This window comes from Paralichthys olivaceus, chromosome 8, assembly GCF_024713975.1.
Source record: "Paralichthys olivaceus isolate ysfri-2021 chromosome 8, ASM2471397v2, whole genome shotgun sequence".
NCBI lineage: Eukaryota > Metazoa > Chordata > Actinopteri > Pleuronectiformes > Paralichthyidae > Paralichthys > Paralichthys olivaceus.
In genome coordinates, this window is record NC_091100.1 from 26,895,957 (window position 1) to 27,040,135 (window position 144,179).

At 41.2% G+C, this 144,179-nt stretch overlaps 4 protein-coding genes across 10 annotated transcripts; 3 read left to right on the forward strand and 1 right to left on the reverse strand.

Moving 5' to 3' along the window:
• The first annotated feature begins 589 nt into the window (after window positions 1-589).
• On the forward strand, window positions 590-24,374 carry LOC109627732 (phosphatidylinositol-3-phosphate phosphatase MTMR7-like). Of its 2 annotated transcripts, none has more exons than XM_020084502.2 (14): window positions 590-888; window positions 1,802-1,927; window positions 6,063-6,225; window positions 6,875-7,032; window positions 8,053-8,181; window positions 8,303-8,437; window positions 8,579-8,711; window positions 8,914-9,023; window positions 10,933-11,058; window positions 12,002-12,051; window positions 13,633-13,833; window positions 17,231-17,365; window positions 19,196-19,371; window positions 20,461-24,374. In XM_020084502.2, exons 1-14 carry the CDS (start codon window positions 865-867, stop codon window positions 20,505-20,507), a joined length of 1,713 nt encoding a protein of 570 aa, XP_019940061.1. In that variant the 5' UTR covers window positions 590-864; the 3' UTR covers window positions 20,508-24,374. The 2 variants fall into 2 exon arrangements, with proteins under 2 accessions (XP_019940061.1, XP_019940060.1); XM_020084501.2 differs by having other exon boundaries at window positions 19,196-19,322.
• An 867-nt stretch (window positions 24,375-25,241) lies between these two features.
• Window positions 25,242-32,214, reverse strand: pmm2 (phosphomannomutase 2). Of its 2 annotated transcripts, none has more exons than XM_020083671.2 (8): window positions 31,964-32,214; window positions 29,294-29,405; window positions 29,122-29,198; window positions 28,310-28,401; window positions 28,070-28,169; window positions 27,846-27,921; window positions 26,495-26,610; window positions 25,242-26,009 (listed from the first exon to the last, which is right to left on the reverse strand). In XM_020083671.2, the coding sequence occupies exons 1-8, from the start codon at window positions 32,051-32,053 to the stop codon at window positions 25,905-25,907; spliced, it is 768 nt and encodes a 255-aa protein (XP_019939230.1). In that variant the 5' UTR covers window positions 32,054-32,214; the 3' UTR covers window positions 25,242-25,904. The 2 variants fall into 2 exon arrangements, with proteins under 2 accessions (XP_019939230.1, XP_019939231.1); XM_020083672.2 differs by lacking the exon at window positions 31,964-32,214 and adding an exon at window positions 29,507-29,672.
• Window positions 32,215-38,508: 6,294 nt separating this feature from the next.
• LOC109627646 (high mobility group protein B2-like) lies at window positions 38,509-41,078 on the forward strand. Its single transcript, XM_020084346.2, has 5 exons — window positions 38,509-38,650; window positions 39,422-39,581; window positions 39,877-40,025; window positions 40,131-40,305; window positions 40,415-41,078. The coding sequence occupies exons 2-5, from the start codon at window positions 39,435-39,437 to the stop codon at window positions 40,589-40,591; spliced, it is 648 nt and encodes a 215-aa protein (XP_019939905.1). The 5' UTR covers window positions 38,509-38,650; window positions 39,422-39,434; the 3' UTR covers window positions 40,592-41,078.
• Window positions 41,079-44,106: 3,028 nt separating this feature from the next.
• On the forward strand, window positions 44,107-86,492 carry wdr17 (WD repeat domain 17). Of its 5 annotated transcripts, none has more exons than XM_069530613.1 (32): window positions 44,107-44,236; window positions 52,728-52,856; window positions 55,900-56,083; window positions 56,192-56,422; window positions 56,591-56,701; window positions 56,842-56,982; window positions 57,112-57,234; window positions 57,580-57,767; window positions 57,883-58,051; window positions 58,349-58,440; window positions 58,652-58,734; window positions 58,857-58,943; window positions 65,500-65,664; window positions 66,176-66,291; window positions 68,792-68,878; window positions 69,932-70,081; window positions 70,165-70,295; window positions 71,457-71,582; window positions 72,468-72,623; window positions 77,616-77,680; window positions 79,104-79,236; window positions 80,180-80,268; window positions 81,570-81,669; window positions 81,798-81,937; window positions 82,186-82,297; window positions 82,422-82,563; window positions 83,006-83,108; window positions 83,241-83,342; window positions 84,148-84,246; window positions 85,598-85,665; window positions 86,026-86,123; window positions 86,211-86,492. In XM_069530613.1, exons 2-32 carry the CDS (start codon window positions 52,734-52,736, stop codon window positions 86,328-86,330), a joined length of 3,834 nt encoding a protein of 1,277 aa, XP_069386714.1. In that variant the 5' UTR covers window positions 44,107-44,236; window positions 52,728-52,733; the 3' UTR covers window positions 86,331-86,492. The 5 variants fall into 5 exon arrangements, 4 of the variants coding, with proteins under 4 accessions (XP_069386714.1, XP_069386716.1, XP_069386715.1 ...); XM_069530614.1 differs by lacking the exon at window positions 44,107-44,236 and adding an exon at window positions 44,349-44,547; XM_069530615.1 differs by lacking the exon at window positions 55,900-56,083 and having other exon boundaries at window positions 56,352-56,422.
• The last annotated feature ends 57,687 nt before the right edge of the window (window positions 86,493-144,179 follow it).

Sequence of the window (144,179 nt, forward strand, 5' to 3'; positions counted from 1 at the left end):
ACTATCTATGAGAAGATAGATATATCTGGTATAAACATGAAGACACTGGCCTGAGATGACTGATTTTAACTAGCCAATATTAGCGAGCTAATCTTGAGTACTGTACAATTTAACACGATAACTCTGTAGGATTAGTGTTGGGTTGGTTTTCAAAAAGACTTAATGTGTCAACACTGGCTGGGTATGGGAAGATGCTAACATAGCTAATGTTAAGACATAGTACATCAAAACTTTATTGAAAGAAGGATCTGATGATTGTTGTGCTATTTAAAGTCTCATTTGATTATAGAGCATGTTGCTGGTTTATTGTATATTTTTGAATACTTCAAATAGGGAGGTGGACTCACAGACAAGATTTTGCATAGGGCCCCCCAAAAAAGATATAAACAGCCCAGCAGTGATGGACTTCTGAACACTGTTCTGGTGGGTGTCATTGAATTGGACATTGAAACAACATGCAGTATTTAATGATGGGAATGGCACGCCTGCTAATGATATGGTTACTAGCGGTTTACGAATATGCTTCTGCTAATAAAACTTGAATTTTATTTTGAAAGGTATAACCGGAAGTTGGGTGTTTTATTATGGTTGACGTGACAGTCGTGCAGCACACAGCTGTACCGAGGCAGAGGCAGCGGGATCCGGTCACCATCAGATGTGCGAGGTGGCAATTTATATTCTAGTCTGGTAACCGAACAGACCAATAGGGACATCGTTGACATTATTCCATGGCAAAGCGAAGGAAACACAGCTCGTTTGGTGACGTGAAACGAGGAATGTAAGCACTGACGGTTAAAACAGCAAAACGCGACTGACTCCGATCGCACTACTGCTTTTCCATCTCCACCATTTTGGTTGTCAGTGATGGAGCACATCCGGACGCCCAAGGTACCAACACTTATCTCAGGACCAATGACATTCTGTCGCTTGTCTTTTATCTTCGCTACTTCTGCTGGGCTTCTCCTCCATCTGCCTCTGTTACATACGATGTATCAGTGTCTATGAGGGGTCACCCCCCGAAATTGACGTCTGTCTGTGAATGGGACAACCTGCAGGAAGACGGTGTTTGATCCCTCTGAAATGAGACATTATAATAAAAACACATTGTGTATTGATACATTCTTCAGACACATATAACAGATTAACTAATAGTTACTCACCGTGTCCACGGAAATACAAATCTCTTCCACTTTATCCCTCACGTAGCCATGAACGCACCTGGTGCATGTGGCTTTAAGTTCATATATTCCCCCATTTATTCCCTCTGCCATAGACGCAGGATTTTTACGTTTTTAATTGTTCTTTAATTCATATATTTAATATTTAATTAATATAAATATTCTCGATATATTCTATCATGACACATCTGTCCAATCATGATGTTGCATTGTCCTGCTAACCACCATCTTCCTCCGATGTGCCAGCCAGGCAAAGGCCTCACACTCCTCCTCACCACACCATCATAGTCTGGCTTTGAACAGGATAATCATTAGCTAATATAGTTTGATAATGACATTACAGTAACATCATCCAATAGGTCATACATGACCGCAGTTGACAGGGGCACGATGGTTTGTTGTTACATACCAGAAGATACAAGCAGACACTCCAAACTAGAGAACTTATGTGTACTTTAACCAAACTGTCATTTAGTAACCTGTTACCAGTAGAGTTATGCCAGGAGAGACTTTGAGCTGTTATCACAATATGATCATCTTTTTCAGACATGCCACACATTTTAAATCTGTGTCTCATTCCATCCCTGGCACTAAGCCCATGTGTATGTGTGTTGCTCCGTTAGGTGGAGAATGTGCATCTCATGGACCGACCGTCAGGCCAGAGAAAGGCCAGCGTCGGGACTCTTTACCTTTCTGCCACACACACCATCTTTGTAGAGAACAACCCTGAGACACGCAAAGAGACCTGGGTAAGCTGGAAACAAGGCACTGCACCTCTGGACCACAATAACTACCTTTAACTTTTGTTTACCACTGTAATAATATGATAGATGAGTATGTTTTTTTCATGTCATCATGTCACTGCCTGGTTGAAATATCAAATGAGTGAGATTCCATACTTCCCTGTGCTACAATAGATGTCTTACACTACATAGATTGTCATACTGTATTCAGTAACCTGCATTTGATTATGCCTGTATGTATGCAATCACCAAGAACAAAATGACTTGCATATTTGGAGATAAAGTGGTGAATCATGTTATAAAGAACAGAAAAAAATACTTGTGCAGTCGCTCCCACAGCAACTGTAGTATATGTAAAAACAGATTTAGTGTAGATATAACTATATACCCTTGTTAGGCCCTCTGCAGAGATTTCTGCAGTTTTATATGTTTATTGCAAACTAAGCTGTGCAACATGGTTGCAGTGAACATTAGTACAACACCAGGGTTAAAGTATTACTCTGAATGACAAAAACACCTATTGAATCATAGGCCGTGACGCAAGTCGAGATTCAGGAATAAAGTGTCATCTATCTGTGCCTCTGTAGTAGTAACCAATGAAGAATCACATCTTTGTTATAATGGTAATATGTGTAAATCATTAGTCATTAGATGTTGGTTGTTAATCAATCATTATTCCCATTATTCACAAATTACTATTACAATTGGGATTAAAAAGGTGTGACACCCCCTGTTCTAAACCCTCAACAAGAGTAAGGAAAAACTACCCCCAAAAAAAAACAAATCACAGGGAGAAAAAAACACAGAAACCGCAGAGAGAGCCATATGTGAGGGATCCCTCTCCCAGGACGTACAGAAGTGCAATACATGCCACGTGTAACTGAACAGATCAACACAATTAGAATATTTACAACATTGATAAGAAGAAACTGTTACTAGCATAATGGAAAGGTGTGTCAATGTTTCAAATATTTATTCATAAGATAATGTCTGTTAGAGATGAAGGGAGCAGCAATGACAATTTAAATCGGGGAGATATTGCCAGTAATCTTAATTGTATATCAAGCTGTCTTGTTGTAAATCAAGCAGTCTTGTTGTAAAGTAGTAGTAGTAACTGTTGAGAAAAAGTCAACGGTTTTTTATTATCATAATTTTGTAATTGTCATTGTCATTTTCCATGGATTAGCAGTAGTGGATAATTGTTGTGTGCGTTGGTGCACAAAAAACACACATACAAACACCTATATGCACACTTAACCATGGAAACCAAACTTTGTGTTCATATATAATCTGCATCTGGACAGTGAAATGAAGAATGAAGAAGTTTTCTTGGGATCAATCTGTCTGTGCCCTCCTCTCTGATCTGTGTCCCGTTCGTTAAAGGAATATAATAATTATATTAATTATTATAATAATAGCAATAACTCCTCAATTTTTTTAGTTTTCATAATGTTACAAACTGTTTCTTCCAATAAATGTTGTAAATACTATTATTTTGCTGAGGTTCTCAGTTACACGTGGCATCTATTGCACTTCTGGCCATCCAGGGAGAAGTGTCCCTCATATGTGGCTCTCTTGGAGGTTTCTACTTTTTTTACTATGTTCAAAGGATTTTTTGGTAGTTTTTCGTTTCTTGGCAGAGGATGTTGCACCTTGTTAAGCCCAATGAGAGAAATTGTGATTTGTGAATACAATATACAAATAAACTTTGATATTCAAGCAAGCATCCCAGACATGATCTATATCTTAGTCACATGATGAGATGGTCATCCTTAGTTTCTGACCCTGCTAGACTTTCATCCCAGGCTGTCCATATTTGAAAGTTGAACGAGCTGCAGCCAAATATATTTGTTTTATGTTGGCGACAGCATAAAATTGCACAGTTTTACCAACCATTTGGTCGCAAACATCCCTCAGACATGCTGACAGATTTGTGTGAATTAGAATCAGAATCACTCTTATTGCCAGGTATGTGAACACACACAAGGAATTTGACTTCGGTTTTTCTTTGCTCTCTTAATACAAACAGTTGAAAAAAACAAACAAACAGAGATAAACAAGAACAAAGACAAAAACAAAAGCTATGTACATGTACAAAAAAGCTAAATAGTTGTTGCAAAGGTGCATAGTGCATGGATGAAATAATAAATATACATATACATTGTGCACAGTATATTGTATGTAAAGATATTTTACAGGTGATTTCTGATATTTGAGTCCGGTTTAGCTGTTCGACACAGATCACTGAAGACAGTGGCAGGAGTATTGTGACTCTTCCTGCTTTACATGTCTTCTAGGAGGAGGATGAGGAGTCTGCCACTTCCCACTGGACATGACTAGATAAAAAAGGCATCCAAGGGTGTCCAATTTCAGCCAACAGGCATCCACTGTCTACATTGGATTTGCAGAAACAGAGAAGACAAATTTCAATCAGCTTAGAAAAAGAAATGGTTGCTAAAGTAACCGTCAACTTCTTCACCAAATGGCTTTTACTGCCCCTTAGAAAAGTTCCCCACAAACCAATGTCGACAGTTCTTCCTGAATATTTTAGATCACAAGACAGATTACACAATAATGTGGTATTTTTGTTTGTGTGCATCTCTTGACGTTAGGTTAAGTTTGTCATCTGAGAATATTAGTGTGTGTGAGAGTAGTTGTTTTGCAGATTACATTTTACTCTTACTCAGTTGCATTTATGATGAAAGAAGATTACTTCTACTCTGTTACACTGGGTCACACACTTCTCGCTACTTTTCTGTCTATGACTTATTCATTTTTACACTCTTTTTACACATTTCCTTACAGTTTCGCAACAATTTCCCTACAGTAACGCCCAGGCCACACTGGCTTCTCTGCGGATCTGCTGCGTGTCGCGTTTGTCTGTTGTTCTCACAGGCTGTGGATCTGCTGCGGGTCCACAGCACAGGGTTTTAGGTGTGATCACTGTATTCCTTTGAATAAAAGTACAGCTATATACACAACTACTTTCCAGGAAACTACACTATGAAACTGCATCTTCCAATCCTGTGATAACAATAAAAATCTTGTTACAACAAAACCAGAAAAACAGCAGAAATGCTGGAGTGCTTTTACTTTGAAAGTGGTAGAGCAAGTGTTGCAAATATTGATGTTTGTGACATATTCAACAGATTTAAAAAAAAAAAAACTGTGGTGGAAGATAATTTTCACCATCTATTCAGCTGTGAACCATGCAGTGTGTGGAGAAAATAGGCGAAACCTTGATTCAAAGGATGGATGTTTGAATAACTGGTTTTAATAAATGAAAAAAATGAGCCAAGTGTCTATTACTGATAGACTAGTACATATTTCATGACTAAATTTATGTGACATATTTTAAATTTAGATTTACTTTATTCGGTGGGATATGTTGATTGATAGTTTATATATATATATATATATATATATATATATATATATATAGTCTTTTATCTTGTTCTGGCAATGAGGGGGTAGAGCGGTCGTCCTCCTACCAGAAGGTCGGAAGTTCGATCCCCAGTCTTCCCATCTGCATGCCAAAGTGTCCTTGGGCAAGATACTGAACCCCAAACTGCCCAATAGAACAACAAAAAGTGCTAGCTATAGAAGCACTCTATGTATGAATGTGTGTGTGAATGGGTGAATGGAAAACTGTAGTGTAAAGCACTTTGAGTGGTCTTCAAGACTAGAAAAGCGCTATATAAATACAACCATTTACCATTTACCATTTGAAACAACACCACTTGCATATATCTGTATACCTGTTTATCTTACCACCTAGTTTGGAAGATGTATATTATATGACACAGATTTTTTTTGTTTCATTTATTGAATTGTATTTTTATTTTTGAATGTCCGCATCTTCCCATCTTGCGTTAATAAGGTTAACATTGACATTTTATGATGTTTGAAAGCAAACAGTGCTTAACAGCATGTATTGTGGCATTTGCCTAGTTAAATTTATTTATTAAAATTAATGTGCACTTTATATTACCTATTAATATCCTCTTAAGGCAAAACACTCTAATGGAGTTACTTACTTGAGTAGTTTTTTATGAGATTCATTTTTACTCATACTCAATTACTTTTACTTCTACTTTAGTCACTATAATTATAAAGTACACAACCCCCTGGTGTGTTTCAGGTGTTGCACAGCATGGTGAGCAGTGTGGAGAGGCTGCCCACCATCCCTGCAGGAAGTCAGCTGATCCTACGTTGCAAGGACTTCCAGGTCTTCAGGATCCTCATCCCACAAGAGAGAGATGGTTTGGATGTCCATGCCTCATTGGTCAGGTTGTCACGACCAGGTGTGTGTATGTGTGTAAGTGGGTTCCTGTGTATTGTGTAAATGAGTGAGTTGAACGACAAGGTTTAAAATATTTTTAAATGTATAGAGCTTCTTTCCTATGTTTATTCAAGAGTGTGGTCTTTCAGTTTGAGAGCATGACTTGTTGAATTTATGTTCAGATTGTGTATTACTTTTCATCAAATCCCTGCCCTTGCAATCAAAAAGCCGCTGGGGAAGTCCATATAATAAAGCTGTGGAGGGCGGGAGTGGACGAACCCAGGTAAAGAGTAACCGCCTGCATGGGACACTATGAAGTCAAGTGAACACGCCTGCATCGAGGCAAAAAATCCAAGAGAAGAAGAGAAATTTGAGAGCAGATAATTCAGGAGCGCACAGACAGCAGCCCCAGTGCAGAGAAGGACTGAAGCTGGAGCATAGGAAAATCTGTGCAAGCAACAATATATCTGAGTGCAAGCATGCAGTTTGAGCAGAAGCAGGGAATATTTAAGTGCAAACAGGGGCTATTTGAGTGCAATTGAAGGGTTTTGATGAAAAGTAATACACAATCTGAACATAAATTCAACATGTCATGCTCTCAAACTGAAAGACCACACTCTTGAATAAAGACAGGAAAGCTCCATAAAAATGACTCTCCTGTCCTCTCTCAGAGAAGTACAATGAGCTGTACTGCCTGTCCTTCAATCCCAATGTGAACAAAGAGGAGAGAGAAGAGTCCTGGAGTTTCGTAGATCTTGTGGCCGACTACAAGCGGATGGGAGTTCCTAATAATCTGTGGGTCACCACAGCAGCCAACAGTGAATACAGGGTCAGTCTAATTGTGATTTGTTAATAGAGGTCATTCAAGTAGTATTAATATTTTTGAAGAGATTAAGGTTTAGGTTAATGCATGGACACTATATTAAATATACTCCGTATAGAAAACAGAGTGTAGTATTTATTCTGCTAAGTGCAGTGAATATGCTTTATACCTGGGACATTTTTAAGGTCATAGATAAGAATGATTGTCTGAAAACATAAAAAAAGGAGAAACAACAGCTTTATTATTAGCACTATTATGTTGACTATGATAATGGCAGTGATTAAGGGTTGTAAGCTGAGATGTGTTTTTAATTCCAAATATGTAAAACAACAACAGGTTTACAAGTCAAAATATTAATGTAGCAAACAATTCCTATACAGTATTAATTTAATTAATGTTAAGTGGTGTGTCTGACAGTCAGAAAACTGACGTGCACTGCACAGCTAATGCTACAGTTACATTACTCAGTAACATGTAAACACAGAGCTGCCCTTTGTGTTGTATTTTTTGTGTTGATATCAAGCAGACCATGTAGGAATATAATAAAAACACAAACCTGTGTACCTTCAGTCTGGTCCCTTTGGTCCCAGTGGTTCAGTCTCTCCTCCTCCTCCTCACTGCTGCAGCTCCAGGAACTCCCCCTCGTCTCTCCCTCACAGATCCTCTGCCTTCTGCCTGCCTCTCCCACCTCTTCTGCTCTTCACCTCACTGAAGCTGCCTGACCCTCTCTACCGCTTGAGCCACAGCTGCCTTTATATTTGTGATATTTAAAAAAATATTCTTCAGTAGAAACCTTTCATCTTGTTGAGTTCCACAAACAAACTTGGTAAAGCATAAAATATTGTAAATGGACTAACCCAATGGTGGTTTTTTGATGATAAATAAACATATCTTTAACCTGTAGTCTTCATCTTCACAATTCTCCCCTCATACAAGGTGGACAGGACCTTAGTTTACAATGAAAGGTCTCATCAACTGTAAACTATTGTTTCCTTGATGGTTAAATATGTGCTCCTTTCCTCCCAGGTCTGTGATACATATCCCTCAGAGCTGTTTGTTCCAAAGTCGGCAACACCCGCCATCATTGTGGGTAGCTCAAGGTTCAGAAGTCGAGGACGATTTCCTTCTCTGTCCTACTTCCACCAGGACACACTGGTCAGTGTGACACACACACGCGTTTGTACAGGAACACACGCACACACACATAAAAAGATTAATATGATTGTAATCATAAAACTGACGATAACAATGATGTGGATCATATGTCACCCTAAAGGCAGCAGTGTGCCGGTGCAGTCAACCACTGTCAGGCTTCAGTGGACGTTGTCAGGAAGATGAGATGATGCTTCAGGCTGTGATGAAGTCCAACCCTGGTAGTGACTACATCTATGTGGTGGATACAAGGCCCAAGGTAACACCTTCCCTCATTATTCAGGCACTCACATACACCCATATAGCACTTTTCAAGTCCACTTGATGACCACTCGAAGCACTTTACAGTACAGTTTTTGCCATTCACACACACTTTCACATGTGGCATCTGTGTGTCCAGCTTAATGCCATGGCAAATAGAGCAGCAGGTAAAGGCTATGAGAACGAGGACCACTACACCAACATCAAGCTGCAGTTCGTCGGCATTGAAAACATTCACGTGATGAGGAGTAGCCAGCAGAAAATCATTGACGGTAAGAAGAAGTTTTTTTGTGTTGAGGAAATAATATAAAGCTGCAGTGTAAGATAGAGACAGGGAAACAGCAGAGTCAAGGAGAGTTAATGCACAGACTTCCTTTGATAATATATTGTGGTGTTCATGTTGTTCATGTTCCCGTGTGTGTTTGTTTGGTTGATTGTTTGTTAACCTCCTCTCTCTCTATTTCTTCCATGCAGTGGGTGAAATGCGATCTCCATCAATGACTGACTTCCTGTGGGGTTTGGAGAACTCGGGTTGGCTCAAACACATTAAAGCCATACTGGATGCAGGAGTCTTCATTGCCAGGGTGTGTACACAATCAGACATAATCATACACAAGCACATACACACACACTTTAAATACTGGAACTGTCTGATTGGGTTATAGAACTATATATATAAATTCCCTCTCACTTTCCTGAAAACTGCTCAACTTATCAACTTCAGACTTGACTTGTGAAGACCTAAGGAATTGACCACCGTAGACATGGAAATGCAGCCTGAACAGCGTGTCTAGTTGTCAGATCAATGCCACTACTACACAACCCAAACAAGTGCCAACTCAATCATCACAAAAGGCTTCCGTTATAACACACATCCATACCACATTTCCTCCAGACTGCAGTTGATTCGGCTGAGTCAAAAAATTGCTGAACTCGAAGGTCGGATTTCCAATCTATACCAGATTCAGAACAATGACCGAATCTTGTACTAAATGGCCGCCGAGGCCTCCTGTATTCCTGGCCACAACACCATGCTTCCCAGGCTTGGTCCCCCTGTCTCTACAGAGCCAGAGCCGCCGACTGTCAGCTCGGCTCTTGTTGAGGACCCCTGGCCCAGGCTTGGAGCCAAATCCAAGGCAAGGATTTGTTCCACAACCGCTCCATCGGAATCCTGTAGTGTAATCTGTGGGACTGCTGCAACGATTATTTTGATAATCGATTAACCTGTTGATAATTTTTTCGATTAATTGGATAAAAAGACAAAAGCTACATCTGAATGGCCTCTATCTATTCAACTCTCTAAAACCAGCATGATTGTTTCCCCATGGCTCTTTTACCTTGGTATTGAGGAGCCATGACCTAACACTAGGCACAGAAGTTGACTTCAGTGTGTCTCTGCTGAAAAGTTACCACAAAGCAGACCTGAATATGATGATTTTTTGGCTAACCTCTCACTAAAGGTGTTGCTTATTCCGGCTCTTCTCATAAAAAAGGGCTGGCACTTGCAGGCATAGGAGTCCACCTGACTTGATCACTACCAAGACAAAGCCTTTCATTTGTTCTAGTAATAATTGTTTTAATGGTTGCCTATGGACTCTAAGGTCTATCGCCAATAAGTCCTTTGAATGATTTGATTTCTACCCATAATCTAGATTTTATTTGTCTTGTTGAAACTTGGTCAGATACTGATGTCCCTCTCCTTGAAGCATTTCCTGGCACATGTACATTTTGGAACTGCCCTATGTAATCTGGAAAAGGAGCTATTGACAGAGCTTGCTGTCATTTATAAAGTCACACTAAAATGTAAACCTTTTCATGTTGGCAGTTTTATGTAATTTTAATCACTCTCATTCACTATTTCCCACCTCTCTGTCTTTTTTGCCTTACCATATTGCCCTCCCAAATCTGAAGGTATCTTTGTGACTGAATTTGCTTACCTACTTTCCATCACTACCACCAATTATGATAAAGTTGTACTTTTAGGGGACTTAAATATTCATATCGACAACCAGAATGACAAATTTGCCTCTGACTTTCTTGATCTTATTCATACTATTGACTGTACTCAGCATGTGTCTGGCCCAACTCATCAACATGTTCATACCCTCAATCTAATTATTACTTATGGCTTTCACTCAGTAAATTTCTACACTATAGGCATGCACGTGTCTGACCATGCAACCATCCTTGTCTCTCACAAATCCTCACAACCTCAAGTTATTATTTAGGACCATTAACTCCCTTATTCAATTGTGTTTCCTGTCATCATAAGCAGTGTATCTTATTGTGAAGGGTCACTGACTGAAGTTGTTCTGTTTTGGGAACGAGGTGTTGACTACTTGTGAAAAAGTGAACAGGTAAACTGTCCTGGTTTAAGCCACATTCTTCATGTCCTTACTATATTCTATTACCTCCTCCAGTATAGGTGAATTAAACTCTTAAAATTAATAATTTAATCTCAGTTTCTATCTCTATCTCTCTCTCCCTCTGTAGGCGGTAGCTGATGAAGGAGTCAGTGTATTGGTCCACTGTTCAGATGGCTGGGACAGGACAGCCCAGGCCTGCTCTGTAGCAAGTATACTGCTGGATCCCTACTACAGAACCATCAAAGGGCTCATGGTAACACACACATGCACATAATACACCCACACATGTATGCTTGACTCATCTGCCCATCATCCACCCAAAGGAATTAGTTTCTCCAATTAAGAGACCTGCCCCTGCAAGACAATTCCACTCTACCTCTACTGGTGATAATATGATAAAATGTTACACTTGAATTATATTCACATTTCTTTAGTTTTTTGGAAAACTGAAATTGTAACAGGTACATGCATAATCACAGAGCCCCTCTGGTGACATTTCTGGATAAAATTGTGCATTGCCACGACTTATTAAATCGTTGGAACGGGATAAATTACTCGGGCCACAACATATGAATCTGTTCTTTATGAACAAGACCTAGCAAACTGAACTGAAGAAGCCTCTTGAAAAAGAGATGAAACATTTCACTTAATCACATTGTGTACTCTCTATAATGGGCTTTAGTTTGACACACACTGTATGAACTGACTCTGAGGCCATAGTGTCACTAGTGTGTAAATACTGTATATATAGAGTGAGTGGAAGGTTGCTGGTTCAAGACTCTATAAGTTAACGCGTCAAAGTCAGCTCTTTTATAGTCTCCATTGTCGGCTGTGCAGTGAAACAACAATTTGTGCTCATTCCATGTTCATACGTTTTATACAGAAGGAGTTGAAAGAAATTTGTTCCTGCCTTAAGCTGGGCTGTGTCAAAGGTTTTTTTCCTTCCTCCCATTTTATACTTATTAATTCATACTTCATTCACACAACCCTCCCAACCAACACACACACATGAGCTGATCGTTACCAAGCACTGATTGCACGTTTATACATTTTTTATAAATATTGAACTGTTTGTCCAAATCATACCAAAATCTGTACTGCACTTCCCATGACCACAAAGAATACACATGCCAAGTGAGAAGTGGATTAGAGATTTGTGGAATTAGTTGGTAGATTTCTGTTTGCCTCCCTTCTAGGTGCTGATAGAGAGAGACTGGGTTTCCTTTGGACATAAGTTCTCCCACAGGTCAGTTACTGTCTGCAGAGCAATGTAATTATAATAACTGTGTTTAATTTCATGCATGCTATGATTCAAGATTCAAGGGTTTATTGTCATATGCATAAATTACATTTAGCACTTGCTGGCAAAGAAATGCTTGAGTCCCAGGCTCCCCTTTAGCCATTCTCAGACGAATAGAATAGAATAGAAAATATAAAAAATGAAATAGAACTTATAAAATTAAAAAATTAAAAAGTGGTGCAAATGCTTGCGCTTGAGACACAGCAGCCATCCTCGACGCAGCTCGTCTCAGATTACAGATCCGATTACATTTTGATTTTCCAAATGGGAAACGCCAGTTTAAATCACATGTTTCCTGTTAGACAACAATAAAATATGTATAGGCCTTTAATGAACAGAAAATTGAGCTTTATTTTGGTTACTGTCTGTGACTGATGCCACAGTTTGGAAAAGAATGATAGCAGAGAAAGGAATCCAGAAGTAGTTCTGTGAGTTTATATTTGGAAACTAAAAGACAGACTGTAACAGAGTGCGATAGGTAGAGAAAGTCAGAAACACAGAGAAAATGGTTTAAGTTGATATTGATTTCTAAGACTACAAATCTATAGGTAAGTCAAAAATCACAATGATGCGGCCAAATACCGTTTTTGATCTTATCCAGTCGTTTAACGCGGTTTAATCGTACAGAGCTGCCACTTCTGAAGTGAATTGTTTGTGTTTTCAGACTTAACTCACTCTTGAATTGGAGGAAGGTTGCAGTGGCTTCACTTTTAGCAGATTTAAATTTATTGTGTTGTAGATTTAATTTTAAATGGATAAAAGACCCCATGGTACTTATCAGTTTAAACTCAATAAGCCACAATGACATAGTGAAATAAATATTTATTTTAATACTTTTTTAATTGATAAAAAATCACAAACTAAGATCTTTCATTTAAAAAAGACTCTTTGCTGTGGTTACTCCTCAGTGTTGTAACAACTGCTTAAAGGTTCAGTGTGTAGCATTTAGTGACATCTAGTGGTGAAGTTGCATGTTGCCGCTGAATGCCCCTCACCTCACTCTCCCCTTCCAAACATGAAAGAGAACGTGTGGTGAACTTCAGATGTCATAAAAATGCAAAAGTGTTTAGTTTGTCCAGTTTTTGCTCTGTCCAAGATTTTCACTTTATCATAAGGGGTCATTGAGTGTAGCTTGATGGGTAATAGTTTCAGTTGCAATTAAATCTACAACACAATACAGTGTGCATAAACTGAAGGGTGCTAGTTACTTTGTGAAGCCAACATATGTATGTTTTTTTTACTAATCTATGTCTGTTATTACATCTCAACAAAAATAAACAATAATTAAAACAATGATTAAACTTAAAACTTAAAATTAACAATAATTAAATACAAATATGAATTATATCACAAATTATACATGGCTGCCCTTGTAGGCAAGTTAAAGTGTCCGTTAAGATAGAAAATCACTGTTATTATTATACACATATACGTATTATACTGTACATCAAAGATAACAAGTCAGCGTACAGGATGTTTTGAAGAGCGTGTTGGGGTGTGCAGTAATGTGAATACTCTGTCCTGCAGGTACGCCCACCTGGATGGAGATCCCAAAGAGGTATCCCCTGTCATTGACCAGTTCCTGGAGTGTGTGTGGCAGCTGTCAGAACAGTTCCCATGTGCCTTTGAGTTCAACGAACACTTCCTCATTGCCATACACTCACATGTGTACTCCTGTCAGTACGGGACCTTCCTGGGTAACTGCCAGAGGGAGCGCAGGGATATGAGGTAGGACTGATGTAGACACTAAAGACTAAAGAAGTTAGTCTTTATTTTAAAATAGAGCTCAGCAGTGTGGTCAAGGATTAAAATCTTATTTACTAATTAAAGAGTTTCAGCTATAACTTTCCAAGGTAGACTTACCACAATCGATGAGAGAGCCACAAGTCTGTATGATACCTACATTAAATACCTAAGTTTTGGGAAAAACATGTTTTGTTCATCATGTCAAGGAGAAGTACTACAGTACCCACAATCCTAAAGTGTAATGTCGACATTTCTTATCTGTGTATCTAACCCTAACCCTGTGTTAACGCAGTGAATATCATGTTGGCTACGAGTTGATATTTAATTGTTACATTATGTTTGCCACAAAGAAACAATGGTTTACTTACCATAATCCTTGGTTCTTTGATATCACAGCGAGATGCTTTACTATGGGAAATCGCCTCGGCGTGACAAAACTGTGCCTTGACAGACAGGTCGACCTGTGTGAGGGGGCCACCCCCTCCGATTATCACAGTTGGACAGCCCCTTTTGAATCACTCTAGACCAGTTTCTTTCCATGTCAATGCAAGGAGGGACATGATGTGAAACACCTCACTCTGTTACCAAAGAACCAGGGATTATGTTATGTTATTACCCATCGTTCAGTGTTTAACTATGAGAGATATAGATCACTCCCGGATTGCTTAAATCTCGTAAAAAACATTACCTGGACCCCGATGTGTTTGCCTCTAGCACTGTTTGTACTAGAATGGCCTGAATATCTGTAAAACCTTGAAAAAGTGTGAGTCCTGTATGGAGACTCCCCTAAATAGAGCCCACAAGGTCACTACACCCTCAAATGTTGAAGGGGGCTACATACCTTTACTACCTTTACCTACTGTAGCCGAGAGATATAGCCTTCACAATCCAGTGAGACAGCCTCTGGTGGGACAATGGCTTTCCCTTATGGAGATTTGCACAGGACACAAACTGCTGATCACCTGAACCGGGCTGTTCTACTCATGTACATGACATGCACAGCCCACACTGGGCACAGTGTATTAGGCCACTTCTCTTCCCCTGTGGAGAGTGGAGGCGGGTGAAATGCCACCAGCTCCACTCTCTGTATGTTACAATGGTAAAAGAACTGTATTTATGTACCACTCTTCTAGTCTTGATGACCACTCAAAATCTTGCCCAAGGATACTTCGGCATGCAGATGGGGAGGACTGGGATTAAACTGCCAACCTTCTGGTTAGAATTTGGAGGACAACTGCTCTATCCACTCAGCCACAGCCTTAGAGGGTGTTTCCTCTGGTCCTCCGGCACATGTGTCGCTCTGAGAGAGAGTCTGGTGCTGCTCCCCATGATTATCTTCAGAGCTATCTTGTGCAATTGCAGCGATCGTGTACCGCCATGGCGGTTGATGTATACCACTACGGTGGAGTTGCCTGTTGTCACTAAAACATATACCCTTAAGAAGGTGCATGGAATGTTTTAGTACCAGAAATACTGCCCATTGTCATGGTTACCCAGGGCACCGCACCTAGCTGGGACGCCTGATGTGAGGTTTTTCTGTCAATTAGTCAATGTTATATTATTGTTATACATTAATCATGGTCCACCTCCTTCCGACCCAATTCTACTATGGAAACTTGTAGTGATCATGTTTGTCCTGGGTCAAATTCATCAGTATGAGTGTAAATGTATATATGTCTATGTATATATAAGAATTGCATAGCTTATTTATGATAATCCCAGAATGTGAGGGGAAAGTAATGGCGCAGATACACACACTGACTCCGCTGCCCACTTTCTCTCTTTCTCTCTATCTCTCTCATACACACACACTTGGATACATTTGTAAACTCAGACTGGGTAAAAACAACAGAATTTGTAAACTTTGACAATTTATGGAGAGCCGGAAGAGATGGCTGCATGTTCGGATTGGCTTGATGCAGTTGCTTCAGTGCACAGCGTGAATAATAGAGACTCAGAGAGGAGCAATAAATGAGTGAAAGACCTGCTAAAATAAATTTGACTTAGTGGAGCTGTGCATGGCTCATTGGTTGTTTCCCCTGGACTTGGTGATGTGTGGCCGGGCTGTATAGGGTCTTTGCAGATGCTGAAAATATTTAAATTTTTCCTTTCTGACTTCTTGAATAGTATATTTTTGTATGTGTGTAAACTTGATGTAGAAATTCCAAAAACTGTTTTTGTTTATAAAGTAAGAAAGAAAGAAAGAAATAATGATTTGGGTAATCAAAAACAAGATTTTAAAAGGATACTTAAGGATACATTACATTAGGCACATTATCTCAAAATATCCAATTCCATTGCAGTTAAATAAGGTTGCAAAAAAAAAACAGTACAGTGTGACCTTATTGGTGACCCAGGACAATGATGCAATTTATTTTACTGCCATCACATTTGCCCTGTCCTCAGTAAATCTGTGGCACGTTGGTGTGGATGTCTGTCGGCTGCTCTAAAGGTTAGGTCCTTTTCATTTTTCAAAATGTGTCTGCTGTCTTTATTTATTTTGCCCATCTGGTTGAGTTTAAACATGCTGAGTGGATTGCTGAGGACCCAAGTGGGTGCAGTTTGGACTGAAGTCTTTTGCTTTTCTACATGTTTTTGAAGAAAAGGGCAGTGGAGCTTCCAGATAATTCACAATTATTATATTTTATGAATTTAGGGGGCTTTTTTATTATTTTAATTGGAAAGAACAGAGAGCAAACTGTAAAGGGGGGCAGACAGATAGTGGGGGAAGACATGCAGCACAGGGGTTGGAATCAAACCCGGGCCACTACTGGTGAGGCTGAGCCTCGATGGGGTGGCAGTTCTACCAGGTGAGCTATACGCTGCCCCGGTGACAATTCACAAGTTAAGAGAGGCAGATGGCAACTGCTATATTGAGGCAAGTGTATGTCTCTGAACCCAGGGAAATGCAATGCTGAGTGAAGTTACTCGGATGACGCTCTCAAGAACATAGATAAATAGTGGATCAAAATCTAGATTTTGTCTGTCAGCTCCTTAACAACAATCACCTAAAAATATAGGGGAGTAAACTTTGGTAAATGGTTTGTATTTATGTAGCACTTTGTACTCCTGATGACCACTCAGATCTCTTTACAGTATACATATTCATACAGTACATGTATGTGCAGCACTTATATATCACAAATCACTTACACACGGCACAGGGTAAACTTAGTGTTTAGTGTCTTGCCCAAGAACACATCGGCATGGAGAAGCCAAGGTAACATTGAAACATTGACCTTCTGGTTAGTGGACACTGCTCTGCCTCCTGAGCCAGGGGCGCTATGCAATTCTTATAGCTAGAGAACACAAAAGTTACAGAGCAGTATCAAAGATTGAATAATTGTATTAATGGATTGTGTGTTTGGTTTGAATGCAGGCTTCGTGAGCGGAGTCACTCTATGTGGCCTCACCTGTGGAAGGACAGAGGCGAGTACACCAACCCCCTGTACAAGGCAGATCTGAGTCAAAGTCAGGGTGTACTGAGACCCAACACCACACCCTACTGCTTCAAGTGAGTCACTGAAGTAAAAAGGTTCTCTCTTGTCTCCCTCCTCTCTCTCCCCCTCCACCCCCCTCTCTCTTCTCTTCCCTCTTTTCTACCCACCTTATTTTTTTTCATAGAAGGGACTGTTAGGGGTTTCTATTTAGAATGTCTCAACCTTACTATGTAAAGTGCCTTGAGCTAATGTATGTTATGATTTGGTGCTATACAAATAAAATTTAAATGAATATTTTGCAGGGATCTCTCACTCAGGATCCAGATAACAATTATTATTATTATTCGGGCTGGAGCAGCTACTGCTGCGAGGACACTATTGATATATTACCCTTTTCAAAATAAATGCACTCCAGTGTTTCTGTTGACTTGATCTATTTATTTGTTTTTTAGAGTTTTATTTTTGGAATATTTGCAGGAGTAGAAGATGCACGGCTTCATACTGTATAGTACTGGTATTTATTTGAGTACAAGCAGTTCTTACCTTTATATTTGGAAATACTGTACTTTCATACCTGAAACCTTAAAGGGATAGTTCACCCAGAAATGAAAATTCACTCATTATCTAGTCACCACTATGTCATGACTCAAGTGTTTGGTGGATTCAAAACTACCAAACACTTTAGGGGTCTCAGCGATAAACTTTATTGTGGCAGAATCTGATACAATTGAAATAACGTCCTCTAGCTTCACTTTGCTACACTCGAGATGTAAACGACATTTCGAGTCAAATATGAATGCTGGGGCTTGCGGACACTTGGATGACACCACACGAGTAGTATGGAGGCTTGTTATGTTTTTTCTGTTGTTGTATTACATCTGAAGAAAAGGTCACCAGTTACTTCAATTGTATTGGATTCTGCTCTAACAAAGTTTACCCCTCAATCAACATATTAGTGAGTAGATGGCAAGGTACTAAGGCAACTTAAGGCTGTAGTTATACTAAAAATTAACAAGAACTTCAGGTGATGAGCAGTAGTCAGTCTCTCTCTCTCTCTCTCTCTCTGTCTCTCTCTCTCTCTCTCTCTCACTCTCTCTCTCTCTCACTCTCTCACACTCTCACACTCTCTGACACTCACACACTCTCTGACACTCACTCTTTCAGTCATTTTTCAATATAAATCCGGTGTAAAAAATGAGTAGCAGAGCTGAGGCTGATCAGCAGTGAGCTGGTCAGTTTTTCACAGCCACTGTGAACAACTGACCACCAGAGGCAACACAAATGGTTACAAAATTCTTCTTGGTCTCTCTCTCTTCTCTCCCCTCTTTTCCATTGACCTATACTCCACCACTGTTCTTCTCTTACCCCTTACTCAAGGCAGATGGCCGCCCACCAAGCTTTTTTTTCTCTCTCCATTTGCCAAAGTGCTTGCTCCTTGTGGGAACTTTTGAGTTGCTCTATAATTTTTATGGTTTTTACTTTACTATGTAATGTGCCTAGAGACAAATTATGTAATGATTGAGTGCTACATATTGAATTGAACCGGGTATTTCTGACACATACACAGTTATAATGCTATTCTTAGTTCAGGGGAGGATGATAAATATGTGTTTGACAGCTGTAAAGACCAAAAAAATATAGCTGACCTATTTATTTATTCTCATTTCAAAATATAGTAATAGTATAGCAATATATTGTGCATATTTTATTTATTTAAGACACTTACTTTACAAAAACATTTAATATTAATCTTTACCCTTCTTATGAAAAGAGAAAGCTCTCCTGTGTGTCTATGCAGTCAGACATAGTCTACAAATAAGATATATATATATTATATAAGATATATTATATTTTGTATTATATTATTAAATATTATAATCTCTCTATTTTTCTATTGTCTTTAGAATGTGGAAAGGTCTCTATAACTACGGGGAGAAATCAATGCCTCCTCGCCAGTCACCTGCTGACTTTCTGTCTGCCATGAGGGAGGAGTCCCAGCAGCTAGAGGAGGAACTGACAAATCACCAGGAGGTACCGCCAGGAGGAACCGTCCACCACCACCATCCGGGCGTCAGACAAGGCATACAACTCACAAAGACACCCCCTGTTATGTCATCTCCATAACCCCAATCTGACATCAGTCCTGTCTTCTGAGAATCTGAGAAACTCTCTCTGACATCTACTTCAGTGTTCAGCACAAATTGTATTAGTCCTTCTTTGCACAATGAACCTCTAATCTGACCCCATTTGTGCAACTACATTCAGTCATCATGGTCTGTATTTATACCACTCAAAGTGCTTTACAGTTCAGTTTTGCCATTCTCACACATTCATGCAATGCATCTAAGTGCACTTCCTCTGTCATGCATCAATCATACACTGTCTGCATAACCAAAAGGGGCAACTTGGGGTTCAGTATCTTGCTCAAGTACACTTCAACATGCAGAATAGGGGAGACGGTGATTGTTCTGCCAACTTCTGGTTAGTGGACAACACCCCCATGAGCCACAGCTCAACTTAAATAAATGAATCTTCTGCAGAACAGTTATTATGAAGTCTCCAGTCCGACTGAGACTGAGACTCACAACGGATGCCCATAGTTATCTTTTCTCCCAGCAGGGGGCGCACTTTAGCAGCATTTCAGAAGTCTGACCATGATGAATATTTATACAACCAATGTTTAAAAGATAATATATTAAGTAACACATCTCTCTGTCAAACTATCATTTCAAAATTGAAACTTCACTTTTCAACTTTTGAATCAAACAATCATGCATACTCATAAAATCTTGATAATTCAGTGATGGAGCAGAATTAGATATAAATTGTAATATTCTTAATGATAACTGAACTTTCTTGTGGAAAAATTATATCAGACAATTTATTATTTCAAACAGGTTTTCTTTATATCGCTTTTAATGTCCTAAACCATTTCTGGAGGGGAACAGTTGCATCAGCTGCTTTATACTACGATTGGACTAGTCATTTTAATTTCAAACCTACACAGATAGTCCTCTGTTCAAAGGGGAATTTAGTCAGAACACAACAAATAACACTCTATTCATGATTATTTAATCATGAAAAGAGTGGCTGTAGCGAAGTGTAGTATCAAGTAAATGGCAGATGTCTGAGTTAAGTAAAGGAATGTCTTGTTCTCTCCTCCCTGTAGAGGATAGCAGCCCTGAAAGGGAAACCAATCGTGTGGGAGAAGATTGAGGTTCCAAGGAGGGTTACAAGCCGCCTTTGGCAGAGACACTGTGGCTCGGACCCACCCACTACTTAAACAGACCCAATCACCAGCCCTACACAAGACAAAGGCCACACAGTCACCTCTTAGTCAGCCGATCAGAAGCCTCAGAACCAGCACACTGCAATGGCCCTGTTGATAAAGCCACTCTCACAGCTCAAGTGTCACGACCCTGATGACCTCTTCACCAGCAGCTGCTTGGAGTCAGGGGGGCTGACCTCAGCAACCGCTTATCCGGTAGTGGGGACTACGGCAATGACTAAGTCCTGGAATGAGGATGTCCGCACTGCTGCCTGACTAGAAAAAAGTGAGCCCAGTCACCTGGCTGGAAGGTGAAAAAGGAAGTCTTACAAATATATTAATTCACACACTGGAAGGGAGGTGGAGGGAAGGAAGACTGTGATGAGTTAAAGCTGTTTAACAGGTTTCTTTTTAAGCAGGTGGACCCTGTCCTTGTTTTTTATAACTGTAGCATGTCCCATTCCTTCTTGGTCTAAAGGGAGTCTCAGTGAATTAAGGTGAAACCTCACTATCTGTTTATCAGTCTGTCTTTTTGTTGAAGGCGTGGGGAGACACTAGTTGGTGTTTTTATGTTTTAGCTGGCCTCATTTGTGTTTACTTTTGAGAGATTAGCAAATGTTACATGAAACTAGTTTGGGATGATGTAGGACACATACTCGCTGTGAGGGGAGACTCTAATGAAACACAAGAGTAGGACAAACACACCCACACACTCAAAGCTGAACCTGTTCATAGTGTCAACATTTGCACTGCATCAAAAACTTAATTTTCATCATGATTGAAGATTTGCATTATTAATCTGAATGACTCTTCAATGTGACACAACATTCATCATAATCCAAGTTTGTCCCTTTATAGTGTGTGTTTGTGTCAGGCCAATGGACATATTTTGACTTTACACACAGACATACATACACAGTACCTGTCAGTAGTATCATATCTTGACACAATGGAACAATTCCAGTCTGGACCATGTCAGACGTAAGGGGCTGCAAGTTCAGAACATACAGTATATGTATGTTTAACAAAATGTAGTCACACAGTTCACAATGAAAGCAGGCAAGCAAATCTTTATTTATATATCACATTTCACTCCAGGTAGATGCACAATGTGCAGCACAGATTGACAGCTACCACAGAAGTAGCAGTCCCTATACCATGTGGATAAAGAGCAAGACATAAAATGATAGGTGGATTGGGATAAAAATGTAGTAAAATAAAAACAATTTCAATAAGTTTAATAATACAAATATAGCCTCAAGCGGCAATCAGCGGGTTCAAGCCTTAATTCACTCAATAGGAGGAAGTGTTTCAAAAGGAAGGAAGTGGCTCAATAAGAGGATACAGCTTAATAGGAGGAAGCACCTTGATAAGAGGAAGTAGCTCAAAAGGAAGAAGCGGCTCAATAGGAGAAAGCAGCTCAATAGGAAGAAATAGCTTGATAAGAGGAAGCAGCTCAATAAGAGGAAGCAGCTCAATAGGAAGAAGCAGTAGCTCAATAAGAGGAAGCAGCAGCTCAATAAGAGGAATAAGCAGCTCAATAAGAGGAAGCAGCTCAATAGGAACAGGTGGCTCAATAACAGGAAGCAGCTCAATAGGAAAGTTTTTGGTGCTCCCTATGGGTGAAATTCAAAATGCTTAAGCACCCCTCTTTTCCAATACGATATAAACATATTGAATTAGTTTCACGATGATTGGCCCAATATTCTAAAAGTTATGGTAATTTTCCCTTTAAGCCCCGCCCGTGGCAAAATTTTATGGTTAACAGCCATGATTTTTTAGCAAGGAATGTATATCTCAGTCTCAATATGCTATTTATTGAATTTTGTGCTGATGGGTTGAAAAACAAAGCATTTGTGACAACTGTTTTTACATTTATGCAAATTGGCAAAAATCAATCATGACAGACACTTCTGATCCAAGAGACTTTATAGTAGAACACATTAAGCTGGACTTGTGTGGGAAATTTCAAGTCAATCGAACAAACTGTGTGAGGGGCTTGGCCTGTCAAATCTAATAGTGCCACCATTCAATAAATCTTTTTATGTATAGCACCAAATCATAATATACATTATCTCAGGGCACTCTACATAGAAGGTCAAGACTTTTTTTTAGAGAAACCCAACAGTTCTCACAATAGCCCCTTCATATGTACCACCAATTCAAGATCATGAGCACTGATTGGTTTAGGGGGTTTATCCTCTGAATTTAAGATAATCCTTTATTAGTTCCACATGGAGGAACATTTTTACTTGCATACATGTTATTCCTACAGTCAAATATTTTTTGACTGTAATGTTAGACTTTTCAAATGTGTATGTTGATCAGTCCTACGTCAGGCCTGCCACAACCCCTCCTCCTTTGTGCTGAACAGAAAGCAAGTTAGAGAGTGACTGCTTAGGAAAACTTAAAACTTGGTAACTTAAAACTGTATCACTCCATGAAACAATCCTCTGCCACTCAGCGTCAATATGCGGATTATGAAAAATAAAATAAAATATGTGAGCTCAGTCCAAAGTAGAGCGATAATCAGCATTAAACTATAACATGTGGACTCTCCAGAGAGACTTTTATAAAATACTTAGTTGTTCTTCCTGCTGTGATGAAGATAAATAAAAGATCAAATAAATTAAAAATTATTTGTTGGACCAGTGTGAACGATCAGTCAGTTCTAGGGACATGACTTCACCAGAACAAAATGTGAACAAACACATCCAGGACAAAGGCTGGATTGCAGTATTTGTGCAATATATATTATGTTAAAGCCATTTTTGTTTGTTTCCATGTACTTTATAACATTTTACAATAACCTACCCTCACTTGAATTCCTCAAACAAGAATTTGTCAATCATAAACTCCTGTTTAGTCAGATAAGTGAAGTTTCAGATTTTATGTGAGAACTCTGATCAGACCTGGTATTAACAAGCACATTGGTTACTCTGTGTTCAGCAAGTGTGTTCACAGCTCCAGGCAAAAAACATATTGCTCAAGATGTTTGGCACTCCATTTCTTCACCTTTATTTGTTTGAGAAGGAACACACACACGTCTTACATAGAGGATGTCAGGTGAATTGGTGGTCCGTTAGTGTGGCCCAGGTCACATTCACAGTTAAAAGAATGTGGCCTCATGCATCCCAGACCACCTCTGAATGTAGTCTGAGCCATCAACCCAACATATTCATGTTTATGCCAGGTGTGATAAGAGCACTAGAGCTTACCTTTTTGAGCACATTGTCATGTCACTGTATTTAATGCCTGACAATGAAACCCTACTGTGGCTCCATGTAATGCTTTAATGACGGTGGCTGGGTGGTAAAGAATGCACTGGTTCTATTTTGAACAGGCTCTTACTAAGGAGTGCATCTTAAGGCTTTTGTGACAGTTGAGCATTGAGGGTCACCTGTGGTACTGAAGAAAGACGGTGATTCATTATTTTAGCACAGGTATTGGTATGTAGTCCAATTTGTGAGTATGACCTTTAAGAATAAAGTCATGGAGATCACCTACACACTGGGCAGAGGACAAACATCTTTAGTGGATTCAGAGCTGTGGAGCAGTGGTGATTACAGCTGAATTGAATTGGAAAATACTAAATCTTCCTGGGCTCCTGTAGGAGCTGACGCAGTGGTGTAACCATGACGTGATGAGAAACATCACAGTGCTACTGTGTGTGACCACAATGACTGAATCTAATGAGCTGCAGGTCTGTGGAACATTTGACTGTAGCCTGTGGTGTGTATGTATGCGTGAGTGTGTAGTCTGTATTCACTGATGTAAAAGAGCTATTAATAAAATCACAGTTAAAGGGAAATAAACTGCAACATTCCGGGTCTGACATGTTTGAAGTGTCAAACGTGTCGGGAGTACATAGAAAACTTTACAGCAGGCTCCCACAGCAAACCCTTACAGGGCACACTGACACGCTCAACACTGCTGTTTTGTTCCTGGTCCATGACTGCCAAATAGAGTGGCACTGAAAAGAGTGGCTCCACGGTCTCCTTATATTCAATCAAACGGACCCAAATTACATACACTGAAAGATATGTTGGGACCTACTATTGGTAGCCCTATGTAACATAGAGCTAGTACCTGGTTACTGCCAAGTATCACAGCCTAAATTAGAAAAGAGTGCCCCCAACTGTCACTGCCCTGCAAACAAGTTAGCGTACCTGAAAAAAACAGATTCACCCACCAAATTTTTGGTAAGGCTGGTGTACAAACTACACTACAAGGTGTCCAACGGTGCAACACCATAGCCAACCACATTTCTTTGTTGTATTATACAACTTGTTAATTGAACAGTTTATTTCTTCCATAGTGCAGAGCCTGACCTCTGGCTATCCTGAATTCATCAGCAGGTGGAACTGAATCGCTACTTAACAACAGGTGTGATGCACACACCATCCAAAAGTCCATTGAGACGTAAGCTTTTGAATTTCCACAGGAAAACAACCCTTGCCTGTCAGAGCAAAGTAGGCCTTGAATATTAATATTAAATATTTTCAAATTAATTGTGTGCCAAAAGGCAGATAACGGTCCTGTAATTGTTCTTTTTCTCTTCAAGATCTTTTCACCATTTCTCAAGAATTTAGTAGTGTAAAAATAAATCCTAAATCTTAAAGATGAACAGTTAGTGGAATTGATCAGAATGTATGTCAGCATGTAGACTCAGTTCAGATCCATACATTATAAGTGTCTGCCTTTATTTCATTTTCATAAAAGTTCATATCTTTAACAACATCATCATTATTCAAGTTTGTTACCAAGTGGAAAAATCACAACATATGATGCAGACATTATTACTTTTCAGATATATTTGCAGAATAGTACCATAATATATTATCTATAACATTATACAGAAGATCTTATTTTTATGTCTTGTAAAATGATCCTGTTGTGGGATTCATCAACTGCTGTCTACTCTGATACAACATCACTGAGAGGCTTTTATTCATTTTTTACCACTATAACACAATCCAAAAAAGCGTATCTGCGCTGCTTCAATAACAGAGAAATCAGCGAGTACACAGGAGACATGTCTATAAGAGTGAAATCAATTAAAACTAGTAAAAAAAAAAGCATCTGTGCTTCAGCAACAACATTTGATGGAGTAAATAGAGACATGTGACAAGCTGGTCTTTACAACATTCCCTGATCACGGCACAGGATACAACAAGGCACAGTGGGTCACGTGGGAGTTGGGTTTTGGATCAAATCAGATTCAGAATCAGGTAATAATAACAAGCAGTACACAGGATGACAAATCCAAGCTACATCAGACTATTAATCTAAACATATTTCTACCCAACATAAAAAATATCCTAAAATCTGTCTTCTCACTTCTCTCATGAAAAGAAAAGCTTCTGACAAAGCTGTCGAGTTTCCTCTGGACACGAGACTTCATGGCCAATGGTCCGAGGGTCAGCGTAGATCTCGTAGTCATTTCCTCCCTGTCGCAATGCAACAGACACAAAAACCGATATAAACTCAGCTATACTGAGAATGAAATCCTTTCATCTGTGTAATCTGGCTTACAACATCACATTCTCCATCCAAACAAGCATTTTAGTTCCATATCAGAAATGATCGCCATACATGCTTCCATACCTAAATGTCCTCCAGACATTCTCTGGAGAGGCTGTATGTGTGAACACAAATGTCAAGTGCGGACCTCCGGACTTCCCTAGTATTAAGTACACAGAAAGTCCAGAAGAGCTGCTGTGAAAGCACAGCAGGAGATCCTCTGCATGGTTCATGAGCAAGTGGGTGCCCTGATATCTCAGCATGACAAAGCTTTGCCATACACGTAGAAGTGTAAAAAAAAATACCTTACATCCTGCCTTGCACCACCATATTCTAACTTTTAAAGAATTTACTGGTCAGTTCTGAAAGCCGGAGCCATAATGTGCTATTCAGCAGTAATTAACATACTCACAGGTTTGGTCTTGTCTCCAAAGAAGTGAATGGTTGAGTAGTTGTCTTTCTCAACGATCCCCAGACAATACCTCTTATCCCAACCATCAGGAAACACATCAAAGCTGATCTGCCCACCTGCAGAAACATGATGTGGAGAATTTATAGAGAGAAGTGAGAGAGAGGTCTGTGAATGGTTTAACCATTCACACTGGCTGCAGCTGCACCATCGCAGGGTTTATGGCCATTAATGATCAAGTGTAAGTGAGATGTATTCACAAAACCTCTATTGACATCTTTAGCTACTTTAAGAGACATGCACTGAACTCTGGAGATCCTCCTGAATGCAAGATGTTCAAGCGAGAGCCTTTGTCATTTGCAGCAGAACTTTGTCCACCTGGCCCCTAGTTTAAAGACCGTAGAAAGTCAGGAGAATCTGAGCGAACACAGCGGGGGATCCCCCACTGGATTCACCACAAGCGAGTGGGGGGTTGATGAAACAAAGAGAAAACAAATATCTCCTGGTGAAAAAGCAGTGACATTCATGTTGAAGATACAGACAAAGATTTTAAAATCTTCAATTCTCCAAGCAGCTTTTATCTGTCTGTATGGCTACACTTTTCTGTCCTGAGATATTTTTATTTTCTTTAATTTAAGCTCTATCGTGTGTCATTTGCAACCCTTCCGGAGAATTTCTGGACATCTTGCCGATGTTAAGTGATCCCTGTTAAGACTAGGGTTGTTCGGTATACCGGTACTACATTGGTACCGGGGTACTGATGCATTTAAATTGGTACTATACAGCGCTTGGATAAGACCGGTACTTTTTTTTTTTTACGTCAGTGTTACAAAACATGTGTGACCAAGGGTGGAAACACCTCTAACTTGACAAAACACTTGAAGGAAAAGCACCCAGACCTGCACAAGGACTTCAGAGAACGACAGGTAATAACTTATATACCCATGAAAAAAAGCCACAGTCAGTGCTAAAAGCAAGCAACACCAGCCCCCTTCACTCTCCACAAAAGTATCTCTGGAAAAAATGTAAGCCTGTCTTTGAGGTATTTTATTTTATTTACTGATGCATAATGTTATAGTAAGATTTTCTATTAAAATAAAGTCAATAATGAAATTTTTTGTGTTCTCTTTTTATTTGGAAAAGTACCGAAAAGTATCGAAATACATGTTGGTACCAGTACTGATACCAAAATGTTGGTACTGTGACAACACTAATTAAGAACTGTACTTAGTTGTCATTGTGATTGGCTCACTCAGAGCCGATGTTAGAATCATTAATAATAGGTCTGAACAGGGTCATAATATAGATGGCAATTACAAACGCTGATAAACTGTTATGGAGGCTGCTTACTTACCGATTGAAAACGAGAGCCCTTTTCCTTTGAACTCCTCTTTTAATATGGACACAAACTTCTCTCTGATTTTCTCTGTCTGTTAAGAGAAAAGAACAAACACAGTCTGGCAGGTGCTGAAAGATGCCATCATTACTGCAAGTCACCCCGTTTCACAATTCAATTATTTGATCGTTTGTCTAAAACTAAATATTGATGACTTCACTTAGAGTTTATGTGAGTTGTACCTGATCAAGCTCATAGAATTCTTTCCTCTCTTCCTGCGTACAGCTGCGTCCAATCGGCGAGACATTCAACATGCCGTTACGAAATTCAATAAATGTCCCCCTGTAAAACACATTATAATTTAGTTCCGATCAGGCTATACCAGCTCATTATTAACCAGTATTATTATAGGCTACCATTTTACAGATTTCCATTACACATCCATAACAAAAAAATTAATAATGTGATGAAGATGTGCGTACCTCTTCTTAGGCAGTTTGATCTTGGCCATGTAATTGAGACAGAAGTTGATAAAATCTTGCAGTAGCTCTTCTCCCATGTGGGCCTGGATGGACTGACAACAGCAAACAAAATGACCAGGTGCCTATCCTACAAAGCGAGGTTACTGGCTTACCAGGGTAACTTCATGGTTAATCTGTGCTATGAAAGGTTGTTCAACCAGAGGTATGCCTACATGGCAACTTACACTGCAATGCAAACCTGCCCCGAACTGTTTTTGTTTGTGCTTACCTCGGTGTTGACCTGTAAAAGCACCACCCCATGCATACAATCTAGTAAAAAAAAAAAAGTCTACAAATTGTTTTGTAGATTTGCACCTTCGTAGGTTCCAATTGACAATAAGGATTGTGAGAGGCTGGCAGATTTACATACAGAGAATATTTTTCTATAAAAAAGTTAATCTGAGTAGGGTTATGTGATCACCATCAATCATTTCACGGCATTAATCTTCTCTTTATTCGAATATTTACAGCAGTATATGAGACATGAGCTGTTTAATATTGTTATTAATTATTTCAAACTACAAAATACAGCTAGCAATTAGACTTACTGTCATATAGGCCTATGGTAATGTTATAGTTTGTCCCCAAAAAAGGTGAACAAACAAATCACAGCATGAACTTTATTTCTCTTTAGTCCTGAGATGATTTTATTAGAGATGGAACCCTGGTGCACCTGCATTAATGATTAATGAGTCAAATTAAGACTTTAAAAGCATAACCTTGCAAATACTGAAAAAACAAGGTGAGGTTTGGACACATTAAATCAACCTTACCTGGATAGACAGTAACTGTCCATTTCTATAGGCCACAAGACCATTCTCAGCAAACACGTAGTCCACTCTCTGGATCACTATACAACCAGAACAGATAGAATAAAACTAACAGCATGCTTTAGAAAAAACAAGTCATTGGAACACGACCGAGGCACACATGTTTGCAACTCACCATCATCTCCAAGCTGCTCCTTGATCTTGCTGAGGTCTGACCCTCCTACCACTCCAACTCGAACCCGAGTCTTTAGGTTGTCAAGGAACTTCTTCATGTCAGGGGTCACAAGCTGAAACACAGACACCACAGATACAATAAGACCAACAATAATAACACCACTCAATCAAAGTAATGCTTCAAAGAAAAAAATTATGCTGAGGTAGACCACACCAAATTGAAGAAAAAGTCCATGAGCCAGTTTGCATATTGAACTTCAGTGCTGGACTTTTTATTTTAAATGTACGCTGCTCAAAGAAAATAAGGGAACACTAAATCGTCACAGTATAACAGCAGGTCAGTTCAACTTCAGGGATATCAATCTGTCCATTTGGGAAGCACAAGTGATTGTGAATCAATTTCACCTGCTTTGGTGCAAATGAAAGTGACAACAGCTGCAATAGAGAAGCAAAATCAAGACAACCCCCACAAAGGAAATGGTTTTACATGTGGTGGCCACAGACAGCTGCATATTGGATTAGCCTGTGATTTTTTACTTTGATTTTTGGTGTGGTTTTGAGTCCAGCCCTCAATGGGTTGATGTTTTTGGTTTCCATTGACCATTGTTGCATCTTTTTGTTCTCAACAAATTATACAACGTACATCAGTAAAGTTTTTTTTTGGTTCATCAAGATCTGATGTGTTTAGAATATAGGACAAGATGTTTAGGTTACCAACTACAGAGGTGGCCACCAGCAGATGTTAGGGACATAACTTCCCCTTGCACCTTAGCCTCATCAACTGTTTTGGCTTTGTAATCGATGAACTTGAGATTTCACATAGTTTTCCATGATGTCAACTTACTCACTAAAACCTGGTACCACACAGTGTCCCTGTCCCATAGTCAATCTTATCTTATGAGTATATAATAATTGACAAACATGGTTTAAATGTACTCTTGCTTAATGGACGATATCATCATACAAGCTTTTAACTACCACTTCTATAACAAAAATAACTAGACCTGCAAGCAGGTATTAATAGGCCCTTACACATGCCCACTAAGAGGCACTCGCTCTGTACTCCACGGAAAGGATGTCTGACAGTGTCCCTGCGTCCATCGGGAAGTGCTGAGGACTGCTTGCTAAAATTGATCGGTCACCCCTAACTATTTCTAGTGCCATGAGATTTTGCATCTGTACTTGATTTTAAATGATCAATTAGTGGCAAAAAAAATCTGATACGAAAGCTTATAATTAACATATATAGTTCTGCCAAACCCTGAACCCCTCAAGAGGTGCACTACAATGACATCCACGCCCACACACACACTGTGATAGAGCGCACATTTCACAATGGGAGTGAGCTATCCAGGAGCTTTTTGGATCCATAGATTACAACTAAAAAATACCCAAGCTTAAACGAAGATGTAGATTTTAATGTTTTTCTATAACCATTTTTTGGCTTGAATCAGTGTTTTATTTCCTGTAGTATTATATTGTTCTTCTTAACACCTTGTGCTAAACATCACCATCTGCTGGAGTTTTTAATTTGCCCACACCCTTCAGGCAGTTTGTGGCAGTTTCCTATTGGTGGAATAGCACTACAGAAGTTACCATTGGTCCTGAGGTCACGGACAAACAGACTGAGAGACAGTTTTGTTAAATGCAAATGTAAATGATCATGTGTCATTTCAGCTGCAGGCCATGTGCAATAACACTATGGGACTTTCAACCCTTGCAATAGTGTGCAATAACACTATGGGACTTTCAACCCTTGCAATAGTGTGCAATAAACACTATCAGGGCATCATCGGTGCAATAAAACACTTATGTATATTATCCAGCTATATTGGTATATAGTATTTATTCTGTGCAGTTTGCCACTTCCCCAGTATAAAACACTTATTGTAATATCTGTTCATAACGGTGCAATATAACACTTATGCATAGTACCTGTATGTATCGGTACATTATAGGTACATTATTTATTTTTATAGTATATATCCACATCTTTAAATGCCTTTGGTCCTGGAATCCCCTTATTGTAATTTCAATTCGTGTAGTGGATTGTGTCTTGTTAATTGTATGTTTGGCATCGAGGAGGAGGACTGTGCAACAATTTCGTTGTGCTAGTGTACTAAGTGCGACCATGCAATGGGAATAAAGTCTTTTGAAATTGCAAGGTGATCTAACCCTAGTTTATTATGGTCAACGTGACCATGCCGTGACAGTGAATGCATTTTGACAGTTACAAAGAGAGTGCCTTGGATTGTTTTTTATTAAGTATCCTGTTCCAAAGAGCACCTCAAATTAACTCTCTTTGAGTCCAGGAAGCTCTCCTTCTCAAACTTTATGGAGGGTCCTCGCACTGTTAGAGCTCGGGCCTTAAAAACTTGCGAAACTGGTGGAACAGGGTTGACAAGCCATCGGAAACACGTCTTGCATCCGGATCTTTCGAGCCACCAGAACGTTTATTGTGTTCCTGGTTTTGAGACTGCGTGTCCACATGTGACTCAGCTTTACATACTGAATGTTTCTGACCGCACACTCCTGTCAGAAATCACCGGGGTCCTAGAGGATTTTGATTCCGTATGTTTCACATGAAGCTCAGTCATCCTTCACCAAAGTACCCGGAGCACATTAAGGCACTGAACTACAATGACTACAAATGTTGCGCATCTGTCTTTACCTGTCTCGCGGCGGTAAGCGTTCCGTCAACATCAAAGAGGCAGAGCGTGCGTGCGTCCATGGTGTCCTCACTCATCTTGTCTCTCTGCATTCACGACTGCTAGTCAGTGCAGAGGGGGTAGACTCTTATCTCTCTGACCACAGTGCCCGTTGTTGCTGTCGGTTCTTCTTCTTCTTCGTTTATTGGCTGTTGGCTAACCATCTTAAAGGCGCACTACCGCCACCAACTGCACTGGACTGTAGAACAGAAAAAAACCACATCCTCAGTCAAATCCGTGTCTCTTGTGAATGTAATAATGTCACAGTAAATCTTGCCTTCTGTTTTTCTCAACAGACCTGACAATTGAGTTTTGCCTTCATTAGTGACAGACAAATGTGATTTCTCTGGATATCATATTTCCTGCAAATGAAGCAGTACATGTTTAACTGTTTCTTTCCGGCATTTTCCAGTTGGGTGCTTGCAAATTCTATGCAATGTTTGGTTGAGACCTGTATGAGGAGTGATGATGCTTTCCTCTCTTCGTTTCCAGCCCATCTTTCTCCTTGAACCAACATGTCTTTGTATATTATATAGATGTCTTCCTGTCTCATTAGTCTCAGTACTCCTGTCATGTTGATTATGCATATGTCCTATAATGAATGTCTTTGCTCCAGTTTTGCTTAATGGAATTTGTAGTTCTACTTGCTTAATTCTAAGTGTTTGTATGACCAGATTTTCCATCTGCTCATTTCCCTCCACACCAACATCAGCGGGAACCTAAATAACACTTGTGAGGGTACCCTTGATATCCATTTGATACATTGTAAAGAATATTTCGTTAATTACATCAGTTCTAAATTAAGATTTGCCAGATCATATGCAGGTAAAAGTTGAAAAACTGTCATTTCTTTCTTTCTCATCTATCCACTGCAAGATCAGTAATATTGCCAATAGTTCTGTGGTGGAAACTGATACATGATGTGATAATATTTTCTTAATGTAGATATTGTATCTGGATCTTTGGAGCCATCTGTGAAAATAAATACTTTTCACAGTAGCTCTGGACAATTTGCCATACCAGAAGTTGCTTTGACTTGTCCTTCAACTCCTGATATATGTCTACACTTGGCAATGGGAATAACCAGGGAGGAATGGAAGATACTGGAACTGGGGCTGTACTGTAAATTGCATATTCCTATGTTTTCTACTTTTACGTTATTAATCCACCCAAAACTCATAAAATTGAACTCATTATGTTCCCAGTCTGCCAACATTAACTTGACTTTTCTCATCGCGAATGGTATCTCTCCCATTTTCAACTGCATGGCTGTTACAGGGGATGTTTGAAAAGATCCACTGCAGATTATTAGGGCCTGCGCTTGTAAAAACATCCACCCTAACCCCTACCCTTAAGATTTTATTTTGCTGCTGACATAGAGGTTTAAGCGATGCTCCGATATTCCAAGTCAGATCTCCTTAGCGCTCAGTATATATTAGAATTCCTGCCCTGCCAAAGAATTAAGTATATTTATAACCTATTTACATTTATTCTGAACCCCCTCTAAATTAATATTCTATGTCAGCTTCACATTAAACCAAATCCCAAGAAATCTAACTGCTTTTAACTTGTTCAAGAGGTTGCTCATAAAGCAATGAGTGTGATTTTATGCCATCTTGGGTTTTTTCTACAAAATGTCTGAATCCAAAGTTTCTTGCCCATTTTTCCACTTCAACTATTGCAGCTTGCATTTTCTGTTTTACATTTGATACATTAAAATGCCTTTTATCCACGGTCACTTTGAGTGACCAGGGAGAAAATGTCATTTATCATTATAGTAAATAATAATGGACTACTTACAATACCTTGGAGAATTCTACATCTACTCCTAGTATTTTCCTATAAAGTAATAAGTCCAAAACTCAATTATTTATGATTTCCATTTTTCACTTTGCTATTAGATTAAGATTCCTATTTTTGGGAATCAACAACAACATGCAAACATGGTATTTAACCCATCCGTGTGAACGGAGCACACACGGAACACACGGAACACAATCCACACAGTGAACAGTGGGCAGCCATGATTCAGTGCTCAAGGGCATCTTGGCAGTACCCAGGAGGTGAAGTAGCACCTCTCCAAACTCTGTCCATGCTGGACTTGAACCGGCCACCAAGCCAAGTCGCTATGGACTGCGCTACTGCCTAGATAGAGTGTTGATTCCGTGTCTTGGTATTATATTGGGATTCCTGTCTATTAATCAAACTGTGATCATCTATTAATTCTTCAACAACTTAATTTGTATCTATATGATTGCTCCCCCATTACAAATTATGTGAATTGAAATCCCCACACCATATTACTTAAAACACCCTGTAATATATTTTGATTTAGTTTCCCACAGGAATTATAATAATGTATTATTTCTTTAGTACCTCCAGTCCATATCTTAATTACAATTGCTTCATGGTCTAAACTAATGTGTGTAGCTTTATACCTCACTTAATTCTGTATGAGTGTCGTAACTCCTCCCCCTTTACCAGATTCCCTATCCCTTCTATCTGCAATGTATCCCTTTATAAAAAAATCTAACTGTGCTTTTAACCAAGTTTCCTGTCAAAAAAAGAAAGTACATTCTTTTGTTTCCCAAATTATCAATAAACGCTTGGCTATTTGCAATTAAGCTTCTTGCATTCCACAAATATAGAATTAATTAAGAGGATACAACATATGTCTGAGAGGATTGTGATTCTTCATTAAGAATGTCTCTAACTGTTTACCATTGCAGCCCTTTCATGTCAAGGTTCTCAACTTTTTGACAATTATTTTGATTGTCTAATTAGCTGATTCCCTGGGCATCCTTGCCTCGCTGTACCTCCGCTGCTTTCTTACTAAGCTTGCACTTACATTGAGCTGAGCTTTGTTCCCCTCAACAGTTGCAACATTTCAGCTTTGCCCCCTCTCATCCACATCTACCTCACCCTTGCTCACTGATTCCACGTGTTCTTATATTACTTCTTTGTTGTTCAGTAACTAATCTCAAAAGTTAGGTGCTTAGTGCTGTCTTTACAGATATGTCATATCATCACGGAACCTTGTCCTGTTGACCTACATGCTGAGGAGTGTGCGAGAGAGAGAAAAGAGAGAACATAAACATAATTCAATACAAACCTTAAAAAAAAGGTTTTTGATTGAATGAATGTAAATAACCTTTTACAGCCTCAATATATTCAACCTGTTGTTTGAACAGAAAACAGTTAATTTCCAACCATGCACTTCGTTTGTGTCTCTTTAAAAACCAGCATCTGCTTCATAAAATATTACAGTAAGATACCATTTAGCCAAAATTTTCGTTGTGAATTGGTATGTTGTCTAAAAAGCATATTCCCTTATTGTGGGAGGAAAAGCTTGTTTGATATTGTCTAATAAACAGTGTCAATGATGTTAAATTCTCATCTATGCTTGAATATAATATACACATGTAAGCAAACCTTTATCCACCTCTGGGCAAATTATGTTTTATTTATTTATTTGGGAAAATGTATCTAAATTACAAGTAAGGAACCTCATGAGACATGGAAAAACTGATTCATGCTTTTATCTTCAGTAAAACTGACTACTGCAATAGACTGTCTTTTTTAGAAGTCCTGTTAAGTCAGGCTCTTAAAACTTAATCATATTTCAGCTGCAAGAGTTCTGACCACCCAAATATAGTTAATCTCTACACTGGCTGCCAGTAAGCCACATGATTGATTTTAAAGTTTTAAGCCATTGCTTATTTCTAAATCACTTAATGTAGCTGCCCCTGAATACATTACAGACAGGATGGTATATAAACCTGTGAGACCTGTGGAATCTCTGGGAAGTGGTCTGCTAGGGGTTCCCAGGGCAAAGTCTAAACAAGTGGAAGCAGCCAAGCAGCACAGCGCAATGTGATCATGTGCCTGGTTGTAGAAATGCCCCATCCATTACAGATTTCATGTCCAGATTCAAAAAATATTTTTAAAAATCCAAGGTCATTTCATCACGTATTTTATTTCATTGCTTTACATCTATTTTATTTGTATACAGATTCATTATTTTCAGTAATCTTACTTTTTTGTATCTCTTTACATCTTTTAATTGACTCTTTAATTTCTTATTTATTGTTTTGAATTCTTCTTTTTGACTTATAATTGATACAATTAAACTTTTTCTCTGCTTTTAATGTTACTGTCCAGCACCTTGAATCTACCTCTGTTTATGAAATTGGCTTTATCAATAAAATGGCCTTGCCTGTGAGAAAGAGGGTGAAGATTGCATTTGCAACATTTTCAAGCTCTAACTGTTTAATGGGGGGTTAAATAAGAACTGACTAAGTAGGATGTCCAGCCAGGTGCTTGACTTGATGGGTAGTACATTTACAGCAAGCCATTTGCCCCGACAAAAGAAATGTTTTGTTCTAGTTTTTCTTTGACATGCATTTGGTACCTGCCCTGAGAAAAATAGCCCATCTACTTTATGCATGGGTGACCTTCTAAACAATGGTTTTGAGGGGGGTCTGTGGGGATAGAACGGTCGTCCTCTAACCAGAAAGGCCAGTGATTAGATCCCAGTCTTTTCCATTCTGCATGCCAAAGTGTCTTTGGGCAAGATACTGAACCCCCAAAATTCCCCCTTCTCATAGAGAGTGCTGCGATGCATCGACAAACGACAAAAGCTGTACTGTGAAGTGTTTTGAGTAGTCAACAAGACTAGAAATACATATATATATATATATATATATATATATATATATATATATATATATCATAAATGTACATGAGCTGAGACAGATCACTTTCTATCCACCCCTACTGCTTAGCATATACGCAACACTGGGGGTTTACATTACATTTCATTTTATTTAGCAGACGCTGTTATCCAAAGCGGCTTACAATAAGTGCATCAACCATGAGGGAACAAACCCTGAACAATAAGAATCAAGTAAGTACATTTTGCTTCAAAAAATCCAGACTACAAAGTACTACAATATAAGTGCCACATTTATTTTCTCATTTATTTGTGTTTGCTCGAATATGTGCATCTACTCTCTGTATAGTCCCTTCATATAGACAGGGATGTGGTGCTGGTTCTGTTGAGAACACCCTTTTAAAGTCAATAATCAACCTTTGTATTAAAAACACCTAGGGCATAGAGCCGGGCAGCTCTAGGTGCTCAGGTGGACGTCGCCCTTTATTATTATTCTGATCACAGAGATGGCGTGACAAAAACTCCGGGCGGAACCACTTGTTTCCAGCCGTCTGACATTCTTTGGGACACAGCTGAAAATAGTTTGACCGTGATCCTGGTACGGAGCAGACGATCTCGGAAGCATTAATTACCATGGCTTATGAGCAGGAATGCTGGTGGACTTCTAAATACCGCCCATGTTAAAAGACTGGAGTCGCCACATCGTCCGCGGTTAAGCCGCGCTGCTCTTCTAAATATTCGAGGTCTCGCCGATTATCTTCGCGTTCCACTTGCGATACACAACAGAATATACAGTGTGAATGATGTTTCACCACCGTTTAAGCAGAAATGTTTGCAACACTTCCTGTGGCCTACTCGTTTCAAAATAAAAGTCTCCCTGTGTTTTCTGTCCTCTTTCTGGGGAGTGAACAAGGAGAACCAAAGAGCTGAGCTGTCGGTTGTGCACTGACAGCAATTTCCTGTTTAAAACAAAATGACACTTGAAGATGTTCATTTTATATCATTGCCTACTTAAAGAAATAGCAAACACATTTAAATGAAAAAAACAGGACTGAAATGTTAAAACAATATAATAATGTGAGGAAGGTACATTGAAAAGAAATTAAATAAGTGTAGACACTGTTATTTGTGTACATTCTATGGTGGGGGGGGGTATAATTACATTCATATATGGGTTTAGTTATGACATTTCAAAATGAACATATTAGCTAAATGTGGTTGTTGTTGACTGGACAGATGTGACAGAAGTATTCGGGTCAGACAAATGTGAGGAATTACATCGTTTGTGAATCCTGTCATGAGAATAGCTGTTCTATTTATAATATTTACGTGGGTGTTACCAGGCGCAACTATGAGGCTGTGTCGCTTTAAATGTTGCTGCCGCAAAGAGTTGTGGGGCGGCATTTCCTTTCCTAAGGCTGGTCCGATGTTTCCTATGCTTAAGGTGATAAGTTAGGAAGCATTGACGCTCCTTTCCTTATCCTTCAGAGAATTCGAACCGCTCTTACTGTGGCGGGCACTGAAATACTTCCGGGTCATTTCAGTCAGTTATGAATGTTCTTAAACTAAATGGACTGTCCAAAGGCCGCCTCACTAGCTCTCTTCTCCTCCCCCTGTCTCCCTCTCCCCCTACATACAGTTGAACCGCTCTCAGGACCGGATCACTAATCACTCCGAGTCCGACGAAACAAAGGAAATTTCGCGCCGAAACTTTAAAAGCCCAGTTCAGCCAATCAGGGTACAGACAACACATACGAACATGATGTCTTCCTGGCACATAACACAACCAATCAAAGCAGTGTATTTCAGTTACGTACTACGTTTCAAATTTAAATGCCCACATCTGGCCAATCCGCTGAAGGCAGGGTGGAGTTATGGAAGCAGTTCTACTCAAGTTAGGTCAGCCTCGCAGACAGTGACAAAACAGTTGCGCTTTCTTCGTCAGTCACTCGTCAACAACTTGTGTTACTGCAAACAGGTAAGGTCCACTCGTTTCAAACTCCAATTTGTTGACTGTGTTGTCTAAAGTAATCGGGGTTTTATACGGTGAATGGTGATACGTCTACGTGTATATGATTTTCATATGTAAAGTTTGTTAGCGGACGATTTTTTTGGTAAGCCGTTTGTATGTTTGGAATTACAAAGTGACCTAAACGAGCATTGAGACGAAAATGGTCGAATTCTGTTTGTTTCAAATCGCAGTCGGCAAAGATTCTAGACTCGGCCTAGTTTCCTGATGCTGCGGTGACTGTGCAACGTGCAGTTGAAACGCCATTAGGGTTTGCTAGCTTAGCACAGCGCAAAACGGTAGCGTCTCTCTTTCAAAGCTAGAATTGAATGTACCTGTTTGGGTTTCTGGTAGTCAGTAGCCATATATAGTATATCAGTCACGTCACATTAGAACGTCGTATTACTGTAATGGGCAAGTTTTTCGCGCAGTTAAGGTTTAGGCGGGAAGATACAAAATGGATTCTCGTTCCGTAGAGACACAGAAATCCGATTAGAGCCTGAAATACCTCTGAGCGCCTGCTTACCCCATTTCCGCTGCCGTTACGTATTTGCAGTGCTTGTGTGACGACGCATGTGAACCTTTACCTCAGTTTAAAATTAGAAGTTAATTAAGGGAAAGGCACGCCTTTTATATTTTACGACTAACTACGGCTGTATATGTGGGTCTATAATTTGCCTTCTGCCTTCCCCGACGATTATGTAGTTTTTGACCGTGTCATGTGTTATTCTCTGTTTACAGATTGAACGCAGCCATGACAAAGGACCCAAATAAGCCCAGAGGGAAAACCTCCTCCTATGCTTTCTTTGTTGCGACCTGCCGTGAGGAGCACAAGAGGAAAAACCCAGGTGTCAGTGTTAGCTTTTCAGAGTTCTCAAAGAGATGCTCAGAGAGATGGAAGGTAAGATGGTGACACTTCTGAAAGTTATATTATTTTAATGGTAAAGGTTTCACATAAAGGTTATCAAGTATAAATGCAGATTTTTTTGCAGCTTCCCTGCCCACTTGGAGTGGAAATAGAGGGTTCAGTGCAGGGTGGTTTGTATTTATATAGCACTTTTGTAGTCTTGATGACCATTCAAAGTACAATGTTAAGAACATTGTAACATGGATATTAGGGTTCATAAATATGTGAGTTAAATGTCAAGAGGTTACTCCCCAATTTTTTTTAACATGACTTTTGTAATTTTTTAAAGACCGTGTCACCCAAGGAGAAGGTGAAGTTTGAGGAAATGGCCAAGAATGACAAGGTCCGATATGACCGTGAGATGAAGACATATGTCCCCCCAAAGGGTGCCAAAAAGGGCAAGAAGAAGAAGGATCCCAATGCCCCAAAGAGGCCACCGTAAGTCCCCACACTACCCCCATATATCAGATTTAGGTAAACTCAGCTTTCTTATAAATGAATGTATTCTGGTGACAATAAAATATGTTTGTTTTTCCTGTCCAGTTCTGCTTTCTTCGTGTTCTGTTCTGATCACCGCCCCAGAATCAAAGAGGAGAACCCTGGAATCTCCATTGGTGACATTGCCAAGAAACTTGGAGAGTTGTGGGGTACACAGACTTCCAAAGATAAGGCTCCTTATGAAGCAAAGGCTGCCAGACTGAAGGAAAAATATGAGAAGGTATGTTTTCATAATGCTGGTAAATATGTCGCTCTATTTATAAGTTCTGGAGTTCATGTTTATACTGAAACATCTTCAGTTATTTGAACATGTCTTGAAATTTTTTAAGGATGTGGCTGCCTACAAAGCCAAAAGTGGGTCTGGAAAGAGTGATGCTGGTAAGAAGAGTGGCCCGGGTAGGCCCCCTGCCAAGAAAACACAACCAGCTGATGATGACGACGACGATGAGGAAGATGACGATGATGAAGAAGAAGATGATGACGATGAGGATGACGATGATGACTAAACAATTTGTTAATGTGTGAAGTCTGCAATGTGTTTTTCAGCATAAGTATGTTTTGTGCATATGATTATAGCCTGCTGTCCCTGTTGGTCGGCCTCAGTAGGATACCAGACCTGTATTCTTTTTCTAATTCAGGGATGTAGTTATTATATTGTCACGTAGCCCCACTATGCTCCCTCCACTGAACAACGGTTTGCTATGTTTTAGATCTCTGTTGCTATCTGAACCGGCAACCAGACAACTTCCTGTGATAATACAATTAACTCCTCTACTGGCAATGGGCAGCAGTAAATCTGTCACGTTTTAAAGTTTCTTGAAACACTGCTATATTTTCTGTTTAGTGTTGCTGTACCTTGAGTTATTTTACTTTCCAGATTGATCTGTAGTTAGAATAAGTGTTTGCAGCCATTTTAATGTGGAACATTGAAGACTTTCATGTAGAATGATTTTTTTTTTTTTTTTTTTTGTAATAAAATTTTGTATATTGATAGCTGTGAAGTCATTACTGGTTTGGAAAGTAACATGTCTAAGGTTGTGCTTTTTTTAATGGTCTGCTAGAGGCCATTGGGGATCTCTGGTTTAGGATATTGAAAGGTTCTGTTTAGCCGTTAAACTAACTATAATGAAGACCTGTTATGAATAATCTTGATTGCGGTCTGCATAAGCTTTCATAGTGACTAAAGTGAGCAGGATTTGTCACAGAAGACAGAGTGAAAATTAATGTAATTTTTTTCTGAGCGTTGCCTCTATTTCTTCTGAACCCATGTTATTCTATGTAACAATTCTAAAAGCAAAACCAGTGCAAAAGTCATACTTGTGTTTTCAAGGTAATCCTTTTTGTTTTGGCATTTGGTATGTGGAGTGGCAAGTCACTTGGGGGGTTCTTACAAAGTGATAAGATCCCTTCTGTTTTCTACCATACACAAACAAATATTTTACCTGGCAGAACAACACCTGTTTTGGCACCCGGGCTTCCTCCCACACTCTTGCAGCTCAGGTAAATTACTGCCCCTGAATTTTTTACTCTGATGTTTTGCTTGGGAACCTTTCCATGGTGTGACCCACTTTGCACAATGTTAGCTGTACTCCAGCTTCCCCAAACAACTTATTAGTACAAGTGGCATAGGTAATGGATGGATATTTGCTCTTTCCTTTTAATTGAGGACCTTGTAGAAAATCAGTAAACCTGCAGTACACACTTTGAACTTAAGTCATGCTGAGAATATGTAGATGACTGGCCTAAATTGCCCACCATATAGAAAGTGCTGCACATAGATGCACTGGATGAATAGGTGAATGTGAAACTACTGTTAAATGCCTTGCGTGGTCACCAGGACAAGTTCTATATAGATATCCCAAACATGTCAAATGTAAGAATATTGAGAATCTAAACATAATGCATTAAAACAGATTGAACAAAAATATTTTACAGGCCATAGTTTTATTTGTTAAAATTAGATTTGACACTTTGCCGCGACCGCTCTCTTGGTCAACACAAAAAAACCTGGGCATTTGTGTGATGTTCAGTGATGATAAAGATACATACTCTTCCAACTTCATAGTCCAAAGAAGATATTGTACTGCTCATGGTAACCTCTTTACTCATTCAGCAAATGAATCTTGCACTTAAATATTGTGTGTTTGCATTCAGGCTGACATTTTTGAAAATCAACAATATCAGCAATGTGATGCTCTATAGCATAAGAGACCATGGACTGGAAATACCTATCTGTGCGCTTCCTCACTGCCCACTGAATCCTTTTACATTTGACACAAATAATTACTCTGATTCAAGGATGAACGGATTAGATTTTGGCACCCAAAGGTCAAGATTGTGGTGGTCTCACAAAGTATGTTTATGTTTACTTGATTGGTACATTTATTTATATAGAGTTTTCCTAGTCTTGATGACCACTCAAAGCATTATCAGTACAGTTTGCCATTCACACATACATTCATACAGTGTATCTATAAGCAGCACTTTTTGTTCTATCAGGGGCAATTTGGGGACAGCATCTTGCCCAAGGACACTTAGGCATACAGATGGAGACTGGCGATCGAACTGCTTAACCGTCTGGTTGGAGGATGACTACTCTACCCCTCAGCCACAGCCACCCATGGAAATGGGATATCTTAAAAGGATAGTTCACTGAAGGAGGGCTTGTGTGCGTGCAAATGCGTCTCTGAAGGAGGATATCAGAGGACATGACGTGAATGACACCGTTGCAAGTCGAATTTGAATGTCAGGGCTTTCAGACACTATGATGATGCCACAGGAGCAGTATGGAGGCATGTTGTGTTTTTTCTGTTTTATTACGTCTGTATGTGGACTCAAACACTTCACCCACCCCTCCATCAGCATAGTGGTAAGTAGATAATGAGTTTTTATTTTTTGGTGAACTATCCCTTTAAGATCAGGATTTGTCTTTAAATTTGGGACAAGCATTTAGACTTAAAGATGAACTGATTCCATTTAGGTGGTCGAATGTAAAAGGTCAAGGTCACATGACTCTATCAGAATCAGAATCAGAAATACTTTATTAATCTCCGTAGGGAAATTCAAATGTCACAGAGCTCCTGAGAAAGAGCAAAAAGCAGGTATAAACATAGCAATATAAAATCAAGTAAGACTAAAATGAAATAAAAGATACACATATGTAGAAATAAAAACCAGGTAGATTTACATTTGTACATGAATGTTAGTTAAAGTATACACAGCATACAGTATTAAGCTTTATTTTCTATGTTGTTTTGAACACAATATATCAGGAAAAAGTATGTAGAAATATGTACACGGAAACTGCAATGGTTGTCAAAGGAGGCATACAAGTGTTGTAATTCTAGTTTTCTTCCAAAAGTAATATCTCCATTATGATCTGTTTGTGTGGGTAAAAACTGTGGATGAGCCACCAATAACATTTAAATAACTTTATTGGCAATTTGGTGGTGTTTCAAATACAAGTAAAAAGTAAAGACCACCAACATTTCTACAAATATTGTTTTAAAATTAGTTTGTGTTAGACATTTCTTGATCCATGAGGCAAGGCGAGTTTATTTGTACATCATATTTCAACAACAAGGCAATTCAAAGTGGTTTACACAAAATATAAAATGCAGTGTGACAAAGTTTGAAAGCAATCATAAGATAATATTAAAAACAGATATACATATATTATATATTAAATACAATATAGATAATGAAATAATATATAAAAGATTGAATGTAACAAAGCAGTGTAATAATTGAGTAATTATTTCATCTATCAATAGGGAGACTCAAACAATAAAGTCTTCAGCATTTATTTACAAGAACTAAGAGTTGCAGCAGACCTGCAGTACTGCAGAGCTTTTTTCCACGTGTGGAGCATAAAAACTGAACGCTGCTTCTTTGTGTTTAGTTTTGAATCTGGGGCCAAAAAACAGTGTAATCTCTATAGATAATATATAATAAGACGAAACACGGTGTCGCGGAACCCCGGGACAGCCAATGGCTGATCAGGGTGATTATGCTAACGGCCCAATCACCGCCATAGTTAAGGCCCTCCCCACAGGGACAACGGGAGCAGGGTACCTTTCAGCACCGGGGAGCTGTCTGTTGCGACCTTATATACAGTCTATGGTTGCGACCTAGCCGGACGACACCTGACGGTAAGAAAAAGACGACACGTACACGCGCGCACGCACAGTGCTCGTTACAAGCGTAATAGAAGCCAAACTGCAGCGCTTGCACACTGAGCAGAACCGTGAAGTCCCGCTCGGTGAACCTCCGTGGAGAACATAGGCGACAGCGAGTTAATCACTGACAGGATGAGTGGTTCTGCACAGACCTGTTGACGATCCGATATGTAGTCAACGCGCAGCAGGAAATAGCCTGTGTGCTGGAGGTCGCAGCTCCTTCACGTTGGCAGCTGACAAACACGGTTGGCCTATTCCCCGGTGGCTTACACTGAACCTTAAGGGTATGTTCTTCCTCTTCCTCTTATTATTATTATTGGAAGCGTCGTGTCTGAAACGAGCTTTTTGTGTTAATGTTATTGTCTTATATTCGATGTTTTCAGCAACAGCAGGTGATGGGGGTTTGCATGATATTAATAATAGGGGCGGTTGGGGTTGAGGGGGGAGAGCGGTCGTCCCCCCAACCATTGTCGGCAGCTCGTTCCCAGTCCTTCTCATCCTCCAAGCGTCCTTAGGCAACAATGTATGAACGTGCGTGTGGATGGGCAAGCTAAATTAGACTGGAATCCACAGCATGGGATCTATATATTATATTAATTCCCAGCAGCAGGAGTGAAACACGAACAGATAACAAATATGAGCATTCACATTGATGAAGTATTCAGTGTTTACTTGTTATGGTGCTCTCCTCTTCTTCACCTCTAGAGTAGATTCCTTTCCTCCTCTGCCCCCCTCTTTATCTTAACATAACTTTATCAGTTATGTGTACAAACAAACGATACGAGATCATACAAACGAAAAACATGAATGTAGCTACTATTTAATCGGCTAAACAGTCATCAGTTCACATTATTCCAGACAGTCACACATCACAGCAATACAACAGAGCTGTAGTTACAGGTTAGTATTCAACAGATGTACATGAATCAGCATTTCATGGTTATTACTCACTTCAGTATGTTGCTCTTTTTTTCTCACACTTGGCTTTCCTTGGGATTAGTCTAATTTTACTGATTTATATATGAAGGAAGACTTGTGACTTGTTTCACAAGTGTTATGCCTCCTGACAAAAATGTTAGAGAACCAGTGAGCACTACAGTAGTATGTGTCTAATTTTTAGAGCTACATTATTTTAAAATGGAATGTGCCTTATACTTAACTTGGTGACCTGTATAGAGAATATTCCTGAGAGGTCATCTGAGAATACATTAAGTCTAAATAGACCTTTTCCATTGAACTCAATTTGACATTTGCGGAGATAGCTCGCCAGAGGACCTCCAGGTGAACCAGGGAGAGTTGATTGGCACAACTGAGGTTAGTTGGTCAATGAACTCTTCCTGGATTCAAAAGGCAGCAGCAGACCTGCCAAGAGAATACCCACCAGATCTTAGCTGCCATGATCAGCATAAACTGCTGGACAACTTATGTTTACTCCCGATTATTAATAAATCATGTTTGAGATGATGATGACAGCCAGAGATGAACCTGAGTGGTTCATCTCTGGCTGTTGTTAGGAGACCCAGTGACAACATCGGGGCACAATAACATTGCTGACAATAAACTATCAATTAATTTATCACTGCTGGTCTCTTAATCTCTATCAGACATTTTCCTTTGTACAAATACTTAAATACTAAACAGAGGCACCAATCAATGTTGTAAATACTCTTGTTTTGCGGATATTCTCAGTTCTCAGTGGCATCTATTGCACTTCTGTCTTTCTTGGCAGAGGGATCCCTCACATTAGATTAAATAAAACTTTATGGATCCACACAACGGGGAAATGCACAATGGGAAAATTCAATATTTTCCCATGTAGCTCACTCTCTGTTTTTTGGTAGTTTTATCAGACTGTTTCAGGGTTAAGGGCAAAGGATGTTGCACCTTGTTAAGCCCATGAGACAAAGTGTGATATATGAATATGGGCTATACAAATAAAATTTGATTGATTGATTCAAAGCAGGAAATGCTCAGTTGTAGTTAGCGGCATTAATGAAGGCCACTTAAGTGAGCCAGTTGCAGGGTTAAAGATTGTACAGACCTTCTGACACACTTGATGTAAAAAAATGTTTAACTAGTTCCACACATATATTGTGTGTGTCTGTGTGTGTGTGTTAGAGTTAGAGAGTACCAAAAGACATTTTTAGGTTGTTTGCCCATAGCAATATTGATTTCAATATAAGAAACCGTAGAGATAAAGAGCCTGAAGCTTAAAGTTAAAGTTGGGTATCACCAATGTCGTCATGAATTTCTTTATAACATTTCGTCAGTTTATCAAATGGTGATTGAGATATTGTCCAAGCATGACTGGTGCTTCTAGAGGCAAGGATCAATTGAATCAGCCGGATTCTTCCTCTGGACTAAATTTCATGGTAAACAATCTAAAAACTGTAGAGATATTTGTATAGAAATATATGAGTCTAGACAAATCAACTGACTGGCCATCATTGTCATTCACAGGGTAATGCTGCTAGCATGGCTTGAAATACATATTTTACTATTTCAGTGTAACACATAAACGTAAGACATAAACTTTTGACTACAATATACAGTATCTTCAAATACTGCAATATGCCAAGAATAACTCAAAATGAATCTAATGACAATTGTGGGATTTCCATAAAAGAGTGTATCATGACACTTTCCTCCATCAAAGTCCTGTGTAGTCAGTATGTAATAAAGAAGATAATAAACCGAGAGGAATTAAAATCTGCCAATTTTCACCACAGGGAGAGGTTGCAGGAAAACAGATCTCAGTGCTTTAAAGATTGACAGGGTCCCAGCTTTTTACTTCTCTAGTGGGATTTGGGATAACTGGCCCTTTAAGATTCAAACTTAAAATACCTATTATAAAGGCCTAAAAGATGGTGTGACATGTAGTTCACTGGTCTTAGTCTGTAAACTCAGTGACGTTTGTTCATCTTTGCTCTTTTCTCACAGCATCTTATTAAAGATACTTGTTAGAACTACCCTGCAGACACACAGGATTGGTTTAAATAACTAACAAAAGAAGCTACATTTTCTAAAAGGGCCTGTTTAGGACTCTGGCTCAGAGGATGTGTAGCAGTTTCAATGAGGGGACAGAAGCACCATTCCGATATGCTCAGTTCCTCACTGGTTTTAGCCAATCACAGCACAGATTACTACAATCCTCTCTCACATCTCCTTGTCTTTAATCATCTTATCTTCTCTAACCTGTGGATCTACTGTACGTTAGTTTGCTCTGAGTGTTATGCCGGTTGTAGTAGAACTGTATGCTGCATTAAAATCTAACATTAACAGCACAGTAATAAATAATTGGTTTGAAAGGAGTTGAAATGTAAATACAAAACAACACAACGAGGACTTCCGGTGACACACGCAAGTGTTTAATTTCTCAAAATTCGGCAAGTAAAAAAATTTTTTTTGAATGCAACCAGAATAACTTAAGACACAGGAGTAACTATGAGCTCAGTTTGAGGTGCAAGAACCGCACAACAAAAATCCAAGGAAAGAAAGGACCCCCACTCGGCCAGCTTGCAACAAAGACATGAAGAGCATGGAAAAGATTCTCCGAGGGCTGAGAGAACTAAGGAAAGAAAATAAAGAATCGTTTACAGACACGAAGGCCTTTTTGTCTTGGCTGGAGGAGTCAGTGAATAACCTGAAACAGCGAATGGGGGACCTGGAGCAGACAACAGCGGATGCAGAGCCTAGAGTCGGTGCCTCTGAAGACGTTAGCCAGCGCTATTGACAGGGTGCTTGGAAAAGTAATTGTAGAGCGACTATCAAATTTACAACAGTATAGTCTCCAAGAGGCAGGGGAAAAAGCTTTACCTGCCGGACGCGCTTGCTGTTCGATAAGACTTCATTCCAAAAGACTGCTGGTTTGTGTATATTTATTTAGGGCTAGAAAAACAAGCAGTGAAATGTTCCCACTGTCCAATAAACATCAAGTCAGTGCATTTGGTTGATATCATGCGGTCAGCAAAGTAGGACTTCCCCCATCACCCTCTCGTTCCTTCATTCACCCGGTGAGGAACAGCTGATTTTACTACTACCTGCAGACGTACCACCACCACGTGACTCAGATCCCCTTATGTGACCATAGCAACAAACTTAACATTACAAACAATACTAGCTGGCTCCTACAGTAATATACTCACCAGAGATACAGATAGAAAGGGCACGGGTACGTGCAGTGATTAAGCAGCTGAAAGAGAAAGGGATGTAGGGGAAAAGGGTGTAACTTTTCGCCTGTGATAATAACAAAGTGTTGTACCTATACCGTTGTAAGACTCTTGAAACAGCTGATCACAACGAATAATGGCTATTATTTTGTTCATGAGTGAATAAGAGGTATAGGGAGTATAGTACTCATCCCGTTCTTTTCTTTTTTTACTACGATAAGACCCAAGGCAACAACCTCAAAACTCTCAGCCTACAACACAGCAGGGGTTGGTGGCAATTTTTTGGGTCAGCTGGAAAAATGTTAACGCTCAGTAGCCCTATTACAGGAAACTCACTTATGTGATGCTGAAGACAAGAATTTAAGAGAGAATGGGTTGAATAGGTGTTTTATTTTATTTTGTCTGAATAGCAGAAAAAGAGGGGTAGCTAAAGATATAATAATTGTATGGGGTGACTTGAACTGTGTATTAAATCTGAATTTAGACAAACTACCCTTGGTGCATAGGCCCCCCAGTAAAAAATCTAAAGCAGCAAAATACATGTTGGAAGAGTTGGGGTTGGTTGATAGTTGGAGAGCTAAAAATCCCAAAACAAGAGACTTCACTTTCTTGTCCTTGGTGCATGGGTCATATTCCAGGATCGATATGATTTGTATTTCAAAACACAGCCTTCATAAGGTTGAAGAATGCATTATAGAACACTCTGTCTGATCATGGCCCAGTAAGGCTGACTTTAAATTTGGGTTTTGATAGGCATTTTAAATGATTAAATGTTTACATGCTAACAGACCCAATTATTCAACAACAACTAAAAGAAACTATAGAAGATTACTTTGCAACAAATGATAATGGATCAGTATCCCCCTCCACACTATGGGATGGCGAAGGCCATGCTGAGGGGTAAATGTATTGAAATAGCTGTCCAGTTAAATAAACAAAGACTTGAAAAGGAGAAACAATTCGAAAGTGATATAAAAAAACTAGGACATGAGCATGAAACCACCAGGGATGCTCACATATTGAGACAACTTCAGTGCTGCAGAGATGCACAAGTCAAAAATATTATGAGATGGGGAATCGAACGAGCCGTCTGCTTGCCTTTCAGTTCAGAAAAGAGCAGTCAAATCGTATAGTACCTAAAACTACTACACCCCAAGTCTTTGGCTGAGGTTTCTCATCCAGTAGAATTGGCAGATGCACTTAAAACATTTTATCCCAAACCTTTATGATGTACCGGATGAGGCTCAAAATGTATCAAAATTGAGAGGAATCTTCCAAAATGAGTGTGGTTCCTATAGACCAGTGGTCGCCAACCCGTCGATCGCGATCTACCAGTCAATCTTGATCGACAGGTCCATCTCAACAGTCTTCACCGTCGCTCTCTATAACTCTCTGGACTCACAGTCTGTGGTCGCGCGGCAGATCAGCTGTGGGTCGGTTGTCTGTTGTTCACACCCGCTGTGTGTCCGCTACTGGCGGCCTGCATTTCCTTCAATACAAGTCAGATTATGCACTGAACTAAATGTCAGGACTCTACGGTATGAAGTCCTGCATCTTCTGGTCTGTTGACAACAATCAAAGCCCTGTTAGAACAAATAGATGGATTCAGAGGTAAAACGCTGGAGTGCTTTTACTTTGAAACATGTTCAAGAAGTGTTGTAAATACATTTGTGACATAGACAGATCAACTTTGTGTTTCACTGCAGAATAAAATAAAACAAAAGCACTGCAGCGTTAAAAATGTTTTTTTATTGTGAAATATTTGCAGGAGCTGAAGATGCATGAATTCATACTGAAATAATAAATATGACCCTCCTAAGTGGGTTTTTTGCAAGATATTGGGGTGGTAGATCTCGGCTTACGTTTTGAATTAAAAAGTGACCTTGTGCTTTAAAAGGTTGGAGACCACTGCTATAGACCAATTAGTTTGCTCGGAAATTATGCAAAGATTCTTAGTTCCATACTAGCGAACAGAATGCAGAAATACCTTGGAAAATTAATCAACCCTGACCAGGCTGGATTCATACCAGTATGACAGGGTGCAAATAATATTAGAAGGGCTTTAAATTTACAGTCAATAGCAAGAGATTCCACCCATCCTTCAATGCTTCTGACGTGGAGCCTCAGCTTTGATGTGGAGAAGGTGTTTAATAGGGTGGATTGGTCATATTTAAATTTTACTATGGAGCAAATGGGATTCAATTGGACATTTACCAGATGGATTAATACTTTAAATAAAGATTCAATATCTAGAGTCAGAATGAATGGATATTGCTCTAAATGTTTTGATCTTAAGAAAGCTGTTTGGCAAGGAAATCCAGCCTCTCCTATTCATTCGCATTATGTATTGAACCATTCGCTGAATTACATTTTTTTTTTACTTACTCAAAATTTAGTTGTTCGTGGATGACGTTATTTTGTTTATTAGAAACCCAGTATCATCTATTCCGGCTCTCATGCAATGTCTGAGGAACTTTGGGGAAAACTCAGGGTACAAGGTTAATGAAGGGAAATCGGAAGCAATGATGATCACAGGAGAAATTCAAATGGTCAAAAAAGGGCTTTATGTACGTACTTGGGGGTCATTCTGACTCCTAACTCATCTCAATTATACAAAGCTAATTATGATAAACTAATTTCTCAGATAAAAAATGACCCAGAAAATCTGAAACCCCAGTACACATATTAGCAATGGACATTTTGTTAGATGGCTTACTATAGATTCATATTAGAAGATATTTTTGACAAACCTTCACAATTATAAATAAAGAAATAACCAAGTCTCTTAAATTAATAAAAACGAACAAAGGTTCTGATGTACAACTGTATTAGTTTTTTAACAACTAACTTGCCCCTTTATTATTGGACATGTTTGAAGATTCATTCACTCCCTCCAACTCTACATCAAGCCTCAATTTCATTTATTCTTAAGAAAGATAAATGTCCAGAGGACTGCAGCAGCTACAGGCTAATAGGGTTGTTAAATTCAGATGTAAAGCTATTCGCCAAGGTTTTCAACTTCTCTCACCTGGATTGGTTTATAATGGAGGAAAGTTCTCACAAATTCACTTGCCGCTATGGTCTATGCCCCTCTTGTCCCACTTACATAAGAAATCCAGTATTGCAATATTTCTGTCCCTTCCCCATATAACCCCATTTGTAACAATCACGTATCTCCCTTCTAAGTATAATTTGCCCCGATCCCATCTATTCCGGTATTTTCAAGAGCGAGAATATATTCGCACAAACTTTACATCTTTTCATCAGCTTCCAACAGATCCTCCAGTTGCTGAGAAACATGGTATGATTTCAACTTTATATACATCATTTTCTAGCATAAATGGATTGTATTTATATATAGCTTTTCTAGTCTTGATGATCAGTACAGTTTCAGACACACATTCATACAGTGCATCTATTAGCAGCACTTTTTTGTTCTATGAGGGCCAATTCGGGGTTCAGCATCTTGCCTAAGGACATTTTGGCATGTAGATGGGGAAGCCTGGGGAATGAACTGTGTCCATTATCTACTCATCACTATGCCAATGATAGGGTGGGTGAAGTGTTTGAGTCCACAAAACAATTTTAGAGTTTCAGGGGTAAATAATATTGCAGCCAAATCCAATACAATTGAAGTAAATGGTGACCACTTCTTCAAACATATAAAAACAACAGAAAACATAAAATGCCTCCATACTGCCCCTGTGGTGTCATCCAAGTGTCCGTAAGCCTGACATTCAAATTCCACTTGAAACAGCCTAATTTATCCATGTTGACCAGCCTAAAATTATTATTATCATTGGAGACCTATTCCTCCCTCTGCCACACCCTAGCTGTCTGATCTAATGCCCTTTTTGATGTTTGAAAAGGTGAAATATTCCCTGAGAGACTCTTTAATAAAACAAAAACCAAAAAATAGTTGGGAGCCTCCTATGTAAATATTCTAACCTCTCTTTACCCCATTTGATTTTGAATCCATGTTATTGTTCTCCCTGTTATATTTATTACAGTCTTTTTTTTCAAATATTTCTATCTTATTTACTTTTTGACTTATTTTTGGTGCCTTGTATTTTGTATTTTCTTAATGGTGGGTAGCTGGAGTTAGGTGATACTCTGTTTCTCTGTTGTCACACCACATGATGGACGGGAAGGGAGAAAACAAAGAAAAAGAAAAGCTGGATCACAGCACATTGTATTTGTTGTCTGTACACTGCTGATCTTTAATACAAATACATGGGAAAAAATGACTTAAATATAACATGAATAATGTCATGCATGTGTTTGTGTGTCTGTAGGTGAGGATGGCCAGTGTGAAGCAAGTTGGCTTGCTAGCAGCAGGCTGTCAGCCCTGGAACAAAGATGTGTGCGCTGCTAGTGGAGACCGCTTCGCTTACTGTGCTACATTGGCTATTTACATCTACCAGGTGAACGAGATGTGTGTGTACGTGTTTGCATGAGAGAATTGTTTCGATGTTACATGTTCAAAGGATGTTTAATTTTAAAATCTTAAACAATACCAAACATTACCAAAGCCTCTTTCACATACAGTAATTTAGGCTATTATGGTATTTTATAATCTACTCACTACCTGAATTTGCTATTGGAATTTTGAGTACGGCAAATATCCATATCCAGTGGTAATAAGACACGTGTTCAGCAAAGCTCATACAGTTTAATTAAACAGTGTATCCACATCTTGTAATGGAATGATTGAAAGCAGTGGTTCCAGAATATTTTTTTTTATTGGTTTTCTCCTACAACCATGTTACCAACTGGTGGGATTATACAAACTGTAGTTTTTAAGCATTATTTATATAAGTGAATCATCCTCAACCAAACAAAACTGATTCACTTTGAGAAAAAAATAACTAATCATCATCTCCATCATCATCTCCTCTCCCACTGTTGGATTTGGCGTGATGGAGTTTTTGCTCTCCATTTCTCTATCTGTTTTAAATTTCTGGCAGTGACAGATGATGTGTTTCACCATTTCTTCCCCTAAGTCACATTCACACTGTCCTGCTGGATGTTTCCCTATTAAATTCATTGTTTTGTTTAATCCTGTGTGTCCTAATCTTAATCTTGATATGACTGTTTGCTCTCTGGTGTTTTTGCCTGTTGTTTTCATCCATCCCAGTGCTTGCTTTATTTGATATAGATGGTGTCCTTTATTTCACTCATCCCATTGTTTTTGCCAGTCAGTCATGATGTTGCTCCTAAATACTGCTTCATTGAAAGCAGACTGACTGAAAGCTACCTCCATAACTCTCTCCTTTTTTAAAGATTGTTTGAATCAGCCATTTCATTGCCCTTGATGCCCCTGTGCCCTCTGAGCTGGGATTTACATGAACCTGACTTTTGTTTGTGTCATATGTAGTTTGAATAGTCTCTTGTATTTTTCATAAATCGGGGCTGCTGTAGGATGACAGGGACTGTAATGATTCAAAACTCATACAACAATGCTGATAGTGAATCTGAACATTCTATAACATTTTTTAATCTTGTTTTGCTTTGTCCACTCTAATACCTTTGCTTTGCTTATTTACCTTATACCTGATCGATGTTGTTGTCTTTACCTGAATATATCTATCAAACAAAACATTTTTTATCCAATCAAAAGTTCTTCCTGTTATTTACCATTTCATCTAACTTAATCATTAAACCCTCTCTCCATACCATATCATAAGCCTTCTCAACATCAAAGAAAATTGCCATTATTAATTCTTCACTAATTTGGACTATACTAATTTCTGTCTCAAAAAATATGCTTGGGTCCAATCGTTCCCCTCTCTTTCCTACAGCCACTCTGATAAGGAGATAGCAAACCCCTACATCCCAGCACTTCTTTCTATGGGAGAATTCCTTCCTCAAATTCCAACAATATACTTTTACTATATGTCTTTACCCCTAATCTGAAAACCTTAATCTCCTTTACTCTGCCACCTTTCAGATTTGCTCTTACTTCATCAATGGACACAGATTCCCATCTCTCAAAATGTCTGCAATTTTAATCTCACCTACTTGTGGTTAGCTTTACTGGGCTCAAAATGTGGACTCCATTCTCATTCATAAATTTGAGTATTACCTTGAATTCATTTACTTCTGTTTCACCATTTCCTCCCTCAAAATTAGTCATCACTCTTATTTGTTTCCTTGCCCCTAATCCACCAAAATAATTTCCTTGTTTCTCTCTTTTCCTTTCACTCTCCTGACTGATTTCCATACTATCCCCACTCTCCAATCTGTCTGACTCTCCCCTCTCTGGTCCATTCACAGCATAGTTGTTCATGGCCCCCCTGTTTTTGCTTCTCTGTTGATTCTCACCATAGCGTCCGGAGTGATACCTCGCCTCAGATTTACAGGTGTCACCCGCAGTTTCCTGTCGGGCTCATCAACAATGTCTTTAATTGCTCTCACTTGTGAACTATCTCAAAGAACTTTCCTCCCCCATCGACTGTAGCTTCCCTACATGGGCCAACGCTCCACATTGGTTCTCTCCTAGGCTCCCGCAGATTGTTTTCTTAACATGTCCTCTTTATCTGAGGATGTAGAAGAAGATTCAACTGTGTCTGTGTACTGACCACACTGCCCCACTACTCACTTGCACACCGATTGTTACAGAGCGTTGATCGTTTGTTCACTAAATTTGTATTAATATACTAAGATAGATATATAAAGATAAGGATCACATCAATTTATTTATTATTTTTCTTTAAAGGTACAATGTTTGTAGTGTTGATGTTACATGTTGCAGCTGAATACCCCTCACCTCACCCTCCCCTTCCAAAAGTGTAAAAGAACCTGTGGTAGCCTTCAGTTTTCATAAAAACTCAAGAGGTGTTTAGTTTGTCCAGTCTGGACTAATGTAAAAAACATGGTGGCCTCCATAGAGAGGGTCCCCTCGATATATAAAGTATTTAAATATAAATGGCCTTTTCTGGGTTAAAGAAAACTACAATTCATACAATTTAGATGGAATGAACTAGTGAAAACTTCATGAGGATTATTCTCCATTAAATATCTGCCAATAGTTCCCTTTTACCTAAATCTTACACACTGGATCTTTAAACAAGTGTGGTACATTTACTTAAACGTAATTAAAGGCACGTTGAACATGTGTTTTTTCAATCAAACAATCATTATTGTTTTTTTCTGAACCTGAATGCCTTCACATTTACTGCAGAGGCCCTTTGGATAAATAGCCTAGGTTATGAATCAGATTTTATAAATAATTTGTAAACTATTTGTCCCATATTATATATTTTTCTCTTTTTTTCCCTTTTGTTTGAAGTGTCTACAGTTCTGGACAGATTTGAATCTGTCTACAGTATAGTGTATTTACTACTGCAGCAAGATTTCACCAGAGAACTTATGTGAAACACATCTCAGGATAAAATCTGTTGCTGCTTTATTCTTGTTTATTTCCCCTCTTTTAATTCCTTGTCATTCTCAATCTGCCTGTTATAGTTTGACCAGCAGTACAATGAATATAAATTGAGATCCATCATGTCAGAACACAAGAAGACTATAACAGCTATCAGCTGGTGTTATGACAACTCTGATCTCTTTGCATCGGCCTCTGCTGATAACCTGCTCATCGTGTGGAATGTCACAGAACAAAAGGCTGTTGCAAGACTGGACAACACTAAAGGTAGATGGATGGTTGACAGGATTTATTGTTATGGTGAAATTTTTAAGAGTAGATTATTTCTATGTCTTTAATCTATAAAGTTTACAGTGTCTCCTCCTGCATTCCCAGGTGTCCCCACATCAGTCAGTTGGTGCTGGAACTCAGCTGATGGCGTGGCCTTTGTCTCCCAGCGTGGTCCGTTGTATATCTGGGTGTATGGAGGTCCTGACCCTGGGCTAACAGTGCATAAAGAAGCTCACTCCTTCCTGTCTGATATCTGTCTCTTCAGATGGCATCCGAAAAAGAAAGGCAAACTGGTGTTTGGACACACAGATGGAAGTTTGTCTATTTTTCAGCCAGGTAAAGAGAGAGAGAAAATAGTTTCCTTTCACATTAATTAATTTAGTTTTATTCAAACACACACAAACTCACACATACTGCTTAACCATAATGTAAACTGTTCACCTGCACTTTTGTACCTGTAAACACACATCTTTAACCTCTTCACCGCTGTCTGCTCTTGTTTAGGGAGTAAAAGCCAAAAGCATGTGTTACGTCCAGAATCATTAGAGGGCACAGATGAAGAGGATCCAGTTAGTGCTCTGGAATGGGATCCTTTGTCAACTGACTATTTGCTAGGTTTGACAAAATAATCACATTATCATCACTCTCTTGATAATGTGTACTTATGACGACACATTGAATAGAACAACATCAATACAGTTTTAATTTATTGCATAGTTTTTGCCAGTGTATGAACATGTTTTTTTCTCCTACAGTATCTAACCTCCACAATGGTATAAGGCTGGTGGACAGTGAGGCCTTGAATTGTATCACATCCTTCTGCTTCCCCTCAGCGGCTGCATCAGTTCAGTGTCTGGCCTGGGTTCCCTCTGCGCCAGGCATGTTCATTACCGGAGGTAAAGGTGCTACATGTTTATGTGGGATATGTGTATGATCTCATTTCCCATCTGCCTCAATGTGTTTATCACCAGGTTACACCACACCAGGTTACACCACACCTCATACCAGCCATCTTTGTATGTCAGACTCTCAGGTTGGAGTACTGAGGGTGTGGAACGTGTCTCGCTCCACTCCACTGGACAGCTTTAAACTGAAAAAGACTGGGTTTCATGCTTTGCATGTCCTTAACTCCCCTCTTACCAAAAAAGGTAATATTTAGAGTAAAACTTGTTAGATCTGCAGCCCGACTGTTGTTGAAAAACTGCTGTGGATATATATTCTGTTTGCGTTTCTGTCTGGTTGTGTCAAAATTTTGTTTCAAAGTACATTTGTGTTTCAGTGCTTTGTGAGAACAGCTGTGTATGTTACCTTTTATCATATGTGCACTGTCTGGGCAGTCATTCAAACACTAAGGCTTCATGTGATTAATTCAGCAGCTCTTATATCTGTGATATAAGGATAAGAGTGAATTTTAAGAAATATGAGGATTATTTTTATTTTATAGCACACTAGATATTTTCTTTGACTTAATTCACTCTCTACTCACACTACAGCTCCAAGTTCCTGTTCCCCCAGTAAAAGTCAGCACACCAGTTCCACCAGTGAGGCGGTGCCTCCCCCGACCCTGTCACAGAACCGCTCCTTCTCCCTGCCTCCTGGCCACGCTGTGTGCTGCTTCATGGATGGAGGAGTGGGACTTTATGATATGGGTGCCAAAAAGTGGGACTTCCTTAGAGACCTGGTATTTTGTAACATTCTTTGTGCTGTAAATTAAACGGCTAACACCTGCTTGATGAAGAAATATTTGTGTTCTTAGCATATGATTTATTTGTTCACTGCTGTCGTATTGTTTCCAGGGTCATGTAGAAACTATTTTTGACTGTAAGTTTAAGCCAGATGATTCCAACCTATTGGCCACGGCTAGTTTTGATGGAACTATTAAAATCTGGGACACAAATACACTAACTGCTGTTAGCACCTCCCCTGGCAACGAGGGAGTGGTCTACTCTCTGTCCTGGGCTCCAGGTATATAAACGCCACATAAACAATCAAACTCATGTACGTGCATACACACTGTTTTGTGGTGAATAATTTTCTTTTCCACCACATGGAAAAATATGCTGTGTAAAATAACTTCAGATGAACTTTAGATGATCATGTTCATTAGACAACATCCTTACACACAAGAGACATTCACAAATTTCACATAGAGATACAAAATAATTTTAGTCCCATCTGAGCATTCCATGTAAAGTGTTTAATCTTTTGCTCATGTGAAAGTTAATTATCTTTCTCTGTGTGTGTGTGTCTTGTGTCTTGAAGGCGACCTGAATTGCATTGCAGGGGCGACATCTCGTAATGGAGCGTTTATCTGGGATGTCAGGAAAGGAAAGATCATCACTCGTTTTAATGAGGTGACTTTAACTTTCAGTGCAAAATGAATGTATCAATAAAATCACGTAGCTGAAACAAATATTCAGTAAAAAAATATGGCTTTTGTCTCCACATTTTTTGCACCAGCACTACATGTGCACATGTTCCTCTTGCAGCTGTAGACAATTGTATTCTTTGATAAACTACCAGATAGATGTGGTATGAGTTAACGACATCTCTATTATTCTGCAGCATGGTAAGAATGGTATATTCTGTATATCATGGAGCCATAAGGATTCTAAGAGGATCGCTACCTGTAGTGGAGACGGATTCTGGTAAGTGCTCTTTTTATGCTTGGTGAGGAGTTTGTTCTTTTATCAGAGAGAGTATTTTATGTATTCTATCTATTTATCCCATAGAGAGTCATACATGTTTTTTTATTTTATTTTAACAACAGTATTATTCGGACCATAGATGGCAAAATCCTGCATAAGTACAAACATCCTGCTGCTGTGTTTGGCTGTGACTGGAGCCAGAACAACAAGTAAGACTTCATTCACTCTGTCACCTCACATTGCTGTTGGTTACATATGGCCCACCTAGTAACTACTGCTTTTCTTATTTCACTTATTTGAACAGTATATGTGGTATATAGTAAGACTTGAAAGACAAAACTTAACAAGCACAATTGCAAGATATTTCTAGATAATGTAGTGGACATTCCTGGTCTGGCTTCAGGCATCACTGAGCCAGGATGTGTAATCCCAGCCTTTGACCTATAGGCTGACCTCAACCCCATCTCCACACCGTAAAACCTCCATTTCTGACAAGAAACCAAAAACAAGGGTTGCTCTTCTTCCAAAAAAACTGATTTTAAACTGACAAAATGAATTTATGACTGCAGGTTAGTCAGAAGGAACTGGCAGAAGGGGGGAAAATGACGATTTTTATTTGATGTATTTAGATGGTTTTCTTTCTTGTGCCTGTGCTTTCTGTGAGATTTTGTGATTTTGTCTGGCTACAAAACACATTTCTCCTCAGGACAATAAAGTTGAACTTAAAGTAATATTGTTTTCTTATTGAAGTTAACAGTCCAAAATATTCATCTCACATGTACAATACACCACAGCCAGTAATGCTATTTTATTTCCCTTATTGTAGAGTGGCATGCCTTTATGAATATTAGTAATGTTAATGTTAAGATACAGAGAGCAGAAGGACCCAAATTCTGGAGCCATAGGTTCCAGTAAAAAAGTTCCTTTAATAGCTAAATGTTCAACTAATCAAAACCCACATACAGATGAGGAAACTAGAAAAAGTTGAAACACACAATTGGTGTGGAAAAAGGGAAACAAGATGAACTGACCAAGACAAAAGGAATCACAGAGACTTATATTCACAAGGGAAGCAGGAACGATTCAACACATGTGGAAACACATTAGGAGAACGGGTGCAGATGATCACAAGGAAGGGGAAAACATGATAAAGGCAGGAAATCAAGTTGGAGACACACAAGGAGCGTAATTTTGAAATAAAACAGGAAACGGAGAACTCAGAGACAACAACCAAACAGAACACAATTGAAACACAAGGAAATCAAGGTAAAGCTCCATAAACTTTTCAAAAGTTCATGGGAACAAAGAATCATGACAGTTTATTACTGTTATAATTAACTGTTCTTATACTGTTGTCATATTAACTTCTAATGTTTTAAATTGATCCTTCAGTGATTACCTATAGATAACCTACCATACAGCATAGTGGGAATAATTAAGACAAAGAGGCAAAAAATTATCATTGCTTCTCCCTTCATTGCTATCAGATAAAATCAGAATCAGAATCAGAATCACTGTTATTGCCAGGTGTGTGAACACCCACGAGGAATTTGACTCTGGTTTTACTTAGCTCTCTTAGTACAAACAATTAAAAAAACAAAACAAACATAGACATAAACAAGAACAAAGACAAAAAACAAAAGCTATGTATATGTAAAAAGCTAAATAGGTAAAAATAAGTAAAAATATATATACATAAATATCTGGTATATAGACAAGGACATGTTTCTGTTTAGCTGTTCAACACAGAGACAGCCTGAGGGAAAATGTTTTCTTATGTCTGGATGTTTTGGCGTACAGTGTTCTGTAGCGCCTTCCAGAGGGGAGAAGTTTAAACAGTTTGTGTCCATCTCCTCACCGTCTTGACCAAAGACTTAGCAGATTTCAGCTTCTGCCTGTAGGTCGGGATAAGATGAACCATGCAGTGATCAGAGAGTCCCAAGGCTGCACGGGGGATAGAGTGGTATGAGTCCTTTAAAACAGTGTAACAATAGTCCAGAGTGTTAGTGTCCCTGGTGGGACACTTAATGTCACTGGTGGGACACTTAATGTGCTGTTTATATTTTGGCAGTTAGTGGCTGAGGTTTGCTCTGTTAAAGTCCCCCAAAACAATGAACAGAGAGTCCAGGTGTTTTTTCTCCATGTTGTTTATCTGGTCGGCCAGGTGTTGTAACGCCTCAGTTACACAGGCCTGAGGAGGGATGTAGACTCATGACCAGGATAAACGAGGAAAACTCCCATGGTGAATAAAACGGTTTCCAGTTTATGAATAATGTCTCAAGGTGAGGACTGCATGATTTGATTTGAACCGTGACATCAGTACACCAACCTTCGTTAATGTAAAAGCAGATTCCGCCCCCCCTCGTTTTCCCCATGAGCTCCGTTACGCGGTCCGCTCGGTGCAGGTGAAATACAGGCAAGTGGAGAGAAGTGTCCGGGATGTGCTCACCGAGCCAGGTTTCGGTGAAGCACAAGGCAGCAGATCTGTTAAAGTCCGTGTTGGTTGTGTTGAGGAGCAGCAGTTCGTCCATTTTGTTGGCCAGAGAGCGGACGTTAGCCAGGTGAATAGACGGGAGCGCAGTGCGAAACACCCGTGGCCTCAGTCTGATGAGCGCCCCGGCTGGCTTCCCCTGGTGTCTCTGGCGTCCTCAGCGGAGTCCATAGAGAGCTGCTGCTCCTCCAATAAGTAGCTCTGGAAAACTTTCCGGATCGAAGAAAACCGATGAAAAAACTTTACTGGTGGTAAATACTTGGTAAATAAATAAATACTTTTAACATTGACTCACCTTTCCATTATGCTAAAAAACATATCTTCTAATCAAAATCTGTCCTGGGAGAGTGATCCCTCACATGTGGCTCTCTCTGAGGTTCCTACATTTTCCCTGTTAAAAGGGTTTTTTATGTAGTTTTTCCTTGCTCTTGTTAAGGACAGAGGATGTTGTACCTTGTTAAGCCCTATGAGACAAATTGTGATTTGGGAATATGGTGGAGGAGGGGACAAAGGTCTAGAGCAGACAGGTTTGATTAATGAACCATAAAAGGTGGGATGAATTCTTAGAGAAGTTTTAGATGTGCAGCAGAGGGATTGATAATACTATCAAAGATACCAATGAACCAAGAGGCAATTTCTTAGAATCAACTTTGAGGGGAAGATCCTTGGAAAAGAGCCATCTCTTTTGGCCAGTGGTAAAGACTGAAGCAGGGATGCAGTGGCACTTGGTTGGGACTAGGTCTTAGTGGACGCTTACATGAGGGCAGTCCAGGCCATTTCCCATGACCGCTGGCAGTGGTGCAAATGGTCCTTAACTGAGGGAATGAAAACCTCCATCCAAACGTTTGGCGGCCTAAATGTAGGATGGGTTTATGTGGTCTGTCCACACAATGAAGGGAAGAGCCGGTCCTTCAAATATCATAATTCTTCTCTGCAGATGGACATTTGTGGGAAAAGGAGGCAAAGGGGTTAGGTCTTAGATCAGAGGGGGAACATTGACATAATGGCTCACCTAGTGTCGGAGGCATCCACTTCCACGATAAACTGAATGTCCAGGTCGGGTTGGGTGAGAACTGGGGCTGGTGGTGAAGTGACATTTGAGTTCCAATAAAGCAGATTCAGTGGCACAGGCCCAGAGGTACAGGGAGGAAATGAAGGTGAGTGGTAAGGGTTCAGAGGCGGACATAACCATTAGGTAAAGGTCGGCAATTGCCTTGGGCCCCGAACTACCAGGGGCCCCATGAAGAACCTAATAAACTTATGGCTAAGATTTTTTTTTAACTTTTTTGCTAAAAATCCATACGCTAAAACGGCATCAGAATGCCTATAATTCACTAGTGTCTTTGCAACCCCTCTACCATGGACTATTCCATGAGCGCTTCTACAGAAATTATTCAGGGTGTAAACAGGGACTGATGAGAAGTGTTGCGCCAGTTCACAATTAAAAAGAACTAGTTCAGTTCATACAGATGAAAATGAACTAGTTCACGTTCATTTGTTCCATTTTTTATTGGGATTATTTAGATGATGATCCTGTGTTTAGTTATTAATCAATGGTGTTGGATCATGAATCTGTGTTGCTCCAGTCACTTAAACGCTGAGTCCTGTGTGTGTCACCTCACATGTTGTACTGAGTGCACACATTATGTGGATGACTTCTTTTTCATGATGTTTAAATGCAGTCTCATAAACTCTGGAATCAATCAGACACTGAGTTACTTCATGTACTGATCAGGTTCTGATAACTAGTGATGAGTGTTCATTAGTTAAAGTGAGAGCAGGAGCAGTGGAGGAGGAAACAGAAACAGACACACATTTTCACTCGCTCCTGGTATTTCACATGATGTACGATGATGATTAAAAAATCGTGAGCGTTTTTAAGAGAAAGATATGAAAATAAAAACATTCAAGGGAGAGGAAAAAAAAGACAGGGACAAAGAGAAATCTTGAAAAAGAAATCATAAACAATATGATCTAAATCAGTATATTGTTTATGAAAATAAAGGAAGACAGTGTAAGCATTAGTAAGTCCAAACGCAGGGGCAGATTTACTGGGGGACAGGCTGGTCCGTAACCTGAGAGTTGTCCCCTTCAATATCATTGCAAACATAAGCAATGATAATGTTAGTTATACAATATGTACTGAACATACTGTATGTCGGCTAATTATGATGGCCTCCTGTGTCACACACATGCTCTCTATCTCTCTCTCGCCGTCTATCTCTGTTTCTCTAAAAGCAAACAAAGGTTGTGTCAGACACGTTACCTGATGAATCCATATCACTGCTTTGTTGTTTCCTTGAGAAGATGGGGGCATGGCCAACAAGTGGGATTGGGTTATGGTATATCGGCCACACTGGGGATTGTTTCAAACATCATTGAAATTTGATGAGTGATTATTTGTGTTATATTGTAGTCAGACAACTCACGATTCAATTTTAAAGTTTATTGCAACAGTAGAACAGGCTAGTGTTTAGCGTCTAGGCTCCGACTGAATCACTTCCCTCGATAAGATTACACAGTTATGATGGGAGTGATGAGCGAATGCTTGTCACCCCCCTGTCGGAGCCTACAGGTGGATGCTGGGGTGGTGGGAGGGCTGAAGCAACTGGCAGCAATACTGATGCAGCAGCAGGGCAAGCAAAGAGAGTGATGGGAATTTTGCTCTGCTGAAATAGACCTCCTAATAAGGTGGGTGTGTTTTATAGACTGCTCTACCCCTCAGCCACAGCCGCCATTAACTTTTGTTACTTGGAATATAAAGGATATAGGTCAAGTTAAGAGAGGGAAGGTGTTCTCGCATCTGAAATCTAGGTCTGCTGAAATGTTAGGTGGCTGGCTATTTCGATTGAAAGGAGATATATGCAGTTAATGCCAGAGCTCTAATTTATTGACAAGATCAGCTTCCCCAGTCAAATGAGCTCCCTGATACACCCAAGTGGTTGTAATTGGAATTGTACGCAGATTTCCTGTTATCCACAAAGGATTATCCATTGAATCTAGTTGATGATAATTTTGTTCTGAAAAATTCCCTGTAAATTATAAAAGGGTACTTCAAATTTTCGTTATATTCTCTCATTTGTTTTAATCATAATTTTATTCCATCTCAGTCTGATCAGGCCTTTAGATCAGCCTTACTGGAAAGCTAAAGGACTGACTACTGTCGCAGACTTGTACTTGTAATAATTTTACAGCATATATAGAGCTGAGCACTGGTTTGGCTGTTTGACTTCTCTGCCACCTACTGCACAGCGGACCCTTATCAGAATCAGAATCACTCTTATTGCCAGGTATGTGAACACACATGAGGAATTTGACTTCGGTTTTTCTTAGCTCTCTTAGAACAACAGTTAAAAAAACAAACAAACATAGACATAAACAAGAACAAAGACAAAAAAACAAAAGCTATGTACATATAAAAAAGCTGAATATGTTTGGTATGTTGGTAGCAAAAAGAATAATACTCAGTGAATGGAAAGCTACCAGTGCTCCTTGTTTTTCCAGATAGTTAAGGGAACTAGTATCAGGGATAAACGTTTTGTTCGGCTTTGGAGCTAGAAGGTTTTTCTGAAAAATATGAGAGCACCTTAACTTCCCTGAATAACACCCCAAATTTTGCATGATATCCATTCTGGCTATTCCTCGCCATTTGATTTATTATCACTGAATATAAAAAAAATGTGTGGTCATTTGTGGTTGTTGTCTATTATGCTTTTGTATGTTTGGTCTTTATTGTCTGTTTAGTAAGGGTGTTGATGTTTTGTTTTGGTTTTTGTGATGAAAGTTAAATAATAATAATAATATAAGAAACAACAACAAATCAAAGTCTTTAAAACCTGATCATGTTTTTGAAGCAGAATGCCTTCCAGCGAGAGCTCGATGGAGGGGGAAAGTGACGCTGTGCCTGCTGGGTCCATGCTGATTGTAGTGTTAGGGGCAGCTAACTAGTTGACCCTATAGACACACACATAATCAGTAGTAGTTGAATCTATCATCTGGCAGTGTGAAAATGGCAGGGCAGAGTATATTGAGAGGGCTGATTAGGTGATGAAGCGTAGCTGGTGTTCTGCCCTGACTCTTGCTCACTGGCAGAAAATCACTCGCTCAAACAGAAATAGAAAAAGAGAGAGAGAGAGAGAGAGACTCACTCCAAGGAAACGTAGTTTACAGAGGCCCTGAGGCAGAAGTTCCAAGGGCAGATGTAACAATGATGTGTCCTCTGCTTACAAGTGGCCCCAGTTTGTAAAATATCCTCCTCCTCTTTCTCTCTGCAGGGACATGATTGCGACAGGCTGCGAGGATAAAAATGTCAGAGTGTACTACTTGGCAACAAGCTCTGATCAGCCTCTGAAGGTCTTCACTGGTCACTTAGCTAAAGTATTCCACGTCCGCTGGTCTCCACTCAGAGAGGGGATACTGTGCTCTGGATCAGATGATGGGTGAGTATTTCTATAGGGACCAAGGTGTATCTCAGACTGAGGTCAACAGGAGGAATTTGTTTCAATGCAGCAAGAAATGATCAGGCACAAAATTAAGAACGAGGAGTCAAATTAGAACATTGAGCACTATGTTTTTAATAATATATTTGTCTTTCAAATTCCAAGACTTTTTCAAGGATTTTTATTGTGTGTACAACAATTTAATGACCATTCCCTGCTTCAAAAGTGTCATCCCACCACTGAAATTTAAAACACAGCAGCATTTGAGCTATTGCTCTCACTGAATTGTCAGGTATTTTAAAACAACTGTTCTAAACAACAACCAAGTCTATGTTATGTAATAATTTTAGATGCTTTAATTAGTCATTATGATGTGTTGATTTATCATTTGTAACTTAACTCTGAACTCACATCACATCTGAATATACATGCATTTTGTAAGGTGAAGAAAATAAGGATTGGGTATTTAGTTTAGTGTAATTCAAAGAGTAATCTCTGTCCTTCTGTGCAGAACTGTTCGTATATGGGACTACACACAGGATGCATGCATCAATGTGCTGAGTGGTCACACAGCTCCAGTCAGAGGCTTAATGTGGAACACAGAGGTTCCTTACCTCCTCATTTCAGGTAATGCAGTTCTAAACATGCCTGTTTGGAATGGGCTATTTGCTTAGTCTGAACCTACTTAAGAATTACACCCTGTTAGTGAGTCCTCCTCAAACAGTTCCAAAATAAATTCTTTATTTTTTGTGTGCTGGGCAATGTATGAAGAGCTTTTGTTATGCAGTCTATGCTGCAGAGAGAAGTTAGAAAACTTTCCATTCATTCTACCTGTTTTATCTGCAATTAAGATTTTATAGTCAATGTTTTTTACAAATTGAAACAGAATTTGCTCAATCACTGTATGGGTGTATAATACATGTTTAATATTAGTTTAAATTTATAGATATTATGAATTATATATGTTTCAATGATTTACGTAATAGCTGTTATTTTCTCATATGTTGCATGTCAACAATTTCAGAGGTCTGTTAAGCAAGTGACACAATCTTCAGTTCACAACCTTAAAAATCAAAGCTCTTGAATTTGTTGTATGAATGTTGTTATCATTATGAAGTTCAGCACCTGCGGAATGTTGTGAAATAAAGATAATCCGATTATCAAAATAATCTGGTGGGGGATTGCTCAACTGTTCTTTTGGCACTGCTCTGCCAGTTCCTGGTACTTGGACCACTTCTGCTTGTTGCCATAACATGGTCCGAGAATTTGAGCTTCCTCTTCAAGTCTACTAACAGCTCCCAGTCTGATGCTAAGGTAAGCAGCCCGGCTGCTGATCTGGGTTGCAGCTGAGGTTTCTCACCAGCTCCTGTTAACCACGATTTAGGAGATGGCCTCAGTGAAGGTCATGGGTACCATGTTGTGTTGCCAGTGGTAGCGGCCTAACCCCAGGGCTGTTGGGCAGCTGCTAAACTGCTAAATGTGCTTAAGGGAACCTCGTCAAGGGAGCAGTGGACATGCTACTGAAACCCTCTATCCCCAAATATGGAGATATTCTGGGATTGGTAGGACATCAGTCAGTACTTTGACCATGGACTTGATTGCTGGGGCTCTACCTGCCAGATATCATTCCAGGAGCTCCTTTTCTCCAGAGCACCCTCCCACCTTGTCCATGCTCTCATCTGCCACATGTTCACCATCCTGCTGGTCCGTTCTTCTGCGATATCTTCCCACACCTTGTCCAGAACTAGATGGTGTCTGTCCATGGGAGGCATGGGCCTTATGCTAGCAAAATTGAGGGATTGCTTCCAACCTGGTCTGGTTGCCACTGTGCCCACCAAATCCTTGTGTCTCAGCCATGACTCTGCTATCTCAAGGCCTTCCTTGGCTCTATACTTCATGCCTGTCCACACAACAATGCCTGCTGATGCCACCCTAGAGTCCTTGGAGGCGCGATAGAGTGTTGCCTCTCTTGTGTAACAGAACTTCTCATCTAGGCTGCTGATGGGGAGCTGGAGTTTGTTCCTCACATACAGTGCTGTACTGCTTATTCTTTGCAGCAGACCCAATGTCGGAGGTAGCTGCTGCTGATATTACTCTCCACGGTCTCCACAGTGGAAAGGGTTACTATGTACACCAGCAGAGGCCAGAGAACTCAAGGTAAAATGCCTTGCTTGTTTCAATTCAAGCCTTGAACCTGCCAGTTCCGACAAAGCCAAGTTTCCAGCTCCTTGATGCTTGGCTCCCTGGTGTTAAAGTCAAAGGACATGGTATGTCCAAGAGGGCTCTTTCTCTTTTCCTTCTCCTGTGACATTCTGCTCAGCGCAGGGTAAAGAACTTCTTCCCAATGATGTTGTGAAGCTCCGCAAGTGGTTATTTCTCGTCCTCAGATGCTGCCTTGAACTGCCTTTTCGCAGTTGGAGGATCTTGTCCACCCTTTGTTTCATGGTGAAGTTTGGTTTAGTGGTCTTGCATTTTGCAATACTGAACCTCTTTACTGCAAAACTAATGATGGGGGGCAATGTCTGCAGCCACCTGTCTGCATCTCCTTTGGCTGTTGATTTGAACATTCTGGCTGCATCATCGTGGAATTGGTGCCACACACTGTGGTAGCTTGACAGACAGGAAGGCAGGCAGACAGTCATTTGTAGAATAAGTGGGTAGATGCCAGTAAAAGTAGTGATTAATTACAATTATTTTCATTAATTCCATCTGTTTTAGTATAAATATGTTATCAGTGTCTGCACTGCTGATCCACACACATTCCTGCTTGCATTTTTTCAATGCCTTAATAGACTCCACAGGAGAGTAAACATGATCTGTTTTAAAAAAGAAAATGCGGATTGTAGGTTTGAGGTTCACTTTTGATACATGGAATTGCACTGAAGAGACCACATACCTGGATAGAGCTGGTATTGTATAATTCACCTTTACTCTAACCACTATAAAATGTAATGTAAAATAGGTAGTTGACGAATTGTCTGCTGGAGGCATAGTCAATGCTGACAGTTAAATATAGCTATTGAGGAACATCTAGTGTCTGCAGTTGGAATCTACAACTTATACAACTAAGTGATGGTACTCTTTCAGCATTTGTATTTGAGTAGTAAAATGCTGTCTTATTTTCTAGGTTCTTGGGATTATACAATCAGAGTGTGGGACACAAGAGATGGCACATGTCTAGATACAGCCTATGACCACGGAGCTGATGTCTATGGTAAGACGGTATTGTAGAATGAACAACCTAATAATTCCAAACAAACCAATCTATGTGTGATGAATGACATTCTTCATTGAAAATTAAATAAAAATGTCAGTTTCATAAAATAAAGTATATTTAAATGATATAAAGGTTTTATAAACCGAAATAACATTAAATAGATAAGCAGTTTTAGTTTTTTAGAAAGGCATTGTGTCATATAAAGTACTTCTGACAAAGACATATATTACACATTTTGTTATATACTTTTGAAAAGATATGATATCACGGCCACATTGTACTATTATACGGCTGTGGATCACAGTCTTCCCCATTCTGCATGCTGAAGTGTCCTTGGTCAAGACATTGAACCCCAAATTGCCCCTGATGGCTGTGCTGACAGTGTAAGTGATGTGTAATAGAGAGAGTACTACATATAGAAGCACTGTATAAATGTGTCAATGGGTGAAAGTTAAACATTGTTCTGTAAAGAGCTTTGAGTGGCCATCAGGACTAGAAAAGCATAAATACAGACCATTTACTATTTATTTAACACTCAAAATTCAATGGTGTGCTTAGAAGATGTTATTCGTTTAATTTCATTCAAAACGTGGGAATGAATTGTATCTCATATGTACACTATACAATTTTGAACTATAAACCGCTTTTTTTTGTGCTGTTGTACATGAACACATGGCTCCATTAAATGAAAAGATTTCCCTCTGTGAAATCCCCATTGAAATTTTGAATGAGTTATTAATGCGACTGTAGCTGAGCAGTAGAGCAGTTGTCCTCTGACCAGAAGGTTAGTGGTTCAATCCCAGTCTTCCTATCTGCATGCCAAAGTGTTCTTGGGCAAGATGCTAACCCCTGAATGGTCCATCATAGGAAAAAGTGCTGCCCATAGATGCACTGTATGAATGTGTGTGTGAATGGGTGAATGGCAAGCTGTAAAGTACTGTATTGTACAGCACTTGGAGTGGTCAAGTCTAGAAAGAGCTATATAACAATTACCATTTAAAGAACCTATAACCCTATTTTCCATATCATTAAATCTAATTGTGTGTGTAGGTTTGACATGTCACCAGAATCGTCCTTTTACCATGGCCAGCTGTAGCAGAGACAGTACAGTAAGGCTGTGGTCTCTCACACCCCTCATCTCTCCATTGCTGCTGAACATTCTTACTGACCAGCCTTGGGAAAAGATAATAGGAAACACAGGTAAGAACAGACTTGATTTGTTCTGTGTCAAGGTTTTATGTTCTCAGCTCTCATTAAACCATGGTGGCTGTGTGTTTCTGCAGACACAGCCATGATTCCTGGTTCACCTCCTCTGCTCTGTGGAAAAGTATCTAGAGACATCAAACAAGAGCTGGACAAACTGAACTTAGACATCAGGGCCAAGAAGCTACGCTGGTTCTCTGAATGCTTTTTGGTAACAACATTCTAAATGCTTATTTATCAATGCTCAGTCAGTGTGATGCCCTTATAATGCCCTTCAAGGTTGATGGTGTAAGAGAAATGCTTGACTCAGCAGTTTGTCTAAGGATATGCAACATACAACAAGGGAAGGGTTGTTAGGTCTGTAAATATGCTGCTTAAAATGTACTTCACAAGGGAGTTTTGTTTTCATACATAAAGGTACAGTGTGTAGAATTTTGTGATATCTAGTGTTAACATTACATGTTGCAGCTGAACACCCCTCACCTGACCCTCCCCTTCCAAACATGAAAAAGAAACTGTGGTAGCCTTCAGTTTTCATAAAAACTCAAAAGGTGTTTAGTTTGTCCAGTCTGGACGAATGTAAAAAACATGGCGGCCTCCGTAGAGAGGGTCCCCTCTATGTAAATATAAAGTATTTAAATATAAAGGGTCTTTTCTGGGCTAAAGAAAACTACAATTCATACAATTTAGATTAAACGAACTAGTGGAAACATCATGAGGATTATTCTACATTAATCTTAATCTCAATCTTAATCTTAAAAAAAAAAAAAAAAATTCTACCAAAAGTTCCCTTTCACCTAAATCTTACACACTGGAACTTAAATTAAAAACTGCTACTTTCACCACCAAGCTGATGTTTTCTATTGTGTATCACACCTTGAACAAATGAAAGTATGAAACGATCTTTAGCTTTGACACCATGTATTTTAAACCATCTGATTCATTAATGGGTGAGGGGCTTCACAATCTAAATCCACAGTTTTGTGAGGCAACAACAGGCTCTCGCACCACATCCTTAATTTTTTTTCTTTGCTTAAATGAAATCAACACAGATTAGAAAAGGCATTAATTTAATTTAATTTCTGTTTAAATTAAAAGTCACTGCCATGCAAGCTTGGTGGTATTACTTGTAAAGCAAACATTAAGAATCGCTGCGTATATATATATATATATATATATATATATATATATATATATATGAATGATAAAAAGCTCCAGCACCTTTTTGGAATCAATCAATCACTGATTGAATATATAACAAAAAAGTAATCACCTGCATTGAACATTTGTTTTTGTGTCTGTGAGTGTCAACACTATTTGTCTACATGTTTATGCGTTTCTGAACATATCTGTGTACTCTATCTCATGCCAGCCTCCAGAAGGCACCAGTAACCTGTGGGATTTAGTGTCAGTCATTAATGGCCAGGACGACTCATTGCTACCAGCCAGCTACAGCAAAGGAGTGATGCACATGAAGCACCTGCTCAAGTTTAAAACAGTGAGTTACTCTTAGTCCCAGAGTCTCGGTTAAAAACAGAGAAATCCAGAGAGACCACACAGTGATCAGCTGTAGTTTATAACAGACACTCAATTCAATTTTATTTTATTTGTATTGTGCCAAATCATAACATACATTATCTCAAGGCACTTTACAAAGTTAGGGCAAGACCAATCAAATGTATAAAAAACTAAGAGCTGTATACTTCATTTAAGGTGAACTAAAGAAATACAGTTGATTCCTGCAGTTTGCTTCCTTTTTATCTCAATCTTAATTATATTTTTCTCTACATGTATGCCACTAGATTTGTATTGATTTAATAAATAGTATGGTATGGAGCCCCTAAGGGGACATGGCATAAGAAAGATGATAGTTTCTGGTGCGCAGCAGAAAGTATTGCATGCACATGTGATATCTCAGACCACGTGCTATTCGGCTTGCTATGTGTCTGTGTCAAAATCACAGTAGTTACTTGACTGCAAGTTGGAAAGATATTCACAGATTCTGAATTTATTGATAAATAACTAATAAAGCCGCCTTCCAATCAGATTAATGTACACAATCAGCTACAGCATTATTTTCATCAAAACAAGCCCAAATCCAATCAGGAGGAAAACCTTTGGTCTTTATGCATAGCAGACTAGTGGGCAGGGACTGTCTACAAAGTGCAACGCCGAAAACACTTCAAAAATATTCAAGTACATCACTACTGTAAAGTATAGAGTCACCAAAATCTACAAATCTTCTGGTTCATATGATTTGAATCAAGGTTCTCCCATTCACAATGTCAATCGAAGAATACATATAGTATGTTTAGCTTTGTTTACAATTAGAATAATTAAAACTTTTTCTTCCTGTTTGATTGTTTTCTATTCCGTCACTCAGTCTGAAGCTCAGGAGCTGACTATTGTGAGGATGTGTAAGTTTGGAGGAGGCATCGGAGCTCCCAGTAAAGAAGAGAGGCTGAAAGAAGCAGCAGACATCCATCTGAGACTGGGACAGATTCAACGATACTGTGAATTAATGGTGGAGCTGGGACAGGTATGGAATATGTGTGTGTGTTTGTGTGTTATTTTTCTATCTTCTTACACTGAAAGCATGTAACTCAAACATAATTAAGACTTTGTTAGTTGTGCTGGTACCGATCCTTTCCATTTCAATATTTTCTCTAATCATTGGCTGGCTCAACCACAGTCCGTTTTTTATCTTTGTATACCACCTCAAATGTAAATTAAAGTTCTCTGAAATGAAAATGCTATCCCAAAAAACAAAAACAAAGCACTTTTTCTAGCAGTCAGCAAAACACTGGTGTTATGGTGTTTGTGTCTCTTTTTTTTTGGCTCCGTCATCATGGAGCAGGTCATAGAGAAAATCATGTGGAACCTGGAGGTGAATGGAGATGACAAGAGAAAAGTCGGTTATGTAGGTCATAAATTGTGAGATCTTAGCATTATCAAAGAGCTTCTGTCAAACCAGTCAGGTTTTGGATAAAAGAATGTTTGGTTATAGTCACACCAATTAATCTATTTCAGAAAAATATAGAAATGAAAAGAAAGAAAAAATATATATGAGAATGTAACTCAAATTTATTGAGGAAAAGTATGGACTCAATTTTGAAGAGTGTAGAGTGATGTTCACAAATAAGTTTGTAAATCAACCTTTGCAAACCTGTTAAATAAATGTTCAAGAGAAAATAAGTTTGTTCGTGTATAGAAAAGATTTGTATTTGAAAAAATATACTATGAGTAAAATCACCAGATGATATCAGTGGGGAGGTCACACAAAGACACTTAAAATAAGTGAACTACTTGTACCGACTTTCAGTAGAAACCTTTGTGTAAAGCTTAGTGTGTAGCGTAACTTAAGAAGACCTGAAGTATGTTAATTATGGGCGCCAGATATGACAATATTAATTATAAATTATATCAAATTTATCACAGATACCTCAGGGTTTTCGGTCTCAATAAGGTCACACACCACAAAATGTTGAAAGAATAGTTTTAAATCAAAATCACATAATGTCCACTCCAATATTAAATTTCAAGAATTATTAATGCTTTAACAGAATTTCAGGACAAAATAAATAACTTTAATAAAATAAAAACACTTCAGTTAATTTCAGAATTTGTCCTGACTCACATTAAAAACATATCAGCAACAACATACAACAATTAATTCAAAGTAAATGTCCTTCTTTTGCTTTTTTTCGTTTAAATATTGTCCATTTGTAAATGTCCAGGTGGTGTTACTGGGATATGAGGGGGAAGGGAGAGTCCAAACTGGGAGAAGTTGTGATTTCCCAGATTTATGAAAGGGTAAGGGGCTGTGGGATAGTGTGGAATGGGCAAAGTGGTGAGTGCAAAATAGTGGCAGTCTCTGGGCAAAAGGAAATAATGAGTTTCCAAAGGAGCAATGATCCACAGTTAAAATCCTGAGCTGTCGTTCACGTTAATCATGACCAAAAAAGGTAAAGTTATCCAAACCTGCTCAGATGATTCAGGAAGACGTGGTCCCTCAGCTTTCTTCGGTTTCTTCGGTTGCTTCTCTCCAAAAACTCACCCCTGTTCCAGCCACTGTTTTGTTTCTCTGCTCCTGCTCTCCTCTTCTTCTCCCACATTCTCCCCCTGTTCCCCCTCTGGCTCACAGGTGTGTCCCAATCATATGGATCTTAACACACCCCCTTTTCCACAGCCCTTCCTCTCCCTCACAGCAATCTGCTGTGAGGAAGAGGAAAGGAGCAGTCCAGTCTACTGGCTGCTACAAGTGTTCTGAAGTTCCCACGCTCAGTGTGATACTGAAGTTCAAATTTAGACCCTGACTCTGACTGGACAATTGCAACCCAATCACATAGCAGAATGGTCATATGGTGCAAACAGAGGGTAGATGGGCAGGTGAACTTAATTACACCTAAGTAAGGTACTGTAGAAAATAATGGTGAACATTTATTATGTTGTGTTTGGGTGCAAGCTCACGTATGTCATGCTAGATCATCCATCTTGAAAATCTACTCCACCTATCAGGACTTACTAATAATAATAATAATAATAATTATTATTATTATTAAAAATGTATTTGTATAGAACTTATCTAACAAAGTTACAAAGTGCTTCACAAGAAAAATAATAAAATCCATGGAAGAAGAACAAATTATAATGAAAGGTGTACAATTCAGTTAAATTCTTTGGGCCACAGAGCAGTTTAACTATCACATTTGAGCTCTGTAAGACTGGTTGTTGTAATTAAAATAATTGTTCAATTGTACCTTGATGACATCAAGTGTTTCAGCCTATTAATCACAATAACGTTGAGAGAGGCTAAAGGTTAATCTGACTGGTTACTGGCTTGTATGGCAGTGCTATGAGAGCCATGTGATATGCTCAGTAGATCAGATGTCATTACCTCTGTGCCTTTTTTATTCTTGCGGAGGTGAGGGGGGTAGGAGAGCACCTTCACCTGCACCACAGAGGATCAATCAGCGCAGGTGAGAGCAGTTAGTTGATTGATCCTCAGGTTTAAAAGGTAGTGGCAGAGCTGCCTCATGGAAGAAACACACAAGCTGGGAGAAACACTCAAAACAAAGACACACTAGGACATTCAGGAGGACTGAGACTGAGCTGCAAAGCCAGTCATCCAGCTTATAGATCTGGACCCTTTAAGTGTATTTTGGACAGTTTTGTTTAAAAGTTTAAAATAAAAATGTTAAAACCTGAATGGTTTGTTTCTGGCTGCTATGGTGAGAGCCCTGTGGGATGGTCCACTGCTCTGCAATATTGTGGATGATGGAGGTGGGTGGTGCAATGTTAGTTCTAATGTCATGGATTTTTTGCATAAAGAAAGATGAAAACTTTTCACAGTCGGTATTTGGAGTGGCCAGAAGGGCAGAAAGAGCAGGGTTTATAAATCTATTGATGGTTTTAAAAAGGAATCTGGGATTATGGTGATTACTAGTGATTAGTTACTTTTGTTATTACAAGAAGTTTAGAGGTCTTTCATATGTAAGACGTGGACATGGAGTTTGGTCTTTTTCCACTTCTCTTTGTTTTTTCTGCAGAGCCTTTTAAGTTCTGGTAGCCTGTCATCAACCCATGGAGAGGTGTTAACAGGTGATTTTATTCTTGTTTTAATGGGGGCTATAATATCCAGTGTGATTTGACAGGTATTGTTGAAGCCATTAAGTAGAATATTTGGATCTGATGACTCATAAGAATTATGGTCAAGAAGACCAGTGGAAAAGTTAGATGAGAATTTTGAGGCACTATGTGCATTTAAGATGCATGAGCTTTTAGTGTATTTGTTGTTTTTTTGGTCAACATGGAACAGGGAGTCTCGGGCAGCAGAGTGTACAGCGTGCTGTATGTTAGCCGCTAGCATTCTGCTCCCCAGTGCTTTGGGATGGAGTCATTCGTGAAGAATGAAGACCGCCCCGGAACAAATTGAAGTTATCAACAAAGCCGAGGCAGTGGGCTGAGCAGGCGGACTTGAGCCAACTATTAAGACTGAGGATTCTGCTAAAGCACCCAACTCTGCGGCCCAGTGTGGGGATAGGACTGGAGATAAAAACAGATTTGCCATTGGTATTCAAGGAGTTGAAAAGCTGTTCAAAATCCTTCTTGGTGAGCTCAGACTGCTGATGAGCCGTGTAATTTGTTCCCACATGGACTATAATTTGGATTATGGATGGAGGGAGTGAGCGCAGTAGCCTGGTAGTTTTTCAAGGGTGACTGGGACTGTGGCTCCGGGGATGTTATGTGTGACTGCATTGAAAAAGTGGATTTTCCTAGTTATGGAATCACCCACTATAAGTGTTTGTGGTAAAAAAAGAGGGCGAGGAGAAATCTCCTGTGCATGTTCCATGCTGTGTGAAGAAGCCACTGACTGATCAAGTGATAAATGTGTAGGTGAGTAAGTAAGGAGGGAGCAACCTCTGATTTGGATGAAGAATTATATCCCGATTCTGGGCAACGAAAAGAACCGGAGCGTCGGAGCACAGACTCTTTCAGTACCTTACGATGGCTGCTGAATTTTGTTTTTGGGTGGACCGCTTAGTTACAGTTAGACTGGTATCAACTTGGGAGCTCAAAGCAAGCAGGTGCTTTTTTCAAGGAATGGGGGGAGGTCAAGTGCTGCAGACAGATCTGCTGGATGTGTCAAAGATTCATCAGAAAGAGTGGTGAAGCAGTTGGAAAGATTGAGTGGGGGTGGGGAGACAGTCTCACCAGAGCCCCTCTTATGCCTGGGGACTACGATCTCAGCCCAAGGGGACTTGTGATTTGGAGTAGAGCAGGATGAAAGCCAGGTACAGGTGGAGGGCTTCCAAAGAACAGTGTCAGGGATGTTTGCCTCAAGTATTTTGACTGCTTGTCAATGAAGCTGCTCAAGACGGAGTCTCTGTTCCGCAGCTCATCCAAAAGCCTCCAGATGTCCTGAGATTTGCCACAAATATTGTGTAAGATCAAGATAGTAGCAAAAACCTGGTAGTTTGTGGATTGAGATGGAGTATAGCTTGCTGGAAGTGATGCTAGCGGGCAGCAACTGGGGCGGGTAGCAGCGCAAACTGTCTACATTTACGATCCTGAGGGACAAGTTAAACAATCAGATCTACTATAATGATCCTAATGGATTGCCACAGTAGGTGTGACAAACAGAGACAAAGCTTGTGGAAAGGAGAAGCGTCAACTGGTGCAGCAGCGTTAGAGGTAATGAAGCCATCTGTTTGCTAATTGGACTCTGCTTTGTGAGTGGACATTGTCCAATCAGATAAATGTATAAAAATGGAGTCAGACGTACCTGTAGCATCAGTGTCACACAGAGTTCCATGCAGTTTTCTGCTTTGTATTTGTACACATTAGTTAATGAAATCATGTATTATTCACATTCTCATTTTACAAATACCCAAACTTTTTGCAAACCTTTTAAAAATGGTAATTTACCACATTTATTTTACTGGTGCACAACGGTTAGTTTACAACTACAAACTGTGGAATTATTTGTAAATCTTACCAACTACTCTGAGCCTTATTATCTCTCTGTCAGTGGGAGAAAGCATTGTCTGTGGCTCCAGGAGTTTCCATGAAGTACTGGAAGAAGCTCATGCAGAGGTAAACCATATATTTTGCTCTTCAACTAAACAACAATAAACGTGAATTACAACAAATAATGTAATAACTCATGCCCCCTTTTCTGTCAAAGCGTGCACTGCTATCATGATTGTGAAAGGTGTTTGCTCAGCAATTTTCTCTCTCAGTGTCTGTTTTGGTGTTTAATGCTGCACTGTGAATGCAGATGAACAAGGGAGTGGACAGAATAAGAGCAAAATCTGCAATGCAAACCAAAGCAGAAATCTTACACAAACAGTTAACAACAGTTATGGGGAGTTCTTGGGGAGCAATGGTGGACAAAATATCAGGAACAGCAAAAAAACAACATTTCCTGACAATGTATTGAGAAAAGATAAATACTACTTAGTAAATAATTAAATTAATTAAATAAATAAAACTCATTATCATCATCATCACCATTTGTTGTTCTGATTTGTAGTATGCTGTTACTTTTATTATGTCCCCCCTGCAAACTTCATGTGTAAGGCTTGTTCAATTCAATTCAATTTTATTTGCATAACACCAAATCATGACATACATTTTCTAAAGGAGCTTTATATGGTAAGGTTGAGACCTTTATATATAGTCTGTGGTTGAGACCCTAGAAATTATGAGAAAAAACATAACGGTAAGAAACCTTTAGACAACAAGACTCGGGGGTTGTTTTTTTTAATTCTGTTGATTGTTATTTTAACAACAATAATAATAATAATAATATATTTTATTGTACCTGGCTTTCACAGCATTCAAAGCCACATTACAAGGCAGAGATAAAAACCAAAGAAAAATGTATGAAAAAGATCATTAAATGTGAATAAAACATCATGTAGGTTGGCCAAATGGAAAACAGTAAGACTGAATATGCCAGTTTTAAAAGATGGGTTTTGAGATGAGATTTGAAAATTGAGAAATTATTTTTATTTTGTGTTTTGACCAACTCGATAAATCAAAATAGTCCAATTTTCTAAAAAGTACCATTCTGATGAAGCCAAAATTCCAACATCTTTAAAAATATGTGTGCATGTTCCCCAAGATGACTGGTCACTCTGTGATGTTTAACAGCAGCACAGACCTTGTGGTGTGAGGGCAGTTCAGATATGCTGATATGATTTATAGCAAGAGAGACAAAGGGAAGAGAACAAACAAAACTGCTGCTGATTATGAAGCATATTTAAAAATACTTTAAAAGCACAAATAATAAAGTGTTAGTAAAGATGCATACCTCTAGTAGTTACACAGGGCTGAAAAATGACATAATTTATAAAAATTAAATTCTTTGGTGCATCTAGCACTCCGAATCGTAATTGAACTGTGAGGTGCCTAGAGAATCCCATCCTTAATAATCATTAATAGACAACACATGATTAAATTTTTTACAGGTCATATCTAATATGTATAGAATCATAATGTGTTTATGTTGCAGGAGAGCTGACCAGCTGATGGCCGAGGATAATGATGATGCTATCCCATACTGCATCGCCACAGGAGACATAAAAAAACTTGTAACTTTCTTCACTGGCAGAGGACAATTGCAAGAGGCCTTACTAATAGCACAGGTACAGAGAGTAAAGGGAAAGTCTTCTTAAGGACTGGATGAATGGTATACATCTTGACCTAATGGCTACATTGGCTAAAAGGAGGGCTGGATGAATAAGCAATGGGGACAGAGAACTTGTTCAGACCAGATCACAAGTGTTGTGCTCTGAGTAGGTCAGTTCACAACTGAGAATATGTCTCCAGTGACTTGTGATCGGATCTCAAGTACCCTCTCTAGATGCAAATAAACATATACATCATTTGTGATCACAAAGACCAAAACATATATATAATTTTGAGTCAGTCAATGTTAATGTTTTGTCAGGGGCCACAAAGAAATCGATGTTTGTGAAACACTGAGATTCGTAAAAACACTTTTGGTTGCACTGAGTGGTTCACAGGACACTGACTAAGTATATTAATACAGACCATTTACATGTGTCACCTCTGATTGTGATTGATCAGATCTCAAATGCATCGTCAATGTGTCTTGTGTGTGTTTACTTAGAGCTGGATCACCTGACAAAATGTTAACACCAGGTCTGAACAGGGTCAGAAACACCTTCTAAACAGCCTGTTCAAAACGTGAATATTGCACTCTTATTCCACCCCATTAATCTTATTCAAATTTACAAAATTAAATGGTGGCTGGCATTGTGAATTTGCCTACAAGACAGCACAGTAAGTAGATCTGAATCACCATTTGTGCGTAAAAATGTAGGACAGAGGCCAATGTTGTTGCGAATGTTACATCTGGAACACTGGCATGCTTTCAGAAAACACACAGACAGAAATATGTTGGCTTTGTTTGGTTCAGTGTAAACAAGCATAATGAAGCTTCTCCTTGAGGGCAATGTAGCAGGACCTCTGTTTAAAAGAGGCCAAAGATGAAGAAGTGAGGGAATACCTGAACAATCATTGTGATTGTTGTGATAATATTGATCAAAAATATTTTTTTTCCAGGGTGCATGTGAAGGGAACATTCGTGGACCACAAAGCTCCCCAGTCAACCACACAACTAATGATATGGATAACATACAACAATACCAGAGGTAAAGCAAACACACACTCATACACTCTAATGCCAACTTTCTGTCATTAATTTACTGTTTTTGCATCAATCAAACTGAATGTAGTTTTTAAATCAGCTCAGGTCTGATACATAATTACACATCTCTTTGGACTGAAGCAACAAACTCTGCTGATATTCAGTATTTCAACCTCTCATGACATCATCAAGGATGACATCTCAAAGGGTCGAGACACTGGGAGAATTTTGAATATCTCATGAGATGAGATGAGTGAACTCAGCTGGGTTTCAGAAGGGTTGCAAAATCAAAGACATGATAGCTGACAGCCAAAAAGATGAGAACAGAATTAAAGTTCAACAGCAAAGACATATTGGCTGATGGAGATCATGGCAAAATCTGATTGGATTACCATCAGCTGATTCGAAGGGGGGGCTTGAGAAGAGAACTGAGTGCAAATGAGACATAGGGAGAGTGTTCCTGATTGAACTTTCACTTAGATTTATTATATAAACGTGACAAGTTTAATCAACAGTATTGTTAGAATATAATTTTGGAAATGTATCTTCTCAATATGAAAAACAAGATCACATCAATAAACAAAATTCAACTGACAGCTTTACTATCAAAATGTAATGTAGTCCAATAGTCAGTTTGGATTAATGTCTGATACAAAGGATTCTAAACATTCTTTCAGACATTCACTGATCGCAGTTCCTCTGTATTTTCTCCGGAGGTGGAGCATGTGTGAATGCAAATATCTGAGAGACAGGCTCTGCAGTTTCTGCTGACTTTATTTACTTTTGTGTGGCCTCCTAAAAAGTCAGTAGAAATCCAGGACAAGTCGATGTGTGAACACAGCAGGGCATCCCCCGCTGGATTCACCAAAAGCAAGTGGGGTGGTTGATGACAACATGCTAAAGCTGTAAAAATGAACAAAGCTGTCAAGAGAGTATGTGGTGATTATCGGCTCGATAACTGCGTCGGGGAGTGGAGTTAATACATCACTTCCTGCGTCTGTCTGCTGCACCCGGCTGCTCAACCTCTCCCCTGAATAACACAGAGGTTGTGTTCCTGTTGTGAACGCGTCCGTGCAGAAAAAACCCCTGTTGTGTTGTATTTGTATGAAAGGCAAACTGCGGGTAAAGCCAGTTGCCAATCTGGAGGTCATGTCTGAAAATGGCTAACAGAGATCAGATTTCACAGTGGAGTGGAGCTCCAGTAATTCTAATCACTAATTAATTAATCAGCAAAATTCATCCCAGGTTATTTTTGTATCTGATTCGCTTCCATCTCAACCTGACTTTTGCTCTCCTTCTGTCCAGCCTCCTGCATAAGGTCTGTAAGGAATTAGCTGAATGGTACTTCCAGAACGGATACTGTGTCCGGGCAGCATGTTGTCAGCTTGCTGTGGAAAACATCAAGGTATGCACACCACAGTATGTACATTGTACTGTACTGTCTGTACCATTAGCAATTTTTATGCATACTTTTTGCTGTGTGTGTGTGTGTGTGTGTGTGTGTGTGTGTGAATGTGTGTGCCATATTTTTAGCTAGCCATGTGTAGCCTGATCCGGGGTAATGAGCTGGAGTTGGCTGCATGTGTGGGCATTGTCTTAGGAGACAGAGCCAATCAGAGCACTGTGTACTGCCTTGAGCTGTTGGCCAGGAAGTACATGACCACACCTAAATGGTACGTCTATATGCATGCATGAAAACTTATCTTTAGATACATAGTTGTTAAATCAGGACTAATTCCAGTGTATTTCTCTTATGCAGTTTAAACTGTATAAATCTGTCAGAATTCGTCTCTGCATCATCAGTCTTGGTGACTTTTGATCAGCTGGAGTTAGTCAGATTTTTCCCTGTAATGGTGGTGGCTGCTTGGAAGTTACAACATATACAAAACAGAATGTTTATGTTTTCTGTGTTTCCATGTAGGGAGCTCTCCGCTGACTTACTGCAAATGATTCCTGACAATAACATCTTACTGGCTAAGCTCTGTGCATTTTACCCAGGGAGTGCTGCTGAAATCAACATATTACATGGGAAGGTGAATAGAGGATCCCTAAATTAAGATATGTTTTGGATGAGATTGAATGAAGGCTTAATTTCTGGCGCTGATGATACTGACAGCTGTGATGAGTAGAGTGATTATGTGTTGTTTGTCATTCAAGTGCGGCCTCCCTTCAGTTGAGGAGTGTAAGGCCTTGGCAAAGGAAGCTATGAGTGAAGGAGATTTGTTTTCAGCGGTTAAATTTCACCTGCTCAGCTCTGAACCTGACAATGCACTTCGGATAGGGATTGATCATATCAAAGGTACTGACAACACACTGTGTGTTTGTATGTAAAATCTGCAACATCCTTACATGAAATTTATTGGTTTAATTGAAAGGAATGTCAATATTGTAATCACATTTTAACCTTAACCAAGGTCATGTATCATTTTTATTTTATAATACTGTATACTATATCTAAAGATAAATTCAACGATTTTAATGTTGTAACTTATCAATAAACAAATTAGTCTTTGTGAGGACCGCAAATATGTCTAACTGATATGACCAAAAATACAGTATAACAATTACAATCAAATAATGAATTAGAACTTTTTAATATTTTTAATATTTTATTTATGAAATATTAACTTCTTATTGATATTCCTAATTATTGTGCATCGTATCCTCAGTGTTAAACTTAATAAAATATTACAATTTCTGTCTTCATGAATAACTAATTAATCTGAAATCTTTCTCACCAGAACAGCTGAGTGGATCTGATTGGAAGGTGGATAGCATTCAGCCAATACTTGACCTGATGAGTTACATCAGAACAGATCGCCTCATCATGGCGAAGTTGACAGAGTAAAATCATGTTTTACTGTTGCTTTACACATTTAAATAAACTGTCACTCTGTGTTTACTCTCCATATTTTGTTAGACATGACCATCATCCAGTGTGTGTGTGTGTGTGTGTGTGTGTGTATGTGTGTGTAGAGTCCGCAGTGAGCTGTTGATCCTGTGTGGTTATATTGGAGGTTTGCTCGCCATCAGAAGACAATACTCCAGCATCGTACCTGCACTCTACGAATACACCAGGTAGACGCACTTTACTGTGTTCCAAACCTCCACATTAGACTGCATCTGATTAGTCTGGAGACTGACTGCCTGTTGTTTGTAGATTAATCCCATTCTTCTAAAATCCTCCTAATACAAGAGTAGTTAGTTGCCTACAACATATTTCTTATCTCAGTCCATGAAAAACAATGAATACACTCTGAGTTTAAATATTTTATTTTTCCCCCTGTAGAAGAAAATATTTTACTTTCTTTACTTGTTATTTCCTTGATGCATCCAGATCTAGTTCCTGTATTCCTCTTCATGACACTAAGGTCTGCACTGAGACAAACAGTGTTTTTACAATTAATTAACAGGTACCTGAGTAAAACTCAGAATCAACTTTCCTAGGAAGCTGACCTGCCAGAAGACTTACTTACTTAAGTTGCTTTCAGACATGTACTGAACTCCAGATATCATCTGCAGTTTCTCCAGAGGAGGTGTATGTGTTAATGCAAATTCTCTGGAATTTCCTCTGGAGTTTCTGCAGACTTTCTCTGCCTGGCCCTCTTGTATAGTATAAGTCCGTAGAAAGCCAGCAGAAGTCGATGTGACAACATAGCAGACCTATAATACTGTCCACAAAGCTGACAATGAGTGCTGTGCATTGTTACACAGTAGGCATATATACATCTTTGATCTTTATTTGTATTTCTGCTCTTTACTTAACCATTTCAGATATATAATGAATCTTTAAGAAAATGTTCAATGATAATTAGTCCTAATTAGTCTTAATATTAGATAAGATAGAAAGTCTAACTAGCATTCTTTTCTTTCTTTATCTCAGTCAGCTGTTGAAACGGAGGGAGGTGTGTGTTCCTCTGAAGATTGAAAAGTTGTCTTTGGAACTTGATGCCTGGCGAGCCTGCACACAAAGTTACAGCAAGTAGGTTACTTACATACACAGACACAAGCACCAACACAAATAGCCTTACACAGATTATTGTGATTAAAGAACCCATGAAAAACACCAACAAAATAATAAAACAAAGAATGAATTTAACAATAGAAGGGCCAAAGTGTGTAGAGGAAAATTGTGAAGGTCTGATCATTATTATGCACACAAGATCGCACAACAAAAACTACATGTTCCTCTTTGCCACTCACAAAAAAATAATAGAATTAGTGTACTGCTGTTGTTTGCCTCCACCAATCAGTGCAGTTTTCCATCTACATATTTCTACATATTTATTTCCAGTTTCATGTAATATCACTGTGACCTTTACCTTTGACCACTGAAATCTATTTATTTCATCTTTGAGTCCAAGTTACAAATGATTAAAAAAAAAAAAAGATCTCTCCTGGCAATCTTGAGGTATCACATTTAATAGACCAAAAACATGTTTTTGAGGCCAAAGTGACCTTGACCTTTGACCACAGAAACATACTCACTTAATCAGTGAGTCCATGTGAGCATGTGTTCCAAATTTGAAAAAATCCCTTTAGGTGAGATATTACATTCTTAAGGCAAAACATCTGTTTTGACAGGTTAAATGTGACCCTTATTTTTTACCACCAAATTGAATCATATCATCCATTAGTCCAATTAAATTGTGCCAGATGTTATAAGATTCCCTTTCAGCAATCCTGATTTATCACATTCATACGAGTGTGAGGTCACTGTGACCTTGACCTTCATGCACCGAAAACTAATCAGCAATCATCTTTGAGTCCAAGTGAATATTTGTACCAATCGTGAAAACAGTTTCTGAAGTTGATCTCAAAATATCCCATTCAAGAAAAACATAAACATACACATTTATGAAGACACTGTGACCTTTACATTTGTTCTTTGGTTACCAAATTCAAGTGAATGTTTCTGCCAAATGTCAAAGGATTCCTTCACAGCGATCAGCAGATATTGCATTCACAAGGCAAAAGATTTGCTTTGCGAGGTCACCGCGACCTTGATCTTTGGCCTCCAGCCACCAACATTTAATCAGTTCAACGTTGAGTCCAAGGTTGAACTGATTAGAGATGAACTTATTTACCAAATGTGAAGGCATTCTTGAGATAAAGCATTCACAAGAATGAAACAGACAGAACAACGGACAACCAGAAAGAGCCAGGTGTCTGAGCCTGAGTCTTTTCTATGTATTTGCACTGGTTGTGACAAAGTTTGGTCTTAGTTACTGGCTGTCATCATAGAAGTCTATATAGTGAGTAAGGGATATTGCGTGATCTTGGACACAGCATGAGTGCTCACAAATGTCTGTCTGTCCATTTGTCTGCAACAGTCCTCCATCAGAGTGTCAAAGAGCGGAGTTTAATTGCCTGGAAAGGAGAATCCAGCCAATAGACTCTGGTAAGAACAACATACAATGCTTCATCAGGAGAACCCAGTTATGATGAAATAATGCTGTTTTCATAAAATAAGTTTTGGGATTTGATGTAGACTTCATCCAGGACTTAGCCAGGATGTTAATGCTGCTCTGATGTTGGCTTCAGCATTAGCAGCTGAAGGCAGCAAGCTTTAGCTGCAGCTAAAGTCGGTGAATGAGTATGTTGATTAGTGACTGGCCACCGTGCATCTACTTGGAATGAAGAATGAATGAAAGAGAAGAAGAGACAGAAACTTACCTCAATAAGCTCCAGTCAAAGCTGTTGGTAGTAAATACACATTATATGTAATCATTAATCAGCAAATCATGCACCCTTGTCTCAGCTGCATTAGTCCTGTGTGGAGCTGATTATGTGACAGGTTCCAGTCTGCCGAGCCACTCTGATGTTCAACTGTCCTGTTTCACAGGGCAGAGAATACAGGTGTGTTTTCTCTATTTTACATATGTGGTTCATACAGTATATCTTCATCTGTAACTTCTCTCACAATTCTCCTTTTTTATTGTGTAGGGTCCAGTGTTTTTGTTGGAAGATGGTAAATCAGCAATCTCCCTTAATGATGCACTTATGTGGGCAAAAGTCAATCCATTCTCCCCACTGGGAACAGGACTCCGCATCAACCCCTTTTAGCTCATACAGACGACATTACAGGGAAACGTTTACAGACTGGAAGGAAGGAAAATAAGATGAAGTGTGGAGGCGGAAAAGAAAATTAAAATGATGGAAAATTAAATTATTTTTACATCAGTTAAGCAGCTAACTTTATTTTAGAATTGACCGGGTCTAAAAACATGGTGACATCAACAAACAATTATTTTGTGAGGATCATTCTGTTTTCAACAAGCTTGTGGTTCAATGTATGAGTATCTGTATACAGGGTATAAATCTGAAGCACTGTCTTCTCTTGTTGTAAATGTTATATAATGGAATAAAGCAACCTCTGTATACTTAGTGGAGAGACTCTGCTTATTTGTGTTACACATACTGAGATGGACATAGTGAATGGGGCGGCTGTGGCTAAGGGGGTAGAGCAGTCGTCACTGCAGTCGAGGCACCTTAAACATTTAGATAACTGTTTGTAGCCCAATGAGGTATAGTCTTAAGTCATTATGTGCATGAAAATGTTGTATTTTTCTCTCTCTTCTTCAGCAGCAGCTCAGAGAACGTCAGCTGAGGGGAAACAAGAGCATAACATATAATTTGGCTCCCCTCTTTTCCTAACAAATTATTTATTTTATAAATCAGGTAAAATAGGCATCAGGGAGAGCACAACTTAAAAACAACAACAAAACAACTATCTAACCTGTTTCAACCAAAAGTAAAGAAAAAAAACCCAAAACAAGATGTTACCTGCTACCCAAACATAAACCAGAGAAAATATTGCAAAAACAAACAGGGCTGTTCAGATAACACCTTCCACCTGGCCTCCTAATATAAAGTCTGTAGAAATCCATGTGAGCTAGTGGGGGGGTCTGATGACACTTCTAACGTGCAGCAGACTCAAAAATGAAAAAGTATTTTTATACAGTTTTAAGCAGTAAGTCGTGAAAGACCCTGCAGCTTGTCCAAAATGCTGCAGCATGTGTCCTGACAAGAACCAGGAAAAGAAATCACATTTCTCCTGTATTAACTTCACTACACTGGCTTCGATTTAAATCGAGAATAGAATTTAAAATTCTCCTCCTCACCTACAAGGCCCTTAATAATATGGCACCATCATATCTTAAAGAGCTCATAGTACCATACCACCCCACTAGAGCACTGTGCTACCAGACAGAGGCAGACACCCCCTCTTCGTTTAAGAGTAGGCTTAAAACCTTCCTTTTTGATAAAGCTTATAGTTAGAGCCAGTCCAGGCTTGTCTTAGATCTGTTCTTAGTTGTGCTGCCACAGGTTTAGAACGTTGACACATGGAACCTCTCTTTTCTTCTTCTCCCTCATTATCACATTATCACTAAACGTTGTAATTTACACCATGTTTTTATTTTCTGCCATCCACCCACTCACAAACATTTATACAATGCATCCACTATATGTGGAGCCCTTTCTCTATCATCTTTCTCCTGGGCCACGGCTGGCTAAAAAAATATCTTGTAACATTTCTTTATCAGGGGAGTCATAAGAAATATTAATTAAAATAATTAAAATAAAAAATGAAATAGATTATAGTCAATGTTTAGGGAAACGTTGGTTTGTATCTGAGATGTGGAGTGGAACTACTTCATGCATTTGTTACATCTAGACTGGATTACTGTAATTTTTAACAATCAGGATGTCAAAGTCTGTGAAAAGCCTCCAGTTGGTCCAAAATGCTGTAGAGCATTCAGCTACAGGGCTCCTCTCCTGTGGAACCAGCTCCCACTCTGGGTTCAGGAGGTAGAGACCATCTCTACATTTAAAGTTAAACTTAAAATGTTCCTTTTTGATAAAGCCTATAGTTAGTTCTGGATCAGGTGAGTCCTGAACCATCCCTTAGCATAACTAAGGAGCATGAGGATCAATCAGCTAACAGCTCTCACCAGCGCAGACTGATCCTCTATTTTGCAGGTGAGGGTGCTCTCCCAGCTCCTTCACCTCCACATACCCCCACCATCAGATTCAGGCCCGGGAGCTATCCGGCCTGACCCACTCCCCCCTTCCCCCTCCCATCAGGCCAGGAGAGGAACCCAGCCCACCAACTGAGGCGCTCCAGGGGTCGAGCAGGTGGGTGTTGTGGGATGCGGCGTCTCAGGAGGCCTGGAAGGTGGGCGCCGCCGCCAGGGTACCCTGGACCCAGGAGCAGGAGTGTGCCGCCGTACGGGGGACCTACCCATAGAAGCAGGGGCTGCAGGCTTCGGCCCATTCGCCAACTGGGGACCCAGAGCTGCGGGGGCCACAGGGGCTGGGAGCATCAGCTTCACCACTGGAGCAGAAGGAGACCAGGAGGTGTTGGCTTCACCGCCGACTGAGGAGCAGGAACAGGAGGTGTTGGCTTCCCTGCCCACCTAGGCACTGGAACCGGAGGCGTCAGCACCCGGTGCGATGCCCATGCGCCATCCTCTCTGTCTGTCTCTGGAACTCCTCCATCTGCCTTCTGCCCTCTGCTATCTGATCTTCGTACAGGACCAGAAGTTCCTTATCCGTCCACGTCCAGAACGGTGTTTCCCGGTCCGCGTCTCTGGCTGCGTGAGGTCCCTTTTCAGGTGCCAGTGTGGCAGTGGACCACGCCACAAGGTTCTCCTCACAACAGCCAGAGACGAACCAGTCCAACCATTCTTCGCGCAGTAACATCTTTATTTAAACTTAACACAGCGCAAACATAAACCTCACATGTCCAGCTCTTTCAGCTGGACGCCTGCTCTGCAGCTCTGCCACCGTGTGAGTCTCTTTTTTCTCACCCCTCATTTCCCAGTGTGACTTTTTAAGCATGAGGATCAATCAGCTAACAGCTCTCACCTGCGCTGACTGACGCTCTGTGGCGCAGGTGAAAGTGCTCTCCAAGCTCCTTCACCTCCACAGATGGTTCAGGACTTCATTTCATTTATTTATTTTAACACATGTCAATAACTATGTGTCTCTTTCCTTCCATACACCCTCTCACTCACCACACTCACTCCCTCACTCTGACAGAGAGAGGGAGTGAGTGTGGTGAGTGCTGCAAAGAACATGTCGTTTTTCTATCATTTCTTTGCTCTTCTTTCTTTACATGTGTTTTTGTGTAGTAGTAGTGTGGAGGTGGTAGTTGCCAGTGTATCTGTGCAACACGGCTGCTGCAGGTGGAGGCTTTGTCCTCCACACAAAAACACGCTGACACACCTTCAAACTGTGTTGAGCTGTAGACTGCTCTGTCGAAGAGGTCAGTCTGGCTGTAGGTGTGTGTGGACAAGATTTTAAAGTCTGATATGGATTCATTGTAAATATTCCACTGCCATATCCCTCTGAGTTGACAGTGAGATCACTATTTACCCTTTGTATAAAGTGTGTGTATGTGTGTAAAACTACTTTGACTTGTGATATTCATGCAACAGCTACGTATGCCTGATATGGAGGCAGAAGTACTGGCACTCTCCACTTCATCGTCAGAGTCAGGCTCTCTCCTCACCTCCTCACCTCTGAGAACAATGAACAATGCTCCCCCTCCTTCAGGCTGCTGTTCACTGCACTCAGATGCACTCGCTTTTTTTGCTTTTCTTTGTTTTTCTTTGTTTTTCACTGAGGCACTCATGTGAAGGGAGTGTGCACAACTTGTTGCGCTTATTTCATTTGCAATGCATATGAAATAAGCGCTCCTCCACATGCTCTCTCCATCTCACTCAGTGGAGGAGCTTGTGTGAGCAACTGTGAACCATAGGTGTGAACTCAGGGAGAGAGAAAAAAAAGAACGGCTCCCAACCAAACGTGACTTGGTTCCCATCGTTCATGTTAATGAGCCGGTCAAAAGATTTGTTTCGTTCGTGAACGTCACAACCTGGGTGGGTGCTGACACAGTCATATGTGTACAGAGTGTAGAGCTGTGGACTCAGCACACAACCCTGTGGATTGCCGGTGTTGAGGTTGAGGGCTGTGCAGAGATGGGGGCCTACTCTGACTCTCTGCAAACGGTCAGAGAGGTGGTCTCTGACCTAACAGCAGGTGTTGAGCGGAAGTCCAATGTCCAACAGTTTTATTGTGAGTCTGTCTGGGAGTATGGTGTTAAAGGCAGAGCTAAAGTCAACAAAGAACAGCCTGGCATAGCGGCCCTGCTGTTCCAGGTGGGAGATCGTGGTGTGGAGCGCTGTGATGATGGTGTCCTCTGTTGATCTGTTAGACCTGTACGCAAACTGAAGTGGGTCGAATGATGGTGGGAGGCAGGATAGGATGTTGTGACGGACCAGCTCTTTCCGGGCATGAGCGAATCAGATGTCCCTCAGGAAGTGGAAGAATTAAATTTGTTCTTCAGATTTAAAATTCAATTATACTGTGTAAAACAGGTGCAGCATGGAAGAGGTGGGTTTGGACTTGGAACAAGTCGACCCACATGGCACAAGGCAACATCAATCCAGAGGAGAAAACTGGTGGTTGCAGAGGTTCGTCAGCAGGAAGAGGCAGCAAGATATGCTAAGGCAGTCTCACAGTCCAAACAGGGCCAATGGACTAGCTGGGAAAACCTGGAGCATCGTAAGCTCACATGGAAGGATCTTTAGGAGATGGAAGGAAGCCAACTCAGCTTCATCATCAGAGCCACCTACAATGTTCTTCCATCACCCAAGAACCTAAACCAGTGGCTAGGAGAGGATCCATCATGTGCTCTCTGCCAAACCCCTGCAACACTTAGGCACATCCTCACCAACTGCAAAACCAGTTTGTCCCAAGGTCGCTACACCTGGAGACACAACCAGGTCCTACGACAATTGGCGATCACCCTGGAATCAAGGAGGACTACCAACAATGCCTTTCCTCCCGAGACTTCCAGACATCAAAACACCACCCCTTTCATAAGAGCAGGACAACTCCCAGCAACAACATCTGCTAGAGTGGAAGCGACCCTCCTGGACACTGCCCGGGACTGGAAAATTTAGGTGGAGCTAGACCAGAAGCTTGTCTTTCTGCCGGAAATCATCACAACTAATCTCAGGCTGGACCTGGTCTTGTGGTCAAACATGCAGAAATCGCTCTTCATTGTGGAACTGACTGTACGAAGGGAGGCTGCAGTCAGTGAAGCATATGAACGCAAACACCTGAAGTACTCTGACATAGCAGCAGAGGTAGAACAACGTGGCTGGCGTGCCCAGGTGCTTTCTGTTGAAGTCGGGTGCAGAGGCTTTGTTGCCACTTCCACAACCAAGCTTCTGAAGTGGGTTGGAGTGTGAGGACAGGCCTTCCGATAAGCCATCAAATGACCATCAGAGACTGCCGAGCGAAGCAGCAGCTGGCTGTGGATCAAGAGAAAGGACCCCAAGTGGGCTGCAAAGTGACCACCAAGGGTAAAAGCGGAGGGGGGCACACCTGAGAAGCCAGTGTGGAGGTGTCGTGGGCCTATCAACAAAACACCAGTGAAGCTATTACCCCTACCCCACATATCACCAAGTGCTGATTAAACAAGGGATTGTACTATCAAGTCCTTTGAGCTCAACTGCATGTAACATCAGGTACGATGAAGTGTTTCAGCTGTGGAAATGAGGGACATCTGATTCGCTCATGCACGGAAAGAGCTGGTGAGGGCCGGTCGGCTGGCTCAGGAGTAGGTCCCCCACGGCCTCAGTCGGTGATGGTTCCGCTGCTTCCCTGATGGGGCCTCTGCCTGCCTCGGCCAGTGGTGGCTCTGTTGCTTCCGCATCGGGGCCTCCGCCTGCCTCGGCTGGTAGCGGGGCCCCGCACAAGTTTCACAGGAGGAGAACAGTGAGGACAATCATCAGGAAAACAAGGTCAGAGATCATTCAAGGATTTAAACACAAGATACAAATGTTGGTCACACAGCCACTAGAGTGCAGTGTCAGTGCTCACTGATGAAAAGCCCAGAAAACAAATCAGTGAACAAGCATACAAAGTATCAAAGATAAACCCACAGTATTATATAAGATATATAAGATATAACCCATTCTATTCTCAGTCAGAGGACAGTTTGATGAAAACACAGCAGAACATGCAGGTGGATGAAGAGAGTCAAATCAAATCAAATCAAATTTTATTTGTATAGCCAAAATTCACAAAACGCATTTTGCCTCAGTGGGCTTTACAATCTGTACAGGTAGAGACACCCTCTGTCCTTAGACCCTCGGTTCGAGTGAGGAAAAACTTGCCCACAAAAAAAGCCTTTTAACAGGGAAAATAAGGTGGAAGAAACCTCAGGGAGCGCCACAGAGGAGGGATCCCTCTCCCAGGACAGACAGATGTGCAATGGATGTCACGTGTACAGATCAACGCAACAGACACATATTGTATAATTTACAATGAAAAACAATTATTACAGTAGCAGTGGTGGTAATATGTAACAATGCTACAATAATAAACAAGTTAATATCAATGTCATGGAGTTATGACTAATAGTAATAACAAAAGTGGATGTCAGGCAGGGCCATGGCAGTAGTGGGAAACACGATCCAATACAGGGAGCAGCCATGATCCACGAGAACCTGCTGGACGAGAGAGCACAGAAACTCCAGGGAAGAAGTTTAGTTAGTAACATGCATTAATGAGACATGTATGTTTAGAGATGGGGATGATAATAGAGAGGGGGGGTGTCCCCCGGCAGTCTTATCCTATAGCAGCATAACTAAGGGCTGACCTGAGCCAGCCCTAACTATAAGCTCTATCAAAGAGGAAAGTCTTAAGTCTACTCTTAAAAGTGTTGACCGTGTCTGCCTCCCGAACCCAAAATGGTAGTTTGTTCCACAGAAGAGGAGCTTGATAACTGAAAGCTCTGGCTCCCAATCTACTTTTGGAGACTATGGGAACCACAAGGAACCCAGCATTCTGAAAGCGTAGTGTTCTGGAGGGGTAGTAGGGTACTATGAGCTCTTTAAGATATGATGGTGCTTGCCCATGAAGAACTTTGTATGTAAGGAGGATAATTTTAAATTCTATTCTGGATTTAACCGGTAGCCAATGCAAAGAAGCCAAAATGGGAGAGATGTGATCTCTGATCTTGGTTCCTGTTAGAACACGTGCAGCAGCATTCTGAATTAGCTGCAAAGTCCTAAGAGACTTATTGGAGCAACCTGATAACAAAGAGTTGCAATAGTCCAGTCTTGAAGTTACAAATGCGTGGACTAGTTTTTCTGCATCTGCTTGAGATACAATGCGTCTAATTTTGGCGATGTTACGTAAGTGGAAGAAAGCAGTCTGAAAGTGAAATTTGTTTTATATGGACATTAAAAGACAGATCCTGATCAAAAACAACTCAGAGATTCTTAACGGTGGAACTGGAGGCGAGGGTGATCCCGTCTAAAGTAACTAAGTCTCTAGAAAGAGAGTTTCTGAGGTTTTTGGGTCCAAGTTCAGTCTTGTCTGAATTTAGCATCAGAAAATTGTAGGTCATCCAACTTTTTATATCCTTAAGACATTCTTGAAGTTTAATTAACTGATTGGTTTCATCAGGCTTGATCGATAAGTATAATTGGGTGTCATCAGCATAAAAATGAAAATTAATGGAGTGATTCCTAATAATGTTCCCTAAAGGAATCATATATAAACTGAATAGAAGTGGTCCTAACACAGAACCTTGTGGGACTCTGTGACAAACTTTGGTATGTACGGAGGATTCATCATTGATATGAACAAACTGGGATCAATCTAAAAAAAATAGGACTTAAACCAGCTTAAGGCGGTTCCTTTGATGCCAATATGATGTTCCAGTCTCTGTAAAAGAATTTGATGGTCAATGATGTTGAATGCAGCACTGAGATCTAACAAAACAAGTACAGAGATGAGTCCCTTGTCTGATGCCATTAGGAGGTCATTTGTAACTTTAACTAGTGCAGTCTCTGTGCTATGATGCACTCTAAATCCTGACTGAAAATCCTCAAATAAACTGTTCTTATGGAGAAAGTCACGCAGCTGATTGGCTACAGCTTTCTCAAGGATCTTCGAGAGAAAGGGAAGATTTGATATTGGTCTATAATTGGCTAAGACCTCTGGATCTAGAGTGGGCTTTTTAAGTAGAGGTTGAATTACAGCTACTTTAAAGGACTGTGGTACAAATCCTGATAATAAAGACAGATTAATCATGTCTAATAAAGAAGGGCTAACTAGAGGTAGAATATCCTTGAGCAGCCTAGTTGGGATGGGGTCTAAGAGACAGGTGGACGGCTTTGATGAAGAAATTAATGAAGTTATTTGATGAAGGTCGATGGGGGAAAAATAAATTTGGTTTTACAGCTGTTTTCAAACTTTCTGTGTACGAGTGCAGATCAGTGCCTGTTGAGGGCAGGAGGTGATGAATTTTGTCTCGAATAGATATAATTTTATCATTAAAGAAGCTCATGAAGTCATTACTACTTTGACCTAACGGAATAGATGGCTCAATAGAGCTGAGGCTCTCTGTTAGCCTGGCTACAGTGCTGAAGAGAAACCTGGGGTTGTTCTTATTTTCCTCTATTAATGATGAGTAATAGGCTGCTCTGGCATTACGGAGAGCCTTCCTGTATGTTTTAAGATTGTCTAGCCAGACTAAACGAGATTCTTCCAGTTTAGTGGCACGCCATTTACGTTCGGATTTACGTGCCTCTTGCTTTAAGCTGCGAGTCTGCTGGCTATACCATGGTGCTAACCTCCTATGTTTAATTATCTTCTTTTTCTGAGGTGCAATAGAGTCAAGAGTTGTTTGTAAAGAGCCTATAGTACTAACAACAAGATGATCTATTTGTGAGGGGCTAAAGGAAGCAGACAATTCCTCTGCTACATTGAGACATGGCATTGAATTCAACACTGAAGGAATCACTTCCTTAAATTTGGCTACAGCACTATCAGATAAACATCTGCTATAGGAGTTTCTGCCAAAAGGCTTATAGTCCAGTAATATGAACTCAAAGGTTATTAAAAAATGGTCAGACAGAAGAGGATTCTGTGGAAAGACTGTTAGGTGATCGATTTCAATGCCATATGAGATAACAAGATCAAGAGTGTGGTTCAGACAATGAGTCGGTTCACTGACACTCTGACAGAAGCCAAGTGAATCTAATAGAGAGATAAACGCAGCACTAAGACTATCATTGTGGTTGTCCACATGAATATTAAAATCACCCACAATAATGACTTTATCTGTTTTAAGGATCAAGCCTGATGCAAACTCTGCAAATTCAGTTAAAAATTGTGAGTAAGGACCGGGAGCTCAATATGCTGTAACAAATAGAATTGGCTGTAATGTTTTCCAGGTTGGATGAGTAAGGCTAAGAACAAGACTTTCAAATGAATTATAATTTAGTTTAGGCTTAGGATTTATTAATAGACTTGAGTCAAATATGGCTCCAACTCCACCACCTCGACCAGTGCTTCGAGGAATATGAGTATTACAGTGACTGGGAGGAGTGGATTCATTCAAGCTAACATAGTCATCCTCCTGTAGCCAGGTTTCATTAAGACAAAATAAATCAATATCATAATCAGATATTCATTCATTGACTAAAACAGCTTTGGAGGACAAGGACCTGATATTCAAGAGTCCACATTTAATTCTCTTATTTTGGACTGCTAGAGATGTTGATTTAATTTTTATTAAGTTATGATTAACTCCTCTTCTGTTTATTTTATCTTTAAATAATGTAGGTGGACGGGGGACAGACACCGTCTCTATACTAAAGGATTGGGTGGGCAGCTGCTCTAATGGAGGCGCAGAGGAGCGTATAAGACTGCAGCTCTGCTTCCTGGTCTCAACTCTGCGTTGTCACGGTTTTGGTCGACTAATAAACTTGGCCATATTTCTAGATATGAGAGCTGCTCCATCCAAAGTGGGATGGATGCCATCTTTCCTAATCAGACCAGGTTTTCCCCAGAAAGGTGTCCAGTTATCTATGAAGCCCACGTCGTTTGCTGCACACCACCTCGACAGCCAGCAGTGAAATGACGACATGCGGCTATACATGTCATCAGTGGTCACATTGGACAGGGGTCCAGAGAAAACTACGGAGTCCGACATTGTTTTTGCATATGCACACACCGATGAAACATTACAAACAAGAGTGTTTACTCCTTCACTAGAATCTGGACCTTTATACACAACACTAAGGGCACAAGACTGGTTAAAGTAGAAGGTTTCTTCTCTGATCAAAAACTGTCCCTTAACTCATTGTCTTTGTGAGAAATACTGATGGTACTGACCAACCAACCTTCACTGACTAGGAAGTTTTTCACCTCAAAAAAAGGAATGTCCAAAATCAGAGCACAAATTGCCAGTGATGGTTAAACTTTGTTTGTTCTCCTGTCTGTGTGATCCTCTATGTTTGGTTTAGATTCAGCCTTATCCTCAACATGTTACTGCTTCAAACATCAGGCCAATACTCTTCAGAGTTGCTCCATACACCCAGTCGATTTTTCAGATCATTCACTTGTTCAGGTTTCAGTCTCCATAAAAAATATAAAATGCAGTAGTAGCTACTGGTACTTTAATGCAGCCCTGCTTTCAGATAATGTTTTTAAAAACGCTCTCAATTTGTTTTGGAACAAGTTCAAGATACTAAATCTGACTACACATCTCTATAACAGTGGTGGGATATAGGAAAGGGTAAAATGTGCTGACGACGTGCTGACGTATTGCGGTGAGCGTATTGTGTCACTTCCGATGTCCATGTATTGAAATCTTATTTTTGTCTCTCCCTATTCTGCTAATATCTGACTCACTGAAGCTAACTTTGATTCACATTCACAGTTGTACAGTTCCTTACACACACCTCTCCCTCTCTTAGCGACTTGTTCGCTAAATCACTGTGATTTACACACTACCCGTGTTAGCTTAGCAACTTAGCATTAGCAGCTAACAATGGCTTCTCCCTCTCACTCTCCTGCTCAGTGTGCTTGATGTTTAGTTACTCCTCTGCCTCCTTTCGGGATAAGGGTATGTGTTTTAAGTGTAACCTATTTGCCAGGATGGAGGCGAGGATTAGCCATTTTGAATCGCGGCTCTGCACCATGGAGAGTAAATCTTTAACTGATGTAGTTAGCCAGTCCCCGGTAGCCGGTGCGAGCCAAGTAGCTATAGCTTCTCCAGCCCCCCCAGCAGCTCCCGGGCAGCCGGGAAGCCAGGTAATAAGAAGTAAGAAATAAGAAGCGTAGCCCTAAACTGAAGCTCCCGGTTCATCACCAACCTGTTCACGTCTCTAATAAATTTTCCCCACTCAGCGACACACCCGCTGAGGAACCAATTCTGGCTATTGGCGACTCTATTCTGAGAAACGTGAAGTTAGCGACACCAGCAACAACAGTTAAATGTTTTTCTGGGGCCAGAGCGGGCAACATAGAGTCCTATTTAAAACTGCTGGCTAAGGGTAAGCGTAAGAACAGTGAGATTATTATTCATGTTGGCAGTAATGACCTCCGACTGACGTAGTCGGAGGTCATTACATGGAGAACACAGTGAGGTGGGCATGAGTGCCATCAGCCCCAGGCCCAAACGATGTCCCGTATAAGGTGTATAGGAATGCTCCTGATGTTCTATGCTTCTTGTGAAAATTAATGACAGTAGTATGATTGTAGCAAATTATACCAAAAGCTTGGCACAGAGCTTGAGGAGTACTGATACCAAAAGTAATCCTCAAACATCAGCCAATCTTGGCCCATCAGTCTCCTCAATGTAGAAGGCAAGATCTTCTTTAGCGTCAAAGGCTGACATGGATATATCAGTCCAAAAAGCTTGAATTCCAGGGTTCTCTTGATTCTGCATTATCTGGCACCAAATTCAATCAGCAAAGATTGATAAAAGACATGTCATCTTCTTCAATCTCACTAATGCAATTTGCTCAGTACAGTACCACATAGTGTCCTGTGGGCTGCCTTCAACTTCTTCAAAGTATCAGTGCCCATCATGAATTTGGTTAAAGCTTACTCCAAAAATCTCCATCTCACCAGATTTGATCACCATATGGCAGCATCTTGAAGTGGGCATCATGGCTGGCTGCACTCCCCGCCAGTGTTCACCATGGTAGAGGTGAATATCAGAGCTTCAAAATGGGTAGTAGGTCATGAGTGACAAAAGTCAGGGGTCCGGTTACCACCAATCAGGGCCTACATGGACGACATGACAACCCTGTCCACATCAGCACCAAACAGTTGCTGGGGAAACAAAGGTTAGAGATCAGGGGTCTGTGGTGGCAATTTCTGTGAAACAAGCACAAAGTCAAACACTTCTTTCTGAAAGTTTAATTCAGCATCTGCAGATGGACTCATCAGTACACATCACCTGAATGACATGCACAAATGAGCAAAGAACATAGGAGAATCTGTGTTCTTATAACTCTCAGCCCCCTCCCACTAAGCATGCAAAGGTATTTATTACCCTCCTGTAGTTTCACTCAGTGGAGGAGACATCCTGTCTATTTGTTTACATGTTCTGTGGATGACCCCTCTGTGAGACCCCAGTTATTTGACCCCAATCAGAGATACCAAGAGATACCATAAAGTTTTGGTTTCTCGAGGCCATAAAACTCAAGTCTCTTAAGCCACCATCGTAAACCTTAAGGTTAACCCTTTTAGATTAACAATTTGGTCAACTCTTTGGTCAGTCATCCACATACATGTCTGCTCATGCAATTAAACATACACTAATGTAAAAATTTCCATTACAGGTCTCATTATAACCATTGCAAATGCACAAAACGGGGCGTAAAACGAGCGTATGCCACTTCTCACACAAACGTTGGGATTTATAAAAACAAACTTGACATGAAAATTTGCGCATTTCCATGCAAACTCTGACCCATGCGTACAAACATTTTGGAGATGGGAAAGTGGTGATGCAGACGAGGTGGTTAACTGAAGCAGATTATTGATCAACTTCATCATTAACATTAAAACCAACACCTTCAGTTGTGCTAACTGTTCCATAAGAACCTTCAATTGCAAAAGATATATGTGGAGGTGAAGGGGCTGGGAGAGCCCCTTCACCTGCACCACAGAGGATCAGTCAGTGCAGGTGAGACCTGTTAGCTGATTGATCCTCATTGAAAAGGCAGCAGCAGAGCTGCCTCAGAGGGACACACCCTGGGGAAAGGAAGCCCGGAGAAACACTGGACAGAGACATGAGCAAGATTTTATGTTGGTGGTTTATGTGTACTGGGAGCTTTAAGTTTAAATAAAGATGTTGCTGAGCCACCAATGGTTTGACTGGTTCGTCTCTGGCTGTCGTGGGGAGAACCCCGTGGCATGGTCTACTGCCACAATATAAAACAACTTACAGCAAATTACGTTCGTTTACCATTAAACAACAGAGTTGCAGAGCCAAGTCATTAATAGTTTTAATAATATCTTCTAACACTGTGCGTGTATCATTAAATACAAGTGTGTGTAAACTCGTGCGTGATGGATGCACATGAATGGAAGGATGATGAGGAAACAAGGGTTTAGTGATGACTGATCAGCTGATATAGATTCTATTGATCTGTGATCTTGGATCTGAACTGATTCCAGCATAAGATCGACTGACGAACCAAATCATCCTAGTACAAACACAAGCATATAATAATAATTCTGTTAAATTCTATATATTCACAGATTTCTCTGAATGTAATAATTCTGCAGTTTTAGGTTAGATTTTCAGTGTCAGAAAGTTTTGCTTCCTCTTATTCCTTGATGCAGGGACTCTGTCATGACTCACTGTGGAGACCCATCAGTCAGCAGGAGAATTTAATATTCATGAGGTGCTTTGCATTGACTATTTTATAGTTGAATGTAGGCCTGTAGAGGGTGGGATATGGGCAGCTCTAAGTACGTTTGTCAACATTGCGTTCAGCTGAATTTTCTTTTGCTTATGCCATTTCCGGCTTGTTGCGCACGTACACTTTTAATATGAATCCCATGCACTGTTTTATAAATGAGACCCCAGGTCCATCAGTGGAGAATCCATTCCAATGGTGTCTGAGAAACCTATAAAAAGCCTTGGACAATGCTGTGATGCAAGCCTTAAAGACTGCGAGCAGGTCCAGCAATTGAAGCAGGATGTCAGCAGTGGCCTTGGGAACATCGACCAGTCTGATTTATAACCATTGCAGTTGCATCTTTCAGACCCCTCATGCAAACGTTGGGATCTATAAAAACAAACTTGATGGGAGAATGTGTGTACTTGTACTCAAACTTAAACCCAGGCATACAAACATTTTGGAGATGGGAAAGTGGTGATGCAGACATGAGGAAGTGAAAGACAAATTATTGATCTGCTTCATCATTAACATTAAAACCAACAGCAGAATTTGTGCTTCGCAACATAACTGTAACCCTAAGAACCTTCAATGGTAAAAGACATGAAAGCAAATGATGGTAAAATACCCAAACGGTTATATAAGTATATTAATGGTTTTTATTATCTTATAACACTGCCCCTGTATCACCAAGCATGACTCGAGTTTTCATATAGTGTGCATGTGTGTGTAAAATTGCTGTCTGGTGCATAAGGTGCACTTGAGAACATTTACAAAAAATAAACTGTGGTCACCTTTAAACCTTTTTTGGGATAGGTTGGGATAACACTGATGTGTGAAATAATTGGTCCGATTGATGCCCCAGGGGGGCGCCAGAGATTGCAGGGGGTGCGCAGAGCTTTGTCTGTTCTGAGGTTGTCAAGTTATTAAAAATATATTTGTGCATATTAAATTTAAAAAATCCCAATAAGACACTCAATTTGATAATCAAAAGTATTTAAAAAAATTAAAAAATATTTTTTTTGTCTGCAATTAATTATTATTATTTTACTATAAATTACCAACACGTGTGACCTCTGAACTTCCATTCAGTCTCGTCAGGACTACTGGCTACGTTACCTGGTCGATTGTTTAGCATCACACAAAATGTCGGGGAAATGAAAAAGTGATGATACGTCCTCGGTATCAAAAAAGAAGTCTGTTACAAAAACAAGGGAATATCAGGACAGTTACCTCGATTTGGGTTTTATGGAAGGCCAGGACACATACCACTGGGAGGCTGCATGTCAACGACCCCTCGACGTGCTGACGTACTACGGTGAGCATATTGAGTCATTTCTGAAAATGTTTCCGTATCAACTCTCTATCTATACACAATCACGACCTTAATCTCCTGCTCCGTACCTGCCACTCTCACGCTAAATATCGGTGAAGCGTAATTTCTTTGCCGGTTAGCAAACTTAGCTCCTAGCTTTAGCGGTTGCCATGGCTTCCCCCTCTTCCTCTCCCTCTCCTGCCCTCTCTTGCTCGGTGTGTCTGATGATTAACCACTCCTCTGCCTCCTTTAGTGGTAAAGATATGTGCATTAAATGTAGTTTATTCAGTAAGCTGGAGGCGAGGCTTGGTCAGCCAGAGGCACGGCTCCGCACCAATGAGGCACAACCTTTAGCGGCTAGCATTAGTTTGTCCTCAGTAGATGGTGCAAGCCCAGTAGAAATAGCGTTAGCTTCCTCAGCCCCCCCAGCGGTTCCAGAGCAGTCGGGAAGTCAGCTTGCTAACTTGACAATTCAGAGTCAAGACCAGGCAGCAGAGTTGCAATCCTACACACTTCTCTGCGCTTCTGGAACAGTCACCTACATCTATGATAAAGACTGTGTCTGCCTCCAAAACTCACAATGTCCCCATTAGACAGATAGGAAGGAGGGGAGCAGTCCACAGTAACCTGGTTAAAATCAACACAACCCATGCCACATAATCTAAACATAGTAACATTAAATGTGACTTATTAAAAGTCAGATCACTCAGGTCTAAATCCCTACTGATCAATGACCTGATTAGTGATCACAAATTTGATTTATTCTGTATAACAGAATCCTGGCTCCAACAGGACGAATTTGTGATCATAAATGAAGCTACACCTCCAACCCACAGTAATACACATATTCCCCGAAGTACAGGTAGAGGTGGAGTGGTAGCAGCAATATATAACTGTTACCTTACAAATACCCCTCGAGTTAAAGAACATTTTACATCATTTGAAAGCCTCACCCTTTGTCTTTCCCACCCAACCCTTAAACAACATAAACCTGTTTATTTAACCATCCTTTATCACCCACCCGCTGCTTATACAGAGTTTCTAAATGAATTTGCAGAATTTCTGTAGATAAAATCATCATCATGGGTGACTTTAACATTCATGTTGATGAAGCCAATGATGGCCTTAGAGGTGCGTTTAACTCTCTGATAGATTAATTTGGTTTCAGTCAGCACGTAGATAAACCAACTCATAACTTAAACCACACCTTAGACCTTATACTGACACATGGCATTGATGTTGAGAATGGAGTAGTGTGTGATTCCAACCCTTTATTGTCAGTTCATTTCCTTCTCTCATTTGAATTTATGACTAGCAACTGTATTCAGGCGAGTCAAAAATTCTCCCATAGTCGGTTACTGTCCGATAACAAAATTGATAATTTCAAGGAGATAATTCCCTCTATTCTGCAGCCATGCGTAAATGAAACGTGTGATAATCTTTTCAACCTTGCTCCTGCAAAACTCGATAACTTAGTGGATAGTACAACCTCAGGACTTCAATCTGTCCTTGATAGTATTGCTCCTCTGAAAAAGAAGTTATTTCATCAGAGGAGGTTCACTCCGTGGTTTACTTCTGAAACTCGGACCCTAAAACAGGCAACATGGAGGTTAGAGAGGAAGTGGCGCTCCACCCGTTCTGAAGTTAATTTTACTTCCTGGGGGAGTAGCCTTGAAGTGTATAAAAAAGCTCTTCAACGTGCCAGAACCTCATATTACTTGAGACTAATAGAGGACAATAACAACAACGCCAGGTTTCTTTTCAGCACTGTAGCCAGGCTGACCAAGAGCCACAGCTCTATTGAACCAAAAATCCCATTGTCATTGAGCAGAAATTAGTTTATTCACTTCTTCACTGATAAAATTTAAACTATCAGAGAGAAAATTCACTTTTACTCCCCAAAAACTCTGTCAACTATGAAAAAAGTGTAGACCTAGACTCACGGTTAGATCAGTTCTCCCAGATAACCCTTTCACAGCTATCTTTTTTAGTCTCATCCTCTAAAACTTCAACCTGCTTGCTGGACCCCATCCCCACTCAGCTCTTTAAAGAGGCCTTCTTAGAAGTTGGCAGCACTGTATTGAATCTTATAAATAGCTCTTTATTAACTGGCTATGTACCACAGGCTTTTAAACTAGCAGTAATTAGGCCTCTGCTAAAGAAGCCTAGCTTAGATGCAGGTATCTTAGCAAATTACAGACCTATATCAAACCTCCCATTTACTTCTAAACTTTTAGAAAGAGCTGTTGTAAATCAGCTGCTCGATCACCTCCAGAGAAATGACCTGCAGGAAGGCTATCAGTCTGGATTTAGAATGCACCATAGCACAGAGTCAGCACTTCTAAAAGTCTCAAATGATATTCTCCTAGCCTCTGACCAGGGTCTTGTCTCCATGCTGGTCATGTTAGATCTCAGTGCTGCGTTCGACACCATTGACCATAACATTCTCCTTCAAAGATTAGAGCAAGAGGTTGGGATTGGAGGGACAGCATTAAGCTGGTTTAGGTCTTATTTATCAAATAGATTCCACTTTGTTAGTGTTAATGATGAATACTCATCATACACTAAAGTTAATCATGGAGTCCCACAAGGTTCAGTTCTTGGCCCAATACTCTTTAATTTATACATGTTACCATTAGGCAATATTATTAGAAACCATAACATTCTTTTTCACTGCTATGCAGGTGACACACAGTTATATTTATCTATGAAGCCAGACGAACTGAACCATTTAATTCGACTTCAAAACTGTCTTAAAGACATCAAGGCCTGGATGACCCAGAATTTCTTATTGTTAAACAGAGACAAAACTGAGGTCATAATCCTGGGTCCTAGGCATCTCAGAGAAACTCTGTCTAACCAGTCGGTTAACCTAGATGATATCTGCCTGGTTCCAAACTCCACTGTGAAGAACCTAGGAGTTATCATTGATGAAGTTCTGTCACTTACCCAACACATTAGTCAAACCTCCAGAATAGCTTTCTTTCATCTGCGTATAAAGAGAATCAGACACATCCTGTCAAAACAGGATTCTGAAAAACTGATTCATGCCTTTATTACGTCTAGGCTAGACTACTGCAACTCCCTATTATCAGGGTGTCCCAGCAAATCCTTAAAAACCCTTCAGCTGGTGCAGAATGCTGCTGCACGAGTACTGACAGGAACCAGAAGACGGGATCACATTACTCCTGTCCTAGCTTCACTTCACTGGCTACCTGTTAAATAGAGGACAGAGTTCAAAATCCAGCCCCATTATATATTAAAGAGCTCTTAACCCCTTACTGCCCCCACAGACCACTTTGCTCCCTAACCTCGGGACTCCTTGTAGTGCCTAGAGTTACTAAGAGTAGAATGGGTGGTAGAACTTTCAGTTACCAAGCTCCCACTCTCAGTGAGGGAGGCAGACACAGTCTCTACATTTAAGGCTAGACTTAAAACCTTCCTTTTTGATAAAGCTTTTAGCTCTACCCTGAACCATAGTCATCCATAGCTATGCTGCTATAGGCCTACAATGCTGGGGGATCACCCATCAGGCACCAGCACCTTCTATCTTCCTTTCTCTTCTTCGCTCTCTGCCTGGTTTATTTTGTTATATCTTATTACATATCTCTAACTCCTTGGGTCTTCTCCTCCCCTCCTTGGCCCACCTGCCTGAAAATTGTGGAGCGGCTGTGTGGACCACAGGTGGCTGATAAAGTGAGAACTGTCCCGCTATCTGATAACACTGTCAAAGACAGAATTGATAAAATGGTGAACGACTACCAAAACCAGCTGCATGAGAAGCTTAAGAATTCTCCCTTCGCCATTCAGCTGGATGAAACAACAACAGCGGCAGAGGAGTCCGTGCTCATCCTGTATGTCCAGTATATTGAAGGTGGGGACTTGAAACAAGACACCCTTATGTCTACAAATCTAACAACAACAACAACAGGCCAGGATATATTTTTAGCTGTGGACTCATATTTCTCATCGCACAGTCTGCCCTATGAAAACCTGGTCGCATGTTGCACTGACGGGGCTGCAGTGATGATGGGCAAAAACAAGGGATTTAACACCCGCCTGAAGGAAAAAGCCCTGGGGTGCGCGATTTTTCACTGCATGCTGCATCGCCACGCATTGGCCGGTAAAAAACTTTCAGAAGAACTCAGCAACACCCTGTCAACTGTTGTTAAAGTTGGAAATTTCATTAAAGCTCACCCTACTAATAAGAGACTTTTTGCCCAACTGTGCGAGGATGAGGCACATTAAACATTACTGCTTCACACGGAGGTGAGACGGTTGTCGCGTGGACAAGTGCTTGTGCGTTTTATGGAATTGCAAGAAAAAATAAAAGAATTCTTGCAACATAACAACCAACCACTGTGTGAACAGCTGACTGATGCGTTTTGGATCAAAGCTGCCTACCTGGCAGACACATTCTCGCTGTACAATGAGACGAACAAGCGGATGCAGGGATCTGTATCAAACGTCATGCAGTGCAATGAATGCTTTTGTGCGCAAACTGGAGTATAGAGCTGCAAAAATGTCAAATGGGGACTTGCAGCATTTTCCACTTGTGCTAAAGCAGTCTGATGGCACCGTAAGTGCGTCTTGACGCACAGAGTTCACCCGGCACATGAAGCTGCTCCGTGAGGAGATTAAGAGCCACTTTGCCGACATCGACGACTATTTGTCAAAGGAAATGTGGGTGATGGATCCCTACATTTCCAGCCTTGAGGACGTGGCGTACCTCGGCTGTGAAGATGAACTTCGTGACCTTCAAGCTGATTCTGTGTCAAAAATATATTTCCAGGAAAACAGATACAAACAGTTTTGGATCGTCAAAGGACACACTGTCGCTCCCACCCTGGCCAAACATGCAGTAACAATGGTTATTCTCCCATTTAGTACTACCTACCTGTCTGAGACAGCCTTCAGTGCCCTTGTAACAATAAAAACAAAAGCCCGGAACAAACTCGATGTCCACCAGGACTTTAGGCTGGCTGTCACAACCATCACACCTGACGTGGCATCCCTGGTCAGAGGTATGCAAGCCCAAGGTGGCCATTAGTTTATGAACAGACTGACACAGAGTAAAAAAAAATTAAAATAATGGAAAAATAATGTTTATTGTTATGGATGTTAGTTATTGTAATGGTTGTACATGAACAGTATATATAGTTGGGTCAGAAACTGTCACAGTTCTCCCGTTTCAGTTAATTGTCTTGAGCAGATCAGAGCTGCTGATAGATCTCTGAAAATAAACGTTTTCTTTATGTAAGAAGGTGTGTGTATGCCCACTGTGTTAAGGTGTTAAAGAAAAACTGTTTAACTTTAATGTTTAGCAGCTAACATGTCCTTAAAGTTATTTGTAACAGAAGGGGAAAAAAACTGTATGCTGATCTGATGTATATCTGACAATGAATCTCTATTTCATTTGTGATAAAATAGGCCTACTCTGTTTGGCAGGAAGAAAGTTAAGTTCATGTTTGAAGTTTAAATGATGATGAATGATAAAATGAACGATAAAGTTTAAATGTTGAAGTTTAAATGCTCTCTTAAAAAGAGACACATTTTCATGTCCTTGCAGTTGTTGTTTTTTTGTAAATAAATGACTCGATAACTTCATTCTTTTGATGCATTTGTGCAGACAGGGGTCGCAGCTGGGAGAGGAGGGTGTGGGGGGGCCTTGCTTGTCTTGGACACAGGCAGGGGGGGCTTTAAGGAAATAAGGTTGGGAACCACTGATATAAAGCAGCATCAACAAGACAAAATACAAGATCATACATTCAGTGCAACCTGGGCTTATGAGTATTTATTAGGGCTGTTAATCGATTAAAAAAATTAAGTTAATCACGTCAATAGGCTGTGATTAATCATGATTAATCACACAATTAAAATACTACTATTTACAATTACGGTGTGTGGCGTTAGACCATGCCACGGGGTTCCCCTCACGACAGCCAGAGACAAACCAGTCCAACCATTTCTTCCTCAGCAACATCTTTTATTCAATCTCCCAACAGAACATACCAAACATGTAACTTAAATGGTCCAGCACTTTCTGCTGGACCTTCAGCTTCACCAGTCTCCCCGGGTGAGTGTCTTCCTGAGTGTCTTTTTAGTGTCCTCTCGATAATCTCTTTGTGCGTTGTCCCGAGGCAGCTCTGCTGCCTCCTTTTCAAGTCTGAGGATCAATCAGCTAACAGCTCTCACCTGTGCTGATTGATCCTCTGTGGTGCAGGTGAAGGTGCTCTCTCCGCCCCTTCACCTCCACATACCCCCACCGTCAGTTTCAGGTCCGGGAGCTATCCGGCCTGAACTACCCCCCCCCCCCTTCCATCCGGCCAGGGGAGGAACCCAGCCCATCGACTAAGGCGCTCCGGGGGTCGAGCAGGTGGGCGTCGCGGGACGCGGCATCTCTCAGGCGGCCTGGAAGGTGGGCGCCGCCGCACGGGCACCTTGGACCCCGGAGCAGGTGGGCGCCGCCGCACAGGCACCTTGGACCCCGGAACAGTGGTGCGCCGCTGTCTGGGAGACCCACCCAGTACTAAACGGGTCCGCAGGTGTCAGCTTCCCCACCGACCGAGGCACCGGAACCGGAGGTCTCGGCTTCCCCGCCGACCTCAGCGCTGGAACCGGAGACGTCAGCTTCCCCGCTGATCGGGGCGCCGGAAGAGGAGCAGGACCCGGAGGTGTCGGCTTCCCCGCCGACCTCGGCACCGGGACCGGAGGCTTCAGCTCCTCCGCGGACACGGGAGCAGGAAGAGGAGTCGGCCCGGGAGGTGTCGGCTTCACTGCCGACCTAGGCACCAGAACCGGAGGTCTCGGCTTCCCCGCCGACCTCAGCGCTGGAACCGGAGGCGTCAGCTTCTCCGCTGACCCTGGAGCCGGACCCATCGGCTTCGCCGCCGATCGGGGACCGGCGCTCCCCGCCCTCTCCAGCTCGGTGCCGCAGGTGAGACGCCCAAGCCTCATCCTCTCCGTCTGCCTCAGGAGCACCTCCGTCTGCCTCTGCGTCTGCCTCAGGATCTCCATCGTCTTGGCCCACTCCATGTCTCTGGCTGTGTGAGGTCTCTGTTCAGGCGCCAGTGTGGCATTAGACCATGCCACGGGGTTCCCCTCACGACAGCCAGAGACAAACCAGTCCAACCATTTCTTCCTCAGCAACATCTTTTATTCAATCTCCCAACAGAACATACCAAACATGTAACTTAAATGGTCCAGCACTTTCTGCTGGACCTTCAGCTTCACCAGTCTACCCGGGTGAGTGTCTTCCTGAGTGTCTTTTTAGTGTCCTCTCGAGTGTTCTCTTTGTGCGTTGTCCCGAGGCAGCTCTGCTGCCTCCTTTTCAAGTCTGAGGATCAATCAGCTAACAGCTCTCACCTGTGCTGATTGATCCTCTGTGGTGCAGGTGAAGGTGCTCTCTCCGCCCCTTCAAATACACAAACAAGACAGAATTATAGACTACTTTTTTCATTCATAACACCCATATAGTGGACAGGCCTAAAATTATTTCTAAAAGAAAATATATTGGAGAAAATAAATGAGTTGAGACTAGGAAAATCACTTTACCTGCATGGCTCGAGCAGTGTTTCCAAATTTGCAAGCCTGTCATATTCAGCTGAGGTTAGCGTGGCCAAGTTGTGCTTCTGCTGGGCAAGTGTTGCCTTCAGTGGCTCTTTGTTGTGCTGGATACGCTTTATCATCTCCAGTGTTGAATTCCAGCGTGTGGCTACATCCTGGATGAGTGACTCCTCTGTCTGTCCATGGGAAGCTTGTTGAACTTTCAGCTCTGCTGTGTTTGCAGGACAGTGTTTAAAATGTCCGACTATTTTACGGCACTTGGCTAATGCACCATCAAACCCGCTGTCACGGAGAGACACTGTGATCGTCCGCTGTATAATGATAGATAGATAGATAGATAGATAGAGTACTTTATTCATCCCCGGAGGGAAATTAAGGTGTCATAGCAGCTTGTGTATCGGAACACAACAAAACACAATGCAATAGAACAAAACAAAACAAAACATTTAGGTAAAAAGAACAAAAACAGAAACACAAGATGAATAGGCAGACAAGTAGTGCAGTGGCAATATGATGATAATAGTAATAATGATATGATGGTAATGTTATTGTTAGACAGTATATAAGAATATTAGTACAGTATATATATATATATATATATATATATAGTATACAATATAACATAATATATATTTATATAGACAGTAATTATACCAATATAATAGCAGTATATAGTAATAATGGCAGCAATAGTATATATAATAATAATAATAATAGTAGTAGTAGTAGTGATAATGATCGTATAATAATAGCATGTACACATGTATAAATATGTGTATATAGACTTGTAAATCCAAAGAATATACAGAGAATATGCAGAGTATGATATAATATGATATGATATATAATATATAGTAGGGTATAAATATCAGTACTTGACTATACAATATACTGGCAGTGTAAGAATACGTGAACTGGATGTGCAAAAGACAATATTATTCTATAAAAAGGTCTGTAATATTAAAGTGGTTTAAATTAACACACGTAGTGTAGTGCAGGGTACATGGTGCAAAGGTGACAGGTATGTTAGTGCAGTTCTGTGATGGTGGCTCTGACAGAGGTAGATGAGTTGTAGAGTCTTATTGCGGTTGGGAGGAACGATTTCCTGTATCGCTCCTTAGAGCAGCGGGGTTGGATGAGCCTGTGGCTGAAGCTGCTCTTTAGCTTGTCCAGTGTTTTGTGGAGGGGGTGAGAGGGATTGTCCATGATTGCCAGAAGTTTTGCCAGCATCCTGTTCTCCACCACCTCCTCCATGGTGACGAGCTTAGAGCCAACCACAGACTCGGCTTTTCTGATGATTTTGTTCAGTCTGTTGGCGTCCTTTGCCTTGATGCCCGCACCCCAGGACACCACAGCAAAGAAAATGGTGCTCGCCACAACAGACTGATAGAACATCTGCAGCATCTTGTTGCAGACATTGAAGGACCCGAGCCTCCTCAGGAAGTAAAGCCGGCTCAGGCCCTTCTTGTAGACGGCCTCTGTGTGAGTGGACCAGTCCAGTTTATTATCCAGTGTGATACCCAGGTACTTGTATGCAGGTACCACCTCCACATCCGTCCCACCGATGCAGACAGGAGAGGGCACGGGCTTGTTCCTCCTGAAATCCACCACCATCTCATTTGTCTTCTCCACATTGAGCTGCAGGCGGTTCTCCCCACACCACTTCACAAAGCGGTCGACCAGGTCCCTGTACTCAGCCTCCCCCCCGCCCTCAACACACCCCACAATGGCCGTGTCATCAGAGAACTTCTGCAGATGACACGACTCAGTGCAGTGCTTAAAGTCAGCAGTGTATGTGGTTAAGAGGAAGGGGGACAGTACAGTTCCCTGGGGGGCCCCGATGTTACTGATCAGACAATCAGACACACAGTTCTGTAATCTCACAAACTGCGGTCTGCCCGTCAGATAGTCATCGACCCAAGTGATGAGGGGAGCACTCACCCGCGTGCCCTCCAGTTTGGCCTTCAGCAGTCTGGGCTGGATGGTGTTGAAGGCGCTGGAGAAATCAAAAAACATAATCCGAATATGCGCTACACAAGGCATATGCTCGAATGGTAGACTCCTGGCTGCCGCTACCATATCACGAGCACTATCTGTTCCAATAGTGATGACCCTGTCCGTTATCCCCCACTCTTTAGCAACGTCAAGAAACTGGCGAGCGCATGCTTCAGCGAAATGCCTCTCCTCTGTTTTCACTACACCTAACGCAAACGAGCAGCTGGCAATTATCATCTATTAGATGAGCTGTTATGCCGAGGTAGTTATGGTTGCTTACTGATATCCAGTGGTCTCCTGTCAGTGCAATAAATGAAGCTCGTGCCAGCTGCTCCACTTTCGTTTCCTTTTCACTTCCATAGAGTTCATGGATTCTTGTGACAATAGTTCCCCTCGAAGGCGTTTTGTAGGATGAGTCCCCTGAGGCGATCTGGATAATGTCTCGAAGCCCCTTGTCTTCAACGATGTTGATGGGTCTGCAGTCCGTTGCGACCCATTTAGCGATAGCATTAGTTAGCTTAGCTGTTGTCGTCTTGTTGACAGAGCCAGCTCTGCTGCACTCCGCCAGCGTAGCTTGACGAGCACTGCTTGAACTCGTCTCGGTGTTAGCATCTGTGTTAGCAAAGATGTGCTTTGCACGGAGATGGTACTTCAGACTCGTTGTACTACAGTGGAAAGACAGTTCATCACTGCAGTATGTACAAACAACTCTGGTTTTATCTAAACTCCCATAAACTCCCAGCTTTTTAAATCTAAATTTGCCGTTAAGCACACCGGGGTCCGTGTCCTCACTCATCACTTCGCTACTTCTTCACCCGCAGGCAGGTAAACATCCGCGCTGGAGGACTACGGCAGGAGATTGTCGTCAGATTTGGTGATGTTATTAATTTGCGTAAAAAAATATATAACGCATTAAGGTTTCCAGATTAATCACACGCGTTAACACGTTAACATTGACAGCCTTAGTATTTATTTATCAGCCAAAGGTGAGCCAGATGAAATTCTTATATCAGACATTTTGTTACGATTTTGTCAAGAGGCACACAAGGCAAGAGAAAGGAACATTTCTTTACTTACCCAGTGTAAATGGTAAATGGTTGTATTTATATAGCGCTTTTCTAGTCTTGAAGACCACTCAAAGCGCTTTACACTACAGTTTTCCATTCACCCATTCACACAGTGCTTCTATAGCTAGCACTTTTTTTGATGTTCTATTGGGCAGTTTTGGGGTTCAGTATCTTGCCCAAGGACCCTTTGGCATGCAGATGGGAAGACTGGGGATCGAGCTTCCGACCTTCTGGTTGGAGGACGACCGCTCTACCCCCTCAGCCACAGCCACCCCACAGTGTCCATCTCTGTTGGAATCTTGTTTGTGATGCTAGTTGCAGAAATATCAGAGAGATATACTTAACACTACTCGTCAAACTCGAGTTGACAGTTTTACGACCTGTCGGGGGGCTAGGGTAGGAAGTGGGGGGTCATAAAAAAAAAACGGAGGGGGGTCATAAAGGGGGGCCTAAAAACCAGATATGGGGTGAGATCAAAGAGATGGCACTTTGTTGCAGGAGAACTCAGTATGTAAAACATCCAAAGAATTTTTTTATACAACAGGTCTGTATGTATGGCTCCTCTCTACAGACAGAAGCCCAAATATGTCAAATGATGCAGAAAAATAAAAAAATAAATGGGTAAAACAGCCAATGAGAGACGGGGGGCGTGTGAATTCAGTTTGTACGATTCCTTTAAATCGAGTGCGCGTCCGAGAACGACTCAAAGACCATCTTGGTGAAAAACCAGAAACTCAACATGTCGGTGCAAAGATCTGAACCCGGCGTGACCAGCCACGAAGATTCTGACTCGAGCCGCGAAGACGTGCAGAATGTGCAGCAGGAGAGACCCGTCACCTCTCTGACATGTGAGACGCCCGCGACCATCTTTCAAGAATCAAGAACCATCTCAGATGCTCCAAAGAGGAGCGTCGTCTATCTGTGCCGGATGCAATAACCCCTAGGCGATTCTCTGCATGAGGAATGGTCTCTGGAGCCGTATGGCGCGCAAGGCTACTGGGGCTATGTGTTCAAGTACGAGACGGGTGAGCTGTGGTTGTATCAGAGGGATAAGGATGAATCACAGCAGCCTCTGAGTGCTGTGGGGATGCTGAATTCCAATGACTGCGGAGTGCTGAGACTGGTGATACAGAATTGCAACACTATAATCACCCTGACAGAGTCTTCCTCGGATCAAGAAGTTCCTGTAGCCGCCAAACAGCCCAGAATGGAGGTCAAAACCACTTTCAAAGCGGTCTGGCAATCTAGAACCTGTCCCTCCGGTCGCTGGTTTTTGCGTGCCACTCTCTGGACCTTCAGAGAGAGAGAACCTGTGGAATACTTTATCCTGGAGAGTTTTAATTCAGAGTGTGGTGTGTTCCAGACACTGTTAAACCTGCCAATAGCTGCGTGGAGCGAGAAAATGGAGGAAATTGAAGAAAAAATTACTTCCCTGTTTACCAGCAGCCGGATATGGGAGGACGTTCTGGCGGTGACGAAAACTCTGTTCTTCTGAAACCACACCCCTCATCTGTGCAACGCTTAAAAGGAGACACCACCACGGACGTACCATCACAACCCACCGACTGGTTTAAACCGACTGAAGACATGGATCATTTTAACCGACGCTACAGCCAGAGACGGCAAATCACCACGCGGGCCCCCCTGCCTCAGGAGCCGGAGAACTCATTCTCCCTCTCCCCAAACCTGTTATCGGAACCCGAGGCTTCACCCTGGTGTGAAGTTTCTCCTCCGGACTCCTTCACCCTGCCATCCCCTTCCCCTTCCCCTGAGGAGACTGAACCTGCGGCCTCTCCAACCCCGATCCACTCAGACTCGGACGAGGCGTACGATGCAGATGGGGAGCCTCTACGCTCCTCCTCGCCACAGCTCTTGGCACCACCCTCTTCACCCGCAAACCCCAAACACATGGCTGATGAGATCGATGTTATGGTGTCAGCGGCTTTCTTTACCGGTGTAAAATCAGCCGTCATCCACCTACTCAACATCACCCTTCGCAACTTTCGACGCTTGCAGTGCAACAGCTGTCAGATCAACCACCCCAGCCAGAGACAACATCCCTGTGTGGAAGATGTGGAAGATGGCTACTACCAGACCCACTTTCACGGTTTGATGAAGATGCTTCTCACCCCTCACTTCATTCCAGCCATCCAGCGTCTCCTGACTGCACGCAGGATCCAAGAGGATGACGGCAGAGTCAAAACCGTGGCGCAGACTTTACTACAGGAGGTAAAATTCACAAATAACATCCAGGAGCCCATCAACAGCATGTACGATGACCTCATTGGTGAGGACATTGTCAAATTACAAGAGCTGAGATTGGTGACAGCCTCCTAGAGAGGTGAATAAGTTTTTTTCCAACTGTTTCAGTCTCTGTTTTTAAATGGGCAATTATTGGAGAAAAATTGTAAGCTATGTAGAGGACCGGATGATCATTACCCATCTGATAGAGATTTTGGTACAGGATCTTTGCAACAGAGTTTCATCAGAGAGAGACGCTGTCACCACAGTGACAGAAATCAGTCGACTCAGCAACATTATGGACAGAGTCCGTTTTCATGCTGGACATGCAGCTTGGAAAGTCACAGTACGTCGTACGAGTGCCTCTGATTTGTCAGAGAGCTTTGAAAAAATTATGCAAGAATGGAGGAAGGACTCTTTTGTGATATCACCCTATCATTTGTTTACTTTGTACACCTTGTTTATGGATGTGTTGATATTTCATTTACAGAATAACACCTCGGTGAATATCCTGACTGAATTGATGAGATTACACAACATTCTTCAGACAAACCTTGATCACTGTGTATTAGTTCAGACTTTAAAGATGATCAAAGACTAGTCATGTCCTTGTTTTCCTTATCATGTATGTATCATTGATGTACCTTAACTTTTGATGTATCTTACTCCAGTTTTGTATCTTAAGACAATCATTTCAATAAAAGAAAAAAAAAGAAATAAAGATGCAGTCTGGTGTGGTGTGTTTTCCAGTAAACCCTGAGAGTTTGAGGCAAGCAGGATGGCGCTGAGACGGGTTATGAAAAGAGTGTATTACAACCCAGCCCATCCAGCTAGTTTTGGAGGAGTAGACCGGCTCCGTCGGGGTGTGCAAGATGAGATGGGGGAGAAAATCAGTGTGGAAAATATTAAAGATTTTTTACAAGAGCAGGATACCTACACTCTGCATAAACCCCCCAGAATACATTTTACCAGAAACAGAGTTTTTGTTCCTAGACCTTTAAACCAATTTCAAGCCGATCTTTATGACATGCAAGCCTTGGCGGAACAGAATGAGGGGTTTAAATATTTATTGACGGTCATAGACGTATTTTCCAAAAAAGCCTACGTACGTGTTTTCAAGAGAAAAACCGCTAAGGAGGTGGTGGAGGCCTTTGTGGGAGGTTGCCTTGACAGAGATTTCATACCCCTACAGTTGGTATACCATACATGAGGATGACGCCTATTTTTACTGGAGGGAAATTCCCAAACATCCGGCCACAGAGAGTAAGATACATCGTCAAAGGTTTACAGAGGGATATTATGTGGTATGCCCCAAAATATTTTATTTAATTACTTTAATAGTAATCAAAGAAATGACAGCAGCACTCAGGTGGAACCTTTGGCATGGGAGCAGTTGCACCCCGGACTGTTTATATGGGGGTAACGTCCGCCCACATGGCAGATGCAGTCTGGATGAAGAACTGAATGGTCAGTGTATTCATTGCTGCTGCATTCAACCTGTATTCCGCAGGTGAGTAGTGGGTGAAAGTAACCTATGTTAGCTCTTAAAGCTTCCTATGATCACCACGGGTGTCATGGAGACATGTAGATGTTGTTTCGATTGTCTACTCAGAGTAGTTAACTCTTAGAAACTCCGCTGTGCAGTGAGGCACGAGACACTCGCGCCACAAGGTGGGCGGGGCTTAATTCGCTGTGCAGTGAGGCGGGACACGTGCCACTTGGTGGGCGGGGCTTAATTCACCTGTATAGGTTTTGATTTTGACCTGCACGTCGTCTTGCAGGCAGGTGTTTGCTTTACACCATGTGTAGTTCAGCTCCAACACACAAAGACTGTGTAATTAAGTTGTGTATTGTTATTGTGCCTTATAAGCTAATGTTCAAATAGATCTTTAATGTAAATGTTTATATCTTTCATGAGTGATAACGTGTATTAAGAGGTTTAAAGTAAAGAAACACTATAATAAGTTAATGTATGGTTTATGCACTTTAAAATGCTGTTACACTGTTTGTAGTTGAAATTGTATTTAATGTAAATAAGATGCAGTCTGGATGAAGAACTGAATGGTCCGTGTATTCATTGCTGCTGCATTCAACCTGTATTCCGCAGGTATACTTTGTCACAGTGGTACCACTCTTGGGATCCGTAACAAATTTTGGGGGCTCGTCCGGGATCTCTCTCCAAAAGATTCATCAAGGGGAGCAGATCCAGTGATATCAGAACCACAAGGCCAAGGCGAGGTGACGTGATTGCAGCCGTGACAACAGCTGGTGGGTGTCCACGAGGGGAGATCAGAGTCCAAGGAGGGTCTTCATTATTCCAAGGGAACCGCACTGCTGTTTCATCACACACATCATGTCCACCGCACGCAGAGAACTCGTATGGACCATCAAAAAGAACTTGTTTCAACTCTCGGGCAGAGACACATACCAGCTGGCACGGGACATCGCAGCTGACAACCCAAGTACACCCGACCTGAAGTCCACCGATGAAGAAGGTTGTGTTGAATATATCTTTGACTATATTAACTCTGAAACTTTACTCAGTTCTGAGGATGGGGGAATGAGTCAGTTGTTAATGTTGAATGATTTGGTACGTGACATAATTAAGGTTCGTAATACAGTTGTAATTACAAATGGGGTAACTCAGGAACACGAGACACTCACAACTACAACAGATCACATCATAGATCAAACTCCTGGGTCACATGACACTACCAGTGATATTCCAAACACCAGACACGACACTGCTACTCCAGCAGCCACAGTCCAGAACATACAGGACACTAACCGTAGCACAGACACCACCAGTCAAAATGTGGACCAGCTCCAAGTAATGCATGATGAGCTAGGCAAGAGGCTACAACACTACAAAGATATAGCAAATGCAGCACAGCACAGACTAGGTGAGCCCAGGCCACACCAACAGCCACATCATATCCCAGCTACGATCGATAGTGAGAGGATGGTTTCTTTAAAGGACCTCTCCCATCTTCAGCGTAGGGAGTTTAAGATACATGGGGGGCAGATTGGGGACCAAAGCTCTGACATCACATATAGCAGTATCTGTAAGCAGATAGACGAGGGAGTCAGGGAGGGTTTCACAGGCACAGAAGTGATCCGAGCTGTGCTGAGGATAGTTAAACCAGGTGCCTTCAAAGACATGCTCACACTTAAAGATGACCTCACCATCGGTGAACTTAAGGGCTTCCTCAGGCCGCATCTTGGTGAGAAGGCCAGTACGGAACTGTTCCAGGAACTAATGTGTGCCAAACAAAGTGAACAAGAACCGCCTCAACAGTTTCTGTATCGCATGATTGGACTCAAACAGAAAATCATCTTTCAGTCGAAGCAGACCAACACAGACATTCACTATGACCCGAGAACCATCCAGGAAGTTTTCCTCAACACCATCTACCAGGGCCTAGGATCTAAACACACAGACATCAGGCAACAGTTGAGACCACTCCTCTCGAACAATCAAGTGACTGATGAAGACATTGTCAGTCAAGTGATGAAGATTCTCAGTGACGAAAATGAGCACCAGCGCAGGCTAGGCTATGGTCTCCGACAGAAAGCAACACATTCACACAGTGTGCGAGTGGATGATATAGAGCAAACTGTGCACCAGAAAGAACACCAGACAATTCAACAGCTCAGTGCCCCGGTTGAGACTCTGACCAACATGGTTGCAGCTTTAATGGACCAGCAAACGACAGCTATGCACATAACCCACCCAAAGTCTGTACCTGTCCATATGCTTGGTCAGCCGCAAGCACACAGCCCGCTTACATCCATTCCCAGACAAATTCCTCCTTCCACACCAGACAGGAAGGGTAAAATACCCATCTGTTCCAACTGTCTACTGTGGTGGCAATTTCTGTGAAACAAGCACAAAGTCAAACACTTCTTTCTGAAAGTTTAATTCAGCATCTGCAGATGGACTCATCAGTACACATCACCTGAATGACATGCACAAATGAGCAAAGAACATGGAAGAACAGGAAAATCTGTGTTCTTATAACTCTCTGCCCCCTCCCACTAAGCATTCAAAGGTATTTATTACCCTCCTGTAGTTTCACTCAGTGGAGGAGACATCCTGTCCATTTGTTTACATGTTCTGTGGATGACCCCCCCTGTGAGATCCCAGTTGTTTGATCCCAATCAGAGATACCATGAGAAGCCATAAAGATTTGGTTTCTCGAGGCCATACAACTCAAGTCTCTTAAGCCACCATCGTAAACCTTAAGGTTGCCCTTTCAGATAAACAATTTGGTGAACCATTTGGTCAGTCATCCACATACATGTCTGCTCATGCAATTACACATTCACAAATGTAAAATTTCCATTACATTTCCCCCCTTTGAGCATTTCATGCTCACTAAACAACTATCATTTTTAGACAAACTCATCATCTTGAAATTGAGAATTTCATTCTAGATGAGGGCCCGGAAATTTAACATATCCAATTGCATTCTTGATTAAAGTACACAAATAGTACACAATCAATACACCAGACCAACAACACTTAAATACAAACAAAAATCTGAATCGATGTCAAAAATTCTAATGACACATTTTTTCACATTTAAAATTCACTATGACCACCAATTCCGTGCTTCAGGAATCTGTGTGTCCTTGTTCTTTTCCTCAAACAATAGGCAATTTAAATGAAAAACAATATGCATCAAATTGTCAGATGTATGTATGTATGTATGTGCAGCAATCAGTTCAGATTATGTGACCAACACCTCCTTGGCTGGTGAGCATAATGTCCAAAGCCATCCTATTTCGCAGAGCCACATTTCTGAGGCCCTGAATATTGGGAGAAACAAAAATGAAAATCCAACCCCCATTAAGTACAATCCCATCTATTCTGTGTGTGTTGTTCGCACATTTCCCCACCATGGGAAGAGTCCCCCAAATCCTTTGGAGACACTTTCAATGTGGAACACTCATATCTTCATAATAGTGAGTGCAATCTGTATGGAAGTAAGTGAGGTTAGGTCTCTCATTGATGATCTTTCCTCGCAGTTGTCTTCATGGCTGCATACCATGAATTGACTTCAGGCTTTGTCAGTTCAAACAAGAGTTAGCTTATGATGCTCAGTTTAGTTTGGTGTTGTTCTTCCTGCCAAGGTTTCACCTGCCATAGCAATGTTGGCAGGACGATGATGACTGTGAGCAAGGACAGGGAACACATCTTTTCCCTCGAACTGCATCCCAGTCGTCCCATCAGGTGTCACTTTTTGTCTGTCGGCGTCATCGTTTATCAGCAGAGTCACCCTAGCCAACCCCCTAATCAATGTGCCGCCTCTTCGTGAGATTGGAGACGTGTGGTCCTAGAGATTTCCACCCCCTCCTTGCTCGCGGACACAAAGCAGTTGAAGGCTGAGGTGCACTCACTGACATCAATGCACGCTGTGTTCTGAAGAATCCACTCCTTGCTCAGGAACCTCCCTGCAATGGCTTGCATACATCCAAGTTGATCTTTCAGCAGCCTTCACTGCCATCTATGGATTTTGGTAGGGCTTCCTTCACCTATCTGTGGATCTCAAAAAGCATAGGGGACAGGTTGCACAATAAAACATTTCCCTGAGCAGTGCCTTCGCAACTGCTGAAGAGTCCTGTTTAAACGTGGAGAAACACACATGTCAATAAAATCAAGACAGTATTGCTTTCCCTCACTTTGTTCTTCCATAAAATCCCTCAAACAGTTCACTTTATATAATCTGGATTCCTCTTTGTATGTTATTATAGTACCAATTATATAACTCTAATGAAAATTTAAAAATAATTTGTGAGTAATTTGTGAGTTTGACAATTCTTTTGTAAACCAATATATCTGTATCTCTTCCTACATTTGGCATCCCCCCTTTGACACTTGGTTCCGACCATGTGTCAACTATGAGGAAACAGATATCTTGCTAAACAGGATTTCCTATTTGTTCCAGACCAAAATGTATAGCCACCAAACAATCCACTTTCCTTCAAACAGTTTTTTTGTTTGTTTTTAACTGAGCTGCCCTTATCTGCAGCTCCTTTAAATCTGCATTTAAACGTTAATGACCCATCAAATACATTAGGTGTTAATGACCTATCAGATTCAGAAACACCTCGGACAAGCAGACTGTGCTTTCAGCTTCTGCTCTCACATTCCCCTGTGAAACTGAAAAGTGTTTAAAAAATGCTTCACATTTGCAGAACGCAATTAGTTTGAATAACAACACAGCATCAATCAGAACAGCAACCAATGTATGGTAGGTAATGGGTTTGAGAATTTCCCTTTAGCCAAAAATCTGCCAAATCATATACCACTCCCAATGCATACCTGCTACCAGTGTATATGTTGACACCTGTCACTTACATATTTGCATTTCTCAATCAATGCAACCAATTCTGCAGCTCCTGCAGAATAATGTAATGAGTGATTCAACCAAATTTGTCATACAAAGTTGTAACGTCAAAACCCACTTGGCTTCTACCAGTTGCTGGATCTTTTAATGCTGAGTCGTCCACAAACAGCTTCATATCTGCATTTATCAGCTGTACTGTATCTGAGTCACTTAGCTTTTGAAAAGTGTTCAGTCTGACAATAATAAATTCCACGGTCCAAATTGCATTTATCACTGCAGAAATCTTTTGTGATTTACCTCTAAACCTCTGATTAAATTATTTTTATTATTGGGATCAGATGTTTTTTCCCTTCCCATAACCCCTTTTGGTACAAAGTTCCAAAACTTTCAATACCAATTGTTTTTGTTCTCCTTTGCTTAATAGAACATGGAGATCAGAATTTGATACCTTAAACAATTTGTCCAGTGAGTCAATCTAAGCTACTGAGACAACACAGTGATTACTGTTCTAGTATAACCAACCTAACCTATCGTTAATCTTTAATCTAACTTTCTCTATCACATTCTTTAACTACTTAACTCTAACCTTCTCTACCATCCTTTGTGTTAGCATAACATCTGTAATTACATCTGGGTGAGTACCTCAGCATCTCACAAGAAAGTGTTACTTACAGAGGTGAGGGAAGAGTTCAGAATCTTCCATTGATATGCATATATCAAATCCTCTAGTTACATCTAAGCCTTGTGATGTTAAAATTAGCATATTACTCAATGAACACATCAAATCTCTACCAATAACATCTATCAGCCAGCGTGGTGACAACAAAAATTAATGTTTAAAATTTCCTTAAACTCATTTTTTTTTTTTTAAACAATGGTACAGTGTATCTCTCTATCACTGTCTTACCTGTTGCTTCAATTGTTTTAAAACATCTCTAACATTCATTTTTGGAGTTATATTAAACTCTTCACATTAAATGACTGATTCTGTTTACACCTGAATCTACCAAAAATGTGATGTCTTTACCATTTACTTTGATTGTGTGTTTTTGCATATATGCATAAGTTCTAACAGTAATTCACATGGTGTGCGTGTTACAGTGCTCTTACGAATTTGGTGAGTAGGTTGAAACTTTTTCTCTGTCTCCGCGTCTGCACCAGATGAATCCTTCACTGTCCCCAGCTCCACCGCTACTCAATCGCACTATGTGTATTGGTTCTCAGGGCAATCCCTGATCCAATGTCCAATTTTGCCACATTTGAAACAAGCGTCAGTTCTTCCACGTCCCCTTCCTCTCCCTCCATGACCTTTCTTGTGCCCGCAGACTTGGTTTTGATATGCTGCCAGCTGTGCCATTCGCAGTCCCTCTGTCACTGCGTTTTCTTTTTCTTGCTGTTCAAGAGTTTTTCTGCATGATCAGCATGACCCCATGCTGGATTCACCATTCTCCGCTCCTGTGCAGAGACGGATCTTGCCACTTTCGAATACTGAGTCCCCATCTTAGTCATCAGCAGTCTTTGCTGTTCAGTGCTGGTTCCAGTTGCACTGCATACCGCTCCCCCACTTAACACTTGTGGGAGAGATGAAGTGGTAACTTCTTTCATATTGGCGAATGTCCATGGTCTGTAGATCAGCTGAGTGTTTCCATCTCCTACAGCCACCTCCACCGTCGGTGCTTGCGGGGTTGCATTCAAATCATAAATTGCCTCCTTCCCGGTGCGCCGTGGAGTATGTGCTGCCAGATATGGAGTGGTGCATGATGGAGGCCTGTCCACCTCCTCTGCTGCAACAAGGTCGAGGTCTGGATGGAGGTTAGGGACGGCTGGAGCTGCCGCCTGCGCCCTCTGCACCAGTAGCAGCTGAGTGTCCTGCTGGTCATCACACTGCACCGCTGCTGGCTGTGGTTGTCCTCTCGGTGGAGCTGAGTCCAGATCAGGGTCTAGCCAGACACACTGAGACTTGGAGATTAGTTCAATCCCTACCTTTTGTAAACTGTCCCTGATATTCACTTCAGTTAACCAAAATTCACACGCTCCAGTACAAATATCCCTACATTTCTTTTTTCCTTCTAATTTGTCCTCACTAACTCGTTCCTCTCTAACTCTTTCCTCTCTAACTCTACGCTTACCATCACTTATTAACATATACTGAACATTGAGAAAAGAAAGCTGAAGTGGATTAGCATTATCCTTATCTTTCTTTCCTTTACCGATGTTTAAACCCATTTCTCTAGTAGGTTGTCTCAGCAGTTTTAACACAACTCTTATTTATCAATTTAAACTCCCAATTTGTTCAACAAAATACAAAATTTGGAAGACCAAAGTTATGCTGATATGGGAAAAGACATTTAGAAATTCCCTAATTTATTTTAATCCGTTCTTTCTTTTTAATTTCCTTTTGTTAAAAATTTGTTTTTAGGATTTTAATTTTAGGATTTAAGTCTTTCTTAATAACCTCAAAAAGCCAATTATACCCCTAATATACTTAAGTTTACTTAAATTTACTTACCTTTACTTACCTTTGGCAGTTGAGAACTTCTCTCACTCTCTCTTTTTTTTTTTTCTCTTATTAAAGCAGATTCATTGCAGTGTCGAGATTATCCTGGATCAGGTCTCAGTCCTTCAGTCCCAGTCACATCTCCAGTGCAAAACTCTATTTACTATATTATATCATAGTTTGTTAAATCATGAGCTCGACGTCAGAACCCAATATAACAAGTGTATTATAATCAACAAACACTACTCCTTAACTCTGTGACCTCCTCTCAGATCACCAACCTGTTTACTCTAACTACGTGATCTCCAAGATCATCAACAGGCTTATTCTATATTAACTCTGTGGTCTCCAAGACCACCCGTGACCTCCAAGATCACCCGAAGCTTCCTTGATTCTACATCGGTTCCAAACCTTGCCATGCAGACACGTCTGTCACTCACCCTGTGAGAGAATCGTTTCCCTTCTGAATTTGTCTTCCCAGAAAGACAGTGTCTCTGTGCTACTTGGTCCGCCGGATCACAGCAGTGAGAGCACTCTTTGGTTCTCAGGCATCAGGCCCTCACGTCTCTACCCTCTTTTGTCAGGGAGGTTGAGGTCAGAGTCCCAAACTCCCTGCGCAGTTTTACCTTTCAGCCTTGAGATCCAGAGTGTCCTCTCACACGAGTGATCCTGCCGACAACGCCAAAATTGTGGTGGCAATTTCTGTGAAACAAGCACAAAGTCAAACACTTCTTTCTGAAAGTTTAATTCAGCATCTGCAGATGGACTCATCAGTACACATCACCTGAATGACATGCACAAATGAGCAAAGAACATAGGAAAATCTGTGTTCTTATAACTCTCTGCCCCCTCCCACTAAGCATTCAAAGGTATTTATTACCCTCCTGTAGTTTCACTCAGTGGAGGAGACATCCTGTCCATTTGTTTACATGTTCTGTGGATGACCCCCCCTGTGAGATCCCAGTTGTTTGATCCCAATCAGAGATACCATGAGAAGCCATAAAGATTTGGTTTCTCGAGGCCATACAACTCAAGTCTCTTAAGCCACCATCGTAAACCTTAAGGTTGCCCTTTCAGATAAACAATTTGGTGAACCATTTGGTCAGTCATCCACATACATGTCTGCTCATGCAATTACACATTCACAAATGTAAAATTTCCATTACACTACACCAGGGCTTAGAGAACTGTAACCACTGTTTTGTGTGTGGGGACCCAGGACATCGGGCTGTTGGCTGCTTAAAAAGAACCAGGCAGCAGGGAAACGGGAACCGACCTCTGCTGAGGGAGAATTCCAGTCCCAACCAATAACCCCCACGCATAAGCAGCATTACTCAAAACACCAAAGATGGGACAAAAGAGCTGGTGACACTTTCCCCAAAGAAACACCAGAAACCCCTGACATGACGATACGCACAGCACCACTGATAGATAGAAAAAGTTTGCTCAAATGTTTTATCAGTGGCTATACAGCTACAGTGTTGTTTGATTCTGGCTCACAAGTAAGCATCATTGACAGGTCGTGGAGAGAGCAATTTATCCCCAATCACCCAGCACGACCACTAGAAGAGCTCCTTGACCAAGGGGAAAGCCTTAATGTATATGCGGCCAATGGACAGTCAATTCCATATGATGGGTGGGTGGAGCTTACAGTCAACCTCACTGGAAACGACAATCCAAACCTTGCAATTCAGGTCCCCTTCCTGGTCAGCCAGCTCAGTCTCCCCCAGCCTTTATTAGGACCTAATGTCCTCCAGGAAATTATAAATGCACAAGACTCTTCGACTGATGCACACGCCACTATTATAGATCTCCTTCGAAGAGCCCTTGGAGTGGAAGAAGAACAAGCCGAAGCAATGGTTCATTTCATTCAGGCCGAAAAGAAACCAGACCACAGTTTTGCAACAATCAGAGTAGGCAGGGTAGATGTGACTATCCCAGCTGGAAAAACATTATGTGTAGGTTGCAGAGTACCGCCTAGCTTTGACACCTCTGACTCTGTTGTCCTATATGAATCCCCAGAAGAAAGTACTAGCTTAGAACAGCTGAGTGTAGGGGAAGGCCTCTTAGAGATCAGTAAGAACAGGTGGCCTCTTGTTTATGGTCCCATCTCCAATCACACCAAGCGTGAAATCACCCTCCCAAAGAGAACTTTGTTGGGCTCCATCGAACATGTAGCGAAAGTCATAGAGATGGGTGAGACAATGACACCACAAGTAGAGCCACCACAGGTTACAACAGTAAGGGCTGATGTCCATAAAGTCACCGCTCCCAGGGTTCCCACAAATGAGCCGTGGCGACCACCCGTTGATCTCAGTCATCTTACTCCAGAACAACAACATCTAGTTGAGGAGATGTTGCATGAGGAAGCGGCAGCATTTGCCCAAGACAGTGGTGATATTGGATGCATCCCCTCTCTCCAGATGTCAGTCAGGCTCAGCGATGATATTCCCGTTCAGAGAGCTTATTCTTCCATTCCTAAGCCTCTGTTCAAGGAAGTAAAATAATACATTCAGGAGTTGTTAGTGAAAGGGTGGATTGTAAAGTCTAAGTCGCCATATGCTGCCCCTATTGTTTGTGTCAGAAAGAAAGATGGATCATTGCGCCTTTGTATTGACTACCGACTGCTTAACAAAAAGACTGTGCCAGACAGACATCCCCTTCCCCGTATTCAGGATTTGATTGATTCACTTGGGGGCTAGAGCTGGTTTTCCATCTTAGACCAGGGCAAAGCCTACCACCAAGGGTTTATTGCAGATGGTTCGAGACATCTCACTGCCTTCAGGACCCCTTGGGGTTTATACGAATGGGTCAGAATACCGTTTGGGTTGTCTAATGCACCTGCAGCCTTTCAAAGAAGCATGGAGGAAATGCTTGAGACGCTGAGGGATGAGTGTTGCATCCCGTATCTCGATGATGTCCTCTGCTTCTCGAGGTCTTTCGAAGACTGTGTTGAGGTGCAGCGCCGTGTACTCCAAGCTCTACAGCGCCACGGGGTTAAGTTGAGGCCAGAAAAGTGTGAGCTATTTCGCAACGAGGTCAGGTACGTTGGTCGCCTAGTGTCTGCAAATGGGGTGAGAGTAGATCCAAAAGATGTTGAGGCAGTTCAAGCATTGAAGGAGAAAACTCCACGGACAGTAGGAGATGTTCGGAGGCTGCTAGGTTTCCTTAGCTATTACCGAGCATACGTACAAGACTTCTCACGTATAGCAAGACCACTTTATGAGCTGCTTCAGGTAAAGCCCAACATAACACAACCCAAGCCTGTAAAGGGGAAAACAAAGGGGTCTCAACTGCTTTCACGCACCCCAGTGGACTGGAATAATCAACACCAGCAGATTCTTGAGCGCCTCATAGACATCCTAACCAACCCACCAGTGCTAGGATACCCAGACTTTTATCAACCCTTTATACTTCACACCGATGCCTCTCAACAAGGTCTGGGAGCAATCCTCTATCAGAAACAGGACGGAAAGATGAGGGTGATTGGCTATGGGTCTCGCACGTTAACACCAGCAGAGCAGAGTTATCATCTCCACAGTGGTAAACTTGAGTTCTTAGCCTTAAAGTGGTCAGTTTGTGATAAATTTAGGGACTACCTGTTTTATGCCCCTCACTTCACGATCTTCACCGATAACAATCCCCTGACTTATGTTATGAGCACGGCTAAGCTTATTGCAACAGGACATCGCTGGGTTGGTCAGCTTTCAGACTTTCACTTTGAAATAAGATACAAGCCCGGCAAACTGAATGTTGATGCAGATACCCTTTCTCGTTGTCCCTATGATATCAATGCCTACATGAGTCAGTGTTCAGAGGGATGGTCAGAGGAGGCAGTGTGCGCCACCTGGGAGGGTGCTAGGACAGCCCAGCAGGGGGAAGTAGCATGGGTAGCCAGCCTTAACATCACCTCTCAACAGCAGACACACACAGAACCTTTCCCTGTAATTGACCATAATGAACTGGTAGACGAGCAGTGAAAAGATCCTGCCATTGGGAAAATTTTAGAGTTAAAAGAGAATGACACAGAACTGACTGACGACAGGCGCAGATCTTTGGACAAACAGACAAGAAAACTCTCAAGAGAGTGGAGTAAGCTGTATATAGAGAATGGCCTTCTATACAGGAAAACACTTGGTCGCAAACAGCTAGTCTTGCCAGCCATCTTTAGACAGACAGCCCTCACGCACTTGCACGACAACATGGGACATGTTGGTGTTGAGAGAGTTCTTAGTCTTGCAAGAGAGCGTTTTTATTGGCCTTTTATGAGTAAGGACATTGAAGAGTACATCACCAGAAAGTGTCAGTGTATAAAGAGAAAAAAACCAGCCTTAAATGACAGAGCACCTATGGGAAGTGTAACATAAAATTCGCCTCTTGAACTCGTCTGTATAGACTTTCTTCACCTTGAGACCAGCCGGGGTGGATACGAGTATATCCTGGTGGTGGTCGACCACTTTACTAGGTTTGCCCAAGCATACCCCACCAGAAACAAGGCTGGCAAAACTGCTGCTGACAAGATTTTTAATGACTTCGTCCCCCGGTTTGAAAACCCTTCTAAACTGCACCATGATCAGGGCAGAGAGTTTGAAAATGAACTGTTCAGAGCTCTTAGACAGTTTTCCGGCGTGAACCATTCCAGGACCTCCCCTTATCATCCACAAGGCAACCCTGCAGAGAGGTTCAATCGAACTCTGTTGCAAATGCTCAGAACCCTAGGTGAGAAAGAGAAAGAGAGCTGGAAGGATCACCTGCCTCATGTCCTTCATGCGTACAATTGTACCAAACACGAGTCGACAGGCTACTCGCCATATTTTCTGTTATATGGTCACCATCCACGTCTTCCTGTTGATCTTCTCTTCGGGTTGGTGGCAGAGGAAGAAACAAACACACCAACAGGTTATGCAGAAAAAATGGGCAGAGAAAATGGTCGAGGCCTACAGGATAGCGAGCACAAACAGCCAGCAGTCAAGTGCCAAAGGAAAACACTATTATGAAAAAAGAAACAGAGGTGTGACTCTTCAGCCAGGTGACCGCGTCCTTGTTCGCAATGTTTCCATAAGAGGAGGTCCATGCAAACTGAAGTCCTACTGGGAAAAGACAATCTACATCGTCAGAGAACAGATTGGTGATAACCCAGTCTATAAAGTGAGTCCTGAGACAGGGGGCCGACCCATCTGCACTCTCCACCGAAACTTGTTGCTGCAAGTAAATGACTTACCTGTAGAACAACCAACATCTGTCACACCTGCAAAGTCACAAAGGAGAAAGGAAATCTCAAAACCCGTGAGAACAAGTGAACAGACGCAGAACGATGACACAACAGACTCAGATGACGAAGAGGAAAGACCACGGTATTGGCTACGGATGCCAAGGGAAGTACCAAGAGTTGGTAATGACATGCCGCACCAAAGAGTCATCGGTGAGACCCAAAACCACCCGGAGCAGATTGGAGCTTGCCTGGAGGAACCTGTTCTCGATGAGCTTGCGTCTGAGAGAGGAAGTGTCGTTGAGGAAGCACAAGGACAAGATGACAGAGTGCCGTGCACTGAGGAACATCAGCCTTACAATGAGCAGGAACAGTCTCAGGCTTATGACTCGAACAGAGGTCCAAGGGTCTCAGCCTACATTGAGAAGGTCTACTAGAGACAGACGCCCTGGCCAGAGGTTCACTTACACCTCCCTGGGTCAACCAACTTACCAGCCATGCGTCACTGTGAGTGCAATAGGGACTCAGCCCATAGTTTACACTCACCAGTATCCACAGTTTTACTTGCAACCATTTCATTACACACCTATCATTCATCCTACATACTTGCCAATCACCTACCCTATCCACTGTTATTGAATGATTGATGGACACTGTAAATTTACATATGTTTATCATTACTAATGTGCCTTCACGTGTAAGTTTTGAGTAATGATACGCTTTGTATTTGATGTTTCGAATGTTATTGTGAACGATTGTAAACTGTGCTACCAATAGCAAGTGTCGGGAGCCACTTTTTGTTTGTGGGGGAGTGTGTGGTATGCCCCAAAATATTTTATTTAATTACTTTAATAGTAATCAAAGAAATGACAGCAGCACTCAGGTGGAACCTTTGGCACGGGAGCAGTTGCACCCCGGACTGTTTATATGGGGGTAACGTCCGCCCACATGGCAGATGCAGTCTGGATGAAGAACTGAATGGTCCGTGTATTCATTGCTGCTGCATTCAACCTGTATTCCGCAGGTGAGTAGTGGGTGAGAGTAACCTATGTTAGCTCTTAAAGCTTCCTATGATCACCACGGGTGTCATGAAGACATGTAGATGTTGTTTTGATTGTCTACTCAGAGTAGTTAACTCTTAGAAACTCCGCTGTGCAGTGAGACACGAGACACTCGCGCCACAAGGTGGGCGGGGCTTAATTCGCTGTGCAGTGAGGCGGGACACGCGCCACTTGGTGGGCGGGGCTTAATTCACCTGTATAGGTTTTGATTTTGACCTGCACGTCGTCTTGCAGGCAGGTGTTTGCTTTACACCATGTGTAGTTCAGCTCCAACACACAAAGACTGTGTAATTAAGTTGTGTATTGTTATTGTGCCTTATAAGCTAATGTTCAAATAGATCTTTAATGTAAATGTTTATATCTTTCATGAGTGATAACGTGTATTAAGAGGTTTAAAGTAAAGAAACACTATAATAAGTTAATGTATGGTTTATGCACTTTAAAATGCGGTTACACTGTTTGTAGTTGAAATTGTATTTAATGTAAATAAGATGCAGTCTGGATGAAGAACTGAATGGTCCGTGTATTCATTGCTGCTGCATTCAACCTGTATTCCGCAGGTATACTTTGTCACAGTGGTACCACTCTTGGGACCCGTAACAATTACACTGACATAAAAGAGTTCAGGTTCATGATGGATAGTCAATTTAGAAGAATAAATTCAGATATTTATCTAGTGTATAGCAACATTCAGAAAAGATTTGATTTTCAGGCCGGAGGTCAGACGCATGTACTCTACGAGGGTCCCGCCGCTTACATGATGGGTCTAAAGGCGGGAGAATGGTTCAAGTTTGATCAAAAGCTGGCTCACTACCCCGCTGATATAAAGGCAGGTTTTTACCATTTGTACTGTTACAGCGATGTTGTATGTCCACAGCTGGTCAGTGACGCTTATGCACCGCTCTTGAGAGCCATCAGTGTGAAGGGAACATTCAGCGAAGTCATCACCCAGCATTTCAACCCGGCTTATTATTTACCGGTAGCCAAGCATCATATTCAATTCAATTCAATTCAGTTTTATTTATATAGCGCCAATTCATAATTTACATTATCTCAAGGCACTTTACATTTAAAGGTCAAGACCTTAAAACAATATTAACGTACAGAAACCCAACAGTTCCCACAATGAGCAAGCACTGTGGGGAGGAAAAACTCCCTCATTAACAGGGAGAAACCTCTGGCAGAACCAGGCTCAATGTGGGCAGTCATCTGCCTCGACCGGTTGGGGTGAGGAAAGAAAAGTAAGGGGGGAGGAAAGGAGAGATGGGTGGAAAGCCGGGGAGAGAAGAGAGAGAAGAGATGGAGAGAGAGACCGGGAACAATTGGGCGCCAATCACTATCAGGGCTGACTATAACAATAACAATGTAGTGATCTACAACAGGATTATATATATTAATGAATTACTGAGTTATTGTAATGCTAACAATGGTGATGGTAGTCGTTGTTGTCCTGCAGTCCCGGTGCCAGAGTTATCTGAAGATAACTGAGAGAAGAGCCAGAGGGACTATGGGAGGACAAAGTGACACTTTGACATGATGACATGTTAAAATAAATAAATAAGTAAATAAACAGGTGTGGGGGGGCAGAGAGACAGAGAGACAGAGGGAAGTGATGAAGTGCTCAGTGCATGATGGGAGTTCCCCCAGCAGTCTAAACCTATAGCAGCACAACTAAGGGATGGTTCAGGACTCATCTGATCCAGCCCTAACTATAGGCTTTGTCAAAGAGGAAGGTTTTTAGTTTTACTTTAAATGCTGGGACAGTGTCTGCCTCCTGAACCCAGAGTGGGAGCTGGTTCCATAGGAGAGGAGCCTGATAGCTAAAAGTTCTACCTCCTGCTCTACTCTTACAGACTCTTGGAACCACTAGAGAGCCTGTGTTTTGGGAACGAAGTGATCTACTTGGATAATAAGGTGTTATCAGCTCTTTGATATATGAGGGGGCGTGACTGTTGAGGGCTTTAAATGTGAGGAGCAGGATCTTGAATTCTATTCTAAATTTTACAGGGAGCCAATGTAAGGAAGCTAAGACAGGAGTGATATGATCTCTCCTTCTAGTTCCTGTCAGCACTCGTGCTGCAGCATTTTGGACCAATTGGAGACTTTTAACAGTCTTCATGGAGCATCCTGCTGATAGGGAGTTACAGTAATCTAATCTAGAGGTTACAAACACATGGACTCGTTTTTCAGCATCCTGCTTAGACAGGATGTTTCTAATTTTGTTAATATTGCGCAGATGGAAGAAAGCCGTCCTAGACACTAGTTTAATATGGGGGTCAAATGACATGTCTTGGTCGAACAACACTCCAAGGTTCCTCACAGTGGAGCTGGAAGCCAGACTGACACCATCCAAGGTGACTATCTGGTCAGACAGTGTTTCTCTGAGATGTTTAGGGCCAATTACAACAACCTCAGTTTTGTCTGAGTTTAAAAGTAGAACATTTTGGGTCATCCAGGCCTTGATATCTTTGAGACTTTCCTGAAGTTGAACTAGGCGATTAGATTCATCATGCTTCATGGAAATATACAATTGGGTGTCGTCTGCATAGCAGTGTAATTGTATGTGGTGCTGTCTGATAATGTTGCCTAAGGGGAGCATATATAAGGTGAAGAGTATTGGTCCAAGGACAGAACCTTGTGGAACTCCATGATTAACTTGCAAGTGCATGGAGGAGTCATTGTTAACGTTAACAAATTGGAATCTATCTGATAAATATGATTTAAACCAGTGTAGTGCTGTTCCTTTAATTCCTATATGTTGTTCTAATCTCTGTAGCAGAATCTTATGATCTATTGTGTCAAAGGCTGCACTAAGGTCCAACAAGACAAGGACAGAGACAAGTCCATCATCTGATGCCATAAGAAGGTCATTAGTGACTTTCAATAGTGCTGTTTCTGTGCTGTGATGGGTTCTAAATCCTGACTAAAATTTTTCCAATAAACCGTTACTATCTAAGTAACCACACAGCTGGTTAGCAACGGCTTTTTCTAGGATTTTGAAAATGAAGGGCAGGTTGGATATGGGTCTATAGTTAGCTAAAACCTCTGGATCAAGCGTAGGCATTTTAAGCAGAGGTTTAATAACAGCTACCTTAAAAGCCTGTGGTATGTAGCCGGTTAGCAAAGACATATTAATCTGATTTAAAATGGATCTGTCAATTAGGGGGAGGGCTTCTTTAAAAAGTCTAGTTGGAACAGAGTCCAGCTGACAAGTAGTTGGTTTACATGATGAAACTAACGAGGTCAGTTCAGGAAGATCAATAGAGTAAAATTTGTTTAGACATAAATCTGGTGCTATGGTTTCAGGACCAGACAATGTATCAGTGTTATTCACTGGGAGGAGGTGGTGGATTTTATTGAAAACATTAAAATTGAAATAAAATCGGATCAAAACAAACTGGTAGATTTTACCTACGGTAAGTCTATTGTGACGCTTCACTTTAGACCAAAAGTTTGAAAACCAGCCTATATAATATATATATATAGCTGTCTGATATAGGACCTCTTCAGTATCATCTGAACTGTGACACTGACTCACCGCTGACGCGCATGGTGGGCATCAGATACGAAGAATCATAGATAAGAATCGAGGATACATAACGCATTGGCCTAAGAAACTAGGGGAAAAAACAACTAAAAAATGGCTCGAGGAGACTTGAGGGAGGATCCTCATCGATTTGTACATTATTATGAGAGTCAGGTGGGAGGAAATTTACCTGGATTTTATGGAGCTCCCGTCATGTACGGTCGTGGTTTAGGCTCTATATTTTCAAAATTATTTTGTTTTGTATCCCCCTTAGTGAAGAAAGGTTTTGCGATAGCTAAGCCTCATCTCAAATCAGCCGCTAGCAGCATTGCTTCGGATGTGTTCAGCCGTACGATGGGAAAAATTGTACACGGCAATCAGAAACAAGAGGGATCAGGGGGAATTATGGTTCTGGCATGTAAACGGAGGAGATGATGATGATGAGATCGCATCTCAACTACCTCTAAAAAACGCTCTGTGAGTAAAAAGAGGAAACCAGTCGCAAGAAGCAGGCAGGCCAAGAGGAAGTCTCCCCAGAGCTCTGACATATTTTAATTCGGTTTGAACATTCAAACTCCAGAGAATCATGGCTCTGTTACATCAGAAATCCTCAGAATGTACCCTCGCTCAGCTGGATTTATTTACAGCGCCTATGACACAGCTTTCCATCGAAGATAAAATCTACCCCGAAATTCCCCCTGTGTCGGCTATCACCGACGGCGGTCCTGACGGCGGTCTGAACGACATCTTGCTGCATGTCCGTGTGAAAATCACCAACGCGGACGGTACAGCTTTAGCCAATGATGCAGCGGTGGATCTCATCAATTACCCTCTGAATACATTGTTTGATCAATGCGACGTTATTCTCGGGGATATATTGATCTCACAATTGAGCGCCACACACTCCTACCGTGTCATGATTGAGACCCTACTCAACTTTTCAGGGGATACGCTCGCCAGTCAGTTCTCTGCCGGTCTTTTTTACAAAGATACCCCTGGGGCTATGAATTCTATAGTGACCGTCAACCGTCCTAATAGAGGGTTAAACACAAGAGCCGGTTTCACAAACAATTCCCGAGAACTACACCTGTTTGGTCCTCTTCACACGGATATATTTTTTTGCGAGAGACTTTTGTTGAACTCTGTGGACCTGAGAATTAAACTGACCCGTACCAGCGACGCTTTCTGTCTGATGGGAGCCCGTGACTCCGCGTTTCCTTTGAAAATACTAGGGTTTTCTTTGTTTGTCAAAAAAGTGTCTGTGTCCCCAGCTGTGCGACTGGGTCATGCAGCAGCCTTAATGAAGGGGAATGCGCTCTACCCCCTCTTACGCATCAACGTGAAGACCTCCTCGATCCCGGAAAACTCTAGGATATGCAGCCAGGAGAATCTCTTTCTGGGGGCTATGCCTAAATATATCGTTTTGGGTATGGTGCATCATGAAGCTTTCACCGGGAGAAGAGACCTGTCACCCTTCAATTTTATTCACAACGATGTAGAATATCTGGCTCTCTGTCAGGATGGTAAACAGATTCCCTCTTAGGCTTTTCAACCACAGTTTAACAACCGGCAGTCTGTCAGAGAGTTTTACAACATGTTCCTGGCAACAGGGAGACATCTTAAGGATTTACCCCTGAGTATCGATCGAGAGGAATTTAACAACGGATACTCTCTGTTTGTGTTTAATCTCAACCCTGGAGACGACAGTGACGCTCTGTCCCGTTTCCAGCGGGAATTTAAGATTGGAAATGAGATTCAGAGTACCCTTACCACACACCACCACTCTGATTGTCTACGCCTGTTACGATTCCATTCTGGAAATTAACTCTAAAAGACAGGTGCTGGTGGATTATTATTAAAAAATGAATAATCATGAACTGGAAAATCTTTTACACCGTCTGCTAGGAGATATATTCATTGGCGTGTGGGCCTGTGATCAGCTACCCTTACTGACTCGTGCCTTTGACACCCCCGCCTACTTTATCGTCAACACACACCCCTCGCACATGCCCGGTGAGCACGGGCTCTCTTTGACTTTGGAAGAGGGAGGGGTAGCCACCTTTTTTGATACTTATCTTCAATTTCAAAACACCCTGTCCACTGTATGCAGTCAACACTGCGTTTATTATCTCTGCCACAGGGCCTGCGGATTACCCTTTGAGTGAGCGCTGTCTCTGTATGACGACAATGTGTTAAAAAATGATCAGACTGTATCACAATTTGTGGAGAAATATCGGAGGTGTATCAGAAATCGAAACTCCAGATGTTTTAACCACGGTAGTTGCTCTTTACAATTGTTTAATCAATGTTACAGACTGTGAATGATCTTAAACCATAATGAGACATCATGTATCTTGTGAAAATAACTCTCTGTAGACTGTGTGTGATCAATAAAGCCTTTAATGAGAAAAAACAAACAATTTTGGTACATTCATTTAGGGGAAAAGGGGATCCAAGGAGATTTATTCTTTTGACGTTGTTTCCGACCGAGTTCTTTTGGGATTTCTGTGGGTGTAGTCCAGTGTGGGAGAGGGTGACTGTCCGTTTGGAGGTTCGTTTGGGAGGAGATATGTTTCGATCTTCTTCTTGATCATCATCATCATCATCATGATCTTGCCCCTCTGATCGGGTCCATCGTGGAGAGAGGGTTATTTTTCCCTTTTCTAAACCATCCGGGGCTTCACCTGTTTTGAGGCGACGATATTGATCGCAAGCTCGTGGGTTATTCACAGAGGATAAGGGGATGTTGAGCTCCATCAACGTATTTAAGAAACTCATCCAGCCTCTAGGTGGCGGGGTTTGGGATGGGGGAAGGCTTTTTTTTCAGTGTGTCATCCGGATCGGCCCGCTCCGTGTCAGGAAGATGGTCGCCATGCAGCGGTGGGGCTTGGTCCGTCGGATCGTCTCTCGCATCGCGTTGCAGAGTTAAAGTCACTCGGCGCTCCTCCTTTTGACCTTGTTTCATCAGGGTGAGATATTTCTGCAGCAATGTGTTGTATTTTTTAATTTTTTCATATGAACTCAGCCCCTCCTCATTTAATATCTCTTTCATTTTCGCGTCTAAATCATCTTAAGCCATTTGTCTGATTCAGGATTCTGGTTGAGTCAGCCGGTTTAACTGGTGGGGTGTGACAGAGACATGTCTTCACTTTCTACTCACAAGTCCTCCTATTAAATTTCCGAGGATGGGCACCACAGCTGAAAGCAGAGGTAAAATAAATCCTCCCAACTGTTTCATCAAGGTTCGACGTTTATGGTTGAGGCTAGTCTTTTTATCAGACAGTAGTTTGATAATTTTTCGTCGTCTTTTCAGTTTTTTGAATTGAGGAGAAGACAGAGGAATGTTCCCTTTTAAAAGATTCAATGCAATCTCACTCAGAGCTAGGAGAAATGCGGGGTAAGAGTGTGCCAGAATGTCTTTACGTTTACAAGGCGTGGCATGGTACAGAGCCTTAATTAAGGGTGCATTTCTTCTTATACGCGCCGACATGCTGGTGTTGATGACGACTTACTTGGTTCTGGGGACATATACGACCGGCCACTGTGGAGGTAGTATTCCCGTCCTCAACCTGTACGGCTCTGGGCAGGATGGCGTGAGATCGACGATTAAATACCCACGGGGGTCTTTGGTGGCATCTTCAAAACTCTCTAAAAAGAATGCTTTTTGTGATGGGAAGATTTGATGCGCTAATATATTCATCTGTAATTTATCCCGAGGGTTTTTAAACAGCACCAGATAATTACTGTTCAAACTCATGGTACGGCTGTGTTTACCCCTGTGAAATACATTTTGCGTCAACATAAACACACTCATATTTCTATGATGTCTAAACTGAGTAAAAATTTTGACCACATCAGGGTGGTCAGAGGCTTGAAAAATAACATTGTCCAAAATGATCAAATGATTCTGATCAGGAGGAAACAGCTCTGTGTCATCAAAAGAATCGGGCAGTCCTTCCACAAACTTAATTTTTTTATTCACATTTTGCAGTTCAGCATACATGGGTTGAAAAGAAGTATAAATCCAGACAATATTTTCAGGCACAACATTCATCACATGTTCACATTTCTCAATGACACTTTTTACAAAATAATTTTTACCACACCCACTGGGTCCTACAATCATACATGAAAAGGGTGCGGCAAATCAAAATGAACTTCCTCCATGTGAGCAGGGTGTGACATTTTTATTTATTTATTTTTTGATCTGTCTGATGGTCTGTTTGTTTTTTGGTTTTTTTCTCCTCCTCCAATTCTGCACTAAATCCCAAATGGCAGAGTTGTACCGTCGCTAAAGAGCCTTCTCTTGTCGTACACCACTCTAAACTTTTTTTGAAATGTGGAGTTTTTCAAGAGAAAGCCCTTCTTATCACCTCTGATGTTATGCTGGGGGGTCTCAATCACACCCTCTCGAGACCCCTCGGGGTAGCCCTCCACCAACTCCCTGACGCTGTCAAAGTTGACATGCTCACAGCACTCTCTGGTCTGGGTGATACCTTTAACACGCAATACCACCTTTTTCTTATCCCTAGTCTGGTTCGCGTAACTTTTGGGACCAGCAGCTGCAAACTCCTGAATGGTGTCCCCGTCCAACTCATCAGTCAAATCACCCAGATAGTTACCCAATTTCAGAGGGGAATCCCCTTCTTTTACTACATAGATAAGACTATCAGTATCCATGTAGAGGACATTCCCCTGCACCTGCTCCAGGTAGCTGTAAAGTTTGAGACGGGCATAAGCGGTGGTGAATGCAGCGATAAAGACATTGTTGGCTCTACCCGGAGGCACGACACACCGCTCGTGGTAATTCCACTGAATCATCGCGGTTTTTTCGTTCAGAAAACTGAAATATTTAACTCTGTACTGACCGGAAAGATGAAGCGGAGAAAATCTTCAGGTTCGCTGACCAGGGTGGTCTGAGTCAGATTGCTTCTCTCCGCAAACTTTCCCCAGAAGCTGTTGAGACACAATTTAGACACCTGTCTCTTGGCGGGGTTCACCTCAATCTTGGCTGCGTCTAGCTGTACACCCTGATGCAGCTTGTACTCTCTGAAGTACTTTTCTCTGCTCTCCTGATCAGAGGCCTCGGGTGGGTAAGAAGGTGTGCATGTAGCCGATAAAAATGGAATCGCTACGCCGGTCAAAGTGCCATACTTCAATCATCTTACCCACTTGATACCGTGACTCTAGAGCCTTGTTGACTTCAACGCTCTAGCCTGCTCATCGTGTCTACAAGGAACTGTCTGATGGTTAACTTCAGCGCAGGCATGGCAGAGGGTGAACACCAATTTACCGTGTGATGTTTTGTATGGTAGCACTGGAAACAAGAGTCCTCTAGGGGGGTGGATGGTGGCTTTGATGAACCCAAAGTAGTTTTGAGGGGGCTCAAAGTCTTGGTGGATGATGGTAGGGTGACCTAGAGGGTAAGCATAGCTGCAGTTCACATAGGGGTAGAGAGAAGTGACGTCTACATAATGCACAGTTTCGTGAGGCCCTGCCGTGTACCTCAGCCTCACAGCGCTCGTTCTACCTCCAAAAAGAGCGTCACGGGCACAGAGGTTTGGGTGGGAGGAAGGTCTGGAGAAAGGTTTTAACGCCTGCGTGCGTACTTTTCATAGCCACCCATTCGTGTTCCCACAGGACAACCGTCTGGAGGCCATGATCAGATTTTAAGGCCCGCATTTTCTCCTCACTCTCCGCGAACAACTCCTCAAAGGGGACGCGCCTCGCGGGGGTTGAAACAAGAGGGACAGCCGTAGTAAAAGCAACCCAGAAACTCCGATGCATATTTACCACCCTCTATGTCTGCATAAGCGTCAACATGGTAAGACCCTACCTGCTTCTCACCCCTGTTTAACGCATGCTGGATGAAAACATTACTTCTGCACGCTACCCACTCCAACCACTGTATGGAGGCGTGGGAGTAGCTTTTGGTCTGTTGTTTGTAATTATCTGGCGAAGGTATAGCCAGAGTTTTAGGAGGGAGGAAGTTGGTAAGAAATACCTTCATGCAGGCTGAAGCGATGGTGATGCTGCTGAAAGGATCGACGGCTGGAAGGAACTGTTTTCTGAACATGATACAACCCTTGGCAAGAATATCGACGTCATTTTTACAGTACCTCAGAGCTTCTTTCTCAAAGTGAAACGTACCCTGACTCGCCTCTCTGTTCCAATCATAAAACTCTTCCTGCTGAGGAGGAGTCATGCGTTCCACACAGTAATCCTGTGGCGTAGGGTAGACCCCCACGTAGTGCAAGTTCTTTTCTGAACTGAAACCGTTAGGGAAATGACCCTTGGTCTGATCAGAAAAACCTAACGCCTTGGGCATGGCGCTGAGACGCATGGTGAGGAACGACAAAGAGTCGATGAATTTTAAATTGAAATCAGAGTCCTGAAAGCAGAGAATTTTACTGCACTGCATGATGAGAGAAGGTCGCAATTCCATCTCTATCATGGTGTTTAGGATTAAATAGCTGTCAAAACCTTTAGCATTGTGGGCCACAAATACAGTGTTCTGGTACATGGACCTCCTGAAATGCAGGAGAAAGTCCCTGACACAGTCTAATCCGTAAGACGACCAGCGTACACCACTTATCGTTTTGGTACAGACAAGGAAAGGTTTGTGCACATTTTGCTGAACCACAAACGTTTCAAAATCGTAAAAAATCAATTTCTCTGCGTGATCCGTAGTCGGAGGTAGAGGCTGCATGAAGCAGCGATGATCATGAGTGCCTGAGACTAGTTTCTCCCCGCAGATGTGACATTTAGGCTGCATGCATTTGTGACCTTGGCCCACTTTACTTTGAGGTGTGTAGTAATTTTTTTTGCAGGTCTGACATTTTTTAATGGTATCGCAAATACTGCTGCTTGTCTCACCCGAAGCTCTGACTCTAGACGCTTTGTGCCGGTCAAGACACAAAGTCGTACGGCACGTCCTGTTACAGTCGGTGCATGTTACAGGTTGGAATGGCTGCTTAGTACATTCGGGGTCGTTACAGACAGAGCAGTGACCTTTGCACTGGTGTGTGTTGAGATTGCAGATAGCTTTTGTAACAGTAATGGCAGACATAGTTAACCCCCAGAAAAGCTTTGAGGTTTTTTATACCATAATAATGGTTCTTGAATAAAAAGAGAAACAGCGGATGGGATCTATCAGCAAAGGCAGTTTCAAATTGAGAGAGTGGTTGTTGGTCTGGGGTTCTGTAAATAATAACAATTTTACGGTTCAGAATGGCTTCAAATTTGCACATGTCACTAAAGCCGACAGGGGTCTGATCACTCAGTCTCTGCAGCTCCCTCCCTCATTCTAAGGCCTGGTGATCTGTGAGTAGAGGATCGATCACATGAGCCAGGTTGATGGCAAAGCACAACTGATTATTGAGATTATCTATAATGTATAGATGACATCTTTTAATACGCAATATTTCGCAGTCTAAAGTTTTTTTCCAGCTTGCGTTTAACACCCCCTCTAGGATCATGCACCACCTGAACAACTAATTCCAACCTAGCATCTGAAGCAATATCAGCGTTAGATTGTACTAACTGTTCTAATAAACCCTCAAAAGCAGGCAGGATAGCATCACCACTTTCATCCTCAACAGCCACAACCACGTGATTCTGAACATTCTCACCAATCAACTCTAGCTGAATCACATCATGACGTCTGACCTGTGCTCTGACGGTATCAGCCATATCTCTCAGGATCAACATCACATCACACCAAGATTCCGAATGTTTCTGGGAGGGGGAACAGTGAACACTCGTCTCAGCTCCAGATTGTTGAACCGCTCGCGGGAAACGGTCGCCACGTTGGATGAGGTGGAGGCGGAGGAGGTGGACGGCTCGGCGGCCGGATCCATTTGACCTCTCACATGCCCTCCACCCTGCTGGACATCTCTACCCACTACCTCTAAATTTGGAGAATGATTTGACTGTGAGTTGGAGGAGGAGGAGGAGGAGGAGGAGGTGGATGCGGAAGAGGTGGAAGCGGAGGAGGTGGTCGGCTCAAGCGGCAACATCCCGGGCTGAGCGCTGAGGCCAATACGGAAGTGCAAATAACTGCAGTTCACTGGGTGGCCACTTGAGGCTGGCTCCAAGAGGGAGTCAATTCCCATTGACTCCCATGTTAAAAAGCCCGACTTTAGAGCAGAATTAAACGTGTTTACAGCCTGGTTCAAAAAACGGTTTTAGTCTCAATCAGTAAGTTCTTCCTCCATGACAACTCTGGGGGGGGTGAATTTTTTTCTAACTCGCTCGTTTCGATAATACAGAGGTTTGAAATTATGAATAATTATCACTTGATTGACACGTGACGTCACCGTTAGCTCGTCACTCCGGCTGTTAGCCTGTGGTCTGCTCGGCTTCACCTGAGCTAACAGGCTAATCCCCGTCACCGAGCACGAGTCTGTGGGGGAGTTTTCACTCACATGTGAATATCATCGTCTGTTGTTCGGCTGATGTCCTGACGGAGAAGTGGAAGACGTCTGTGCTGCAGTGTCTGTGGTGAGTAAAGTACTGTCTTTGATTTACGTGTCAGTAGTGATGAGCAGGTATCATTGTTACCTGGCTGGTTAGCTTAGCTCCGCTAACCTCCAGGCAAGATACCAGCAGTAACGGCGATGCTAACGGGAGGGATGGGAGTTATTAACCCGACATGAAGCGTCCACACAGCGGAGAGAGGAGCGTTAGAGTTCATGGTGATAAATCTTTTAAACTGAAGGCGACTGTGTATTTAGTGAATATCATCAAGTTAGATATTTAACGTTATGTAAAGTTGTTCAGCTCCCCAACCTATTTGGCTTGACTACGTTACTGTGAGTAACTTCAGTAATAATGTTTTGTTAGATTATTGGTTCAGAAATAACGTTAGTGCAGCTGCTGCAGTGTGAAACTTATTGAGCTGAACTTTATTTATGAATGAACAGTTTACCTACCAGGTATAGACCTGTTTTCATAACTTACTAACAATTAAAGCACATTATTGCACATGATGCATTACATTATATATGCAATACTTTTAATGTGAAAGAACTCCATACTGCACATTCATTGTAGTACACTGTTTAATCCCAAACCATATTCAGATACATACTTGAATATCCACAGAATATAAGGACACAGACTTTGTTTGAAAGTAACACGTATCTCTGCAATAATGCCATACTTTTATGTTTCCTGTCATTTTATTAGGGACGGAGGAACCTGAGGGACACAGCTGTGCTGACCGTGTTCTGTCTCTTATGTCAAAAAAGAAAAGAACACTTTTTATCTAAGTTTTATTAAATCAGAAAGTAAAAGATGAACATTGTTGTGATAGTGTTAATTTTACCAACCATAATGGAAAAAGAAATTGACTCAATATTATTATCATGTTGACCAGCCTGAAGCTGCCGATCTCCACCATGTTGCTGCTGCCACAGTGGATTCTGAGGACATCAGGTGTTGCAGTGCTTCATGAAATGAAAAAAGTCATGTTAAAGGATGTTTTATGCTAAAATCATTGTCACATCTGTAGATATTAAGGAACAGAGGAGAAACATGATTATTTACAGATACTGTACAATACAATAATTACAATAATTTTGACACATGTAATATCAGCTGTGTTAAGCAGCCAAGACGGGTACTTACAGTTTATTCTGTGTTCAGCAGGTGGAAGCACCACAGATTTCAGCCAAACTGATGTACTCAAAGAAATAAACATTGTATAAATATATAAAATGTCTTTCTACCACATCTGTAATATTCAAGGGTGATGATCTCTCACAGTGCTGTTGATAACAGTCCACTTCAAGTCCCTCAACTTCTCGCAGTGTGAAAACAGATATATAATATATATATACATATATAATAAATATGAGCACTGTTTACAACAGTGGTGTGTGGAGATTATAATCACATCTAAACTGTCATATAATTACACATCTGCACTGGGTCTAAGTTGGAGGGGAGGGAGGAGGAGGGGGAGGAGTTGGAGGGGAGGGAGGAGGAGGTGGAGGTGAGGGAGGAGTTGGAGGGGGAGGAGTGGGAGGGGAGGGAGGAGGAGGAGGAGGGGTTCTGATTCATTTGTAGGAGAGCCTATTCTAAAGGTTGAAAATAATTGTCAGTATTAGAAATAGCCTGCGGCTCGGAGGTGATTTGGTTAAGACGTAGCAGAGCGTCTTCTAAAGGCTGAAAATAGTTCTCCACTACATTAGCATCGGCTACATCTACCAGAGGAGCAGGGGAAATTTGAATCAATTGTTCTACAGCCAACTCAAAATCAGACAGACCAAAAGACTCTAAAACGTTTCCTTCATCCATTTTTCAAATGTCACACCACGCTTTTAAAACTTTTTGCACAAAGCCAACACAGTATTCAGAACTTGTTGCAGCAGTTCCATCCTTTCCAGTCTCTCAGGATCGTCTGCAGTCGACTAATGAGAATCATCTCCATCGTCCGATGCGTCTCTGCCCACTGGTTGTTCCCGCTCCGTTTGTACTTTTGGTTGTGCTTCCGGCTCAGTGGTTTGTGATCCACAACTCCTTTGCTCCACAGCTGTGACCAAAAGAAGAGGATGTTTTAATTCCAATGACATCCATTATTACAAAAGTTAATTTATCATGAGAAAACATGGCCTACCTTGATGACAGATGCAGGGTTTTTTAGGTCTAGGTGGCTCTGTCACAGACCTCCCGAGAGAAGAAACAGAAGGTCCAGGTTCTGTATAGACAAAATATATATATATATTTAGCTTTTTTCCAAACGTCACCCCTTTCTGTCGTCGGAAAATAGTACATAGGCGACTGTGGCGGTGGGGTATGGTTAGGGCGCCAACTGCTGGACAACAGGGAGGAGTGGCTCAGCCAGTGATCCGACAGCTGGGCAGAATCAGGTGATCAGGGCAATCAATAAAAGCATGCTTGTAACCTGGTTCTGTCTCTTGTAGTAGGCTGGCGTCCTGAGACCTGGAGAGCGGCAGACGCGTGGACGTGTGCGTGTGTGGGTGTGGGTTTAAAGCCCCGCCAAGATAGAGATATATCTATATATATATATATATGTGTGTGTGTGTTGTTGCCAAGGGAGGCAACAGAAATAAAAGACTATACAAACGCCATTCTCTCCTCCCGTCCTTCCCCGGAGTGGGCCGAGTATCCCACAGCGACTTACCCATTTCTTGACTTATACCGTCACCAAATTCTCTCAACTGTTCTTTCAAATGTCCGAGGATGGGGCTTCCGTGTTGATATCCCGATGGCGATGTCCTAACCGCAAGCTGTTAGTCATAGGACGACTTATGGATGGGGTAGTGCTCGGCGTGTTCAGAATGTCTGGAGTGGCTCCTGCCTTGTCGATGAACAGCAGGCTGG

Bases quoted from the DNA above. Each gene is read 5' to 3' on its own strand.
- LOC109627732 (XM_020084501.2), top strand. From the start codon at position 865: ATGGAGCACATCCGGACGCCCAAG. The intron at 12,052-13,632 runs GTCAGTTACTGT...TCTGTCCTGCAG, and splicing joins GGACATAAGTTCTCCCACAG to GTACGCCCACCTGGATGGAG. The intron at 19,323-20,460 runs GTACCGCCAGGA...TCCTCCCTGTAG, and splicing joins AACTGACAAATCACCAGGAG to AGGATAGCAGCCCTGAAAGG.
- pmm2 (XM_020083671.2), bottom strand. From the start codon at position 32,053: ATGCAGAGAGACAAGATGAGTGAGGACACCATGGACGCACGCACGCTC. The intron at 27,922-28,069 runs GTACAACTCACA...TTCTCTTAACAG, and splicing joins AATTCTATGAGCTTGATCAG to ACAGAGAAAATCAGAGAGAA. The intron at 26,010-26,494 runs GTGAGTATGTTA...GCATTGCGACAG, and splicing joins TTGGAGACAAGACCAAACCT to GGAGGAAATGACTACGAGAT.
- LOC109627646 (XM_020084346.2), top strand. From the start codon at position 39,435: ATGACAAAGGACCCAAATAAGCCCAGAGGGAAAACCTCCTCCTATGCT. The intron at 39,582-39,876 runs GTAAGATGGTGA...AATTTTTTAAAG, and splicing joins GATGCTCAGAGAGATGGAAG to ACCGTGTCACCCAAGGAGAA. The intron at 40,026-40,130 runs GTAAGTCCCCAC...TTTCCTGTCCAG, and splicing joins AATGCCCCAAAGAGGCCACC to TTCTGCTTTCTTCGTGTTCT.
- wdr17 (XM_069530613.1), top strand. From the start codon at position 52,734: ATGGCCAGTGTGAAGCAAGTTGGCTTGCTAGCAGCAGGCTGTCAGCCC. The intron at 56,983-57,111 runs GTAAAGGTGCTA...TTTGTATGTCAG, and splicing joins AGGCATGTTCATTACCGGAG to ACTCTCAGGTTGGAGTACTG. The intron at 82,564-83,005 runs GTACTGACAACA...CTTTCTCACCAG, and splicing joins AGGGATTGATCATATCAAAG to AACAGCTGAGTGGATCTGAT.